This window comes from Chiloscyllium punctatum, chromosome 24 (genome assembly GCF_047496795.1).
Source record: "Chiloscyllium punctatum isolate Juve2018m chromosome 24, sChiPun1.3, whole genome shotgun sequence".
Taxonomy (NCBI): Eukaryota; Metazoa; Chordata; class Chondrichthyes; order Orectolobiformes; family Hemiscylliidae; genus Chiloscyllium; species Chiloscyllium punctatum.
The window spans coordinates 88,433,682-88,577,860 of record NC_092762.1 but is presented as its reverse complement, the minus strand read 5'-3'; the positions used below and the strand labels follow the sequence as shown (position 1 = coordinate 88,577,860).

Sequence of the window (144,179 nt, the reverse complement as noted above, 5' to 3'; positions counted from 1 at the left end):
TTAGCCTGAACTGGGGCTGCGTGGCCTCCTTTATAAGAGGCTGGAGATGCCATTCTGGCCTCCTCCAATTGCAGCATCACAGGCTCATTGGGCTGAACTGCTTCCTCCTGTTCCTGTGGAACAAACCCAACAGGCTGAATGGCCTCTTCTTCCTGTCCCTGTGTTTCCAGTTCTGGGGAAGTGTCTCAAGCCTGAGGAAAGCCCATTTCTTTTCCTGCACCAGTGACTGTGAGCTGCTGCATTTAGTCAGTAACTTTGTGGTTAATGTAATCTTCAGCTGTATCTCGACAAGAAGTGAAAAGGAGCTGAAGAAGAGAGATTAAAGAACATACATTCCTGACAATCAAAAAGATCATCTTAGTGACCCTTGTGAAGTGGGAACTGCCTTCCCAGTCTTTCCCTACATCCATGACACCAATGTGTTTTTATCTGTACATCTGCAAGGGGTTGGGTTGGGATTTAGATGGGGTTTAGTGGAGTAACTAAAGTCGTTGGGGTTTTATGTAGATGTAGTCATTTAGCTCTGATCAGAATCCATTTGTTTATAATAAAAAGTCATTCTGGTTAGATACAGAATCTTGTGTTTACTGTCAACCTGGGTCCATCTGCTGGGTAAATTAAAGACTTTGATAAAATGTTTAACTTTTGTGATGAGTCCAGGAGTAGAGAGGCCTGCATGCGATACAGCAATAACCTTGGTTAGAGACAAAACAAACTGCTGATGCTGGAATCCAAGGTAGACAGGCAGGAGGCTGGAGGAACACAGCAAGTCAGGCAGCATCAGGAAGTGGAGAAGTCAATGTTTCAGGTGTAACCCTTCTTCAGGACTGGGGGTGGGTGTTGGGGGGAGCTGCAGATAAAGGGGGTGGCGGGGGCAGAGTGATGAGGTGGGGATAGGTGGAGACAGGTAGAGGGTACAACCTGATTGGTCAATGGGAGAAATGATCCAGTTGGTAGCTGAGAGGAGTGGAATGGAGGGGGAGGGGCTGGGAAGGGAGTCGGGGGATGGGAAGGGTGGTTATTTGAAATTGGAGACCTCATTGTTGAGTCCTCTGGGCTATAGGCTGCCCAGACGGAAGATGAGATGTTGTTCCCCCAATTTGTGGTTTGATTCAATCTGCCAAGGGAGGAGGCCAAAGATGGTCATGTCAGAAGGAGAGTGGGAAGGGGAATTACAAAGGGCGGTGACTAGGAGGTCTGGTAGGCCCCTGCAGGCCTGACTGTGATGCTCAGCGAACTGGTCCCCCAGCATGTTCTCTTTCAGATAGAAAACACCTATTAAGTTCAAATTTAACATGTAGCAAGTGTTATAGGAGGAGGAGAATTCCAATTTTGTACCACCCTGCATGTCCAACAGGGAATCTCACTCCTGAAAGGAATATTTCAGTTTCATGTTTCTCTTGAAATCAAATACACTTTCTCAAAATTCAGTGCCAAAGTGTATCTGAATACTAATGTAGAACAATTAATTCCAATGAACTAGTTATAATTTTGAGGTTTCATAATGAAACTTATTCTTCACCAGGAGTAAACATTCTAATCAGATTTGAAGAAATGAGCTCAGAGTTGAGTGTAAGCAAAACAAATTTCTCAAATATTAACTCAATGCGTCGATTGTAAGTACACAAACTGTGTTTCCTTAGCAACAGCAATGGATAATGAACATTGTTGAACTCAATTAGAAATCCCCCAACACCAGGTTATAGTCCAACAGGTTTATTTGGAAGCACTGGCTTTCAGAGCACTGCTCCTTCATCAGGTGGTTTTTGGATGAGAATCATAAAACACAAAATTAATAGCCAATAGTGTGGTGCTGGAAAAGCACTGCAGGTCAGGCAGCATCCAAGGAGCAGGGGAATTGATGTTTCGATTTTCCTGCTCCTCGGATGCTGCCTGACCTGCTGCGCTTTTCCAGCACCACACTCTCAGCTCTGATCTCCAGCATCTGCAGCCCTCACTGTCTCCACAGAATTTATAGCAAAAGGATTGCAGTGCCATGGAATGTCATCTTAAACAAATTGGAATGATCATGTTAGTTTTAGTTCCTTTGTATGTAAATCCAAGAAATTTTTTAAAGTTACATTCTCAAGATAATTTTAATAATAGGTGCCACCTCAGCTCAGATATTGCATTGAAGTTGTGAGGTTAAAGTCTGTCTGTGTCCCAATGTTAGGTCAGACTGATTCTATTTCTAAAGTGGAAGTTACAGAACCTTACATGGATTCATGCAGTTTTTGAGCAAAATAAAATGTAATTCTGCAAGTACAAATTCACCCCTCAAACTTATATATGACTGTGCCGGGGAGACTGAGTGAGTGTGAGAATGTGGGGGTGTGAGTGTTCTGTGAGAGACTGTGTGTATGTGTGTGAGTGTAATGGGGTATCGGTCTGTGCGTGTGTGGGTGTGACTGTGGGGGCGGGGTTGTATATGTGAGCATATGAGAGAGAGCTTGTATATGAGAGAGGGTCTGCGTGAGTGTATGGGTCTGTAGGATGTGTGTGTGTGTGTGTGTGTAGTGCAGTGGGGTCACCTGTAATGTGACATGAACCCAAGGTCCCCGTTGAGGTAATCCCCATGGATACCGAACTTGGCTATCAGCCTCTGCTCGGCCACTTTGTGTTGTTGCCTGTCCTAAAGTCTGGCTTGGAGGATGGTCGCCCAAAGGTCCAAGGCCGAATGTTGCGGAGTCATTCAGTTGGCTGTTCCAGAGGTGAGGAGCCTGATTTAAACAAGATTGTATCGAGGTAAGATGTGGGAAACCAATCTTTACCAATTTTACTTCCCGCTGCAGCAGTTGTAGTTGGGATGTTTCACTCGCCTCAGTTTCCAGAGGTTAATATTTATCCCTCCCCTGGTTTCTGGGTGGAACACTATCTCTAAATGCTCAACCACACCCTTTAATTCATTCAAGATAATGCTGTTCCTTACTTGCTATTCTCCAAAAGTATTAACTTCAAATGTAGCCGTCGAAGTGATTTAATATTTCAGGTCCAAGAACACCTTTCTACAGTTTATGTTTAAACAGATTTTGAATAAATTATTTATATCCCCCAATCCAACACATGAGCTAAGATTTATCACAACAAGGTGACAGAGTCAATCTGCTGCCCTCTCTTTAAAACCCCTTGGCCTGTCACAACAATTACTTTTCATTCTTTTTGGTGAGTAGGTACATCCCATTTCAATAAAAACAAAGCTCAAGGTCAAAATTAGGGCTCTGATTGCCAGGTTTTCTTCAGTTAAAGAAATTTATTACTAACCCCAAAGATAACTAATTAATCACAGGATCACACTGAGGACCTTGACCTACATGATACCAAAATGACCAATCCATCCCCTTTGCCACAAGCCTATCCTGGCCCTACCCCTTGACCTCACCCCTACCCATGCCCCTTTGTCTGTAACTCTCTCACTGTCTGTAACTCTCTCACTGTCTGTAACTCTCTCACAGTCTGTAACTCTCTCACAGTCTGTAACTCTCTCACTGTCTGTAACTCTCTCACTGTCTGTAATTCTCTCACTGTCTGTAACTCTCTCACTGTCTGTAACTCTCTCACTGTCTGTAATTCTCTCACTGTCTGTAACTCTCTCACTGTCTGTAACTCTCTCACTGTCTGTAATTCTCTCACAGTCTGTAACTCTCTCACTGTCTGTAACTCTCTCACTGTCTGTAATTCTCTCACAGTCTGTAACTGTCATCAACTAGCAGATGTGTTAAACCCACTCTGAATTTTAAACCTGAAATTGTTAGACATCAGCTGGGCCGAGGGGGTAAAAGAGCGAGATACAGTGAGAACAGGATTGGATACAGAACAAGCAGCAACTCCCAGTGAATTGGAGAATGGTTGGAGGGGGTGTAGGCTTGTGGGAGGGGAGTGTCTGAGTGAGCGTCTGACTGTTCCATTATTGCTGTTCATTCCAGACCATTTCCAAACTGCTCCAGGCCTCCAGTCTCTGGATCCATATCTCATCCAGTTCCTTCCTCTGTCTCTTCACCATTCTCCTAAGCTCCCTTTTGTAAACTTCTTCTCTGCTCAATCTGTCCTCTGAGTAACTCTTCACCCATGTGTAGTCTTCACTACTCAATTCCCCACCCAATGCCTGACCATTCTATCATTGCTGCTGTTGTTTAATCTCGAGCTCTGACTAACCGTCTCAGTCCAGCTGCAGTTTATTTTAAGCAGTCGATTTGACTCCCTGCCAGATGGTGACTACATTTGCAAAGTATTCACTGCCACGGTCCAATTGTAAAACCTTAGTGAAAACAGCAAAATCAAACAGCAAACAGGCATCTGCAACCAATCAGCTCAAAATATTAACTCCTCCGTGTAAATGGGTTGAACAAGCAGCCCCAGTACAAGACTTTCCAGATACAATGCATGAGGTTAGAAGGAGTACTGCACTGGAGCATGGGGGTCCCTGCACTGGGGCTGGAGGGACAGTGTATTGGGGAGGGGACAGTGTATTGGGGAGGGGACAGTGTATTGGGAAAAGGGAGAGTGTATTGGGGAGGGGACAGCGTATTGGGGAGGGGACAGTGTATTGGGAAAGGGACAGTGTGTTGGGGAGGGGCCAGTGTACTGGGGAGGGGACAGTGTATTGGGGTTGGAGGGGACAATGTATTGGGAAAGGGAGAGTGTATTGGGGAGGGGACAGTGTGTTGGGGAGGGGCCAGTGTATTGGGGAGGGGACAGTGTGTTGGGGAAGGGACAGTGTATTGGGATGGGGCCAGTGTATTGGGGAGGGGACAGTGTGTTGGGGGAAGGGACAGTGTGTTGGGGAAGAGACAATGTATTGAGGCTGGACGGGACAGTGTGTTGGGGAGGGGCCAGTGTGTTGTGGAAGGGACAGTGTATTGGGGAAGGGCCAGTGTATTGGGGAGGGGCCAGTGTGTTGCGGAAGGACCAGTGTATTGGGGAAAGGACTGTTTATTGGGGAGGGGCCATTGTACTGGGGAGGGGCCAGTGTATTGGAGAAGGGACTGTGTATTGGGGAGGGCCAGTGTAGTGGGGAAGGGACAGTGTATTAGGGAGGGGCCAGTGTGTTGGGGTGGGGCCAGTGTGTTGTGGAAGGGCCAGTGTATTGGGGAAGGGACTGTGTATTGGGGAAGGGACTGTGTATTGGGATGGGGCCAGTGTGTTGTGGAAGGGACAGTGCATTGGGGCTGGAGGGGACAGTGTGTTGTGGAAGGGCCAGTGTGTTGGGGCTGGAGGGGACAGTGTGTTGGGGCTGAAGGGGACAGTGTGTTGGGGCTGAAGGGTACAGTGTATTGGGGAGGGGCCAGTGTATTGGGGAGGGGCCAGTGTATTGGGGCTGGAGGGGACAGTGTATTGGGGCTGGAGGGGACAGTGTGTTGGGGCTGGAGGGGACAGTGTGTTGGGGCTGAAGGGGACAGTGTGTTGGGGCTGAAGGGTACAGTGTATTGTGGAAGGGACAGTGTATTGGGGAGGGGCCAGTGTATTGGGGCTGAAGGGTACAGTGTATTGCGGAAGGGACAGTGTATTGGGGAGGGGCCAGTGTATTGGGGCTGGAGGGGACAGTGTATTGGGGCTGAAGGGTACAGTGTATTGCGGAAGGGACAGTGTATTGGGGAGGGGCCAGTGTATTGGGGCTGGAGGGGACAGTGTATTGGGGCAAAAGGGTACAGTGTATTGCGGAGGGGACAGTGTATTGGGGAGGGGACAGTGTATTGGGGAAAGGGCAGTGTATTGGGGAGGGGACAGTGTATTGGGGCTGGAGGGGACAGTGTATTGGGGAGGGGACAGTGTATTGGGGAGGGGACAATGTATTGGGGCTGGAAGGGCTGTTCCATGTCTCAGGCATTACGACTGGTGGGTATGAAATTATCCACAAGCCCCAGCCTGCAGTGTCCTTTGTAAATATTCTATAATGTTTCCAAGTCCAGAACAGTTTCAGATATTCGTGTTGCCAAGGTAACGATGAAGTAGAAAAACTGGATTTTCCTGGCCAGAGGGAGATTGAGTCATTGCTCTGTTTATTGTTCGGAGTTCCTGCTGCAGTCACAAGAGTTAGCAGCAAACTGAGTGAAACATCACACAAGAAATGTCTATCTGTAAAATGTTTCTGTCTCTTTTCTGTGAAGTTTGCAGAATGCTTTGTGACTCCACCTCAACCCTGGCCTGAAAATACCCCACAATCCTTCGCCAACTCCTAACCCTAAGCCAAACTCCGTGGTCCCTTTTGACTCAAGGGATATATCTACCACTTCCTGGAAATCACATTTTGCCCTCAACCACTTTTTGTGGTAGTGAATTTCACCCATCCCTGGATGAAGAATGTTCTCCTCTTTTCAGTCTGATAAAAGTTTACCCTTTATTCTTAAACTGAGACCCCTGGTTCTGGATTCCCCCTACCATCAGGAACATCTTCCCAGCATCTAACCTGTCTAGACCAGTTGGAATTTTATTAGGTTTTGATGAGATCCCTCCCTCCACGCCCCCCAACTTATTCTTCTAACTTCCAGTGAATACAATTCTAACTGAATCAATTGCTCATTTATCAGTCCTGCCATCCCCTGGAATCAATTTGGTAAACTTTCACTGCACTCCCTTTATCACAAAAACATCAATCCTCAGAAAAAAAGACCAAAACTGCACACATGACTTCACATGTGGCCTCACCAATGCCCTGTTTAACTGCAACAGAAATTTTTGTTCCTGTCCTCGAATCCTCTCGCTATGGAGGCCAATGTACAGTTTCTCTTCTTTACTGCCTGCTGCTTACTTTCAACAACTCTTGTACAAGTACACCCAGGTCTCAGTGAACACTCTCCTTCCTCAATTTACAGCCAAACATAATTCCTTCCTATTTTTGCCACTAAACAGCATAACTTCACATTTATTCACATTGTACTGCATCTGCCATAAATCTGCCCAGTCCCTCACCCTGTCCAAATCACACTGCAAAATATCTACAACATAAATGTGCCCACTCACTCAGGCCCTTTCACTGTCACAACCAAAAGGGGGCAGATTAGGTTGGGTTTGATGCTGGAGACTGAGGAGCAAATGGAATAGATGATGAGAGTGCCAGAGTCACACACAAAGATCGTGTTAACGGTGGTAAAGGAGTGATAGAGATGGAAAACAGGTGTTAATGATTGGTATGAAAAGGAGGAAATGAGTCCTTCCTCCTGCAACAAATCACATTCCTGAAGAAGGGCTCATGCCCGAAACGTCGATTCTCCTGCTCCTTGGATGCTGCCTGACCTGCTGCGCTTTTCCAGCAACACATTTTCAGCTCTGATCTCCAGCATCTGCAGTCCTCACTTTCTTCTGACAACAAAGCCAATAAGACACAACAATGAAGAAGGGAAAGGATGTGGATTGTAACCAAACTGGAGGTCAGAGGTCATGCTGTGAAGTTGAGAGACTCAATGTTGGGTCCTTGAGCCTGTGAAGTGCCTCAGTGGAAAAGGAGATGCTGGTCCTTGAGTTTGTGTTGAGCTTCACTGGGACATTGCAGCAGGCCCAGGATGGACATGTTAGCACCAGAGCAAGGTGACTTAAATGAAACAGCAGCAAGCAACTGGCAACTCAGGGCCATTCATACAGGCAGAGTGGAAGTGTTCTCCAAAACAGTCACTCAGGCCCCATTTGGTCTTGCTAATTTACAAATATATCCATACTTTGTTGGCCTGTTTAAGATCAGCTATTGTTCCAGCCCACACGCTCTCCCTGCAACAGCTAGAGATTCTTTTAGCAGTTTCTGAAAACATTAAGCTGTTTAATTCTTGTTGATACAAGGGGCCCTGGGAGTCTTTACAATTCAATATTGGCACCACATCAGTTTCCAACTCTGCAGTCAGGTACGGGATTCTGATCTGGGCATTGATCTTCTTTACTCAATTCTCAGCATAGGGCCTGGAGAATAGATCATTGGTGTGTGTGTAAACAGGAAGAGGTACTGACATGACAATGTGAGAGTTCGCAACAGATTCCATTTGTTCAGTTGTAGGTGGAGAGAATGCCCTGCAGGGTCCATGGGAGCAAGTGGTCTCTCTGAAAGTCTCAATCATGTTGGTGGATAGTGTGTCTTCCCTCTCCGAGGTCATCCAGGTACAAACATAGCCAAGGAAAAGCAGGGGGCATTTGGGAATAACCAGCTTCTCTCCTGCTTGCTTACTTGACCAAGCCCATTGACAGACCCTCCATGATGCCCTCTGACCTGCCCGACCCCTCCAGGAAAGGCGACAAGAAACAAAACAGGCCAACACTCCCCAGTATTAGAGGGTGAGGGATGTAATGGTTATAATGAGGTCAGCAGTTTGACCTAATAGGAGTTCCCTGATTGGGGCTGTTAACCTGGTCCAATCAGGGACCTCCGGCTGACAGATATAAACAGGAGTGTTGGGGTCGTTAGGGCCGACTGCCTGCCCCTCTTCCGGGGTTACGTTCAAGCCCGGGTGTCCTTGGAGAAGGAGCACGCGGTGTCCACCAACACCCTGGAGTCGTTCAGGGAGAGGTGGGCGCCGCAGGGAGTGGAGTGTATTATTTCTCCCTCCAACTCTATTTTGATTTAGTCCCTACCCTCCCCTTCACTGTTTTGATCACACAGCATTGCAGAGAAAAAAATAAATAAACAGGAGTGTTTCCACCAACACCCTGGAGTTGTGGCTGGCCACTCGGGTGTTTTGCTGATCTTGAGAAATTGGATCAGTGTGTGACTGTGTGTGTGTACGTGCAGGGACTCTCCTCCTCTTTGAAGGGGACTCTCCCTGTTGCTGCTTGGGGCCTGCCTCACTGCTGCTGCCTGGGACTTGCCTTGGGGCCCCTCCCCAGGACCTCCACCACTAAAGAAAAAAAAAATAAACAGGAGTGTTCACTCGGGTGTTTTCCTTTCTTCCTGGTGGTGGAAATTGAATAAAGGTTTGTGCACCTTGTGTCTTTCACTGTGTCTCACACCTACACACACACACCATGGGTGCTGGGGGAATAAAAAAGGAAAAAAAAGAGAAAGGGAAAAATCAGGAAAAAAAAAAGGAGTGTTCAACATGGTGCTGGGAAAAATATAAACATTACCGCAGTTAGGCGGGGGTACAAAGAGAACAAAGAAAATGTACAGCCAGGAACAGGCCCTTCGGCCCTCCAAGCCTGAGCCGATCCAAATGTACTCTCTAAACCTGTTGGTCAATTCCTAAGCATCTGTATCCCTCTACTCCCCACCTACTCATGTATCTGTCCAGACGCATCTTAAATGAATCTCCCGTGCCTGCCTCTACCACCTCTGCTGGCAACGCGTTCCAAATGCCCACCACCCTCTGTGTGAAATATCCCCCTTAAACTTTCCACCTCTCACCTTGAAAGCGTGACCTCTCGTTATTGAATCCCTCACCCTGGGAAAAAACTTGTCTCTATCCACCCTGTCTTTACCCTTCATGATTCTGTAAACCTCAATCAGGTCCCCCCTCAATCTCCTTTTTTCTAGTGATAATAAACCTAACCGACTCAACCTCTCTTCATATCTAGCACCTTCCATACCAGGCAACATCCTCTTAAACCTTCTCTGCACCCTCTCCAAAGCGCCCACATCCTTTTGGTAATGTGGCAACCAGAACTGTACACAGTATTCTAAATGTGGCCAAACCAAAGTCTTGTACAATTACCTGTCAGCTCTTATATTCAATACCCAGACCAATGACGGCAAGCATACTATATGCCTTCTTGACCACTCTATCCTCCTGTGCAGCAACCTTCAGGGTACATTGGACCTGCACTCCCAGATCTCTCTGCCCATCAACTTTCCCCAAGGCTCTTCCGTTTACTGTATAATTCGCTCTAGAATTAGACTTGCCTAAATGCATCACCTCACATTTGTCTGGATTGAACTCCATCTGCCACTTCTCCACCCAACTCTCCAGTCTATCTATATCCTCCTGTATTCTCTGACAGTCCCTTATGCTTTCTGATACTCCACCAATCTTCGTGTCATCTGCAAACTTGCTGATCATACCAACAGTGCCCTCTTCCAGATCATTTATGTATATCACAAACAACAGTGGCCCCAACACTGACCCCTGTGGAACACCACTGGTCACCTTTCTCCATTTCGAGAAACTCCCTTCAACTACTACTCTCTGTCTCCTTTGCTCAACCAGTTCTTTATCCACCTGCTAGAACACCCTGCACACCATATGACTTCACTTTCTCCATTAGTCTACCATGGGGAACCTTATCGAACGCCTTACTAAAGTCCATGTATATATGTATATGTATGTGGGAGTATGTAAAAAAGAGAAATTTTTATTTTAAATAACCAGGAGTGTTGGGGTTCTGCTCACTCTGAGAGCTGTCTCGTAGGGAGCTGGATCAGTATCAAGGACACTCCATGTGTAAATAAAGGATGATTTGGTGACACGATCTCTTTGTAGTTACTTCATGGAAGGTTGTCAAATATCAGCAACATGGACCTGACTTTTGCCACTGAAAGGATAACGAGTGTTTGAAAATAGCCTCAACGTTGTGCAATAGCCCCAACCATTATCCATGTGGTCCACAGACTCCACAGTAACACAGAACAAACAGCTGACATTACATAGGACAGTGTATCCACCCAAGGACCCTACAGAAAGTGGGAAAAAGAGAGCCCTCCCCTGGAGACCACCCAACCACCCCCACCCACCTCCCCCCCACCCACACCCCATCCACCCCCACCCACACCCCACCCACCCCACCCACCCCCCACCTCCTCCCCACCCACACCCCACCCACCCCCATCCACACCCCACCCACACCCCATCCACCCCACCCACCCCACCCACCCACACCCACACCCAACCCACACCCACACCCCACCCACACCCCATCCACCCCACCCACCCCCCACCTCCTCCCCACCCACACCCCATCCACCCCCACCCACCCCATCCACCCCCACCCACACCCCATCCACCCTCACCCACACCCCACCCACACCCCACCCACCCCATCCACCCTCACCCATACACCACCCACACCCCACCCACCTCCCAACCACACCCCACCCACCCCATCCACCCTCACCCATACCCCACCCACACTCCACCCACCTTCCACCCACACACCACCCACCCCCACCCACACCCCATCCACCACCACCCACACCCCACCCACACCCCATCCACCCCCACCCACACCCCACCCACCCCATCCACCCTCACCCATACCCCACCCATACCCTACCCACAACCCACCCACCTCCCAACCACACTCCACCCACCCCCATCCACCCCCACCCATACCCTACCCACAACCCACCCACCTCCCACCCACACCCCATCCACACCCCACCCACACCCCATCCACCCCCACCAACCCCCATCCACCCTCACCCATACCCCACCCACACCCCACCCACACCACACCCACCCCATCCACCCTCACCCATACCCCACCCACACCACACCCACCCCATCCACCCTCACCCATACCCCACTCACACCCCATCCACCCCCACCCACACCCCACCCACACCCCATCCACACCCCACCCACACCCCATCCACCCCCACCAACCCCATCCACCCCCACCCATGCCCCACCCACACCCCATCCACACCCCACCCACACCCCATCCACCCCCACCAACCCCATCCACCCCAACCCATGCCCCACCCACACCCCATCCACCCCCACCAACCCCATCCACCCCCACCCATGCCCCACCCATACCCCATCCACCCCCATCCATCCCCACCCACACCCCACCCATCCAGAGCCAATACAACATCCAGTGAGCATCACCCCAGCTGAGTCAGCTCTGAAGCAGGTCTGTTTGAGTGGTAAAGGGACTGACAGTTCTCATTCTGAGACAGAGTGAATGGTCATGTGTTCACCAATAACACCCAGCTCACCTCTTGTCTCTGCCCAAGTCTGGCATTCTGAGATGTACAAAGTAGTTATCTGGAAATTGGATTTCATTTGGATTCTGAAACTGGGGTTTCAGGTTCCTGCAGGTGTCAGTGTGACAAAGGATGAGAAGACCAGGCTGGTTTGGGTGGCACAGTGGCTCAGTGGTTAGTGCTGCTGTCTCCTAATACTGGGGACCCAGGTTCAATTCCCCTCCCAGGCGACTGTCTGTGTGGAGTTTGTACATTCTCCCTGTGTCTGTGCAGGGGTGCTCTGGTTTCCTCCCACAGTCCAAAGATGTGCCGGTTAGGGTGGATTGGCTGTGGGAAATACAGTGTTAAGGTAATGGGATAGGTCTGGGTGGGGTGCTTTTTGGGCTGAATGGACTGTTTCCAGACTGTAGGGATTCTCTGAGTTAACATGAAGTGGGAGGAGTCTGGAAACAGCTGGGACTGTTTCTGTGGTTGTTTCCTGGAGCCCCGGGGGTGGGAGTGAACTTGTTTCCAGTTGGTGTTTTCCTCAGATTCTCTCTGAACAAGTCCCTTTGGTATTTGCTATCTCCAGTGCGTGTGGAGCTGTGAGTGACTCTGACATTTACAGCTGTAATACTCTGTTCCATTTCCATTGAAGCTTAATTAGGTAAACACTGAGAGCCAGCCGTGTAACTGAGCATCGTCTCATCACCGTCACCCACACAGGGGGTACCCACTTCTGAAAACATTCTTCCATCTTATAGCAAACCACAAACTGGAGAAGAGGTGGCACAGGGAGACAGTGAGGACGGCAGATGCTGGAGATCAGAGTCGGGAAGAGTATGGTGCTGGAAAAGCACAGCAGGTCAGGCAGCATCTGAGGAGCAGGAGAGTCAACGTTTCGGGCATAAGCCCTTCATCAGGAGGTGGCACTGTACCTTGGCAGATGTGGAAGAATAGAGAGAGAACTCCAGATCAATGTTTGCAGATAATTCAAAGTTCAGATGGTCAGTGAGTGCTGTCAGAGGGTGACAGACTGAGAGAGAGAGAGAGAGAGAGAAAGCAAACTCAAGGTCGATAGAACTCAATGTGACAATGGGACAGGGCTCCACCAGAAAGGGAGATCTGAGAGTATGAGATGATGACAAGAGGGCAATGTGGAGAAGCATTGAGATGTTGGGATCCAAGTCCCAAAGTGTTTAAGGATCACGTGAAACATCCCGTTGATTGGTGGACCGTGAGGTAGGCCCTTTATTTGAAGAGGGATTGGAAATAAAACTTCAGTTTGACAGAGATTGCTTCATCCCAGAATTGTGAGATTTGGATCCTGGCCCCTTCAGGAATTAACTCCAGATTTGAAGGGGAGCAGCACAAATTTCTCCAAAGAATGCCGGAGTTAAAATGATTAAACTAGAAACAGACTGGGCTCAGATCTAATTAAACATCTGTCAATCACCTCCTTAAGTTTACTCAATGTCCCAGAATCCACTGCACTCGAGGGGAATGAATTCCACAGATTCATGGCACTTTGAGAAAACTCAGTCCTCCCCATCTCTGCCCTAAATCTGCACCTCCCCCCACCACTTATTTACCAGTTCAGATTGCCTCACATGAGGAACCATCCTGCCTACATCTGTTTACTAATCTCCTTCATCATCTTCGATACTTCAATAAGAGTTCCAGATGGTATCGGCCTAAACTGCTCAATCTCTCTTCATGAGGCAAACCCCTTATCTCTGGGATCAATTGAGTGAACCTCCTCTGAACTGCCTCCAATTCAAGGAGAAAGTGAGGACTCCAGATGCTGGGAATCATAGTCGAGAGTGTGGTGCTGGAAAACCACAGCAGGTCAGGCAGCATCCGAGGAGCAGGAGAGTCTGAGCAGCACATTCCCGATGAAGAGCCTCTGCTCGGATCATCGATTCTCCTGCTCCACCAATGCTGCTTGACCAGCTGTGCTTTCCCAGTGCCACATTTTGGCTCCAATACAGCTGCTGCTCTCCTTAAATGGGCCAATGAGCTGAGGACAGTGAAGAGGGTTCCCTCAGATTACAACCGGATCTTGATCAGATCGGCCAATGGGCTGAGAAGTGGCAGATGGAGTTTAATTTAGATAAATATGAGGTGCTGTAGTTTGGGAAAACAAATCTTAGCAGGATTTATAGACTTAATGATAAGAGAGGGTGCCATGGCCTGGGGTCCACAGATGTCTATCTGCTGGGGCTGAGGGTATTTACTGAAACGTTCGGAAGTAGGGGAGAAAGCAGGGACTTGAACCCAATCCAGCCCAGCCCTGCCCAGCCCAGCACAGCCCTGTCCAGCCCAGCCCAGCCCAGCACAGCCCAGCCCAGCCCAGCCCAGCCCAGTCCAGCCCAGCCCAGTCCAGCCCAGCCCAGTCCTGCCCAGCCCTGCCCAACCCTGTCCTGCCCAGCCCAGTCCAGCCCAGCCCAGCCCAGCCCAGCCCAGCCCAGCCCAGCCGAGCCCTGTCCAGCCCAGCTCAGCCCTGTCCAGCCCTGCCCAGCCCAGTCCAGCCCAGCCCAGTCCAGCCCAGCCCAGCCCAGCACAGCCCAGCCCAGCCCAGCCCAGCCCAGTCCAGCCCAGCCCAGTCCAGCCCAGCCCAGTCCTGCCCAGCCCTGCCCAACCCTGTCCTGCCCAGCCCAGTCCAGCCCAGCCCAGCCCAGCCCAGCCCAGCCCAGCCCAGCCGAGCCCTGTCCAGCCCAGCTCAGCCCTGTCCAGCCCTGCCCAGCCCAGTCCAGCCCAGCCCAGTCCAGCCCAGCCCAGTCCTGCCCAGCCCAGCCCAGCTCTGTCCAGCCCTGCCCAGCCCTGTCCTGCCCAGCCCAGTCCAGCCCAGCCCAGCCCAGCCCAGCCCAGCCCTGTCCAGCCCAGCCCAGCCCTGTCCAGCCCAGCTCAGCCCTGTCCAGCCCTGCCCAGCCCTGTCCAGCCCAGCCCAGCCCAGCCCAGCCCAGCCCTGTCCAGCCCAGCCCAGCCCTGTCCAGCCCAGCTCAGCCCTGTCCAGCCCTGCCCAGCCCTGTCCAGCCCAGGCCAGCCCAGCCCTGTCCAGCCCAGCCCAGTCCTGCCCAGCCCAGTCCAGCTCAGCCCAGTCCAGCCCAGTCCTGCCCAGCCCAGCCCAGCCCTGTCCAGCCCAGCCCAGTCCAGCTCAGCCCAGTCCAGCCCAGTCCTGCCCAGTCCAGCTCAGCCCAGTCCAGCCCAGTCCTGCCCAGCCCTGTCCAGCCCAGCCCAGTCCTGCCCAGCCCTGTCCAGCCCAGCCCAGTCCAGCCCAGCCCAGCCCAGCCCTGTCCAGCCCAGCCCAGCCCAGCCCTGTCCAGCCCAGCCCAGCCCAGCCCAGCCCAGCCCAGCCCAGCCCTGTTCAGCCTGTGCAGTTATAGCCAGCTGTCTCCATGCCAAAGGGGAATGATTGCCATCAAGCTGATATCCTGGTGCTCAGGATCAGTGTCTCTCTGGCTTCCGAAAACCAGCACTTTATAAAGAAGGCGCAGTTTTGAAAAGCCGTAAACTCTCCTTTCTGCTTCATTCCTGTTTAAACAAACAGTCAGCATTAACCTCCGTTCCCTCAGGACACCAGAAATCATTCCAAGCCCCAGGCCAGCTCTCTAATGAAGAAAAATGTAAAAATAAACCACTCTCTCACACAGGACTTTCCAACAAACAGCAATCCAACAATATTTTCTTTCTGAGCCCCTGCTGAATTCAATGCTTTCCATTGGCCCATTCACATGAGATTGATGTTGTGTGTTCATCGAATTCTAACAGTTGGTCACAGGCCATTCAGCCTATTGAGGCAACACTATCCCTCTAAACAAGCATCGTACTCGCCACTCCATAACCCTGCACTTCCCACAGCTAACCCGACGGGCCTGCTCACCCATGGACACTCTGGGTAATTTCCCACAGTCAATCCAGCCTGACCTGCACATCTTTGGATTGTGGGAGGAAGAGGGAGCACAGGGAGAATCTGCAAACTCCACACAGACAGTCGCCTGAGGCTAGAATCGAACCTGGGAGCCTGGTGCTGTGAGGCAGCAGTGCTAACCCCTGAGACACTGTGACACCCAGATATGGTCCTGGGTGTCCATATCAGATTGCGAGCTGTCACACTGGCCTGCAGCCTGTCACTGCGCGAGAGTCCAGGCTGAACAGGACCCAGGCCCACAGGCAGAATGCTGGAGAGAGGGTCCACAGCACAGCAGCCTCCCGGTGGGGGGGACAGTGAGACACAGATCAAAGGTGGGGGGAGGGTGTTGGGGGAAGGGGGAGGAGGTGTGACGGAGCGGTGGGGGGGGGGTGAATCTCAGGGGAGCAAATGATCTCTGACTCATCAAATGGAAAAAATATTCCACTGACAAAGAGCTGCACTGGGATATCTCTCAGAGAGAGCTGCAGGAACATGGGGAAATGTTTGCCAGATGATTCCGATCACAAACTGAACAATACCCAAAGGATGTGTGCTCCACTCCCGTCTGGGGAAGGTGGGGGGGGGGAGTAAAAGATCACTCAAACACCAGCCAATCACCACCCATTAATTATAGCCACTCACCCTCACAAACTAATTACTGTATAAAGGCTGCAGCAAAATGGTCAGCAACAGACCATCAGTCAGTGCTGAGGGAGTGCCGCACTGTCGGAGGGTCAGTGCTGAGGGAGTGCCGCACTGTCGGAGGGTCAGTGCTGAGGGAGTGCCGCACTGTCGGAGGGTCAGTGCTGAGGGAGTGCCGCACTGTCGGAGGGTCAGTGCTGAGGGAGTGCCGCACTGTCGGAGGGTCAGTGCTGAGGGAGCCCCGCACTGTCGGAGGGTCAGTGCTGAGGGAGCCCCGCACTGTCGGAGGGTCAGTGCTGAGGGAGCCCCGCACTGTTGGAGGGTCAGTGCTGAGGGAGCCCCGCACTGTCGGAGGGTCAGTGCTGAGGGAGCCCCGCACTGTCGGAGGGTCAGTGCTGAGGGAGCCCCGCACTGTCAGAGGGTCAGTACTGAGGGAGTGCCGCACTGTCGGAGGGTCAATGCTGAGGGAGTGCCGCACTGTCGGAGGGTCAGTGCTGAGGGAGTGCCGCACTGTCGGAGGGTCAATGCTGAGGGAATGCCGCACTGTTGGAGTGTCAGTGCTGAGGGGGCGCCGCACAGTCAGAGGGTCAGTGCTGGGGGAGCGCCACACTGTGGGAGGGTCAGTGCTGAGGGAGTGTCGCACTGTCAGAGGGTCAGTACTGAGGGAGTACTGCAATGGCAGAGGGTTAGTGCTGAGGGAGTGCCGCACTGTCAGAGGGTTAGTGCTGAGGGAGTGGGCACTGTCGGAGGATCAGTGCCGAGGGAGTTTCACACTGTCAGAGGGTCAGTACTGAGGGAGTGCCGCACTGTCAGAGGGTTAGTGCTGAGGGAGTGCCGCACTGTCGGAGGGTCAGTGCTGAGGGAGTGCCGCACTGTCGGAGGGTCAATGCTGAGGGAATGCCGCACTGTTGGAGGGTCAGTGCTGAGGGGGCGCCGCACAGTCAGAGGGTCAGTGCTGGGGGAGCGCCACACTGTGGGAGGGTCAGTGCTGAGGGAGTGTCGCACTGTCAGAGGGTCAGTACTGAGGGAGTACTGCAATGGCAGAGGGTTAGTGCTGAGGGAGTGCCGCACTGTCAGAGGGTTAGTGCTGAGGGAGTGGGCACTGTCGGAGGATCAGTGCCGAGGGAGTTTCACACTGTCAGAGGGTCAGTACTGAGGGAGTGCCGCACTGTCAGAGGGTTAGTGCTGAGGGAGTGCCGCACTGTCGGAGGGTCAGCGCTGAGGGAGCGCCGCACTGTCAGAGGGTCAGTGCTGAGGGAGTGCCGCACTTTCAGAGGGTTAGTGCTGAGGGAGTGCCGCACTTTCAGAGGGTTAGTGCTGAGGGAGCGTCGCACTGTCGGAGGGTCAGTGCTGAGGGAGTTCCACACTGTCGGAGGGTCAGTGCTGAGGGAGTGCCGCACTGTCGGAGGGTCAATGCTGAGGGAATGCCGCACTGTTGGAGGGTCAGTGCTGAGGGAGTGCCGCACTGTCAAAGGGTTAGTGCTGAGGGAGTGCTGCATTGTCGGAGGATCAGTGCTGAGGGAGTGCTGCACTGTCGGAGGGTTAGTGCTGAGGGAGTGCTGCACTGTCGGAGGGTTAGTGCTGAGGGAGTGCCACACTGTCAGAGGGTCAGTGCTGAGGGAGTGCTGCACTGTTGGAGGGTTAGTGCTGAGGGAGTGCTGCACTGTCAGAGGGTCTGTGCTGAGGGAGTCCCACACTGTCAGAGGGTCGATGCTGAGGGAGTCCCACACTGTCGGAGGGTCGGTGCTGAGGGAATTCGTACTGTGAGAGGGTCAGTACTGAGGGAGTGCCGCACTGTCGGAGGGTCGGTGCTGAGGGAGTCCCCCACTGTCGGAGGGTCAGTGCTGAGGGAGTCCCCCACTGTCAGAGGGTCTGTGCTGAGGGAGTCCCCCACTGTCAGAAGGTCGGTGCCGAGGGAGTCCCCCACTGTCGGAGGGTCGGTGCCGAGGGAGCGTCGCACTGTTGGATCTCGAGATCACTATTTTCGGGCCTAGTGGGGTTGCTGTCTTGTGAATATTTTTCCAAAAATATGAAACTGGAGCATTTGGCCGTTTGGATTTGCTGTGCATTCGGTGAAGCTGATGCCTCGTCTGTTTTTGTGTTCCATGTTCTCCTCGACGTCCTTTAACCTGATTAGCAGCAATCGATCCCCTTGCCCCGTGGCCAGTGATGCCGTCTGTTGGGGTAACTCTCTGAAGCTCAGTGTTTGGGTTCAGGACAAACCACCACAGCCAGTGAATGGGTCTGGGTCTTCGATCAGGCCTGATGTGATAGGATAGGATGGAGTCCATAAAGCTGAATGGCCTCTTCCTGATCCTATGGCTTATCAGTTTTCACCAATTTCCTATACCCTTTATCACACCTTTGCATTGTTCCTAAAATGTGGTGCTTAGAATCAGACATGATTCTCCAGTTGAGACCTAACCACTGTCTTTAAGGGTTCACCCTAACTTCCTTGTTTTTGTACTCTGTTTATTTACAAAGCCTGAGATTCCATGTCTTTATAAAAGTGTTTCTCTTTCATTGTGCAGGATATGTTGCACGTGGCTGTCCACCATCAACACAATAAAAGCTAATTTTACAAGTTCCAAGAAGAGACTGAGCAAGAACCAGAGGACACCAATCAGAAAGTCAATTTTAAAAATCAGACAGCACAGCCAATCACTTGCTCTCAGTTTGACGGTATCGTGACCGATCCCAGCTCGGTTTCTCAATGGCAGTCTCTATTTGTTCGTGTTGAAATGTCCTTTTTTGTAGGGAGTGGTTGGTTTAATGCTGTTCAAACAAACTGAGAAACAACAAAAGCTGTTATTGACTCTGAGGTGGTCTGGATTAAGAATCTAAAATGACAGATACAATGTGGAACAGCTTCAATTTTCCAACGTGATAGAGTGGAGAAGTTTAGACAGGACAGGGGCACCAGACAGAGTTGGAGAGTGACAGACCATGTTAGACAGGAAGGGAAAGGAAATCAAACATCAAGGTGATGTCACAGGATTGAGACTGTCAACCAATCACAAAGAACATCGGTGAGGGTAAGGAAAGGGAGCATTCCCAAATCCACCCAACATTGGAACGTACTCGTTCATTATGGCCAGAAGGCAGAGCCTTTGTTGTTACTATGGAAAAGGATATGGAAGATATAGACTGTAGGGAAATAGATGGTGACATCTTGCAAAATGTCCAGATTACTGAGGAGGAAGTGATGGATGTCTTGAAATGGTTAAAGGTGAATAAATCCCCAGGACCTGATCAGGTGTACCCAAGAACTCTGTGGGAAGCTAGGGAAGTGATTGCTGGGCCTCTTGCTGAGATATTTGTATCATCGATAGTCACAGGTGAGGTGCCGGAAGACTGGAGATTGGCAAACGTGGTGCAACTGTTTAAGAAGGGCGGTAAAGACAAGCCAGGGAACTATAGACCAGTGAGCCTGACCTCGGTGGTGGGCAAGTTGTTGGAGGGAATCCTGAGGGACAGGATATACATGTACTTGGAAAGGCAAGGACTGATTCGGGATAGTCAACATGGCTTTGTGCGTGGGAAATCATGTCTCACAAACTTGATTGAGTTTTTTGAAGAAGTAACAAAGAGGATTGATGAGGGCAGAGCAGTAGATGTGATCTATATGGACTTCAGTAAGGCGTTCGACAAGGTTCCCCATGGGAGACTGATTACCAAGGTTAGATCTCATGGAATACAGGGAGAACTAGCCATTTGGATACAGAACTGGCTCAAAGGTAGAAGACAGAGGGTGGTGGTGGAGAGTTGTTTTTCAGACTGGAGGCCTGTGACCAGTGGAGTGCCACAAGGATCGGTGCTGGGCCCTCTACTTTTTGTCATTTACATAAATGATTTGGATGCGAGCATAAAGGTACAGTTAGTAAGTTTGCAGATGACACCAAAATTGGAGGTGTGGTGGACAGCAAAGAGGGTTACCTCAGACTACAACAGGATCTGGACCAGATGGGCCAATGGGCTGAGAAGTTTAATTCAGATAAATGCGAGGTGCTGCATTTTGGGAAAGCAAATCTTAGCAGGACTTATACACTTAATGGTAAGGTCCTAGGGAGTGTTGCTGAACAAAGAGACCTTGGAGTGCAGGTTCATAGCTCCTTGAAAGTGGAGTCGCAGGTAGATAGGATAGTGAAGAAGGCATTTGGTATGCTTTCCTTTATTGGTCAGAGTATTGAGTACAGGAGTTGGGAGGTCATGTTGTGGCTGTACAGGACATTAGTTAGGCCACTTTTGGAATATTGCATGCAATTCTAGTCTCCTTCCTATTGGAAAGATGTTGTGAAACTTGAAAGGGTTCAGAAAAGATTTACAAGGATGTTGCCAGGGTTGGAGGATTTGAGCTACAAGGAGAGGCTGAACAGGCTGGGGCTGTTTTCCCTGGAGCGTCGGAGGCTGAGGGGTGACTTTATAGAGGTTTATGAAATCATGAGGGGCATTGATAGGATAAATAGACAAATTATTTTCCCTGGGGTGGGGGAGTCCAGAACTAGAGGGCATAGGTTTAGGGTGAGAGGGGAAAGATATAAAAGAGACCTAAGAGGCTACTTTTTCACCCAGAGGGTGGTACGTGTATGGAATGAGCTGCCAGAGGATGTGGTGGAGGCTGGTACAATTGCAACATTTAAAAGGCATTTGAATGGGTTTATGAATAGGAAGGGTTTGGAGGAATATGGGCCAGATGCTGGCAGGTGGGACTAGATTGGGTTGGGATATCTGGTCGGCATGGATGGGTTGGACCGAAGGGTCTGTTTCCATGCTGTACATCTCTATGACTCTATAACTCTGTGACTCTATGACTCTGTGACTCTGTGACTCTATGACTCTGTGACTCTATGACTCTGTGACTCTGTGACTCTGTGACTGTGACTCTGTGACTCTGTGACTCTATGACTCTGTGACTCTGTGACTCTATAACTCTGTGACTCTGTGACTCTGTGACTCTGTCTCTGTGACTCTGTGACTCTGTGACTCTGTGACTCTATAACTCTGTGACTCTGTGACTCTGACTCTGTGACTCTGTGACTCTATAACTCTGTGACTCTGTGACTCTGTGACTGTGACTCTGTGACTCTATGACTCTGTGACTCTGACTCTATGACTCTGTGACTCTGTGACTCTGACTCTGTGACTCTGTGACTCTATGACTCTGTGACTCTGTGACTCTGTGACACTGTGACTCTGTGACTCTGTTTCTCTGTGACTCTGTGACTCTTTGACTCTATGACTCGATAACTCGATGACTCTGTGACTCTATGACTCTGACTCTGTGACTCTGTGACTCTGTGACTCTGTGACTCTGTGACTCTGTGACACTGTGACTCTGACTCTGTGTCTCTGTGACTCTGTGACTCTTTGACTCTATGACTCGATAACTCGATAACTCGATGACTCTGTGACTCTATGACTCTGACTCTGTGACTTTGTGACTCTGTGACTCTATGACTCTGTGACTCTGTGACACTGTGTCTCTGTGACTCTGTGACTCTGTGACTCTATGACTATGACTCTGTGAATCTATGAGTCTGTGACTCTGTGACTCTGTGTCTCTGTGACTCTGTGACTCTATGACTCTGTGACTCTGTGACTCTATGACTCTGACGCTGTGACTCTGTGACTCTGTGACTCTATGACTCTATGACTCTGTGACTCTGACTCTGTGACTCTGTGACTCTGTGACTCTATGACTCTGACTCTGTGACTCTGACTCTGTGACACTGTGACTCTATGACTCTGACGCTGTGACTCTGTGACTCTATGACTCTATGACTCTGTGACTCTGACTCTGTGACTCTATGACTCTGTGACTCTGTGACTCTATGACTCTGTGACTCTGTGACTCTATGACTCTGACTCTGTGACTCAGTGAGTCTGTGACTCTATGACTCTATGACTCTGTGACTCTGACTCTATGACTCTGTGACTCTGTGACTCTATGACCCTGTGACTCTGTGACTCTATGACTCTGACTCTGTGACTCTGACTCTATGACTCTGACTCTATGACTCTGCGACTCTGTGACTCTATGACCCTGTGACTCTGTGACTCTATGACTCTGACTCTGTGACTCTGACTCTGACTCTATGACTCTGTGACTCTATGAGTCTGTGACTCTATGACTCTGACTCTGTGACTCTATGACCCTGTGACTCTATGACTCTGACGCTGTGACTCTGTGACTCTATGACTCTGTGACTCTATGACTCTGACGCTGTGACTCTGTGACTCTATGACTCTGTGACTCTGTGACTCTATGACTCTGTGACTCTGTGACTCTATGACTCTGACTCTGTGACTCTATGACTCTGTGACTCTATGACTCTAACGCTGTGACTCTGTGACTCTATGACTCTGTGACTCTATGACTCTGACGCTGTGACTCTGTGATTCAATGAAACCACAAACACTTTCACTGGGTCAATCTCATAAAAAAAGTTTGTTAAAACACAATGTATTCCAGCAAAGAAAACACATATTGAGAGACAGAGACCATTTAACTCCTCAATATTGCAGCAGTTGTGTGACACTGTGATCTTTTGCTATAAATTCTGTGTCCTATGACACTGACCCATTAGTTACCTGAAAAAGGAGCATTGCTCCGAAAGCTAGTACTTTACCTGTTGGATTGTAACCTAGATCGAGAGTGTGGTGCTGGAAAAGCACAGCAGGTCAGGCAGCATCTGCAAAGCAGGAGAATCAATGTTTTGGGTATAAGCCCTTCATCATTGGATACTGCCTGACCTGCTGTGCTTTTCCAGCACCACACTCTCGACTCTGATCTCCAGGATCTGCAGTCCTCACTGTCTCCTATATCCTGATGTTGTGTGAGTTTTAACTCTGTCTGCCCTTGTCCAACACTGACACCTCCACATCGATAAAGGCAACCATACGAAAGGCCTTCATCAGTTTCATAACCCAACCAGGGTCATGACTCTACTGTGCACTTAGGTCACGTCGAGGTCACAGTCATTCTGAACAGGAACAGCCTTTCACCTACAGAAAGCAGCACAGACTCCTCAAAGTTCCTGAGGGACATTCTCCCTGAGGAACTGCTGAGTGTGAACAGAGTGAACACTGAACAGTGTGTGTACAAGATTGGCAGCTGGAGCCATCTCTATAGTTTAAGAATATTTTGTTTGTTCAGAGGAATCCCCAGGTCCACAACTAATTGGAAATCATTCACTCTGAAATCAGTTAAAAAAAGCCTCCGGTGCGGGGGAGGGGGGCAAGGCCCAGTGGGATGGGGGGAATTCCCGTTGCCTCAGGGGAGGGAGGGTACATCTGGGGATTCCACCCTGTTCTCACTGGGGGAAACCACCTGGTGATAGTGAGCCAATGGGAATGCAATATTGAACAGTAATTATTATCATTAATTCATGGCTGGCTCACTGGCTGGGCTAGTATTTATCATACAATCACTGAACCCTGTGGAGAAGATTGGGGGGAGTCACTGCAGACCATGTGCTGTGGGAAGACCCAGAATGCCCTTGGGGAGGGAATTCCAGGATTCTGACCCAGCAAAGCTGAAGGAATGACGATATATTTCCAAGTCAGTGGTTTGGAGGGGAACTTGAGGGTGCTGGTGTTCCCATGTATCTGCTGCCCTTGTCCTTCTCGATGGAAGTGGTTGAGGGTTTGAAAGGTGCTGCCTGAGGATCTTTGGTGAATTTCTGCAGTGCATCTTGTAGAGAGTACACACTGCTACTGCTGAGCGTCAGTGGTGGAGGGAGTGGATGCTTGTGGATGTGAATGTTTGTGGATGTAGATGGTGCCAAGCTTCTTGAGTGTTGTTGGAGCTGCCCCCATCCAGGCAGGTGGGGAGTATTCCATCACACTCCTTCAACTGTGCCTTTCAAATCGATTTGGATCATTATCTAAAAAGGAATAAATTTCAGGGCCAGGGAAAAGGTAGTGGAAATGATTCTCTCATTTCACATCTCAAATTCAGCTCATGGAGGGAATGGGGATAGGGACGGTGAGGGAAATATATCCCTGGTGATGGGGTTCGTGGCGAAAATGTCGGAGGATGATGCAATGTATATGGAGATTGTTGCGGTGGAAGGTGAGGACCAGGGGGATTCTGTCCTTGTTGCGGTTGGAGGGATGGGGTTTGAGGACAGAGGTGTAGGACGTGGATGAGATGCGTTGGAGGGCATCTTTAACCACGTGGGAAGGGAAATTATGGTCCTTAAAGAAGGAGGCCATCTGGTGTGTTCTGTGGTGGAACTGGTCCTCCTGGGAGCAGATACGGCGGAGGCGGAGGAATTGGGAATAAGGAGCAGCATTTTTGCAGGAGGTAGGGTGGGAAGAGGTGTAATCCAGGTAGCTGTGGGAATCAGTGGGTTTGTAGAAAATGTCAGTGTCAAGTCAGTCGTCATTAATGGAGATGGAGAGGTCCAGGAAGGGGAGGGAGGTGTCAGAGATGGTCCAGGTGAATTTAAGGTCAGGGTGGAATGTGTTGGTGAAGTTGATGAACTGCTCAACCTCCTCGCGGGGGCACGAGGTGGTACCGATGCAGTCATCAATGTAGCGAGGAAGAGGTGGGGAGTGGTGCCGGTGTAATTACGGAAGATCAACTGCTCTACATAGCCAACAAAGAGGCAGGCATAGCTGGGGCCCATACGTGTGCCCATGGCTACCCCTTTGGTCTGGAGGAAGTGGGAGGATTCAAAGGAGAAATTGTTAAGGGTGAGGACCCATTCAGCCAAACAAATGAGAGTGTCGGTGGAAGGGTACTGTTGGGGACATTGGGAGAGGAAGAAATGGAGGGCTTGGAGACCCTGGTCATGGCGGATGGAGTTGTAGAGGGATTGGATATCCATGGTGAAGATGAGGCGTTGGGGGCCGGGAAAACAGAAGTCTTGGAGGAGGTGGAGGGCGTGGGTGGTGTCTCGAACGTATGTGGGGAGTTCCTGGACTAGGGGGGATAGGACAGTGTCGAGGTAGGTAGAGATGAGTTCAGTGGGGCAGGAACATGCTGAGACAATGGGTCGGCCAGGGTGGTCAGGCTTGTGGATCTTGGGAAGGAGGTAGAACCGGGCAGTGCGGGGTTCCCGGACTATGAGGTTGGAAGCTGTGGGTGGGAGATCTCCTGAGGTGATGAGGTTCTGTATGGTCTGGGAGATGATGGTTTGGTGATGGGGGGTGGGGTCATGGTTGAGGGGACAGTAGGAAGAGGTGTCCTCGAGTTGGCGTTTGGCTTCAGCAGTGTAGAAGTCAGTGCGCCAGACTACCACTGCGCCCCCTATATCCACTGGCTTAATGGTGAGGTTGGGATTGGAGGGCTGCGCGTTGTGAGGGTGAGAGGGTTGGAGTGGGGGAGGGAGGTAGACAGGTTTAAGGCGGTTAATGTCCCGGCAGCAGTTGGAAATGAAGAGATCGAGGGCAGGTAATAGGCCAGCGCGGGGTGTCCAGGTGGATGCAGTGTGTTGGAGGTGGGTGAAGGGATCCTCGGAAGGTGGGCGGGAATCCTGATTGTGAAAGTAAGCTCGGAGACGGAGGTGACGGAAGAATTGTTCGACGTCACGGCGTGTATTAAATTCATTGATACGTGGACGGAGGGGGATGAAGGTGAGTCCTTTGCTGAGGACTGATCGTTCGTCCTCAGTGAGGGGAAGGTCTGGAGGGATGGTGAAAACTCGGCAGGGCCGGGAGCTGGATATAAAGATGAGGCAGATTCTCTTCTGGAAGGGACAGGGTGAGTGGGATGTGTTTTTACAATGATCCATGAACTCCCTGGTCACCTATATTGGCTCAAGTAGTTTAATTCCAGATTGATTTGTTTAATTGAATTTAAATTCCCCAGTTTCCGTTTGTGGATCTGGGACTCATGTCACTGGGGTGCTGTAAAATAAACACTCTGTTACTGTTCTGGGTTCGCCCACGTGGGAGCAGGTAGCATTCAGAATGCCCTGGGGGTGCGGTTGGAGTTGTGGAAGGTGGATTCTCAGCTTGTTTTGTTTGTTAACAGTTTCCACTGGGGCAAGAGAGGCAGGACTGATGGCTGCACCAATCAGACTCTGCTCAGTGCCTATAACTTGGGGACTGTGTGTGGTTGCTGGTTGTCAACACTTTGTCTGGGAGAGAGGCTGAGGACTGAGGCTGGGAGGTGCTCAGTATAAACTCCAGCTAACTGGCAGCACAGTCCCCACTCACTGGTAAGTGAAGGAGAGCTCACTGGAGCTCCTGGGCAGACTCTCCTCTTGTTTAATCCATCTCTTGTATTGTTGATTTCCTGATTCTAAAAGCAGTCTTGAAGAAAATAACTAAGTGAAAGAAATTGAATTATTGGTGAATTGGTCAGATGCAGCTTGAATGGACAGAAAGTGTGGATTTCAAATGTGATGCTCTGAGAAACAAAGCCATTGCTCGAGAAAGCTTGTGTTGTCTCTGGGTACAAAGTGTTTGCTGTTTTACAATCTAACACCTTCCTTACCCCTGACTCTTGTTTGTAGCAGCTCCATCTCAGTCACAGACACCACTTCAAGATGCTCTCCCAGTTGGAAAGTGCCATGGACAACATTATCAAAGTTTTTTACAAATACTCTGGGAAGGAGGGGGACAAATACACTCTGACCAAGGCAGAGCTCAAGGATCTGCTGAAAGGTGAACTTGAAGCATTCCTCAAGGTAAATAACAACATCTCAACTTCGATTGGAAACGCTGAGTGAATAGAAACTGAGTCCAGCAATCTTCTGCTGAGATATTTCACATTCTGAGCACATTCTCCTCTAGATGAAAGTGTGATAATATAGTGAGTCTGTCAGCGACAGGATGCACTAGAACCTCATGGTATCTTCAGGAATCTCTGAGCTGGCTGTTCGAGGGTATTGGGTGATCTCTGACTGGGACAAAAAAGATTGGCAAGCCACCAATTAGATACAAATCACAAATCAGTCACCAGTTTAACCCCCCTACTCAGAAAGATGAAAAAACTTCATCTTCCATACCCCAGGTATCACCAAACCCTCGACTGCAAATGGCAGACCGTGTTGTAGTAATGTGGGAAATACAGCAGCGATTTTGTACACAGTAAGATTCCACAAATACAGATGTGAGGGTGTCCCAAGTCAGCACTGATTGAGTACAATAGGAACACATTCCTCTCCTTTTCACAGTCGTCACTGTGCAATCGTTTAGTCATCCATTAGTTTGCTGACCTCTAACAGTGCAGCACTCCCTCAGCACTGACCCTCCGACAGTGCCCACTCCCTCAGCAATGACCCTCCGACAGTGCTGCACTCCCTCAGCACTGACCCTCCGACAGTGCTGCACTCCCTCAGCACTGACCCTCCGACAGTGCCCACTCCCTCAGCACTGACCCTCCGACAGTGCCCACTCCCTCAGCAATGACCCTCCGACAGTGCAGCAATACTCAGTCATTGCCAAGGCTAACAACTGACAAAGTAAAAACAATGACTGCAGATGCTGAAAACCAAATACTGGATTAGTGGTGCTGGAAGAGCACAGCAGTTCAGCAACATCCAACGAGCAGCGAAATCGACGTTTCGGGCAAAAGCCCTTCATCAGGAATAAAGGCGGTGAGCCTGAAGCGTGGAGAGATAAGCTAGAGGAGGGTGGGGGTGGGGAGAGAGTAGCATAGAGTACAATGGGTGAGTAGGGGAGGGGATGAAGGTGATAGGTCAAGGAGGAGAGGGTGGAGTGGATAGGTGGAAAAGGAGATTGGTAGGTCGGACAAGTCCAGACAGGTCATGGGGACAGTTACTGAGCTGGAAGTTTGAAACTAGGATGAGGTGGGGGAAGGGGAAATGAGGAAGCTGTTGAAGTCCACATTGATGCTCTGGGGTTGAAGTGTTCCGAGGCGGAAGATGAGGCGTTCTTCCTCCAGGCGTCTTCCTGATGCATCAACCAAATCATCCGCCGATATTTCCGCCACCTCCAAAAAGACCCCACCACCAGGGATATATTTCCCTCCCCACCCCTTTCCGCCTTCCGCAAAGACCGTTCCCTCCGTGACTACCTGGTCAGGTCCACACCCCCCTACCACCCACCCTCCCATTCGGGCACTTTCCCCTGCCACCGCAGGAACTGTAAAACCTGTGCCCACACCTCCTCCCTCACCTCTATCCAAGACCCTAAAGGAGCCTTCCACATCCATCAAAGTTTCACCTACACATCCACCAATATCATTTACTGTATCCGTTGCTCCCGATGTGGTCTCCTCTACATTGGGGAGACAGGGCGTCTCCTCGCAGAGCGCTTTAGGGAACATCTCCTAGACACCCGCACCAATCAACCAAACCGCCCCGTGGCCCAACATTTCAACTCCCCCTCCCACTCTGCCGAGGACATTGAGGTCCTGGGCCTCCTTCACCGCCGCTCCCTCACCACCAGACGCCTGGAGGAAGAACGCCTCATCTTCCGCCTCGGAACACTTCAACCCCAGGGCATCAATGTGGACTTCAACAGCTTCCTCATTTCCCCTTCCTCCACCTCATCCTCGTTTCAAACTTCCAGCTCAGTTACTGTCTCCTTGACTTGTCCGACCTGCCTATCTTTTTTTCCACCTATCCACTCCACCCTCTCCTCCCTGACCTATCACCTTCATCCCCTCCCCCACTCACCCATTGTACTCTATGCTACTTTCTCCCCACCCCCACCCTCCTCTAGCTTATCTCTCCTCACTTCAGGCTCACTGCCTTTAATCCTGATGAAGGGCTTTTGCCCGAAACGTTGATTTCGCTGCTCGTTCGATGCTGCCTGAACTGCTGTGCTCTTCCAGCACCACTAATCCAGTAACAACTGACAAAGCCTCATCATGGAGTGATTACAGAAACCCCCTTGTGTGAGCTCCCCCTGAACTCTGATCCTCACTGCAGGACCATTGTATCTCCCAAATGGAAGCCACCATGTCTGATTGGGAAACTTCCACGGCCCACAGCACTGTGGCAAATCGCTCCTGATCGTGGTGGTTGGGTAAAGTGACTGGCTGTGAACCAGCTCAGGAATCATTTCCTCAACATTGTCAAAGCATCACCGGAGAGATTCATATCCTCAGCTCAGGGCAATGTTCTTACACAGCATCGGGGAATGGGAAAGTGGGATTGGACTGGGTGGGATATTAAAGGGAGCGGGGAGTGAGGGAGAGAGTGGGATTGTACTGGGTGGGATATTAAAGGGAGCGGGGAGTGAGGGGGAGAGTGGGATTGGACTGGGTGGGGTATTAAAGGGAGCGGGGAGTGAGGGGGGAGAGTGGGATTGGACTGGGTGGGCTATTAAAGGGAGCGGGGAGTGAGGGGGGAGAGTGGGATTGGACTGGGTGGGCTATTAAAGGGAGCGGGGAGTGAGGGGGAGAGTGGGATTGGACTGTGTGGGATATTAAAGGGAGTGGGGAGTGAGGGGGGAGAGTGGGATTGTACTGGGTGGGATATTAAAGGGAGCGGGGAGTGAGGGGGAGAGTGGGATTGTACTGGGTGGGATATTAAAGGGAGCGGGGAGTGAGGGGGGAGAGTGGGATTGTACTGGGTGGGATATTAAAGGGAGCGGGGAGTGAGGGGGAGAGTGGGATTGGACTGGGTGGGCTATTAAAGGGAGCGGGGAGTGAGGGGGAGAGTGGGATTGGACTGTGTGGGATATTAAAGGGAGCGGGGAGAGTGGGGGAGAGTGGGATTGTACTGGGTGGGATATTAAAGGGAGCGGGGAGTGAGGGGGAGAGTGGGATTGTACTGGGTGGGATATTAAAGGGAGCGGGGAGTGAGGGGGGAGAGTGGGATTGTACTGGGTGGGATATTAAAGGGAGCGGGGAGTGAGGGGGAGAGTGGGATTGTACTGGGTGGGATATTAAAGGGAGCGGGGAGTGAGGGGGAGAGTGGGATTGTACTGGGTGGGATATTAAAGGGAGCGGGGAGTGAGGGGGAGAGTGGGATTGGACTGGGTGGGATATTAAAGGGAGTGAGGAGTGAGGGGGAGAGTGGGATTGGAACTGGGTAGGATATTAAAGGGAGTGAGGAGTGAGGAGGGAGAGTGAGATTAGATATTAAAGGGTGTAGGGAGTAAGGCGTGGGAGGGATAGACTGGATGGGATATTAGAGAGTTTTGGGAGTGAATGGGTGAATTTAATATGGTGAGCAGTTCTGGTCTCCATATTTTATACATTTCAGTGGCCCTGGAGAAGGTGCCATGATGTTTTCAGGATGATAATGGCACTGTGGGGCAGATCCGTAATTAAATTTACTCTAAATTCTGTGTCTTACGGTCCTGCTTCGCAACCACCTGATTAAGGAACAGCGCGCCAAAAGCTAGTGTGCTTCCAGTTAAACCTGTTGGACTATAACCTGCTGTTGCATGATTTTTAAAATTGGGAAAGGTGGGGGGGAGGGGGTGCAATCAGACCTGGCTGCCCTTATACCCCAGTCACTGAAGGTAAACATTCAGGTGCAGTAGGGGGTAAAGGCAGCAAATGGTAAGTTGGCTTTTATAGTGAAAGGATTCCTTTGCAGAAGCAGGAATGTCTTGCTATAAGTATCCAGGGCCTTGATGAGACCGCACCTGGAATAGTGTGTGCAATTTTGATTTGGTCTCCTTATTGGAGATGGGTCCTTGATACAGAGGGAATGCTGCAAAGGCTGACCAGACAGATTCCTGGGATGGTAGAACTGATGTAGGGGGAAAGGCTGAATCAGTTAAGATTAAAAGCACAGGAGTTTAGTAAACTGAGGGGAATCTCACGGAAACCTGTAAACCTCTAACAGGACTAGAGAGGGGTAAAATCTTCTAGGAGAAAGTGAGGACTGCCGATGTTGGAGATCAGAGCTGAAAATGTGTTGCTGGAAAAGCGCAGCAGGTCAGGCAGCATCCAAGGAGCAGGAGAATCGACGTTTCAGGCATAAGCCCTTCTTCAGGAATGAGGAAAGTGTGTCCAGCAGGCTAAGATAAAAGGTAGGGAGGAGGGACTTCGGGGAGGGGCGTTGGGAAGAGGATAGGTGGAAGGAGGTTAAGGTGAGGGTGATAGGCCGGAGTGGGGGTGGGGGCAGAGAGGTCAGGAAGAAGATTGCAGGTTAGGAAGGTGGTGCTGAGTTCGAGGGTTGGGACTGAGACAAGGTGGGGGGAGGGGAAATGAGGAAACTGGAGAAATCTGAGTTCATCCCTTGTGGTTGGAGGGTTCCTCGGCGGAAGATGAGGTGCTCTTCCTCCAGCCGTCGTGTTGCTATGGTCTGGCGATGGAGGAGTCCAAGGACCTGCTTGTCCTTGGTGGAGTGGGAGGGGGAGTTGAAGTGTTGAGCCACGGGGTGGTTGGGTTGGGTGGTTGGTCTGTGTGTCCCAGAGGTGTTCTCTGAAACGTTCCGCAAGTCGGTGGAGAGGAGTAAATGCAGGAAAGATGTTCCTGATGACAGGAGAGTCCAAAACCAGGGGTCTCAGACGAAAGACATGCGGTGGATAATTTAGGACTGAGCAGAGGAGCGATTTCTTCACCCAGAGAGTGGTGACCCTGTGGAATTCTCTGTCACGGAAAGTGGTTGAGGCAAAAACTTTGAATGTTTTCAAGGAGTTAAATAGAATTCTTAGGCTAAAGGGATCAAAGGATTTGGATGATCACCATGATCATATTGAACGATACAGCAGGCTCGAAAGGCTGAATGGCCTCCTCCTGCTTCCAGTTTCTGTGTTTTGTATTTCATCTGGAACAGAGATCAAGGCTGACTTTGATCAATGTGTTCACAATAATGAAATGGCACTGGGGGGGGGGGGGGGGGAGGTGGCGGTAGATGTACAGATGATATTTTCACATGTTCCCACATACGGGGAACCGGAAATAGGAATCTTAAATATAAAACTGTCACCAACAAATCCAAATGGGAATTGAGGAGAGTGGGAGAATGTGGGGCTCACTCTCACAGGCAGTAGGAGAAGGGGGTGGTGGAATTGGGACTTGCTCCCACTCCCTTCACCTACTCCCCCACACTGCCACTCTCAAACCCCACACCCCTCCCCAACCCCACCCACTTCCCATCCTCTCAACCCTTCCCAGCTCAACTTCTCCCCCTCTCCCTCACTCTCACCCCTAAACCTTTCACCCTTCCCCACCCCCTCACCCATTCCCTCCCTCACTCTCCCACCCTCCAATTCCATCCCCTGGCTCCCTTTAACATGCTCTCCCCCCTTCTCTGAGGGACTGAAACAACATCAAACCCAAAGGGAGGAGGGGACATTAGGGTTTTGGAAATGGGAGCAAGGGGTAAGAGTTGAGGAGATTGGGGTTGGGGGGGTGGAAGAGGGAACAAGGGGTAGGAAGTGGGAAAGAGGAGAGGGAGTTAAGGAGGGGGATAGGACTGGGGTGGGGGAGAGTGGAAAGTGTATGGGGTAAAGGTGGGAGGGTGAGGGAGAGGGAGGAAGGGATTTGGGTGAGGGGGTGCAGAGGGTTGATGAAGGCGATCAATGTGATGTGGGAGGGGAGGCAGGTCAGATTGGGGCAGGAATGACATGGCAGATTCTGGAGTTACTCATTGCTGACATGTTGATCTGGAAACAATTTGTAAGGAGCTTTATTCGACATAATTGCCTTAATAGTGTTTGTGCGTTGTCCATACAGAGATCCAGGAAGTAGCTGGTTAATGAGGGCTCAGTAACATCAGACTTTGTTTCCAGTCAGTAGCTGAGACATTGCAAGGTCCCCTCAGCTGCGTTACCCCAGGGGTGAGGGGCTAGTCCTAAGTTCCCTGCAGAGAGTGGGGCAGCTGCACAGGGTGGGGATGCAGACAGTAAACCCAGAGACTGGGCTCAGTACTCAGCAGGTACATACAGGTGAAAACTCCACCAACAATCCAACATAATTACTGGTTGTGATTTGAATGAATGTTTGAAATGGCAAACTGTCTGAAATCGAATTATTGTTCCTGCAGGAAGGAATCTTTATTAGAAATTACCAAAAGCTGGTGAGCAGTTGGGAGGAGGAGGGTGGGGCTGATTTACTCCAATCTTTTTGGGAGAGCTCCTGGGTTGAACACTGAAACAATCTGTAACCGGAAACTGTGACCAAATGCAATTTAATATCTTTACCGCAGAATTCGCAACAGCTCTACCCAATCCGCTGGAACCCGGAGCCAGCTCAGAGCACAGACCAGACCCCAAGAACTGCTGTTGGAGCATGTTCCTGATCCCTCACACTGGAGAGGTGCCAGAGACCTGGTCCCTCTTTGTTCAAGTTCAGACTGAATCACTCACAATCATAGGGTTTACAGCCAAGAGATAAAGCTGATTACACACAACACACAGCAGACACCCCATAATTGCAAGATACTTTCCTGCTTGCTACTCTGGTGTACTTCAATTATAGACAATCTCATACCATTTACCACATGTGACTGCAACATACATCCCCAATTATCACAGTATTAATGTCTCCAAAAGGTGTCTGCTAAGTTTCTTACCATGACTCAGTGTCTGCTCTTGCCTTCAGAGTCACAAAATATTGACTACAAACCCACTGGTTAGATCTGATCAAAATATCTGAGTGTAGTTTATCGGAGCGTCAATACTGAGAGAGTGCAACACTGTCAGACAGTCCGCAGACTATAAGACCACGAGATAAAGGAGCAGAATTAGGCCATTTGGCCCATTGAGTCTGCTTCACTATTCGATCATGGCTGATGTGTTTCTCAACCCCATTCTCCTGCCTTCTCCTAGTGACCCTTGATCTCCTTACTATCAAGAACCTGTCTATCTTGGTCTTAAATACACTCAGTGACTTGGCTTCCACAGCCCTCTAGAGCAATGAGTTCCACAGATTTCCCACCCTCTGGCTGAAGAAATTCCTCCTAATCTCAATTAAAAATCACACAACACCAGGTTATAGTCCAATAGGTTTAACTGAAAGCACACTAGCTTTCAGAGCGCCACTCCTTCATCAGAAGATTGCTAGTGTGCTTCCAATTAAACCTGTTGGACTATAACCAGGTGTTGTATGATTTTTAACTTTGTACACCCCAGTCCAACATCGGCATCTCCAAATCATGCTCCTAATCTCAGTTGTAAAGCGTTGTCCCTTCACTCTGAGGCTGTGCCCTCGGGTCCTAGTCTCTCCTTCTGATGGAAACATCTTCTCCATGTCTACTCTATCCAGACCCCACAGTATTCTATAAGTTTTGATTAGATTCCCCTCATCCGTCTAAACTCCATCAAGTACAAACACAGGGTCCTCAACAGTTCCTTATATGACAAACTCTTGACCCCACCCCCAGGATCATTCTTGTTAAACTCCTCTGGACCCCCTCCAACACCAGCACATCCTTCCTTAGACATAGAGCCCAAAACTGCTTTCAATATCCTAAATGTGTTCTGACCAGAGACTCATACAGCCTCAGCAATACACCTCTGCTCTGGTATTCTAGCTCTCTTGAAATTAATGCGAACATTGCATTTCCCCTCCTAACTGCCAACTGAATCTGCGTGCTAACCTGAAAGTGAACTCTCAAGTCCCTTTATGCTTCATATTTCCAAAGCCTTTCCCCATTTAGAAAATACTCTATGGTCTATTCTTACTTTCAAAGCACATACTCTCACACTTTCCCACATTGTATTCCATTTGCCACTTCTGTACCCACTGTCCTAGCCTGTCCAAGTTCTTCTGTAGCCTCCCTGCTTCCTCAATACTACATGTCCCTCCACCTAGCTTTGTGTCATCTACAAACTTAGCAACAATGCCCTCAGTTCCTTTGTCCAGAATGTTAATGTATAATGTGGTCAGTACTGAGGGAGCGCTGCATGTTATTAAATGAAGGTTGTGTCCAGTGAAAAGTTTTCCTGGGGTTTGTTGGAGCCTAAAATAGGAAATGGCTGTACGTGTGACTTCACTGAACTCCGAGAGGATGAGAGCAATGGGATGTTGAGTTTGGGTGAAGACAGGGAGAAAGTGAGGACTGCAGATGCTGGAGATCAGAGCTGAAAAATGTGCTGCTGGAAAAGCGCAGCACGTCAGGCAGCATCCAAGGGGCAGAAGGGCTGAAGAAGGGCTTATGCCCGAAACATTGATTCTCCTGCTCCTTGAATGCTGCCTGACCTGCTGTGCTTTTCCAGCAACACATTTTTCAACTTTGGGTGAAGACAGCCTGCTTTTATGCAGCAAATCCAACCCACTGCCATGGATGTGGGAAATCTGAACCACACAGAGGGAATGCTGGGAAAATCTGAACCACACAGAGGGAATGCTGGGAAAATCTGCATTCTGACAGCACCTTCAGAATGTGTTATCCTGGACTCAAAATGTTCACTCAGTCTCTCTCTCTCCACAGACTCAGTACTTCTCCAGCAATTCGGTGTATTTGATTCACTCGGGTAATTCCCCGGGGAGGAAACTGATGAAAGTGTACAATGGCTGCTGTAATGTTCTTCTCTCTTCCTGCAGTATCAGAAAGATCCCAACTCTGTGGACAGCATCATGAAGGATTTGGATATGAACCGTGATGGCCAGGTGGACTTCCAGGAGTTTGTTCACTTAGTAACGGCCCTCACTGTCGCCTGCAATGATTTCTTTGTGGAGTTCCTGAAAAAACAGGGCAAGTTGTGTTGAACAGGGGATGATGGTGTGAATGTGGCAGTGAGGATGGAAACGGTGAAGAAACCTCAGGGTTCATCCTGGAAACTGGGATACTGTTTTAATAAACATGGCTCCTATCATTTTATCCATTCAGAATTTTCTAATTGTTTGACATTTGAGAACAACTTGCATTTATACAGCACTATGAACATGGTAATGCATTTATATAGCACCATAAACATGGTAACACATAACCATGACATTTCCCAAAAGCAAATAGTGAACAGAAATTGAATTAAATAAAACATCATCAGCTTTCAGATACGACCACAAGTGATTTTAAGGAGGATCTTAAAGATGGGGGAAAAGGCAGAGAGGGAACTGAAGCATGTTCAGAGATAGGGATGGGGTGTATGGGGTGTAGAAGGTGACAGAGAAATGGCAGGGTGTAGGGGCTGAGGGGTTATGGGTAAGGCAGGGGGTGTAGGGGCTGGAGGGGGTTATGGGGATAGGGAGGAGTGTAGCTGCTGGAGGAGGTTACAGAGATAGGGAGGGGGTGTAGGTGATAAAGGAGGTTATAGGGATGAGGGGTGTAGGGGATAGAGGAGGTGACAGTGATGCAGTGAGGTGGAAGTTTCAGTTTTTTAACAATCGGTGAATATTTATAAAGCCTTCTGTAATGAAGTCACTGATCAGATGTCAGGGAGTAGCCTGGTTCATTTTGAAGAATTTTCAACATGAAGTTCTGATGCTGTTGTTTGGAATGGAGCAGAGCAATGTGGACCAAATATCAATGAGGGGACACTTAGGGAACAGCGATCATAAAATGGTAACGTTCAGATTGATTATGGAACAGGGAACAATCCAGTTTTCAACAGTGAACTGTGAGGGGGGCAATTTGAACCAGGTTAAACTGCCTCATCTGTGCCTAATGCTGTGAGAATGGAGTCACATAAAGACCCAGACAGGGTACGGATGGCAGATTCCCTTCCCTGAACGACACATAAATCTTCTTTATTCACGTTTAAATGAGTAACTTTAACCATTGAAGCTAATTTAACAATTTCATGGAGACCAAATTTTACAAGTTAATTTATCAAATGTGCTGTTGTTGGATTTGAATTCATGTACTTCTGGGTTATCACTTAGCTTGACTATTTTAGTAGCATAGGTAAAAACAATGACTGCAGATGCTGGAAAGCAGATTCTGGATTAGTGGTGCTGGAAGAGCACAGCAGTTCAGGCAGCATCCGAGGAGCAGCGAAATCAACGTTTCGGGCAAAAGCCCTTCATCAGGAATACAGGCAGAGATGCTGAAGGGTGGAGAGATAAGTGAGAGGAGGGTGGGGATGCAGAGAAAGTAGCATGAAGTACAAAAGGTGAGTGGGGGAGGGGATGAAGGTGGTAGGTCAGGGGCGGGGGGAGGGTGGAGTGGATAGGTGGAAAAGAAGATAGGCAGGTAGGACAGGTCATGGGGACAGTACTGAGCTGGAAGTTTGGAACTGGGGTGAGGTGGGGGAAGGAGAAATGAGGAAACTGTTGAAGCCCACATTGATGCCCTGGGGTTGAAGGGTTCCGAGGCAGAAGATGAGGCGTTCTTCCTCCAGGCGTCTGGTGGTGAGGGAGCGGCGATGAAGGAGGCCCAGGACCTCCATGTCCTCGGCAGAGTGGGAGGGGGAGTTGAAATGTTGGGTCACAGGGTGGTGTGGTTGATTGGTGCAGGTATCCCGGAGATGTTCCCTAAAGCGCTCTGCTAGGAGGCGTCCAGTCTCCCCAGTGTAGAGGAGACCGCATCGGGAGCAACTAATACAATAAAATGATATTTGTGGATGTGCAGGTAAAACTTTGATGGATGTGGAAGGCTCCTTTAGGGCCTTGGATAGAGGTGAGGGAGGAGGTGTGGGCACAGGTTTTACAGTTCCTGCGGTGGCAGGGCAAGGTGCCCGGACGGGTGGATGGGTTGTAGGGGTTGTGGACCTGACCAGGTAGTCACGGAGGGAATGGTCTTTGCGGAACGGGGAAAGGGGTGGGGAGGGAAATATATCCCTGGTGGTGGGGCCCATTTGGAGGTGGCGGAAATGTCGGTGGATGATTTGGTTTATGCGAAGGTTGGTAGGGTGGAAGGTGAGCACCAGGGGCGTTCTGTCCTTGTTACGGTTGGAGGGTGGGGTCTGAGGGCGGAGGTGCGGGATGTGGACGAGATGTGCTGGAGGGCATCTTTAACCACATGGGAAGGGAAATTGTGGTCTCTAAAGAAGGAGGCCATCTGGTGTGTTCTGTGGTGGAACTGGTCCTCCTGGGAGCAGATACGTCAGAGGTGGAGGAATTGGGAATACGGGATGGCACTTTTGCAGGAGGTAGGGTGGGAAGAGGTGTAATCCAGATAGCTGTGGGCATCGGTGGGTTTGTAAAAAATGTCAGTGTCAAGTCGGTTGTCATTAATGGAGATGGAGAGGTCCAGGAAGGGGAGGGAGGTGTCAGAGATGGTCCAGGTAAATTTAAGGTCAGGGTGGAATGTGTTGGTGAAGTTGATGAACTGCTCAACCTCCTCGCGGGAGCACGAGGTGGTACCGATGCATAACCACTACCCCACTGTACATTGGTTTAATAAGATAAGAACTCTCAAGTTTATGACCAGGATGTGGTGATTGTAACAAAGTCAGCCAGGTGGACCTTATAGAATCTGAGTTCCCTGATTTGGGCAGTTAACCTGTGCTAATCAGGGAGCCCTGGCTGACAGATATAAACAGGAGTGTCAGAGATTCTATTCACTTGGAGAGCTAGCTCTCAGTAAACAACTAATCACATGTAAATAAAGGGTGACTTGGTGATGGGATATCAGCTTCTGTGGATGCATTTCACTGGCCTCGGCGTAACTGGGAGCATAATTGCAAAGATTGCAGGGAACACGAATTTCACAGAAAGTGAGCTGTCACAGACCTTTGGAGAACAGGGAGAGAGGGTGAGATTGGCAAGCAATACAGAAAAATGCAAATTAAATGTAATATAAGGAACTGCGAATTGTTGGATTTGTTCAAAAGAATAAGAGTGTGCAGGAACAGGAATCCTTGTTCAGGATGTGGAATGTGTCAGAGATGAGACATTGCACCTAAATGTGGTACAGGTGACGTGTGGACTGCACAGACACGGCCACACCCTCCCCACAGGCTACACGTTTTGAGAACACTTTCCTGAATATTACACTTGAGTGAGTAGTGAGTAGCTTTTATTTATCATTTCTCCCATATCAACTGAGACAGTAAAACTGAGACAGCGTTCTGCCAGACCTGAAGGTGCTACATGGACAGCACAAACTACACACTCGTACACGGCTTAAGAAGCACAAAACATGCAAGTTACAGTGTAATGGAAGAATGATAAATAGTAGGCATTTTTCTAGCAGCAAAGCAATGCAAAGAGTTTCAGATGGGAAAGAGTCCAGTCACACAGTGTTAAGAGCCTGATGGCATGTGGGCAGAAACTGTTGCACAGTCTGGCTCTGAGAGACCGAATGCTCTGGTATCTTCTACCAAAGGGCAGGAGGGAGAAGAGTTTTAGTGAGGGATCTTCCACAATGCTCTTAGCTTTTCAGATGCAGCGTGTAGAGTAAATGTCTGTAATGGCGTGGGGGGTGGGGGAGAAAAGAGAAAAGATGATCCTCTCAGCTGACCTCAAACAAGCTGATGCCAATTAATAAGAAGGAATATTCCAAAATTCTGCAGCTTGTTTGTAAATGTTTGTACTTAAGTTCCAGAAAAGAAAGGTTTGTCGGGCCTGTGACCTGATTAAATTGATAAAAATAATCAACAGAATCAATGTAAAAGTTATGTTTCTGCTAATAAGGAAAAGCCTGAAAGCAGGATTTTGTCCTGGTTCTCTGGGGCAGCGTGCCAGTCTCAGGATCATCACTAATGTGAACAGATTAATCAAATTTACACAAAGACCCCAATTTATCCTCACCAGGATTTTCATCTTCAATAAGAAAGCAGGTATATATTTACAAAGAATATGTTTTTCATATGTGAAGTATAACTTTATTTATACAGAACGCACATCTTTATAACTTAAACTTTACCCCTTGTGTGTTGGAGGGGGGGGGGGGGGGGAGTGAGAAGGGGGGAGAGAGAGACAGAGACGGGGGGGGGGGGGGTGAGGAAAGAGAGAGAGAGAGAGAGAGAGAGAGAGAGAGAGAGACAGAGAGACAGACGAGCCGCTTGGAATGTCCTTTCACTTTCCCACTAACAGAGGGTTGCTTAGCTTGTCACACACTGGATCTTTCTACTGAATTGTTCACAAAGCTGAAACCACTCACCCAGGAACTACTCAAGAAGCATGAATGAAGCAATATCGTAGGTACAATAATGAGTTCCCCTCAGTTAATTTTTTAAAAGCTGCAAAGTCTTCCACAATCAATTGGTTTTACCATGGAACTTTCCCAATTGTACTCCAAGGTCCAAATTATGGAAGCCATCTTTACTCCATCGATGTCAAATACTCTCACACAAATTCAAGTGGGGATCCTGGAGAAACCTCCACCTCAAGTGTGTGGAAAATGTGAAACTCACTCCCATAGCCAAGGAAACGAGATAAGATTGTGAGGGAGAGGGAAGGATTAACTCAAAGGATGGGATGAAGAGAAAGTCGGAGGAGATTCACGTGGAGTGCAGACACCAGCAGAACAGATGAGTCCAATGGTCTGTTTCTGTACTGGGAAACATTTTCAATGTGCAGTCACCACTTTAAGTAGAAAAAGGCCGAGATTGAGAAAGAATTCAGTGCAACAATGTGGGTTCTGCCAATGTGGGGAATCCAGGTTCTAAGACTGCTTGCAGCAAAGACATCGTGTCTAACAGATTTTGAGATAGATAGATAGCTGGGAATGTTTAGGAATTTCCTTTATAGCAAAGACTCAGCGCACAATCCCGAAAGAGAGAGGGGTCAGCAACATAAGCAAGCTTCCCCACAGAGAGTGGAGATCAGACACTGTCCCAGGCACAAAGCATAGTAGGACACAGAGACTTCAGACTGAGGTTGACATGGAGACTGTCTATTGGATGAGTTATCAAGGGCTCGGGAGTAAAGTAGGACAAGGGGTCTAAGTGAATGACCAAATAGAACTTGGGCCAGAAGGTGGCCAATCATGCCCTACTCTGTTGGAGAAAGATTAATACAGCTACAAAGCCCAAGGACCAGTTGGAGAGATAGAGTTGAGGCCCTTGCTGAGATATTTGTAACATCGATAGTCACAGATGAGGTGCCGGAAGACTGGAGGTTGGCAAACATGGTGCCACTGTTTAAGAAGGGCGGTAAAGACAAGCCAGGGAACTATAGACTGGTGAGCCTGACCTCAGTGGCGGGCAAGTTGTTGAAGGGAATCCTGAGGGACAGGATGTACATGTATTTGGAAAGGCAAAGACTGATTCGGGATAGTCAACATGGCTTTGTGCGTGGGAAATCATGTCTCACAAACTTGATTGAGTTTTTTGAAGAAGTAACAAAGACTATTGATGAGGGCAGAGCAGTAGATGTGATCTATATGGACTTCAGGAAGGCGTTCGACAAGGTTCCCCATGGGAGACTGATTAGCAAGGTTAGATCTCATGGAATACAGGGAGAACTAGCCATTTGGATACAGAACTGGCTCAAAGGTAGAAGACAGAGGGTGGTGGTGGAGGGTTGTTTTTCAGACTGGAGGCCTGTGACCAGTGGAGTGCCACAAGGATCGGTGCTGGGCCCTCTACTTTTTGTCATTTACAAAAATGATTTGGATGCGAGCATAAGAGGTACAGTTAGTAAGTTTGCAGATGACACCAAAATTGGAGGTGTAGTGGACAGCAAAGAGGGTTACCTCAGACTACAACAGGATCTGGACCAGATGGGCCAATGGGCTGAGAAGTGGCAGATAGAGTTTAATTAAGATAAATGGGAGGTGCTGCATTTTGGGAAAGCAAATCTTAGCAGGACTTATGCACTTAATGGTAAGGTCCTTGGGAAGTGTTGCTGAACAAAGAGACCTTGGAGTGCAGGTTCATAGCTCCTTGAAAGTGGAGTCGCAGGTAGATAGGATAGTGAAGAAAGCGTTTGGTATGCTTTCCTTTATTGGTCAGAGTATTGAGTACAGGAGTTGGGAGGTCATGTTGCTGCTGTACAGGACATTGGTTAGGCCACTGTTGGAATATTGTGTGCAATTCTGGTCTCCTTCCTATCGGAAAGATGTTGTGAAACTTGAAAGGGTTCAGAAAAGATTTACAAGTATGTTGCCAGGGTTGGAGGATTTGAGCTACAGGGAGAGGCTGAACAGGCTGGGGCTGTTTTCCCTGGAGCGTCGGAGGCTGAGGGGGGGGACCTTATAGAGGTTTACAAAATTATGAGGGGCATGGATAGGATAAATAGACAACGTCTTTTCCCTGGGGTCGGGGAGTCCAGAACTAGAGGGCATAGTTTTGGGGTGAGTGGAGAAAGATAAGAGAGACCTAAGGGGCAACGTTTTCACGCAGAGGGTGGTGCATGTATGGAATGAGTTGCCAGAGGATGTGGTGGAGGCTGGTACAATTGCAACATTTAAGAGGCATTTGGATGGGTATATGAATAGGAAGGGTTTGGAGGGATATGGGCCCTGGCAGGTGGGACTAGATTGGGTTGAGATATCTGGTCGGCCTGGACGGGTTGGACCGAACGGTTTGACTCTATGACTGTGGGAGAGAGAGATGGCGGAGTGTGAAAGAGACAGATACGGCAGAGTGCATATGTCTGAGAAAGAGATGTGGCTGAGTGAGAGGGAAAGAGAGAGATACAGCCAAGTCTGTGCGTGTGAGAGTGAGTGAGTGAGTGAGAGAGAGAGAGACAGAGAGAGAGAGAGAGAGATAGATAGATAGATATAGAGAGAGATAGATAGATATAGAAAGAGATAGATATAGATATAGATAGAGAGAGAAAGAGATAGATATAGATAGAAAGGGATAGATATAGATAGATAAAGAGAGATAGAGAGAGAGAGAGGGAGGGAGAGAGAGAGAGAGAGAGAGAGAGAGGGGGAAAGATAGAGAGACGGCTCAATAAGAGAGATATATGCTGGGTGTGAGAAGGTTTAGTCTATTTGGGAGAATTCATTTGTACTGGCTAGATTGGTATGGATGTGAAATGTCTACCCCTGCCATAGGTTATTTCACTTTTGTTTGTGGAGAATGCCAGGATTTTGACCCAGTGACAATGAGGGAATGGCAATATATTTCCAAGTTAGGATGAGCAGTTTGGAGGGGCAGCTTCCGTGGGTGGTGTTCCCAACAGAAGGAACCTTTGAATTATACTGAACAAACATTGCAGGCTGAATGTAAACAGCAACTTTAAATGTGCCAGAAGAGATTGTCAGCATTTTGCAGGTCACTCAGCTGTTACCTGCTGAACAGATCCAGGAAGATTATGAAGATGAACGCCATTTCAAAGTGGAGGAGAATATGAGGCCAACTCAGTATTGGTAGACAGCAGTTACAGATGCTCACAGGTTCAGCCTGAAAGACAAGGTAGAGGAACCAGCAGCCAAGCGCTTTTACAAACAGAAAACTTCAAAGTCCAAGACATAATCCCAGAGAAGCTTGCAGTTAATAAACAAGTGAAATCAGTGCAGAAGTAAATAGAAGATGTTACAAGTAAAATAAAACAGAACATGCAAATTACATTGGTCAATGATTGACAGCAGAAGGGTGTCACCGTGATCCTGACAGAGAGCTGTAGCAGAGATGCAGCACCAACGGGTGTGAAAACACCACAATGATTTGTGGGATATGAGAACTCTCCAGCACTCTGTCTCCAAATTTGTCATGATTTGGAAATGCCGGTGTTGGACTGGGGTGTACAAAGTTACAAATCCCCCAACACCAGGTTATAGTCCAACAGGTTTATTTGGAAGCACTAGCTTTCGGAGCACTGCTCCTTCATCAGGTGGTTGTGGAGGACACAATTGTAAGGCACAGAATTTATAGCAAAAGTTTACAGTGTCATGTAACTGAAATTATACATTGAAAAATACCTTGATTGTTTGTTGAGTCTCTCATCTGTTAGAATGACCATGATAGTTTCACTTCTTTCATGTGTAAATCACAAAATGTTTTTTATTTAAAAGTTGCATTCTCAGGTTAACTATAACAATGGGTGTCAGCCAGACAATACGTTGAAGGTGTTAGCCCCCTGTGTTCCCTGTCTGTGCCATAATGTTTAGACTGATTCTAATCTAAAAAGTGAGATAACAGAGTCTTACATGAATTCATGCTGGTTTTGAGCAAAGTACAATATAACTCGGCAAGAACAAATTCACCCCACGAACATATATATGTGTGTGTATCTGTCTGGGTTGGGGGGTTGAGAGTGTCTGTGAGAGAGAGTGTATATGTGTGTCTGTCTGTGTATAGGAGTGCCTATGTGTGTGTGTATAGTGCAATGGTGGTCACCTGTAATGTGACATGAACCCAAGGTCCTGGTTGAGGCCCTCCCTATGGGTACCGAACTTAGCTATCAGCCTCTGCTTGGCCACTTTTCGCTCGAAGTCCATCTCGGAGGATGGTCACCCGAAGGTCCGAGGTCGAATGTCCTGGACCACTGAAGTGTTCCCCAACTGGGAGGGAACCCTCCTGTCTGTTGATTGTTGTGCGGTGTCCATTCATCCGTTGCTGTAACCTCCGCTCGGTTTCCCCGATGTACCATGCCTCAGGGCATCCTTGCCTGCAGTGTGTGAGATAGATGTTGGCTGAGTCACATGAGTACCTGCCATGTACAAGGTGGTACGTGGCAGGTACTCAAGTGACAGGGGTGTTCCCTCCCAGTTGGGGAACACTTCAGCGGTCCAGGACATTTGACCTCGGACCTTCAGGTGACCATCCTCCGAGATGGACTTCGAGCGAAAAGTGGCCAAGCAGAGGCTGATAGCTAAGTTCGGTACCCATAGGGAGGGCCTCAACCAGGACCTTGGGTTCATGTCACATTACAGGTGACCACCATTGCACTATACACACACACACAGGCACTCCTATACACAGACAGACACACATATACACTCTCTCTCACAGACACTCTCAACCCCCCAACCCAGACAGACACACACACACACACATATATATGTTCGTGGGGTGAATTTGTTCTTGCCGAGTTATATTGTACTTTGCTCCGTTACAGACACACACTCACATACGCACCCCCTCACAGACTTAAGATACTCTATACTCATATACACACACATATACACTCTCTCAGACACTCCCAACCCAGACACACACACACACAGTCAAAAACCCACATGCACACATATACATATATGTCTGTGAGGTGAATTTGTTCTTGCTGAGTTACATTGTACTTTGCTCAAAACCAGCATGAATTCATGTAAGACTCTGTTATCTCACTTTTTAGATTAGAATCAGTCTAAACATTATGGCACAGACAGGGAACACAGGGGGCTAACACCTTCAATATATTGTCTGGCTGACACCCATTGTTATAGTTAACCTGAGAATGCAACTTTTAAATAAAAAACATTTTGTGATTTACACATGAAAGAAGTGAAACTATCATGGTCATTCTAACAGATGAGAGACTCAACAAACAATCAAGGTATTTTTCAATGTATAATTTCAGTTACATCACACTGTAAACTTTTGCTATAAATTCTGTGCCTTACAATTGTGTCCTCCACAACCACCTGATGAAGGAGCGTCGCTCCGAAAGCTAGTGCTTCCAAATAAACCTGTTGGACTATAACCTGGTGTTGGGGGATTTGTAACTTTGTCCAAATTTGTCATTAGTGTGAGAACATCTATGCAAATGCATTGCTAAGGATATGTGGCAGGATGGAGGCCAGTACAAAGGGCATCTTACAGCCAAAAAATGAACAACAGCAGGTCAACATGCTCAGTGCTGGAACTATACTCCCCAAGGACGGGAGCTCAACCCTAGGGCCTACAAACAAATGACACACATCATTAACAGGCCAGAAACAGTCTCAAGGTAATGGATGGTGCGTATGTGTGTGCGTGCAGAGAATGATGAAATTCCGACTGACCAGAATGATCACAGTTTTGTTCATGAATTATAATTTTTATTTCCAATGTACATTGGGTAACGTGTAACTGCAAATTATGGCGCATGCAGTAACAGAATCCTTACAGTGTAGTAGCAGTCCATTTAGCCCATCAAGTCCGCACTGACCCCTCAAAGATGATCCCACCCAGACCCACCTCCTGCAATTCCCATGGCTAATCCATCTAATGTGCACATCTTCGGAGAAAACTGAGGCACCTGGAGGAAACCCACACAGACATGGGGAGAAGGTGCAAACTCTACACAATTGCCCAAAGGTGGAATTGAGCTCGGGTCCCTGGCACTGTGAGGCAGTCGTACTAACTATGAGAGAAAAATGTACACTATGCATTGACCTGTGTGTTTATTTAACCTTTGTCTCTGCCATTAGCAGGCATTAAGCATACCATTCAAAACACAACCTACTGTGTGGGACAGATAGGGCCAATTGTTCAACTAAAAGCACTGATGTGATAGTGAATGGTATAGTCATTTGAGGATTCTACCTGGCCTCAGGAAGCCTTGGTTCACATGGGACAGAGAGAGGGGAAAAATCAGCCAGGGTTCCTGCTACTGACCACTGTCCATTCACCCACTCTCCTTCTCCTATAACCGAAAGGAGGCGAGATCAGTCAGAGTTCACTTCCCAAGAGCAAATAGTTGTGGAGAGAGTGAAACGTTCAAAGGAATATTGTTTACGCCAGAAATAGCAATTGTTGCTCAGCATTACTGAATAAACAGTTCAATGCATTTCTCCAAGGTTGTGTGCAGAACCTCAAATGATAAAGGATATACCTGGCCTAACAATGTCTGCAAATATTTGTCTTCAGCTGTGTAGTATAGGATTATCACAATTGATCTTTATACAAGTTTCATTTGCAGCTATACATTCTTTATATCAATTTGATCATAAGAAATAGGAACTGGAATAGACCATTTGGCTCCTCTATTCAATAGAATCATGGCTGAGTGAACATGCCTCAAGTCCACTTTCCTGCCCTTTCCCCATAACTATTGCTTCCCCAATAGAGGAACTCAATAGAAAGTTCAAAATGGCCTGGGCCATACGTGACAAACAGAGACTCCATTCCAGCTCAACAACAGCACAAACTAAACCAAAAATAGGAACTGGAATACGACGGAAATTCTGCAGGGGATACTTTCCCAGAGTGGTGTCCATTCTCAGGGTTGACCAAAGACACAACCGATCTAATGGCATTGGAGCTGTGGAGTTCAAGACTGGAGAGATTAGGATTGAGGAATAGAGACTTTCTTTTGTTGAGAGACACAGAATTTTGGGGTTGAAAAATATGAAGAACCTGAACCCTGTGCTCAGGAGTCGATGAGTCAATGAGGTGAGGCAGTTGTGTACCTGCAGGCGTGATTCGGTTCTGTAATTAGCAACCATGACTGTCTATAGAGAAATTCCATTCAACTAGAAACTTGCCTCCAACCAATCAGGAAATCTGGGATCAGATTCATAACATGATGTGACGAAGAGGAGGCAGGGGATGAAGCAACTGTATATTGCAGATCTGAATCTCTCATCCCTCACAGTCAGATCATCTGTCAGCGTCAGATGAGTAAACAATTGATGAAGTTTTCAGCAACAGAGGCAGGGGCTAGGAGCCAGACTCAGGGTCGGGGGGAACACAGAAGGGGAGTGAGGAAGGGGGGAAAATAGAGGGGGAATGGGGAAGGGGGCAAACAAAGGGGAAGTGAGGAAGGAGGGAAACAGAGGGAGAGTGAGGGGAGGGAAAGGGAGGAGGGGAAACAGAAAGGAAGGGGCAGTGAGGAGGAGGAAACATGATAAGGAGAGGGAAGGAGGACAGGGAAACCTGAATGAAGAGGGGAGTGAGGTGGTGATAGCCAAGTGGTATTATCACTGGACTGTAACCCAGACACCCAGGTAACATTCAGGAATCTGGTTCAAATCATACCACAGCAAATCGTGGAACTTTAATTCAATAAAAATATTCTGGAATTAAGAATTGAGTAATGACCATAAATCCAATGTCGATTGTCAGAAAAAAAACATTGGATTCACAAATGTCCTTAAGGGAAGGAAACTGCCATCCTTACCTGGTCTGGCCTACATGTAACTCCAGACCCACAGCAATGTGGGTGACTCTTAATGTCCTCTGGGCAATTAGAGATGGACAATAAATACTGAGGTAAAAACAATGACTGCAGATGCTGTAAACCAGATTCTGGATTAGTGGTGCTGGAAGAGCACAGCAGTTCAGGCAGCATCCAAGGAGCTTTGAAATCCTAGCCAGTGCCATCCCATGAATAAATTAAAGGAAAACAAAGCGGGAATGAGGGGAAAGAGTGAGGAAAGGAATTGAAGCAGCAATTGATGTGCGAATAGCTGAGATTGTTGGAAATGCTGTTTCAGGGCAAAAAGAGACTGAATAGCGTTTTCACTGACTTGGATGCTAGCGATTCTAACCAGAATCTTTATTCCCCGAGCAGGTCTGAGCTGGTTTGTACACAGACGGAGCTGTGGTTTTCTGATCCGTCTTAAGTGTTGATCTCAAAGCTTAATTTTGTACCTTTCAAACACTTTTCCAGTTGGTCTTCGCTGCTTCAGTTTGAAGTGACCAAGTGTGCTGTGCCCAGATTCTGCACCATGGCGTGTGAACTGTCGAATGTGAATGATGCTTTAGAAACCTTGCTGAGTGTTCAAAAACACTGCGAGTTTTGACAACAGCAGAGTGACTCTGAACCATAATGAGATCGTGACTGAGCTTCCTTTCTTGGTGCAGGTAAGATCCAGGGGCAGTGAGAAGGCACTGCCTATTAGGGGCAGAGCTTGCTGTGAGGGAGACACAAATGGGAACACAGCAAGGACAGTGTTTTGAGCTGTAATAGTAACAAATACCTTCATTTCTCTCCACAGCCCAACTTTGAGACACATTTCGAGAGTTTCTTCCAGTCAATGAAAGGAGAACGTGGCAGTAATGTCGATTTTAAAGGGTTCATGTGCCTGTTAGCGACTATTGTGGTGTGCCGTGATCAAGAATTATCTCAGCAGCTACATTAATGCCATGTGGAGACATCAGTAACACCCATCGTAACCATCAACAGCAAATAAACTCATCTCAAAACATGATGCACAGTTTCCATTTCTTGTAAAATGATAGAGAGATATAGGTAGACAAGGAGACAGAAACAGATGCTCTCTAGTCTCCTGTATGTACCTACATCAACACCCCCTGTCCAATATAATCCCCAAATAGCACTATCCTTCCACCTACACCATTCACTCAATCAGGCCCACCAGCCTTTCAATGGGGTTTGGTGGCTTTCCCTGGGGGTTGAGAGGTAGGTTTGTTACAAACTATACATTCAAGTACAACCTTTACACATACCTCATAATGCAATTTCCCCTGTTCCACCACAGACAAATTGATCCTCATACCTTTACAGCATTTTTTGGTCAACCCTTAACTTTCTAATTTTGATTAGAATTATATCATTTTCAAAATTATTGTAAAATTCTCTCACATTATGGTCACCCTTCACTCAGAGTTACAAAAGTAGCTCTTTGTCATGACATGATAGTGAGATTCGCAACACTGCTCCAGAAAACCAACTCACATAGTGTACAGGAATTTATCTGCCCCAGTTTTAGTGCTCAGTAGATTTGCCCAATCTGTATGCAGACTGAAGTTACCTGTAATTACTACATTACCCTTGCTACACACACCTTTAATTTCCTGATGACACTGTGTCTTACATTACTATTGTTGTGTGGTGGTCCAGAAAGAACTCCCATTGGAGTGGGCTGCCCCTCCAAAGGCTCTACATTGTTCTTCTGATCCTAAATCCGCTCTCACTCATTCCTTATTATAGAGCCAGAGATTTATTTTTACAGAAGCCCTTCAGCCCATCATGTCTGCACTAGTCATTCATCTACTCTAACCCTATCTTCCAGCACATGGCCCATTGCCTTGTGCGCTACGGCCATTTTGACTGCTCATCTAAATTGTTCTTTAATGCCTTGAAGATTCCTGTCTCTGTAACCCTTTCAGGCAATGAGTTCCAGATATTTACATCTAGGAGATTTGTTTTTGCCTCAAAGTTGCTGTAAAACCCCTGCTCTATTTGATGCTGACATTTATTTCTATTACCTTCCAGTTACAACTGTCTACTTCCTACAACCAACTTTCTGTCTTATTTCAGGTCTTTCTCAGGTTCCCACCCTTTCCAAACTAATTTAAACCCTTGATAGCAGCACCATTCTCACCATCAGGCCATAAGTTCCAGTACTGTTGAGGTTTAATCTCACAAATGGTTAAATCATAAGACAGTAGCCTGTGATGTTGGAGATTGTTTATTGGTGTGGATAGAGAAGTGACTTATGGGCAGGAAACAAAGAGTGGGAATAAGGGTTTTTTTCAGGTTGGTGAACTGTAACCAGTGGGGTTCCACAGGGATCAGTGCTCAGATTACAACAGTTTACAATATATATTAATTATATTGGAGAGAGGAAGCAAAGGTACTGTATACACAAAAATAGGCATCAAAGCAAGAAACAACAGGGATACTAGCAATTTACAGAGAGAATATCAATAGGTTAAAGTAAGCAAAAAGTTGGCAAAAGGAGTAATAATGTGGGAAAATGCAAAGTTATCCATTTTGGAAGGGAGAACAAGAGTATTATTTAAATGAAAAAAAGCTGCAACACAAAGGGACTTGGGGGAACTTGTGCATACAACACAGAAAGCTAGCACACAAGTGGCAGCATGTAATCAGCAAGGCTAATGGAATGTTGGCTCTTATTTCAAGGCAGTTGGTGTATAACTGTAGGGAAGTCTGACTACAAATGTACAAGGTGCTGGGGAGACCACATCTGGAGCACTGAGAGCAGTTTTGGTCCCCTTACTTAGAGCAAGATATCCCCATTTCATTGGAGGCAGTTCAGAGAAGGTTCATTGGGATGGTCCTTGGTATGGGAGGGGTTGTCACTTGATCAAAGATTAAACAGGTTGGGACCCACTGGAGTTTCGAAGAACGAGAGGTGATCTCATTGACACATAAGATTCCTCAGAGGTTTGACAGAGTAAACACTGCATGGGAGAGTCTAGGGCCAGATGGCAAAATCTCAGGATAAAGGGGTGTCAATTTAAATCTGAGATGAGGACAGGTTTATAAAATCATGAGGTTCATGGATAGGATAAATAGACAAAGTCTCTTTCCAGGGTGGGGGAGTCCAGAACTAGAGGGCATAGGTTTAGGGTGAGAGGGGAAAGATATAAAAGAGACCTAAGGGGCAACTTTCTCACGCAGAAGGTGGTACGTGTATGGAATGAGCTGCCAGAGGAAGTGGTGGAGGCTGGTACAATTACAACATTTAAAAGGGATCTGGATGGGTATGAGTAGAAAGGGTTTGGAGGGATATGGGCCGGGTGCTGGCAGGTGGGACTAGATTGGGTTGGAGTATCTGGTCAGCATGGACAAGTTGGACCGAAGGGTCTGTTTCCATGCTGTACATCTCTATGTCTCTAATTTCTTCTCTTGGAGCACCAAATGTCTATGAAACTTGTTGCTATACAGACTTTGGAGGCAGAGTCCTGGAATATACTTTAGGCTGAGATAGATCCTGGATCAGGAGAGGAATCAAGAGTTATGAGGAAAAGGCAGGGAAGAGGACGTGATGAATGCCAGATCAGCCATGATCATATTGAATGGCTGTGCAGGCCTGAAGGGCTGAATGGCCTACTCCTGTTCAGGTCCCAGTGCCCCAGAAATCTAAACCCATTTGTCTTACATGATTTGTCCAGTCACATGTTCACATACTCTATCTTTCCATTGCTTTTTCATACTTGCACGTGATGCAGGGAGTAATTTTGAGTTTGGGGGAGGCAACAGTGTGTAATGTCAGTGGGAGTATGAACGTAATCTAGAGCTCAAGACTAATGCTTTGGAACATGGGTTAGAGCCCACACTGGGCGCTAGAGAAATGTAACATTCAGTGAATTAAAACACAACAAAGAACTGCAGATGCTGGGAACCCAAAATAACAAAACAAATTACTGCAGAAATTCAGTAAGTCTGGCAGTATCCAGTCACTGGATCCGAAACTCTGCTTTCTCTCCACAAATGCTGCCCAACCTGCGGAGTTCCTTTGGCAAGTTCTGTTCTTGCTTCAGTGAATAACACCTAGAATGTAAAGCTAATCTTACAGGAATGGTGACCAAGAACTATCAGCTGCCAGGAAAAACCCATCTGGTTCACAAATATATTTTAGGGAATGAAATCTGCCACTGTCACTTGGCCGGGCCTACGTGACTCCAGACCCAGAGCAATGTAGCTGATTCCTAACTACCCTGTGAAATGGTAAAACTAGTCACTCATTTTGAGGTACCTGTGGACGGACCATGAATGCTGACTTTGCCAGTGACATCCATATTCCAAGAAAGACTGAAAAGATTTCTGCATTAGAAGCCCTACATTTCAATTTTTTCCTAGTTTCTAAACTCAACTTTCTGGATGTGATCTGCACGAACATGGACTTTGATGTTTGGCTGCTCACCTGGCCTGCAGATGCTCAGTGACATCACCACCTCAACATCAGGGAGGCAACATACCATCCCGGTGCCATGTCCGTAACCACAGAAACCTGACCCCTATTGTATCTCCTGCCATATATTGCCCTTACCCTGCAGTTGTGTGCAGGTAGGGCACACGTAGGTATTGCCACATTCCTCTGATAAACCATTGCCCTTCATTTCCAAATGGACACCTGAACTACATCACAACTGTCTACAGTCACCCATTCCCTTTCTCATCCTAATGGAGGTACAACCAACTCCCTAAACAATACTACCGAGGAGTTCTCTTGCCTTGGTGATGCACCACAGTGACTTCAGCCGTTACTAAAGTTAAAATCACACAACACCAGATTATGATCTAACAGATTTATTTGCAAGCACAAGCATTCAGGACATTCCAAAAGCTAGCACTCCCAAATAAACCTGTTAGACTACAATCTGACATTGTTTGACTTTTAACATTGTCCACCCCAGTCCAATATCGGCACCTCCACACGACGACTATAGCTCTGAAGCACAGAACTCAAAATTTCCGCAGATGGTGACACTTTCTGGATGAACTGGTAGCGGCCATGTGCAGGGGCCACATTACAGGGTGGGTGTTCCCAGTCAGCCATACCTTTAGAAGGATGGGGTGATGGAAGCTGTGCATACTGAAGGAGACAGAGTGGATCATTCATTGAAACCAACGCTGGTGAACACAAGGCTAACTTGATTGTGCTTCTGGGAGTCAAAGGAAGGGGTGCGGGCAGAAACACGGGAAGTGGGTCAGATATGGGCAAAAACCCCACACAGAAGGTTAGGAGGGAATTCTTGATTTGAAGATAAAGGATCTCTCAGGAGACAAATCGCAGCCTCTCCACCAGCTCAGATCTCCCAGGTAATAGTCAAATAAGTTGCTTAAGCATTCATTTCTTAACCATTGTCTGCCTCACTAACTTCAACCCTCCCACGTTCCCACCTCAGCAACACCAATACCCAACTTCCAAAGTCCAGGAACAATCCAATTCTCTTTTATTAGTTTGAGTGAAAGTACAATGCTGTTTCCAAAGAGGGAGGGACAGTGCAACATGAGGAACTGGAATTGTGGATCTCTGCCACATCATGCAGCGTGCAGTTCCAAACCAGTCTGAACTACTCATGGGCAGGAGGCAGCACTCACCTCAGTATCCTTAAGCATAAAGTCACAGGACCCTCTCCCCTCCCCCAGTGAGGACTGGTGGGAATCAGGCACCCTCTCTTCAGTGAAACCCCTCCGTCAGGGGGAGAGCCCTTCCTCCAGTTAGACACCGACCTCCTTGGGCAGACCCACCCCTTCTGAAAGGAGTTTCTCACTGGGGCTGAGGTAGAGTTTAATGTAGCGAAAATTTGGATAAAGGTAACCTCACAAATAACCTTTCCTACTTTGTAAAAACAACCAGACTCAGCACAGAATGGACACCAAAGGATTCTTTTTAAACATTGATCATTCAATAGATTTAGATCACAATTAAAATCACATCAATAGTTTCACACACGTTAAGAACAAAATGAACATTTCTCATTGTAACCAGGCAACAGAGCAGCAGCTAGCCTGCTACCAAGAGTAGGTGTGTGTGTGGTAATCGATGTCTGTCACTTTCCCCCACCTCTCCGCCAGCAGTCTGCGGTGTTTTCACATCGTCCCTTACCCTGTAGTATAACTCCAGTCCATGAAACCCTGCACCCCACCCAGAGCAGCAAGGCTGTAGACTTGGCTGGGGGCTACAGTCCAGGAAGGCAGAACGTCCACCCTCTTCCCAAAACCAATAAATAAAAGGAGAATGTTTTCCTGCTTCTGCTGCATGGAGTGGGGGGGGGAGGGAGAGGAGGTGGGGAGGGGTGGAGGGAGGTGGTGGGGAGGGGGGAATCTTCACATCGACCCTGCAGCTCCCACCCTCCGCCCTTCCCAGTGCATACTTAAACTAAATCTGCCGCCTTGAGCAGCCAAGCATTTTAATTCTTTATTTAAAAAGCAACATCAAACACTTGCTCTGACGATAGGGCACGCAACAGGCTGAGGGACTGTAAATGCACAATTAGGGTTCGGATACCCCTGGGGGAGGGGGGAGGGGGGGCTGGGTTACCCCTGGGGGAAGGTGCTGGGTTACCCCTGGGGGAAGTGGGGGTGCTGGTTACCCCTGGGGGAAGTGGGGGTGCTGGTTACCCCTGGGGGAAGGGGGGGAGCTGGGTAACCTCTGGGGGAGTGGGGGGGTGGGGGGGGAGACTGGGTAACCTCTGGGGGAGTGGGGAGGGGGGCTGGATAACCTCTGGGGGAAAAGGGGGTTGGGTAACCTCTGGGGAGGTGGGTAACCCCTGGGGGAGGAGGGGCTGGGTAACTCCTGGGGGAGAGGGTCTGGGTGAGTGGGGGCAGGGATTTTCAGGTTCACCCCGCCCTGGCCAGGAGAAAGTGAAACAGTGACCTCAGGAGGCAGACATTGGGCACTGCGCTGCCTGCTCAGTATTTACTGACGCTGCTCCAGCCTTTCCCAGTCAGGCACTGACTCCTACTGCCAGACTAACTGAGGTTCGCTGTCCAGCCACTGCCCATAGTGACCCCTGGGGTAAACTCCCACCCCCACCAGGCCGTTGGCCTCTTTGCTAAATGCATGCAGCCCTGGGCTACAGTGAAGCGGTAAGCTCAGCAGCAAGGTGACCAGCACCAACACATTCAGCCCTAAGACGTCCACAAGAACCTACATCTCTTGTTGTTTTGCTTCAATACCACCATCGCCAACCCCTCTCCGAATCCCACACTGAGAACAGCTAACATAGCTTTAACCATGGATTGGTCAGGAAGGCGGCTGGGCACTGACATGTGGCCGTGGGGAATAGTTCCAGTAAACCCTCCATTGGTCACTCTCGATCATTTTAGCTCCCACACACTCACTCTTCTCACCATCCTGAAGCTAAACAAGACAAAAACATCGCTTGGATGAAGATGATAACTAGTTCAAAGTCCCAAGGAGATGCTTATAGATACAAATCCAACTATAAAATATTATCCGAAGGGCAGTTTGAAATTTCCAGTAAGACACTAATTCAAACACAGTGATAGATTTGTAAGGGAAAGAGTCTGAAGTTTGAAATCATTCCATAATCCTGTCATAAAATAAACCCCTGAACATCAGGCAGTTAATACATCAACACAACACATTTGTTTCTGCTTTTCTAGAATCTGATCCTTAGTCCACTCCTCTTTCTCACTCAAGAGGACAAGGTACAATATCACTTCATACACAACATAGCCTCAGAGAAAGTTAGACACGAGTTCAAACAAATGTCATTGTGAATATTACAGAAACAGAACAGTCCTGTGTACTGAGGTACAGATTCCTGACACCAAGAACCCTTTTAATGAGCCTTCTCAATGCAGCCCGAGTGAACTCAGTTCAGTTGTGAACGAGTGGCAGTTTGAACACAACCTGGACTGGCTTCAGTTCACAAAGATACACTGGCTACTTTTATTTACATTTCAGTTTGTGGCTTTGACTCAGTTTGTAAGTTCATAGCCTCAATCCTCATTAACTTGACTCCTGTACATTGAGTACAGAAATGCTGAACACCAGGTACAGACTAGAACAAAGCCTCACATTAATACAGCACAGCTCACAAACAGTCCCAATGTTTACTACAGGCTGAAGCTGCAAATTGAGAAAACAACAGGTTTTAGCACTTAGTGACTCCATGGGTTCACTGAAATCTGGACCGTGTGGGGATCCGGAGGAGTTTGAATTGGTGCAGAGCTTGTGATATCAGTTGAACTGCTTCAGAATTGAGTGATGCCTCCAACGGATGCAGATTCCACTGTAACAGCAGCTCATCCTGAAATCTGACTGTTCAGGTCAATGCAGAACCTCACAATTTGAAAGATTCACAAACCCTCACTGTTTTTCGTATATTTCGCAAAGGTTTCAGCAGATATATACCATGTGTAAGAGACGAACAACATCTTTAAGCTTGTTTCTCTTTCAGGAGATAGGGAGAGAAGAGGGGCAATGGCTGGAGACCATGTGAGTTATCACTTACCAGTCCTGCTGTCCTGTAGCCCAGTTGCTTCAGTCTATATCCTGCTCATAGGATCTCAGTGCACACATCAGCAAGCTGTGCATTACAAAAATTATATCATGCAGTGTAACAAAGTCTGACCAATCTGTGGCAAGATACTGGGGATGCAAAAACGGCAAATGGTGGGAGAGAAAGGGTGGGGAGGTGAAAAGGAGAGAATGGGGTCAAGAATCACAAGTTGATTCACATCAAGTGCATTTCATCATTGATAATACTGGCTGCGGTCAGCGGATTGGTGGCTGCAACGATTATTCTCTTATACAGGAGTCAAGCAGCTAACGCAATCATCTCACCAGCCTTAAACATCATGTATGGAGCAGACATGGCCACGCAGTACACTCATGACTGCGGTGTGAGAGTGTGTAAGCACGAGTGTGTACTGAAGGTCTCACGGTGACGGAGGGCAGCGACTGTACTGCACGCGGTATCTATTGACTGGAATCTCATGAATGGTGTCAGATTCACAAATGGTTTTACAAGGGATCAGGTCTTCAACATCCTCGCCCATCAGCCAATCCTGGACAAGCTCGCCCATTTCGTCAGTCACATGATCCTCCAGCCAGCGGTTATGCCATTCCAGAAACTGCTGGTGCTGGTGTCGGGTAACCTGGCACTGAGACTATGGGACGGTAGAGAGAGGGCAGGCAGGAGATAGAGGCGAGATACAAGGAGAGAGGGAGGAGTGGGAGGGATGGGGGAAAATAGAGAAGGATGAGGGAAACAGAGGAGGAAGGTCAGTGGAAAGAGAGAGAGAGTTCCAAGGTAAGGATGTTAGGAAGTTAGAGTAGAGACAGAGAGAACAGCATGAATGAATTAATGGTTGTACCGTAACCACAGAATCATTACAGCATGCACCCCACTTTTAAATGTTTGTAATAGGCTAAATAACCATGCAGTGTGACAGAGCTGAAGACATCAGACACATATGTACATGACTAACAGGAGACATAATCAGATACTGCTTGTTGAGGTGAAAGTATCAGGAACAGGGCAAATTCCATTTCACACATCCACTGTCCAAGGACAGGGATAGCATGGGGTTAGATGCAGAGTAAAGCTCCTTCTATATGGTCCCCATCTAACACTCCCAGGACAGGGCTACATGCAGAGCAAAGCAGTCCAGGATGAGTGTTGGGCTCGAACTCAGAATTTTTCATGGCTCTGACAAGTCTCTAAGTCAGATCCCCATTTAGAGCAGTCATTCAGTGGACCCTCACACATTGGACCTTAAGGTTCACTGGTTTCTAAAACTCCTCCAAAACGGTGGCCCTGACATTAACTCTTATTTTGGGGCTAGCAACAGAGAATAACAGCAAGTTAGCCAGCAGCTACTAATCATTGCAGCTACAACCTAGGCTGTAAGGGGAAGGAATTAAAGAGAATGTCCATTATATTCCAACTTCACATCATGCCAAGAGAGACAGAGTGAGCGAGCAGAAGCAAGAATGAGAGCATGAGACAGGTGAACAGTTACCTCGCGAGCCCTGTGCAACGCCCCACAGCGATACATGAAGTCTTCAGAATTCATGACGTACACAAGTTTGTGAGTGTTCAGCTTAAACTTGCAGTCAATGTTGTTTGAGTTCCCCACCCCAACACAGCACTGCTTGTTGTTCCTACTCTCGTTTCGCATTGACAGAAACTGCTTCTGTTGCCATTTTCGAAATTTTCGAAGGTTTCTGCAAAACATCAAAGCCATTTTAACATCAATGAACTTGCCGAACTAAAGCAGAGTGAACAGTTTTGACAAGATGGGCATGGAAAGTATGTCTAGATTGAGGGGCACTGTTTAAAAATGCAGACTTGCTCTTTTAGGATAGAGATGAGGAGAATTATTTTCTCATACAGTTGCGTGAATTTGGATCTCTGCTTTAGAAGACACTGGAGGTGGGAGGGTGGCAATGGATATTTTTAAGCTGGAGGTAGATGGATTTCCCTGTCTCACAGGAATCTAAGGTCTTCAACGGAGCAGACAGAAATGTGGAATGTGAGATATGAGTCATGATATTACTGAATGGCAGAGCAGGCTCAAGGGGCTGAATAGCCTAATATGCTCCGAATGTGTGTGCTTAACTATTGCTGTTTTTCCACATCTCCAACATGACCAAAGATATCAGGATCCAAGAACACAGGAGAACCTCGATTATCCAAAAGAGATAGGCGGACACTATTTCGCTCAGATAATTGATTGCTCGGAAAATCAATTAAATGCCTTTCCTCCAGGACTCGGAGTGTTTAAAGTCGGCTCCCCATTCAGGAGATTGCAGCAACACACAGCGCGCAAGACCCCTCCCCCCGACCCCCTCCGACACACCGTCCTCCCCCCGGCCCCCTCGCCCCTCCGGCACCCCACTGACAGACACCCCTCCCCCTCAACACCCTCCCGACCCTCATCCCGACAACCCCCACCCTCCTCCCGACACGCCCCCCCGACTCCTCCCCACCCCCTCCCGACACTCCCCTCCCCACCACTCTCTCCCCTCCCCCCCACCCTCCCCCCCCTCCCCACCACTCTCTCCCCTCCCCCCCACCCCACCCTCCCCCTCCTCCCCACCCTCCTCCCCACCCTCCTCCCCTCTCCCCACCCTCCTCCCCACCCTCTCCCCTCCCCACCCCCCCTCCTCCTCCCCACCCTCTCCCCTCCCCACCCCCCTCCTCCTCCCCACCCTCTCCCTCCCCACCCCCCCTCCTCCTCCCCACCCTCTCCCCTCCCACCCCCTCTCCCCTCCCCACCCCCCCTCCCCTCCCCACCCTCTCCCCTCCCCACCCCCCCTCCCCTCCCCACCCTCTCCCCTCCCCACCCCCCTCCCCTCCCCACCCTCTCCCCTCCCCACCCCCCCTCCTCCTCCCCACCCTCTCCCCTCCCCACCCCCCCTCCTCCTCCCCACCCTCTCCCCTCCCCACCCCCCTCCTCCTCCCCACCCTCTCCCCTCCCCACCCCCCCTCCTCCTCCCCACCCCCCCTCCTCCTCCCCACCCCCCCTCCTCCTCCCCACCCCCCCTCCTCCTCCCCACCCTCTCCCCTCCCCACCCTCTCCCCTCCCCACCCTCTCCCCTCCCCACCCCCCCTCCTCCTCCCCACCCCCCCTCCCCTCCCCACCCCCCCTCCCCTCCCCACCCTCTCCCCTCCCCACCCCCCCTCCTCCTCCCCACCCCCCCTCCCCTCCCCACCCCCCCTCCCTCTCCCCACCCTCCCCTCTCCCCCTCCCCACCCTCCCCCTCCCCCTCCCCACCCTCTCCCCTCCCCCTCCCCACCCTCTCCCCTCCCCCTCCCCCTCCCCACCCTCTCCCCTCCCCCTCCCCACCCTCTCCCCTCCCCCTCCCCACCCTCTCCCCTCCCCCTCCCCACCCTCTCCCCTCCCCACCCTCTCCCCTCCCCCTCCCCACCCTCTCCCCTCCCCCTCCCCACCCTCTCCCCTCCCCCTCCCCACCCTCTCCCCTCCCCCTCCCCACCCTCTCCCCTCCCCACCACCCCCTCCTCCCCACCCCCCCTCCTCCCCACCGCCCCCTCCTCCCCACCGCCCCCTCCTCCCCACCCTCTCCCCTCCCCCTCCCCACCCTCTCCCCTCCCCACCCCCCCCCCTCCTCCCCACCGCCCCCTCCTCCCCACCGCCCCCTCCTCCCCACCCCACCCCCCCTCCTCCCCTTGTTCCCTTGAGATTTCCTTTGGATCACCTAGGTTCCTCTGTACCAATATTCCAAAGTCAGATAATCAGAAGTAAAATGTAACCTCCTCTTTATTTTGGACTGTACACGCTTATCAGGAATCACGTGCTGCTTATTCTCTGCACAGGACAGAAAAAAACCAATTTCCTTCCCAGCCAAAGGCAGTCACGTGGCCAGGATAGCTGTGAGTGAACTCACCTGGGTAAAAATACTGGCTTGTAAAAGAATCCGTCTGTCTGATCAAACTGCATCGCCTCGGGGCCTGCATACTGCTCCATATAGCTTGTTAAATTCTGCCAATGAGAAAGATGAAGAGAATTACAATCCATGTTGATATTTTAAAATTTGTTTATGGGATTTGGGTGTGGTTGGCAAGGCCAGCGTTTATTGGCCATTCCTAGTTCACTTGAGAAGCTGGTGGTGAGCTGCTTTGTTCAACCCCTGATGTCCATGTGGTGTAAGGTCACTCAGTGCTGTTAGGAAGGTTTTTATACCCAGAAACAGTGAAGGGACAGCAGCGTATTTCTCAGTAAGATGATGGCCTAATGGTATTATCACTCAACTATTAATCCAGAAGACCCCAGGTAATCCTCTGGGGACCACGGTTTGAATCCCACCGTGGCAAAGGGTGAAATTTGATTTCAATAAAAATCTGGAGAGAAAAGTCCAATGAAAATGATAAAACTGTTGCTGATTGCAGTTAAAACCCATCTGGTTCAGGAATGCCCTTTTAACTGGACATAAACTGCTGCCCCTACTTGGTCTGACCTAAACATGAATATAATGTGAATGACTCTAGTCATGAGGCAGGGGAAGAAAGAAAGGTTTTCATGGGGAGCTGGAAATATAGAGTTTGAAACACATGGACCATGATATTACTGAGTGGTGCAGCAGGCTTGAGGGGTAGAATGGCCTATGCCTGCTCTTAATGTGTGTATTTATATATCAACTATTTCTGTCTTTCCATATCTCCAACATTACCATTCAAAGATATCAGGACCCAAGGAATACCCCTCTGGGTGATCAGGGATGGGCAATAAATGCTGACCAAGCCTGTGATACCCACATCCCACAAATGATTAATAACAGAAGTCAGGATGGTGAGAGGCTTGGAGGGGAATTTGAAGGGGGTGGTGTTCCCATGTATCTGCTGCCCTTGTCCTTCTAGATGGAAGCAGTCATAAGGTTTGGAAGGTTCTGTCTAAGGAGCCTTGGTGAATTTCTGTAGTGCACCTTGTAGATGGTACTTACTGCTGCCACTGAGTGTTGGTGGTGATGTTAAAATTATTAGACTGCTTTGCCTTATGGATTACAAAGTAGCGAATGTAACCCCCACTGTTTAAATAAGGAGACAGTGAGAAAACAGGAAATTATAGGCTAGTTAGCCTGACATTGGTAGTGGGGTTGACTGTAGAAGATTTAACAGCAGAGCACTTGGGAAAAAGTGACAGGCTCAGATAGAGTCAGCATGGATTTACAAAAGGGAAATCATACTTGACAAATCTACTGGAATGTTTCAAGGATGTAACTAATAGAGATTATAAGGGACAGCCAGTGGAGGTGGTTTATTTGGACTTTCAGAGACTTTTGATAAGATTCTACCTGAGATTAGTAGTAAAATTAAATTGCATGAGTTTGGGGGCAGTATACTGACATGGATAGAGAACTGATAAGCAGACAGGAAACTGTAGGAACAAACAGACCATTTTCGGAATGGCACGAAGTGATTTGTTGGGTACCACAAGGATCAGTGCTCAGTCCCCAGCAATACATATTAATAATTAAGATTAGGGAACTAAATATAAAGTATCCTCAGGTCTGCAAGCTACGTAAAGCCGGATGACAGAGGGAACTGTGAGGAGGATGTGGAGATGCTTCAGCCTGATTTGGACAAACTGAGTGAGTGGGTAAATACAAAGCAGATACAGTATAATGTGGATAAATGTGAGGTTATCCACTTTGAAAGCAAAAAAATAGGAAGGCAGATTCCTAGTTGAACGGTGATAGATTGGGAAAAGGAGAGATGCAGTGGGATCTCCAAGCCATGCTTAAAATGGAATACTCATTCATTTGCCAAGGAGCAGGTAGTCTGGCAGGAGTGATGGAGTCATAGAATCCCCACAGAGCAGAAAGAGGCCATTTGGCCCATCGCATCCACGCTGACCCTCCAAAGAGGATCGCACCCAGACCCAGCACCTCTCCCACCCTATCCTGATAATTCCATAATTACCACAGTTAATCCACCTAGTCTGCACATGCCTGGATACGATGGGCAATTTAGCATGGCCAATCAACCTTAACTTGCATATCTTTGGACTGAGAGGAGAAACTGGAGCACCTGGGGGAAAGCCATGCAGACATGGGGAGAATGTGCAAACTCCACACAGATGGTCGTGCAAGGGTGGAATCGAACCCAGGTCTCTGGTGCTGAGTGGCAGCAGTGATGATATGTCGTAATCAACAGGATGTTTCTGTGTCTATGTTTCACCCGAAAACATTTGACTTTGTGGGACTCGGTGCCAATATTGAGGATTCTCAGGAGCAATCCAACCCAACTTTATATCGTTGTGTTGCAATCTCTCATGACAAACTCAAGATGATGGTGCTGTCTAAGACTGCGCGTAGGATAGGAGTCCATGAGCACGACTGTTAGCCACTACTAATCGGTGGGACAGCTCTCCTAAATACCTTTTCCTTCGATTCTGTAGGGATTTGATCCAACATAGCAGCTTGCTGGGCCGTTTCAGGGGGTATTTAAGAGCTAACCACACTGCTATGGGTCAGGAGTCAGACCAGACAGATTTCTTTTCCTGAAGGATTTTAATGAATCAGGTGGTTTGTTATAACAACCTAAATTAGGGTTTCATTTCTGACTGAGATCTGTGACCAACGGTCTCAGGGATCAGTACTGGGACTCTTGTTGTTTGTAGCTGATCATCATTTCTGATTCTTGAGGGCTCTCACGTTATAAGAACAACTCGCAATAGCCGCTCCATTTAAGCTAATGGGGCTGGAATCGAGTTATAGTCAATACAGATAAGGAAAGTTCGCATTCTACAAATAACGGTCTAAATCTTTCAATCATGTTAATGCCAATTCACATTGAAGAAACACACATTATAGCAGAACCGACTGTATATAAAAATTATTTGGAAGAGATTGTAGCTAGCCTGATTAGTAAGCTTGTGGATGACACAATGATTGGGGGAGCTGCAGATCGTGAAGAAGATCGCCAGCAGATACAGCAGGATATAGACAGATAGGCTGGAAACTTGGGCTGAGAAATGGCAGTTGGAGTTTAATCCAGACAAGGGCAAGGTGATGCATTTTGGAAGATCTAATTCAGGAGGGAAGTTCACAGTAAACGGCAGAACACTTAGTAGCATCAACATAGAGGGATCTAGATGTACAGGAGATGGGGAAGCGATGGCCGAGTGGTATTATCACTGGACTGTTAATTCAGAGACACAGGGAATATTAGATTAGATTAGATTAGATTAGATTAGATTAGATTACTTACAGTGTGGAAACAGGCCCTTCGGCCCAACAAGTCCACACCGCCCCGCCGAAGCGCAACCCACTCATACATTTACCCCTTACCTAACACTACGGGCAATTTAGCATGGCCAATTCACCTGACCTGCACATCTTTGGACTGGAGACCTGGGTTTGAATCCAGCCACAGTAGTTGGTGGACTCCACATTCAATAAAAAAAAAGGAATTAAGATTCTGATCATGACCATGAAACCATTGTCGATTGTTGAAAAAACCCATCTGGTTCATAATGTTCTTTAGGAAAGGAAACTGCCATCCTTACCTGGTCTGGCCTCCATGTGATTCCAGACCCACAGCAATGCGGTTGACTCTAACTGCCCTCTGGGCAATAAATGCTGGCCTAGTCAGTGACACCCTCATCCCAGGTTAGTTTGGAGGACAGATTGGACAAACTTGCTCTGTTTTCATTTGAGTGAAGGTTGAGGGGGGACCTGATAGAACTTTACAAAATTATGAGAGGCATGGAGAGAATGAATAGTTACCGTCCTCCTCCCCAGGCAGAAATGTTTATGTTTACTTTTGTGTTAGAAAGGGATAGGTGTATACCACTGGGCAAGAGTTACAGCTGGGGGAAAGGCAATTACGATGTGATTAGGCAAGATTTAGGAAGCATAGGATGGGGAAGGAAACTGCAGGGGATGGGCACATTAGAAATGTGGAGCTTATTGAAGGAAAAGCTACTGTGTGTCCTAGATAAGTATGTACCTGTCCAGCAGGGAGGGAGCTGTAGAGCACGGGAGCCGTGGTTTACAAAGGAAGTGGAATCTCTGGTCAAGAGGAAGAAGGCGGCTTATGTTAGGATGAGATGTGAAGGCTCAGTTGGGGCACTTGAGGGTTACAAGGTAGCCAGGAAAGACCTAAAGAAAGAGCTCAGAAGAGTCAGGAGAAGACATGAGAAGTTGTTGGCGGATAGGATCAGGGTAAACCCTAAGGCTTACTATAGGTATTTAAAGAATAAAAGAATGATGAGAGTAAGTTTAGGGCCAATCAAGGATAGTAGTGGGAAGTTGTGTGTGGAGTCAGAGGAGATAGGGGAAGCACCTAATGAATATTTTTTGACAGTATTCACTCTAGAAAACGACAATGTTGTCGAGGAGAATACTGAGATACAGGTTACTAGACTAGGTGGGATTGAGGTTCACAAGGAGGAGGTATTAGAAATCCTGTAGAGTGTGAAAATAGATAAGTCCCCTGGGCCGGATGGGATTTATCCTGGGATCCTCTGGGAAGCTAGGGAGGAGATTGCCGAACCTTTGGCATTGATCTTTAAATCATCATTGTCTACAGGAATAGTGCCAGAAGACTGGACGATAGCAAATGTGGCTCCCCTGTTCAAGGGGAGTAGAGCCAATCCTGGTAATTATAGACCAGTGAGCCTTACTTCAGTTGTTGGTAAAGTGCTGGAAAAGGTTATAAGAGATAGGATTTATAATCATCTAGAAAATAATAATTTGATTGGGGATAGTCAGCACGGTTTTGTGAAGGGTAGGTCGTGCTTCACAAACCTTATTGAGCTGTTTGAGAAGGTGACCAAACAGGTAGATGAGAGTAAACCGGTTGATGTGGTGTATATGGATTTCAGCAAGGCATTCGATAAGGTTCCCCACAGTAGGCTATTGTACAAAATGCGGAGGAATGGGATTGTGGGAGACATAGCAGTTTGGATCAGCAATTGCTTTGCTGAAAGAAGACAGAGGGTGGTGGTTGATGGGAAATGTTCATCCTGGAGTCCAGTTACCAGTGGTGTACCGCAAGGGTCGGTATTGGGTCCACTGCTGTTCGTCATTTTTATAAACGACCTGGATGAGGGCGTAGAAGGGTGGGTTAATAAATTTGCAGACGACACTAAGGTCAGTGGAGTTGTGGATAGTGACGAAGGATGTTGTAGGTTACAGAGAGACGTAGATAAGCTGCAGAGCTGGGCTGAGAGGTGGCAAATGGAGTTTAATGCGGACAAGTGTGAGGTGACTCACTTTGGTCAGAGTAACCGGAATGCAAAGTACTGGGCTAATGGTAAGATTCTTGGTAGTGTAGATGAGCAGAGAGATCGCGGTGACCAAGTACACAGATCCTTGAAAGTTGCCACCCAGGTTGACAGGGTTATTAAGGAGGCATACAGTGTTTTAGCTTTTATTAATAGAGGGATCGAGTTCCGGAACCATGAGGTTATGCTACAGCTGTATAAAACTCTGGTGCGGCCGCACTTGGGGTATTGCGTAGAGTTCTGGTCACCGTATTATAGGAAGGATGTGGAAGCTTTGGAAAGGGTGCAGAGGAGATTTACTAGGATGCTGCCTGGTGTGGACGGAAGGTCTTATGGGGAAAGGCTGAGGGGCTTGAGGCTGTTTTCGTTCGAGAGAAGAAGGTTGAGAGATGACTTAATAGGGACATATAAGATAATCAGAGGGTTAGATAGTGTGGACAGGGAGAGCCTTTTTCCAAGTATGGTGACGGTGAGCACGAGGGGGCATAGCTTTAAATTGAGGGGTGATAGATATAGGACAGATGTCAGAGGTATTTTCTTTACTCAGAGAGTAGTAAGGGTATGGAATGCTTTGCCTGCAACGGTAGTAGATTCAGCAACTTTAAGTACATTTAAGTCGCCGTTGGACAAGCATATGGACGTACATGGAATAGCGTAGGTTAGATGGGCTTCAGATTGGTATGACAGGGCAGCGCAACATCGAGGGCCGAAGGGCCTGTACTGCGCTGTAATGTTCTATGTAAACATCAATTACTAGGGGACATAGGTTTCAGGTAAAAGGGGTAAGTTTAAAGGAACTATCAGAGGCAAGTTTTTTTTATTTTACAGAGAACATGGTAAGTGTCTGGAAGCACTGCCAGAGGAGGTGGTGCAGGTGGCTACAATAACAATCTTTAAGAGGCACCTTGAAAGATACCTGAATAGGCAGGCAGTAGAGGGATACAGACCCTGCACAGGCAAAGGTTAGTTGTTTAGAAAGGCATCATATGTCTGCATAGTTGTGATGGGCTGAAAGGCCTGTTGCTGTGCTGTACTGATCTTTGTTCATTAGACTAATTTTACTTCCAAACTATTGTATTTAAATGCCACTATCTGCCACTGAAAGATCTGAACCTAGGCTCCAAGCCCATCAGCCTGGCCACTGGATTACTGTTACACTAACGGTACACCCTGACATTAGCATTACTGCACTCCACTGTCTCCTCGTAAAATGTGCAATGGATAGAAGTCACAGCAACTCTAGGAGCTGTTGGAACACATAATTGCACAAAACAAAATATCATGGTGTGATGGGTAACATATTAGACAGATATTGCTTCCTGTTGGCCGGCCAGAGAGTTGGCTTAAAAGCATAATTTTCTGGCTGGCAGGATGCAACAAACGGTGTGTCAAAGGGACTAGAGTTAGGACCTCAACAGGCGTAATTTAAGTAAGTGACTTGGATGAAGGAACTACAGGTACGGTTGCCAAAGTGAGAAAATGTGAAGTTGCCCATGTCATGGTAAAAAAACTTGGGACTTAGAGGGATCTGGGTGTTTGATGTAAGTTTGCTCGCTGAGCTGGAAGATTAGTTTACAGATGTTTTGTCACTATATTATGTAACATCATCAGTGATCTTCCGGTGAAGCACTGGTGTTAATGACCTGCTTTCTATTTATGTGTTTAGGTTTCCTTGGGTTGGTGACGTCATTTCCTGTTCTTTTTCTCAGACGGTGGTATGTGGGGTCCAAGTGTCCTCAGGAACTTCAAAATATTTGTGTACAGGTACAGTAAGTGATTAGGAAACTAATAGAATGTTAAGGTTTGTTACCAGGGGAGTTGATTATAAGCGTAAGGAGGTCATGCTTCAGTTATACAGGTCATTGGTGAGACTACATCTGTAATACTGTGTACTGTACTGGTCTCTTTAGTTAAAAAACGATGCAAGAGAGTTGGAAATAGTTGAGAGAAGGTTTTCCAGGCTAATACCTTGAATGGGTAGGTTGGCTTATGAGGAAAGGTTGAAACAGGCTGGGTCCATATACACTGGAGTTTGACAGAGTAAGAAGTGACTTGATTGAAACATGCGAGTTCCCCAGGAGTCTTGACACAGTGGGTATGGAGAGGATGGTTCATCGTGTAGGAGAATCTAGAACTCAGGGTCACTGCTTCAAAATTAGGGGTCGACCATTTAAGACCAAAATGAAAGAAAATCTATTTTCACTGAGGGTCTTTGAAAAACTCCTCCACGAGGAAGCAAAATCCTTGAATATTTTTAAGACAAAAGATGGATAGATTTTTGATCAGCAATGGAGTGAAAGGTTAAAGGGATAGGTGGGAATGTGGAATAATTAGATCAGTCATGATCCTCGTGAAGGATGAAGCAAATTCGAGGGGCAGAGTGGCCTGCGGCTGCTTCTAACTCACATGTTCCTTCGAAACAGAAACCAGATCATTGATGCTCCTGGGAATCTCAAACAAAATCAGTAAATGTAAGCAGGACAACTCTTTAAAGTTAGCAGACATGAATGGTCTAATATCCACCTTCTGCTATGAATCTTTAAAACATGAGAGAACACTACAGCTGGAAGAGCATTTAAACTGCAGCCTCACTGTGATTCCTGGAGAATGCTTTGGGAATCTTAAGGTTTGGGGCTGTGAACAGCCCACACGGACCCAGCAGAAAGAGGGTTGAAACATTCTCACCTGCAGCTCCAGGGGGTCATCAGAAGGGGCCTCCTCTGTATCCAACAGTTCAATAGTCATGGAAACACGTCCTTTGCTCTGGATAAACATAATCTGCAGCAAAAATAACAAACAAAAAAATCACAAGTCCCATCACACTGTGATTTAAACCCTTTGTCACTCTCTCCCATCGTCATAATCTTTTTGGCTCACTCCAATCCACATTCAACCTTACCACCCCCACCACAGGTCAGAGTGTCTCCCGTGACAGTCCCACTCACCGACAGGAGTTACCCGCGACAGTCCCACTCACCGACAGGAGTTACCGGTGACAGTCCTGTTCAAATGAAAGTGTCATGGAGAAAGCTAGCCACTCTTACCTTGAAGCAATTTTCATCAGGCATGATGCGCTCAGTCTTCAGCTGATAGGCTGCTTCCAGGGTTGCTCTGACACACTGGGAGGACAAACTCCCTCCAGCTGCTCCTCGCTTCCTCTCACTCAGATAAACCTCAGTCGCCTGCACACACACATCATCACTCACCAGATGCTGCAGCTGGGTACGAAACAAGAAGCAGAGAGTCAAGTGTCATATCCAGCAAGGCAGTAGCTACACTTCATTTTACAGTCACAAGGTTACAGATTCAAGGCCCAGAAATTCAGCCTGACACTCGAGTGCAGTAACAAGGGACAGCCACATGGTCAAAGATGGCTGTTACATTTTGGTGGTTTACAAGATTGTTGTGCTTTAGAATGGAGTCTTTCACTTTAAGGTGAAACAGAGGGGATTGCGTGACCTGTTCTGAATCCAGCTCAACAACAGCCCTGTGGCAGTTAAAGGTCAAAGGGCAATCAGGACTTTGTTACAAGGACAATGGAGTAAGGTGTTTACACTAGGAGGCAATGGCAGCAGTCAGTGTTCAATAGGAGTTTCCCAAATTCCCAACAAAGTGTTAATAGCAATGGGTTGTAAGTGGTTGGTGCTGTAAGCTAACTTGAGAAAGGACTCAGGTTAAGAATAGTGAATCAGCATTGTGACTTGGGTGCTAGGCAAATGTGTTTATATTGCTGTGGAAAAGAGTGCAGAGGAAACCACTGTTTGTGATGACACTTCCCTACAAATTCAATATGATATAAGCAGACAACAGGTCGTGGGATCAGGAGAGAAGGGTTTGCTTGGTTCTACAAACCATACAGCCAAATGCAGGAAGGAGATGACGGAGGAGACACGATCTGTAGGAAGGGGCACAGTGCAGCAGCAGGCAGCCATTCTTGAGGTCATGATGTTCTAGACCCATGATTCAACATCAGAACATTTTCCTTCAACTATCCCCTCAGCCTGTGCCTCCTCCCACCCTCTGTACAGCTACATGGCAAACCTCCGATCAGTCCCACTCCCTCCACAAGAAACCATCAGCACCCACCTGCCGTACAATGTTTTGAATCAGTTTATCGACTGTGAAGCCAATGTAGGCATGAATGGTGAACATTTCACGTAGTGTGTCTTCATATTGTGTGGGCTCAATGTTCCCATCCAGCAAATTCCTCACCATGTCCAGAAAGGCTGGGTAATACTCCTCCAACTCAATCTCACCTAAAGATCCAAATGTAGGAATATTTCAATATATCAAACACCACAACATGTAGCCATATGGGAAACTGTAAAGAAGAGGGTCACGGTTATGACCTTCAACCTCTGCTGTAATCTGATCTCAGCCAGATGGGGCAAGGATGAGCTACAATGCTTCCGATAAATATAAAGAGATGGGGACAGAGTGGCAGTGTCTCTGGACCAGTAATCCAGAGACTCAGGCTAATAGCCTGGGGTCCCAAATTTAATTCCACCTTGAAAACTAGTGGCCATTTAAATTTAGGCTAGCCTCAGTCACAGTGACCAGAAAATTGCCATTAATTGTTGTCAAAAACCTACCTGGTTCACAGGTCCCCTTTAGGGAAGGATAACCTTACCTTGCATGGCCAACATGGCACTCCAGGCCCCCAGCAATGTGGTTGCTAAGCAAGCTACCACGTTCAGGACCATGATGGATCAGTAATGAATGTTGTCATTAACACCCACATCCCACATTAAAAAATGTGAAAAAGCCTGACAGCATCCCTGCATCAGCTCACACATATGATCTAACTGAATGGTGGAACTGCTTTGAGGGAGCAAATAGCCTCTCCCTAACTGTGCTGCTGAAATGGGAGCAAACAGACAGGGGATCAGATCTTGGGGAACCGTACTTTGTTGTTTGAGCCTGAGCTCCACGGCAGGATCACTTGCTTTCTCTTTTCTCCCATCCTGTAATTGTTTCTCCTTCTCCTTCTCCATTTGATATTCCAGCAGCTGTTTCTCAGCCTGCCTGTAAATACGCAGCAGCCGGTAGCACAGAATCTGATGCAGCCTTAGGAAAAAGTACCAATTGTTATTTACAAAGAAGAGATTGTAGACGTCATCCAGGTTCTTCTGATATTCTGCCACTTGGTCTCGCAGGTCAAGCCGCTCCTCAGCCAAGCTGCTCTGAGGAGAAGCTGTTCCTTTCTGCCCAGTGTCAGCATTGCTGCTCTGACTGTGTCGGGGAACACTCTCCATCTCATCATCTGTTGAATCCTCAGATTCACTCAGTTCACCGCGCTGGGTAAAGAACAGGTCGGGCACAAAATGGTAGATGATACGTTTGATGTGATCCTTGTCCTCCTTCTGAATGGTTGGCTGTCGCTTTACATGATAAATAATCAGAGACGCAGCATCCTCCATTATCTGTTTATCTTCATAGACGAACATCAGGTGGGGGCCGCTGACACCTGGACAGCCTTCCTCAGAGTTCTGTTCTTGGCGCTAAATTAGAAGAAGGCGAAAGGTTATGATCCCAGGTCTTTACTTTTGTACCAAACTTAAAAGTACCAACGGTCGCAGTTCCAGACCAACTAGCCACAACATGGATCCCATCCGACTAACCTTAAACTACATTTAATCCCGAGGTGGTGCACCCTTACCCGAACTGACCGACAGAAATCTTTTTGAGCTGATTACAATCATGGGAATTATTCCTCCTATTGAGGTAGAAAGAAATTCTGAAAGAGTGCCTACTTCCATATCTTGTTGTTGCTGTCAAACTCTCCTTTGCCCACAGACCCACTCTCTGTGCAGAAACAAACTTGAAAATAGTGACAGATTTAAAATAATTAAAGTAGATCCAAAGAATCCTCACAGTGCGAAAGGAAGCCATTTGGCACATTGAGTCCACACCGAATAGCATCCCACCCAGACCCAGCCATATCCCGTAACCCCACATTGTCCAAGGTTAATCAGCCTAGCCTACACATCCCTGAATACTACAGACAATTCCAGAATGGCTGATCCACCTGACCTGCACAACTTTGGACTGTGGGAGGAAACCAAACACCTGGTAAAAACCCACAGAGACACAGGGAGAATGTACAAACGTCACACAGACAATCACCCAAGGGAAATCAAATCCGTATCTCTGATGTTGAGAGGCAGCAGTTTGAATGACTGAGCCACCACATCACTCCTAATTGAACCAGAATATCAGCAATCATACAAGTCCCTTTGGGTGTTGGCAGTATTTCTTAAGGGTACTAATCTCATCATTGTGCCCTGTACCTAGGTCCCTGCCCCATGCCAATAACCACCAGTAAATTAAACAAAGGATCATGTTGCGCATTGCTTTTATCATACCTCTCCAGGCTCTTTTTTACAAAACCCGCCAATTAGCCAGTAAACTGTGGGTCTATCGTTAGGGAAATGTCAGTTTACCTCATCATAAACACTCTCAATCTCATTCAACAAACTCTTGGAGCGCAGTGCCTTGGTGTCATTTTGCTTAAAGTTAACCCCCTGGTGATCCAACGACTTCAGGTAGGATTTCTCATACTGCTCCCGCCAGATCTTGTTGAATCCTTGCTGTGCCTCCCGCCATTCCTCTTCCTTGGCTTTCAATCTGTAACAATTTGAATTTAATAAAAATTTCAGATCTGTAGCTCAGTTACAAACCTTTACACAGTGAGCTGTGATTTGAGGAATACGCTTTGCGAAGAACAGTGAATTCCTGCACGCGGAGGGTTTTGTTCACTCTTTATGGTGAATCACCAAGAGAAGTAGGTGAAACGCCAAAGCCTTGACCCCCCGCCCCCAAAACACCATCGCCCCTACTCTCACTTAAAAAAGGCATGCAACCTGGAAAGCTCGGACGACAGTTCAAACTGCACCACCCAATGGATCCAGTTGACAAATGCAAAGGATCCTTAAGGAAATAACCAGCTCCAACCATCGTCAATCCCAGAGAAACATTGCTGCCAACCTGATTTTAGGAGTTTGAAATCTTTTTATTCAAGCTGTTCTGAGATGTTACGATACACCTCTGGAGCAAGTGGGACTTGAACCCAAGACTCCTGACTCAGAGGAAGGGACACCACCACTGTGCCATAAGAGACACATTCGGACTTTTATTTACATGGTAACAGTGAGGGCACTATGTTTGCTGCTAAATCTGTGACCAAGGGATTTCCACGTTGAGGTGATATGGATATAAGAGAATCAACAGTGGCACGGTGGTTCAGTGATTAGCACTGCTGCCTCACAGCGTCAGGGACCCAGGTTCGATTCCAGCCTCGGGCAACTGTCCATGTAGAGTTTGCATATTCTCCCCGTGTCTGCATGGGTTACCTCCCACAGTCCAAAGATGTGCAGGTTAGGGTGGATTGGCCATGGTAAATTGTCTCAGTGCCCAGGCATGTGCAGGTTAGGGTAGATTGGCCACGCTAAGTTGCCCTTAGTGTTCAGGGATGAGTAGGTTAGATGCATTAATCAGGAGTAAATACTGTATGGGAAAATAGAGGATGGGAATGGGCCTGGGTGGGTTACCCTTCGGAGGGTTGGTATGGACCTGTTGGGCCGAAGGGCCTGTTTTTAAAAAAAGTGTCATACTGGATTGCAGTCCAGGCCAGATAGAATCAGTTGACACCACGATCTGGAAATGGATTAGAACAGGAGGTAAAAAAGAAACAAAAAAACAACAGCTGCTGAAAACCAGAAAAGAAAAACAGAAATCTCGGGAGAAACTCAGGGTCTAGTGACATCTATTTTGGGTCCAGTGACCCTTCTTCGGAGCCATTCAAACACTGACTCTGCTTTATCTCCACAGACGCTGAGTTGCTCAAGCTATTTTAGTTTTTGTTTGTGCCCGAGTAGGTCAGAACAGGCAGCATGAGCCAAATGGACTCACTGGATTCTGTAGCATTTTGTACCCTGAAAGTTTAATTAGTGACAAAGACCCAATGGTAAATGTCATCACATTACATTTCACCTTTTCAGCACAACAGGGACAGCTGTGGCCGGATTTTTCTTAAGTCCATCGATTATTTCGGGTGCTTTATCTCCATAAATACGATAGATGGCTCTGCGGTGGATGACCTCCGATGTCCCTCCCAAACAATTATCCAGACGATATTTATCCTGATCCTCTGGAGACATCCGTGTTAGTTTTTTCTGGACACTTTCAAGCACACGAATTGTAGCGAGATTGGTTTCCAGGACAACATCAAGCTATTTGTAAAGAAGCAACCAGAAGTGGACAGCCAATAGTGAATCAGAGCAGAATATCCACTTGAACACACTCCTCTCCAAATCCAGATTAACAGAGTCCTCCCTTAAACACAAACCAACCCCAGGTCAACTGCTGCAACCTTCCCTAAACCAATCCCACAGTAAACAACCGAACCCCTCAGCTGAACCATGTACCAGCAACAACTGAAAGCTAGTTCTGGTGAAAGGTTATGTCTGAAACATTTAATATTGCTCAAAGCTTCTGTGACTGACTTATTGCAAGTTTTTATAAAGTCAGTTATTACCTCAAACCTCTCATCCTCACAGCGATGAAGCTGCTCTTCGTATGGAGTCTTCTTTGAGCTGACAAAGGTGGAGTCTTCTGACCAAGATGGAAACGAGACCCAAGTGTCATTCAGAACCTGTAAAGAGAGTGAAACACAAACAGATTGGGTCAGAGGCAGGAACAGTGAAGACTGACAGCTGCTTGCTGATAGGCGTGGCCTCAAGGATTTTGGAAGAAAGGAACAAAATGAAGAACAATCAGAAAACCCTTCAGGGAAAAAGACCAGACTAGCTGCATCCTGGCTGTTATCTGGATACCAAACATACAGTCAGTTCTTCTATAACATGACAGTTACATTGTGCAATATTGCGTGATAGAAAAATCACGCTTTAGAAACAGCGCTTAAAGTGATGTAATCGTGTTCCAGCCAACACATGTTTTAAAAGCTTGAGCTTTAAAAATAGCATCCCCAATTCTTCAATTGTGTTACAGCGAATTTACATTGACAAAACGAGCGTTACACAGAATGACCCGTAAATCATTAAAGTAAAAAGGGAAGGTGATGGAGCAGAGAAGGAGAGAAAGTTCCAAAGAGTTGCATTGGATTTGAAAAAGTTAACTATGTATCTCTCTCCATAGAGACTATCAGAGCTGTCGAGTTTCTCCAGCATAGAGAGGTAGAGCACGGAAACAGACCCTTTGGCCCAACCCGTCCATGCCGACCAGATATCCCAACCCAATCTCATCCCACCTGCCAGCACCCGGCCCATATCCCTCCAAACCCTTCCTATTCATATACCCATCCAAATGTCTTTTAGATGTTGCAATTGTACCAGCCTCCACCACATCCTCTGGCAGCTCATTCCATACACGTACTACACTCTGGGTGAAGAAGTTGCCCCTTAGGTCTCTTTTATATCTTTCCTTTCTCACCCTAAACCTATGCCCTCTACTTCTGGACTCCCTGACCGCAGGGAAAAAACCTTGTCTATTTACCCTATCCATGCCCCTCATGTTTTGTAAACCTCTATAAGGTCACCCCTCAGCCTCCGACGCTCCAGGGAAAACAGCCCCAGCCTATTCAACCTCTCCCCACACCTCAAATCCTCCAAATCTGGTGACATCCTTGTAAATCTTTTCTGAACCCTTTCATGTTTCACAACATCCTTCCGATAGGAAGGAGACCAGAATTACACGCAATATTCCAACAGTGGCCTAACCAATGTCCTGTACAGCCACAACATTTCCTCCCAACTCCTGTACTCAATACTCTGACCAACAAAGGAAAGCATACCAAACGCCTTCTTCATTATCCTATCTAACTGCGACTCTACTTTCAATTGAATTGAATTGTCACGTGCACTGAGGCACAGTGAAAAGTTTTGTCTTGTGAGCAATACAGACAGTTCACAGAGTTAAATAGCATAGATTGTAAATAATAGTAAAACAGCGGCAGAATCAAAAACACAGGGACAGGCGAATGTTAAGAGTTTGAGAGTCCATTCAGTACTCTAACAAAGATAGGGTAGAAACTTTCGCAACCAGTTGGAGTGTGTATTCAGGATTCTGTACCTTCTCCCTGATGGTAGAGGTTGTTGAAAAATATTGTCAGGGTGGGATGGATCTTTGAGAATGCTGGTGGCCTTTCCTTGACAGCGGGCCTGGTAGATAACCCACACTCAGAGGTCTCTTTGTTCAAGAACACTCCCTAGGACCTTACCATTAAGTGTGTAAGTCCTGCTAAGTTGCTTTCCCAAAATGCAGCACCTCGCATTTATCTAAATTAAATTCCCTCTGCCACTCCACGACCCATTGGCCCATCTGATCAAGATGCTGTTGCAATCTGAGGTAACCCTCTTCGCTGTCCACTACACCTCCAATTTTGGTGTCATCTGCAAACTTACTAGCTGTACCTCTTATGCTCACATCCAAATCATTTATATAAATGACAAAAAGTAGAGGGCCCAGCACCGATTTTTGTGGCACTCCACTGGTCACAGGCCTCCAGTCTGGAAAACAACCCTCCACCACCCTCTGTCTTCTACCTTTGAGCAGTTCTGTATCCAAATGGCTAGTTCTCCCTGTATGCCATGAGATCTAACCTTGCTAATCAGTCTCCCATGGGGAGCCTTGTCGAATGCCTTACTGAAGTCCATATAGATCACATCTACTGCTCTGCCCTCATCAATCCTCTTTGTTACTTCTTCAAAAAACTCAATCAAGTTTGTGAGACATGATTTCTAACGCACAAAGCCATGTTGACTATCCTGAATCAGTCCTTGCCTTTCCAAATACATGTACATCCTGTCCCTCAGGATTCCCTCCAATAACTTGCCCGCCACCGAGGTCAGGGTCACTGGTCTATAGTTCCCTGGCTTGTCTTTACCGCCTTTCTTAAACAGTGGCACCACGTTTGCCAACCTCCAGTCTTCTGGCACCTCACCTGTGACTATCGATGATACAAATAACTCAGTAAGAGGCCTAACAATCACTTCCCTAGCTTCCCAGAGTTCTAGGGTACACCTGATCAGGTCTTGAGGATTTATCCACTTTTATGCATTTCAAGACATCCAGCACTTCCTGTAATCTGGACATTTTTCAAGATGTCACCATCTATTTCCCTACATTCTATATCTCCCATATTCTTTTCCGCAGTAAATACTGATGCAAAATACTCGTTTAGTATCTCCCCCTTCTCCTGCAGCTCTACACTTTCTCTTTTACCTTCATATTTCTGGCATCCATAGCATTTACTTTCATTTACATATTGTTATGAACTGCATATCAAAATAAGTGGGAGTTGGGGAAGAAACTTGAATAGGTTCACTAGAACACGTGTTATTCCACAGTATGAAAGATCACCACCTCAGTCTCCAGAGCAAGACTAAAATCTACAAGCTCAGGATTCAGCTTTGAAAGCAAGGATGCTGCCTGGAGTGTTGCAAATGCCAATGAGAATAGAAGATTAGAAACAAAGCAAACCCTAAAGATTATTTAAACAAAGAACTGCAGACGTTTGAAATCAGAAACAAAATCAGAAATTGCTGGAAGAGCTCAGCAGGTCTGGCAGCATTTGTGGATAGAAAGCAGAGTTAAAGTTTTGGACCCAGTGAAGCTTCCTCTGAACAGTTCTGAAGACTGGTCACTGGGCCCAAAACTTTAACTCTGCTTTCTATCCACAAATGCTGCCAGACCTGCTGAGCTCTTCCAGCAATTTCTGAAGATTATTTAATGGAATGCACTTGCTAAATAAATTGAAACATGGTAGTTCTAGCCATTAGGGACCTAAATATTACATCAAGTTGACAAAATGTGTTTTCAGTGTAACTTGGGTAAGATTTCTATTCTCCATACTGACAATCCTGGTGCATACAAATGTTAGCTTCGGGAAGGGAAATCATTTAAAACCGAAAAAAAAACATGAGATAGAAAAGTCAGGAAATCTTCCAGCCATATGAACAAAGAACATGGAAGGGTTTGGCTGTTCAGCCTTTCAAGCCTAATCTGTCATCAGTAAGAACATGGATGCTATGGTTGTGATCTTAACCACACTTTCCTGTCTGCTCCCATAATCCTCAACTATCAAAACGCTACCTAATTCTGCCCTGAATATATTCACTGACACAGCTACCAACTGAGAATGAAGTTGAGAGTAAGTTCCTTTAATTCCCTTACACGCATGTCACACATCTTTGCAATTTCAATAAATCAATGCACCAACTAGAAACACTTGCTTTTCATGAGTATGAGGAACTCTCCGTACCTCCTTGCAGACTGCAGTCCGCCCACTGCACTTTGGTTGCTGGTATGTTTTGGGTAAAGCTCTGTAACTGGAGCCCAGCCTCTTACACGAAGCATAGTCAATCTCCCGGGCAATTCCATCCACCGGCCGGTCTCTCTGTACAGGTTGTGTGGGCGAGAGCTCCCGCTGGCCCAAGAACAACTTGAAACGTGCAAAAAGCTCAGGGAACTTCCTGTTTGATTAAATGTCAGAAAGAAAATAGCAAATAAATATGAAAGGGGCAAAAAAAGTGAAACAAAAGAAAGGTGAGGATGGGGCAGAGGATGGAAGAGTGGGGGCCGAGCAGGGAGTAATGGGGTGAGAGGGTTCGAAAGGGGATGGAGGAACAGAGAAAGAGGGAGGAGGGACAAAAAAACGAGCATAAGGGGAGATTGAGTGAAATAAGAGTCAAGGAAGGAGGGAGGATATTGACAGAGCAGGGTGAAAGAGTTGAAAAAAACATGCATTATCTACCTTCAGCAGTGGACAAGCACACAGCCCAGGGGTTTGCAGAGGTCATCAAAGTGAAACCCAGACCCAACTTTCCCTTCTCACAAACTAAAATATGCATAGAATCCGTACAGTGCAGAAATAGGTCATTCAGCCCATCAAGTCTGTACTGACTGTCCACAAAGCACCCCACCTAGACCCACTCCACCACCCCAACCCTGGTAACCCCGTATAGTTTTCACCTTGGCTATTCTGTACTCAAGGGAGATGGATGCACAGGGTTAACAAGCATTAATTGTGCAAACTTCAAAGTAAAGCTATAAATGGAAACACTGAGGAATATGAACATGTGAACAAGGAACAAGAGGCTGCCCCTTGGCCCCTCGAACCTGCTCCATCATTCAATCTGATCATGGCTGATCTGATTTTAAACCCAACGCCACATTTCTGCACATCCCTATAGTCTTTCATCCTCTTGGTCATTAAGAATCATTTACCTTAACTTTAAAAATATTTAAACTAATGCATTCCACTGTCTTTTGAGAAAAGAAATTTCCTTGACACTCAACGCTCTGAGAAAATATTTCTTCCTCATCTCTGTCTTAAATGGACAAGTACTTATTTTTAAACTCTGCCCCCTAGCTCTAGATTCTTCCACAAGAGGAAATATCCTTTCCACATCTTCCCGGTCAGGTCCCCACAGTACCTTAAAAATTTCAATTAAGTCACCTCTGACTCTGAAACTCCAGAGGATACAGCCTGTCTAACACTTCCTTACAAGGCAATCCGCCTATTCCAGGGATTAATCTAATAAACCTTCTCTGATCTACTTCCAATGCATTAATCTCCTTCTGTTAAGTACAGTGACCAGTACTGTACACTGTACCCCAGGTGAAACTTCATCCATGACCTGTATAACTGAAACATAAACTCTGTACTCTTGCATTCCACTCCCCTCACAGTAGCCCATCACATTCTATTAGCTTTCCTGATTACTTACAGCACCCACACACAAAACTTCAGTGATTCATACACTACGACACCCAGATCTCTCAACTTCTCACCATTTAGATAATAAAATTTTATTCTTTCCTCCAATATGTACAATTTCACATTTTACCACCTCATACTCCATTTGCCAGATTTTTTTTCACACCCTTGCAGTTATCTTGCTCAGTGAGTGAATGAGTTGAACTGACTTACCCCAGAAAAGGAGTGACCAACTGAAGGAGCTCAGAACCTGATACCACCTCCTGGTTGAACAGGGCAATGCAACGCAAGAAATTCTCGTAAACTTCTTGGCTTTTCAGAATCCTGCGGACCTGAGAGAAGGAATAAAGCAGCAGAGTCATCACAGAGTTCTGTTCTCCAAAAGACACCACTGTCTTCAGCTAAAACAAACCCACAGTACAATATCTCAATACAGAACAACCTTGATTATCCAAACAAGACAGGCGGGGAGTATTTTGACTGGAAAATTGATCGTTCAGATAACAGATAACATTTCTATGGGACCTTGAGATCTTGTTTGGATAATCTGAAATTCAGATAACTGAGGTTGTTCTGTAATCAGCTCAAAGCATTCTATTGTCGAGGGTTCCCTGATCAGCAGCACACGTGGCAGGCATCATGCCCCACCAGTAACAAACCTGCAGATAGTAATTATACATATCATAAAACGGAGAGAGGCCATTCAGCCCATTCAGTCGGTGCTGTGTTTTGAAGAGATTTCCAGTTGATCCTACTGCCTCACTGCCCTCCTCCCATGACTCAGTCGATTCTTCCTTCTCTTCAAATAACTGTCAGATTTTTGAAAGTTCGCATTTACACAGCTCTTTCAGGTAGCACACTGTGGCTCACAACTCAGTTCGGAAAGAAAATTCTCTCTATTCCCCCACTGCTTCTTTTGTTGATTATCTCAAATTTGGGACCAACCTTCCTGTTGTCACTCTCACTGTTTTTCCCAAGTGGTATTCATCGAGTCATAAGAGATATACAAAACGAAAACTGACCCATTGGTCTAACTTGCCCATGCCCATCAGATATCTTAAATTAATCTAATCCCATTTGCCAGCATTTGGCCCATATCCCTCTAAACCCTTTCTATTCATATATCCACCCAGATGCCTGGCAGCTCATTCCGTACATGTACAACCCTCTGCATGAAAATGTTGCCTCTTTAGTCCTTCTTAAATCATTCCCCTCTCACCTTAAACCTACATCCTCTAGTTCTGGACTCCCCCACCCCAGGGAAGAGACTTTGTCTATTTATCCTATCCATGCCCCTCATGATGTTATAAACCTCTATAAGGTCACCCTTCGGCCCCTGATGCTCCAGTGAAAACAGCCCCAGCCTTTTCAACCTGTCCCTATAGCTCAAATCCTACAACCCTGACAACATCCTTGTAAATCTTTACTGGACCCTTTCACGTTTCACAACATCTTTCCGATAGGAAGGAGACCAGAATTGCATGCAATATTCCAACAGTGGCCTAACCAATGTCCTGTACAGCAACATGGCCTCCCAACTCCTGTACTCAATATTCTGACCAATAAAGGAAAGCATACCAAACGCCTTCTTCACTATCCTATCTACCTGCGACTCCACTTTCAAGGAGCTATGACCCTGCACTCCAAGGTCTCTTTGTTCACCAACACTCCCTGGGACCTTACCATTAAGTGTATAATTCCTGCCCTGATTTCCCTTTCCAAAATGCAGATCCTCACATTTATCTAAATTAAACATCACCTGCCACTCCACAGCCCATTGGCCCATCTGATCAAGATCCTGTTGTACTCTGAGGTAACCTTCTTCACTGTCCACTACATCTCCAAATTTGGTGTCATCTGCAAACTTGCGAACTATACCTTCTACATTTACATTCAAATCATTTATATAAATGACGAAAAGCAGTGAACCCAGCACTGATCCTTGTGGCACACCAGGCCTCCAGTCTGAAAAGTAACCCTCCACCACCACCCTCTGTCTTCTACCTTCGAGCCAGTTCTGTATCCAAATGGCTAGTTCTCCCTACATTGCATGTGATCTAACCTCACTAACCAGTCACCCATGGGGAACCTTGTCAAACGCCTTACTGAAGTCTATATAGATCACATCCACTGCTCTGCCCTCATCAATCCTTTTTGTTACTTTGTCAAAAAATTCAGTGAAGTTAGTGAGACATGATTTCCCACACACAAAGCCATGCTGACTATCCCTAATGAGTCCTTGCCTTTCCAAATACATGCAGATCCTGCCCCTCAGGATTTCCTCCAACAATTTGCCCACCCTGATGTCAGGCTCACCGGTCTATGGTTCTTTGGCTTTTCCTTATCACCTTTCTTAAATAATGGCACCACGTTAGCCAAGCTCCAGTCTTCCGGCACCTCACCTGTGACTATCAATGATATAAGTATCTCAACAAGGAATCCAGCAATCACTTCCCTCGTTTCCCACTGGGTTCTAGGGTATACCTCATCAGATCCTGGGGATTTATCTACATTTATATGCTTTAAGATATCCAGCACTTCCTTCTCTGTAATATGGACATTTTTCAAGATGTCACCATCTATTTCCCCACATTCTATATCTTCTATGTCCACCTTCACAGTAAACACTGATACATAGGCTGCCTTGCTGATCTTTGAGTGGCCCTATTCTCTCCTTAGTTACCCTTTTGTCCTTAACGTATTTATAAAAACCCTTTAGGTTCTCCTTCACCCTATTTGCCAAAGCGATATCATGTCCGCTTCTTGTCCTCCTGATTTCCCTCTTAAATATACTCCTACTGTCTTTATACTCTTCCAGGGAGTCACTCAATTTTTAATGTTTGTACCTCACATATGCTTGCTTCTTATTCTTGACCAAAACCTCAATTTCTCTGGTCCTACACCTACATTCCCTCCACCCTAACAGGAACATAGTGTATCTGAACTCTCTTTATCTCAATTTTGAAGGCTTCTTATTTTCCAGCCATCCTTTTATCTGCAAATATCCACCCCCAATCAACTTGGATAACTACTGATGCCTCAACCTGTAGCAATCAGGAGGAGGATTCGTTGTCCATGTTGAACATGATTCCATGAGACTTTATGGAGTCCACAGTTAGGGCAACTCCTTCCTGATTATATAGCATTGTACTGACACCTCTTCTCGGCCTATCCTTCTGGAGGGACTGGGGATGGTGGTGATGTCATCTGGGATGTAGTCTATAGAGTAAGTGTGGCTATATCAGGCTGTTGGTGGATTAGTCTGAGACACAGATCTTTTAGTTTTAACACTAGCCCCCAGATGTTAGTAAAGAGCGTGCAAGGTGACAGGGCTGCTTTGTCATGGTCATTTCTGGGTGCCTCAGCCAATGACAATAGTCCGGTTTCATTTCTGTTTCAAGTTTGCAGCAGTTCACACTACTGAGTGGCTTGCAAGGCCATTTCAAAGGGTACACAAGAGTCAACCCCATTGCTGTGGGTTCAGTGGAGCCCAGGTAACCACAGCTAACTTATTTCCTGAGAAGGATCTTAGAGCAGATTGCTTTTGCTACAATTAACAATTACTACCTTTTTAAAACTGTAAAATGTCTAACTGAATTAAAAATTCACTATCTGCCATAGTGGGATTTAAACCAATGTTCTCTGAACATTAAGCTGGGGCACTGAATTACTGCTCCTGTGACCTTATTACGACATCACACTCTTCCTTCCATTATATCAGCTCTTATCCTGCCTTCTCAAATGGATTCCATCCTTTCCAAGGCCATGGATCCTTCCGATGTATGGACCTATACCTGGACATGCCACTCCGATTGGGGCCCAAGCAACGAGCTACTTGGGTACAGGACGGCTTCTGTGCTTCTGAAGTCAGTTCTATAATGAATGCAGTCTTACTTTAAACTTCTCAACACCCCCTGTCTGTTTCGAAAGTTTGTGTACATATATATCCCCCAGTCTCACTGTTTCTTGCTGCCGTTTTAATATTGTCTGGATGTAGAAGATCACTTGAGGATGAAGAAACCAATGCTCCAGTGCAATCAGTGAACTCACTCTGTCAAAGAAGCTGAACTCTCGCAGGGTGCCATGCTTGCCTGCAGAGGCTAGGGACCGATCCTTCACGCTTGACAACTTGAGCTTTTTCTGAAAATCATTTGTTTGAAGAAAGACAGAGATGTGATTGAAAAATAAACAGAGCACTCAGTAAATGCTGCAACACTTGAGCAATTGTTGCCATGTGTTCAAACACACTCTCTACCTGAGCAAATGGAGAGGAATCCAGAACTGAAACGGAGTTGTGAGCTGAATATATAGAAGTAACAGCTAACCCTGGGAATACCTCATGATGATGTGGAGTAAACAAAATAAAGTCATCACAACAATTCACTGCAATTAGTTGGTAGCAAACCTGAAGTAAAATCGTCGCTACAGCAAAGTATCCCAAACAACCTGGACACATTTATCCTGGATCAAACAAAACTGTACTTAATCCTGTGCTGTCCCTGTCCTGGGAATAGTTGATGGGGACAGTATTGGGAGAGCTTTACACTGTATCTAAACCCTGTGTTGTCTCTGTTCTGGGACTGTTTGATGAGGGGGTGGAACATTGTAATGAAAGCTTTACTCTGTATCTGAGCCTTGGACCTCAATCCCTCATCTTGAGGAGCACAAAATAAACAAATCATAAATCAGTCCTGGATTTCTAACTGCAGCCAGCCATCATTTCGAAGACGGACAGCCTGTGTTTCTGTGACAACTGATGAAAGTAGCTTCCCAACACATGCAATAGTTAGAGAGAGTGTGTTTACCTTGAGCGGAGGGGGCACCTGGGGTAGAAGTGCTGGTCTCAAGCGTTTCTTGCTTTGAGAGTGTTTTGATCCATCATCATCATCGACCATTTTACACTCATCCTTCTCAGATGCAGCGTTTCCAGTGAACTAGAAATCAAAAGAGAAACTTGGACATTCAGTACCTCAGTAATAGATATAGACTGCTGACCCTAGATGTATAACAAACTATTATCCCCCCTGCCCTATAAAGATAAGGCCTTTGATGCAGTTTCTCACAGCCTGACAGTCTTTTCATTCATTCACAAGTGGGCATCGCTGGCAAGGCCAGAATTTACTACCAATCACTATATGCCCTTGAGACAGTGGTGGGAAGCACTTTCTTAAAGCTAACTGAGTGCCCTGGCTCAATCATTTCAGAAGGCTGTAAGGTCCAATCACATCATCTGGGTCTGAAGTAAAGGTCTGACTGGCTTTGGACAGCAGAGTTCCTTCCCTAAAGGGGACTATAAACCAGATCAACTTTTTAAGATGGTATAATGACAGAACAGAACTCCAATGTATTTACTGTCTTTTTATTCAATGTTCAATCCAAATATATTTTTATTATAAAGGCAGTGCTACAGTAACTTAAAATAGGGAGAGACTTGACACAAAGAGAGGGTTAACAAAGTGAGTATTCCCCCCTCTGCTCCCTTCCCCACCCCCCAAACGTTACAGCAGCAAGCTACCCCTGGCAAATGTGTCTGTTGTTTTTGTCAGTTTTATCCTCCAAGAATATAAAAAACAACAGATTAAACAGTTACTGTAACACTAATCTGTCCATATTATTGGCCACATGTCCTAGTGTGTAGACTAGAGTGCTGTGAGGGTCACAGCTTTGACAACAACAATTTAAACACCCACATGCTGCAGATCATCTAAAGGAGAAGACTCATTCTGACTGCTGTCAGCCAGTTGAAGAGGAATGAGGAGATAGGCATTTCAATCAACCTCGAAAACCACAAATTTCAAATCAAATGGTCAACACCAGTACAATATAGTAAAGGCAGTACATTTTCATACCTGTTCCTCAAACTATTTCAAGACTAATATGCCTTTTTAAAACTTTTATCTTTTTATACTAACCTCTCATTTCTACTGTGTGTTACATCATTATTTCTCAAGTTTATGTTCCTTATAATTACCATTAATAATTAGTAATATTTTGTTAATTCAAAAAGGACTTGTTCCATTGGCTCCTTTTAAAACACAAGTTCACTTGTTCTGGGAAAAAGGGATGGGATTCTTTCTAAATGAATTTTATTTTGATAAACTGAGGAGTAGATGAATAACTATGGAGTGCCAGTAGACCTGTCCTCAACAGGAAGTTTAACAATTTGGGGAATACCATGTGGAACTGGAACAAGTTGGAGAACGTTGTTAGTTGTAACAAATGATAATCTGATCACTGTTAATGGCAATTGGTTTTTATGTTGGAGTTATCTTATGAATTGAATTTAAATTCTAATGCTGTCGTGGGAGTCCTTGAACTTGTGCTTCTAAATCTGGATCACTAATCCAATTGCATCGCAAATCTTTATTCTTGAGAATAACAATAGTTGAATTATTTCTCTTGTAGATGGCACCAGCAAGCATGCAGCACTCCTCAGTCTACTGTGGACATTGAACTCAAATATCTGGAGTGGCTTTTCAGCTGTCAACCTTCAGAGAGAAACTCTAATACAGATTCTGAACAAAACCCTCACATGTACAATTCAGTGTTTGACCTGAGCTGTCACATTTTGTATATTCCTATCGCTGTGCCTGATTGTCATGACAGCACAGTACTGACATTGACTTCATCAACACTTTACACACTATCTAACACTCTAGGTCACCTACAGAGATGTATTATCTGATACTCCACTCATATCAGTTCTAAGATCTTTTGATCTCTCTGCCCTTGATCTTTCTGCCTATAAACTCTGTGTGTGCACTGATAAACAAACACAAAGAGCAAAGAAAATGTACAGCCAGGAACAGGCCCTTCGGTCCTCCAAGCCTGAGCCGATCCAAATGTACTCTCTAAACCTGTTGGTCAATTCCTAAGCATCTGTATCCCTCTACTCCCCACCTACTCATGTATCTGTCCAGATGCATCTTAAATAAATCTCCCGTGCCTGCCTCTACCACCTCTGCTGGCAACGCGTTCCAAATGCCCACCACCCTCTGTGTGAAGTATTTGCAGCGTGTATCCCCCTTAAACTTTCCACCTCTCACCTTGAAAGCGTGACCTCTCGTTATTGAATCCTTCACCCTGGGAAAAAGCGTGTCTCTATCCACCCTGTCTATACCCTTCATGATTTTGTAAACCTCAATCAGGTCCCCCCTCAATCTCCTTTTTTCTAGTGATAATAAACCTAACCGACTCAACCTCTCTTCATATCTAGCACCTTCCATACCAGGCAACATCCTCGTAAACCTTCTCTGTACCCTCTCCAAAGCGCCCACATCCTTTTGGTAATGTGGCAACCAGAACTGTACACAGTATTCTAAATGTGGCCAAACCAAAGTCTTGTACAATTACCTGCCAGCTCTTAGACTCAATACCCCGTCCGATGAAGGCAAGCATACCATATGCCTTCTTGACCACTCTATCCACCTGTGCAGCAACCTTCAGGGTACAATGGACCTGAACTCCCAGATCTCTCTGCTCATCAACTTTTCCCAAGGCTCTTCCGTTTATTGTATAATTCGCTCTAGAATTAGACTTCCCAAAATGCATCACCTCACATTTGCCTGGATTAAGCTCCATCTGCCACTTCTCCACTCAACTCTCCAGTCTATCTATATCCTCCTGTATTCTCTGACAGTCCCTTATGCTTTCTGCTACTCCACCAATCTTCATGTCATCTGCAAACTTGCTGATCATACCAACAGTGTCCTCTTCTAGATTATTTATGTATATCACAAACAACAGTGGATTCTGGGTAATCCAAGACGGAGGGCGGGAAAAATTTCGGGCTGTAAGAGCTGCTCCCCTTTTTTGAGATATTTTAGGTGTTGGAGGTGATTTCCTCAAACTCCAGGAGTAGCAATTACTGTTTGTTTCGGAACTTTGGAAAAAAAAGTCAAAACAACAGCAGTTTTAAAGGGAGAAGAGCAGACAAAGGAAGCACATGGTGAGGTCAGTGCAGGAGAGAGAGAGAGAGAGAGAGAGAGGGAGAGAGAACCTGCACAGTTACCGCCTTTGCTGTTTGAATTTGTGTATCGCTGGACATCGGAGTGCATCTGGGAAAATTAACAAACAGTAAAATTCACAACTAATCTTGGAGGAACTGTTGGGCAAAGTTCACAGCACAGAATCAGATACGTTAATTGTTGTTTTAAGTCTGTCCAAGAGAGAGGCTGCAGTAGTGAGTATAGTGGATTCTTTCTTGATTATATGTTTTTAGAGATAAGTCTCTTGATTAAACTTAAAATATAAGCCATAGCTATTAATTTAACGTGGGGCAGTGTTTGTAGAGGAATAAGATGGTGTTATTTTCTGGGTCTGTAGATTGTGAAGGAGCAAAAATGGCCTTTGCAGTGATATGTACTTCTTGTCAGATGTGGGAGTTTAAAGAGATTTTAAGGGTTACTGCAGATTATATCTGCCATAAATGCTGTTGGATGCGAATCTTATCAGATCGAGTGGATTGGTTGGAGAGACAGATAGAAGCGATGAGGAATTTGCAGCAGCAACAGTATGTGATGGATGGCAGTTATAGGAAGGGGGGGAAAGTCTTAGATACAGTCATATAGATGGGTTAACTCCAGGAAGGGTAAGAGAGGTAGGCAGCTAGTGCAGGAGTCTTTTGTGGATATACCCATTTCAAACAGGTATGCTGTTTTGGAAAATGTAGGGGGTGAATGCATTCTCAGGGGAACGTAGCACGAGCAGCCATGTTTCTGATATTGAGACTGGCTTGAATGCAACGAGGGGTACGTCGGCTTCCAAGAGATCAATTGTGTTAGGGGATTCTCTAGTCCGAGGTACAGACAGACATTTCTGTGGCCAGCAGCAAAAAAGCAGAATGGTGTGTTGTTTCCCTGGTGCCAGGATCAAGGATGTCTGAGAGGATGCAGAATGTTCTCATGGGGGAGAGGGGCCAGCAGGAGGTCACTGTCCACATTGGAACCAACGACATTGGAAGGGAAAAGGTTGAGATTCTGAAGGGAGATTACAGAGAGTTAGGCAGAAATTTAAAAAGGAGGTCTTCAAGGGTAGTAATATCTGGATTACTCCCAGTGCTACGAGCTAGTGAGGGCAGGAATAGGAGGATAGAGCAGATGAATACATGGCTGAGGGGCTGGTGTATGGGAGAAGGATTCACATTTTTGGATCATTGGAATCTCTTTTGGGGTAGAAGACTTATACAAGAAGGACGGATTGCACCTAAATTGGAAGGGGACTAATATACTGGCAGGGAAATTTGCTAGAATTGCTTGGGAGGATTTAAACTAGTAAGGTGGGGGGGTGGGACCCAGGGAAATAGTGAGGAAAGAGATTGGTCTGAGATGGGTACAGCTGAGAACAGAAGTGAGTCAAACAGTCAGGGCAGGCAGGGATAAGGTAGGACTAATAAATTAAACTGCATTTATTTCAATGCAAGGGGCCTAATAGGGAAGGCAGATGAACTCAGGGCATGGTTAGGAACATGGGACTGGGATATCATAGCAATTACAGAAACATGGCTCAGGAATGGGCAGGACTGGCAGCTTAATGTTCCAGGATACAAATGCTACAGGAAGGATATAAAGGGAGGCAACAGAGGAGGGGGAGTGGCATTTTTGATAAGGGATAGCATTACAGCTGTGCTGAGAGAGGATATTCCCGGAATACATCCAGGGAGGTTATTTGGGTGGAACTGAGAAATAAGAAAGGGATGATCACCTTATTGGGATTGTATTATAGACCCCCCCAATAGTCAGAGGGAAATTGAGAAACAAACTTGTAAGGAGATCTCAGCTATCTGTAAGAATAATAGGGTAGTTATGGTAGGGGATTTTAACTTTCCAAACATCGACTGGGACTGTCATAGTGTTAAATGTTTAGATGGAGAGGAATTTGTTAAGTGTATACAAGACAATTTTCTGATTCAGAATGTGGATGTACCTACTAGAGAAGATGCAAAACGTGACCTAGTCTTGGGAAATAAGGCAGGGCAGGTGACTGAGGTGTCAGTGGGGGAGCACTTTGGGGCCAGTGACCATAATTCTGTTTGTTTTAAAATAGTGATGGAAAAGGATAGACCAGATCTAAAAGTTGAAGTTCTAAATTGGAGAAAGGCCAATTTTGATGGTATTAGGCAAGAACTTTCAAAAGCTGATTGGAGGCAGATATTCGCAGGTAAAGGGACGGCTGGAAAATGGGAAGCCTTCAGAAATGAGATAACAAGAATCCAGAGAAAGTATATTCCTGTCAGGGTAAAAGGGAAGGCTGGTAGGTATAGGGAATGTTGGATGACTAAAGAAATTGAGGGTTTGGTTAAGAAAAAGAAAGAAGCATATGTCAGGTATAGACAGGATAGATCGAGTGAATCCTTAGAAGAGTATAAAGGAAGTAGGAGTACACTTAAGAGGGAAATCAGGAGGGCAAAACGGGGACATGGGATAGCTTTGGCAAATAGAATTAAGGAGAATTCAAAGGGGTTTTACAAATGTATTAAGGACAAAAGGGTAACAAGGGAGAGAATAGGGCCCCTCAAAGATTAGCAAGACCTTTGTGTGGAGCCACAGAAAATGGGAGAGATACTAAATGAATATTTTGCATCAGTATTTACTGTGGAAAAGGATATGGAAGATATAGACTGTAGGGAAATAGATGGTGACGTCTTGCGAAAAGTCCACATTACAGAGGAGGAAGTGCTGGATGTCTTGAAACAGTTAAAGGTAGATAAACCCCCAGGACCTGATCAGGTGTACCCAAGAACTGTGTGTGAAGCTAGAGAAGTGATTGCTGGGCCTCTTGCTGAGATATTTGTATCATCGATAGTCACAGGTGAGGTGCCGGAAGATTGGAGGTTGGCAAACGTAGTGCCACTGTTTAAGGAGGGCAGTAAAGACAAGCCAGGGAACTATAGACCAGTGAGCCTGACCTCGGTGGTAGGCAAGTTGTTGGAGGGAATCCTGAGGGGCAGGACGTACATGTATTTGGAAAGGCAAGGACTGATTCGGGATAGTCAACATGGCTTTGTGCGTGGGAAATCATGTCTCACAAACTTGATTGAGTTTGTTGAAGAAGTAACAAAGAAGATTGATGAGGTCAGAGCAGTAGATGTGATCTATATGGACTTCAGTAAGGCGTTCGATAAGGTTCCCCATGGGAGACTGATTAGCAAGGTTAGATCCCATGGAATACAGGGAGAACTAGCCATTTGGATACAGAACTGGCTCAAAGGTAGAAGACAGAGGGTGGGGGTGGAGGGTTGTTTTTCAGACTGGAGGCCTGTGACCAGTGGAGTGCCACAAGGATCGGTGCTGGGCCCTCTACTTTTTGTCATTTACATAAATGACTTGGATGCGAGCATTAGAGGTACAGTTAGTAAGTTTGCAGATGACACCAAAATTGGAGGTGTAGTGGACAGCAAAGAGGGTTACCTCAGACTACAACAGGATCTGGACCAGATGGGCCAATGGGCTGAGAAGTAGCAGAAGGAGTTAATTCAGATAAATGCGAGGTGCTGCATTTTGGGAAAGCAAATCTTAGCAGGACTTATACACTTAATGGTAAGTCCTAGGGAGTGTTGCTGAACAAAGAGACCTTGGAATGCAGGTTCGTAGCTCCTTGAAAGTGGAGTCGCAGGTAAATAGGATAGTGAAGAAGGTGTTTGGTATGCTTTCCTTTATTGGTCAGAGTATTGAGTACAGGAGTTGGGAGGTCATGTTGCTGCTGTACAGGACATTGGTTAGGCCACTGTTGGAATATTGCGTGCAATTCTGGTCTCCTTCCAATCGGAAAGATGTTGTGAAACTTGAAAGGGTTCAGAAAAGATTTACAACGATGTTGCCAGGGTTGGAGGATTTGAGCTACAGGGAGAGGCTGAACAGGCTGGGGCTGTTTTCCCTGAAGCGTCGGAGGCTGAGGGGTGACCTTATAGATGTTTACAAAATTATGAGGGGCATGGATAGTGTAAATAGGCAAAGTCTTTTCCCTGGGGTTGGGGAGTCCAGAACTAGAGGGCATGGGTTTAGGGTGAGAGGGGAAAGATATAAAAGAGACCTAAGGGACAACGTTTTCACGCAGAGGGTGGTACATGTATGGAATGAGCTGCCAGAGGACATGGAGGAGGCTGGTACAATTGCAACATTTAAGAGGCATTTGGATGGGTATATGAACAGGAAGGGTTTGGAGGGATATGGGCTGGGTGCTGGCAGGTGGGACTAGATCGGGTTGGGATATCTGGTCGGCATGGACGGGTTGGACCGAAGGGTCTGTTTCCGTGCTGTACATCTCTATAACAGTGGCCCCAACACTGATCCCTGTGGAACACCACTGGTCACCTTTCTCCATTTTGAGAAACTCCCTTCAACTACTACTCTCTGTCTCCTGTTGCTCAACCAGTTCTTTATCCACCTGCTAGAACACCCTGCACACCATGTGACTTCACTTTCTCCATTTCTCTATTAGTGATCTCTCACTGCACCTGACAAAGGGGCGTCACACCAAAAGCTTGTGATTTCAAATAAACCCTGTTGGACTATAACCTGGTGTCGTGAGACTTCTGACTTTGTCCACCCCAGTCCAACACCAGCGCCTCCACATCAGAGAGAGAGAGAGTGAGAGAGAGAGAGTGCGAGACAGAGATAACATGTGTGAGATGATTTGTCATAAAATTGTTTTGACTTCCTTTGACTTCCTAGGCAGTTTTAAATCTCAATCAATAGAATAGTCATCCACAGAAATGAACTTTGGAGCAGAGAAGTACAACATGCAGGAACTGCAGGAACTGTCCTGTCTCATCAAAAAATTCACCTGCATTGAACTGCAAAACATACTGACAGCGAGCTCATTGCATCACAGTGACAGCGTTAGGAGGAAAGGCTTTTGATTTCAAACAAGAGCTGCACATCAGTTTGTAAACTTTTTTTATTCTTTCACTGGAAGGCAGTGTCTCTGGCTTTGGCAGCATTCATTGCCCATCCCCAATTACCCAGAGGGCAATTAAAAGTCAACCACATTGCTGTGGGTCTGGAGTCATATACAGGCCAGATCAGCTAAGAATGGCATTTTCCTGCCCTAAAGGAAATGAGTGTACTAGATGGGTTTTTCTGACAATCGATTCATGGTCATCATTAGATTCTTAATTCCAGGTATTTATTAAATTCAAATGTAACTTTCAGCTATGAAGGGGTTCAAACCTGGGTCCCCCGAACATTACCTAGGTCCCTGGATTAACAGTCCACCAATTACACTATTAGGTTATTGCTTCCCATTTAGGCAGGGTTGCCAAATGTCATTTAATGTTCAATTTCTGTTCAGTCCAGATTAATCCTGAAGGGTTGGCAATTGCATTGTTTCTATCTAATCCATTAGCATCAATTTCTTATTATGTATATTACAGCCAGGTGAGAAGGGGTGATTTGATTCCTACTCTAGTTCAATTCCTCCAAAAGTCTAAGTTTGAATCTTTAAATAAGGAAATGATATTGCCAATTCTATTTGTATCAAACTGTGTTTCGTTCAGTATCCGAAATTGGTCAGCCAGGCATCTAATAAATAATAATTAGCTTACTCATTCACAACAAATAAAACTTACTCAACAGAACATACAAAGATTGCTCACAAATGCTTTAACCAAGCATATGTATATAATCTGTATTTGAATATCCAAAATTATCACAAAACAAACATGGGTAACAAACTAATTCTGGTCAAATACCATACAGCACACGACTTAAAAATAATTAAGACAGGTACTACGGATTGCTTAACAACTCTCTCGGTATTAGTGACACTGTGTCATCAATCTCATCAGAACTTTACAAGAGATTCTGATACTTCTCTCTCAAAGATCTAGCTTTGAAACATCATCAAAAGTTCCTGTCATGGACTTAATGACTGTTCAGGTCCCAGTAATTTATTTCCCCTGAATTCTAGAACCTATACTCCAGCACTTAGCCTCAGGGTTATAGTTTATCCACGGACAGTTAACTTTACCAAACATCATACATGAACATCAACTAGCCACAAAAAGAATGATGCACTCTCACTAGTATCCTTACATACAGATGAGGAAGGACACCACTTTGACTGGGACAAGCCAAACAGAGACACGCATGAGAATTCCTAGAAGCATTGCATTCCAAATGGAACTCTATCAACAACCACATTGACTTGGACCTGATTTACCACCTTCTGAGAAAAAGAACAGGAAATAACATCCCCAACCAAAAAAAACTCAAACATATAAATAGAAAGCTGGAATCATCAGCAGTGCTTCATCCAGAGACTCACTGAAGACATTACCTAGTATGGTGACGAAATGTCTGAAAATGAATCCTCCAGCTCAGTGAGCAAACCTCCATCCAGAACTTTACCAAGCCGATACATACCCTTGGGTTCCTCCAAACTCTAACTTTCCTCAACTGTAACAAGCAAATGGTACTCATGGGCTCTCTTCAACTCCAATCTTTATTGCACTGAACTATTATTGGCTCATAAACTTATTTTGAACACTCCCAATGTGTCCAGGATTTCTCCTGACACTTACTGCCTGGAGTCTGCTAAAAATATTTATGCTCTCTGAAGCCAATTCTTTGTTTCATCCTCCTCTTGGTTCTAACTCTGACTATTCAGTGACTCCTGAACTATTCCGAGTGACTGATTAAAAACTTCACAATGAGCCCCACTGTCACTGGGCAACTGAACACACCAACCAGTAATGGAACACACCATCCCAAATGGTACAATAGTCACAGTTTGCTGACTTATATAATAAAAATGGAGACATCAGGACAACGGATTTCAACAGACGTACCAGAGATCGCTTGGCATCTGGGAGAAACTGGCCAAACTCAGTCAGCAAATCCTCCTGGCCTCTGAACAAGTTGGCAACTTTCGCAAAGACTTCGTCCTCGGTCATGCCGCAGTAAGGCTTTCCCTTGGTATCCTTCACTATCAGCTGCTCCTTCTAACAAGGACAGAAGATACATGGTGACATAAGAATTGGTCACTCCCTGCAAAGAAAACCTTTAAGGTTACAAGAATCATTTCTCACCCTGGAGTGACACATTTCACTCCTTCCTCCATCTAAGCTTTCTCACAGTCAAATGAACATTAAAACATTCAGCCTGCGATTCAATATAAAGATGGTCAATTAGTCATTTCAATGCATTTTCCACATTATCATCATATTCCTTTATGTCACTGGTACTTAGAAACCTGTCAATCTCAAACACACCCCTTTTAGTCTCTTTTTTTTTCATTTGTTCGCATGATGGGGTGTTGCTGGCCAAGCAGAAGTTATGGCCCATCCAGCAGGTAAGAATCAATTCACATTGCTGAGAGTCTGAAGTCACATGTAAGCTGGAGGGTAGATTTCTGTCCAAGGGTCAGCGCTGAGGGAGTGTCGCGCTGTCCTAGGGTTAGGATGGCAAATTTCCTCAGGTTAAGATTTCCCAGATGGGTTAGTACGACAATTAACACGAGTTACAATTCGGCCAGTTCTCTACTCCAGGTTATCATTGGTGATCAAAATTGACCATCTTCCACGGTGGGATCAATCCCGCATTCCCAGAACATTAGCCTGGGTTTTGGATTACTACTCCTGTGACATTACTACATCATTACCTTCTAAGTACAAAGCTCTCTAGTTCCCTCTATAAACCTCTCCAATCTTCACTCTCTCTCTTTTAAAACTGACCTCTTGGAGCAAGTGTTTGGACACTTGTCCTAATGTCACCTGAATGTGGATCAGAGTTTGGATTTGCATTATAATTACCCACAGGAAGTTTTCGTTACAGCATTTTAAAGCTACTTTAGAAATACAAACTGTTACAGCGATGTAACTATCGTAAAACTGAAACCACTTTCTTTGATCTTTACCTGATAGGTATGCAGAATCTCCAGAAAGGATTTGTAGACCTCAGGACGTTCCAGGTATCGGTTTTTGATTTTATTCACGTAACTGATTGCGTTGTCGAACTCCACAGGATGTGGATCATTGGAGGATGGATCATCATGGTGATCCAAGACCCGTGCAGTCGGTTCCTCCCGGATCACCCGGCGTTCCGCACTCTCATCCTTGTGGCCCATTAGGGGCGTTTGAGATTGAGCAGGACTGGATCGGCTCACTGGAGTGATGGCAGCGGCAGCGGGACTGGTAGGAGTGGCAGACGCATGTTCATGGGCTGCTTCAGCTAGCAGCTGACAAAGAGACAGAGAAAGCAAACTCAGTCTGGACCATTAAATCATCTGACAAACACCAGGAGTATTTACCGCTATGGACTGAGGAGGAAAAGTGATGGATGACTAGTGCTGAGGGAGCGCTGCGCTGTCGGAGGGTCAGTGCTGATGGAGTGCCGCACTGTTGGAGGGTCAGTGCTGAGGGAGTGCCGCACTGTTGGAGGGTCAGGGCTGAGGGAGTGCCGTGCTGTTGGGAGGGTCAGGGCTGAGGGAGCGCCGCGCTGTTGGGAGGGTCAGGGCTGAGGGAGCGCCGCGCTGTTGGGAGGGTCAGGGCTGAGGGAGCGCCGCGCTGTTGGAGGGTCAGTGCTGAGGGAGCGCCGCATTGTCGGAGGGTCAGTGCTGAGGGAGGGCCGCACTGTTCAGGGTCAGTGCTGAGGGAGGGCCGCACTGTCGGAGGGTCAGTGCTGAGGGAGCACCGCACTGTCGGAGGGTCAGTGCTGAGGGAGTGCCGCACTGACGGAGGGAGCGCCGCATTGTTGGAGGGTCAGTGCTGAGGGAGTGTCGCATTGTTGGAGGGTCAGTGCTGAGGGAACGCTACACTGTCGGAGGGTCAGTGCTGAGGGAGTGCCGTGCTGTTGGGAGGGTCAGTGCTGAGGGAGCGCCGCACTGTTGGAGGGTCAGTGCTGAGGGAGCGATGTGCTGTTGAAGGGTCAGGGCTGAGGGAGCGCTGCGCTGTCGGAGGGTCAGGGCTGAGGGAGCGCTGCGCTGTCGGAGGGTCAGGGCTGAGGGAGCGCTGCGCTGCCGGAGGGTCAGGGCTGAGGGAGTGCGGCGAGGGTCAGGGCTGAGGGAGCGCCGCACTGTCGGAGGGTCAGGGCTGAGGGAGCGCTGCGCTGTCAGAGAGTCAGTGTTGAGTGAGTGCCGCACTGTTGGAGGGTCAGTGCTGAGAGAGCGCCACGCTATTGGAGGGTCAGTGCTGAGGGAGCACCGTGCTGTTGGAGGGCCGCGCTGTTGGAGGGTCAAGGCTGAGGGAGCACTGCGCTGTCGGAAGGTCAGTGCTGAGGTAGCGCCGTACTGTCGGAGGGTTAGGGCTGAGGGAGCGCCGCACTGTCGGAGGGTCAGTGCTGAGGGAGTGCCGCAGTGTCGGAGGGTCAGTGCTGAGGGAGCGCCGCACTGTCGGAGGGTCAGTGCTGAGGGAGCGCCGCACTGTCGGAGGGTCAGTGCTGAGGGAGTGCCGCACTGTCGGAGGGTCAGGGCTGATGTATAATGATTGCTAACCAGGAAACAGCAGAGGGGTTCAATAAATAATTTCCATTCATTTTCATTGTAAAAGACACTCACAACATTCCAAAATTATTAAATCTTCATGGGACAAAAGGTAGATAGAAAATAAATACAGTAACTGTCACTAGAGAAAAGTGACAGAGAAATTGGGCTAAAGTCTGATAAATCCCCTGGACTAATTGGATGCATCCTGAGATATTAAAGAAAATTATTTTCTCCTTCTTCGAGGGAAGGGAATTTGTTGAATTCTTTAGTGCAGAGTGCTATAGAGTCTAGATCATTTATGTATATTTAAGGCTGAGACAAACAGAGTTTTAAATCAGTAAGGGAATGAAGGATTATGGGGACAAAAGCTGGAAAGTGGAGGTGAGGATCACCAGGTCAGCCATGATGCCACTGAATGCCAGAACACTCAATGGGCTGAATGGCCTGCTTCTGCTCCTATATCTTATGATGTGGAACACTACCCACAAGCGGAATGAATCAATGATTTCAAAAGGAAATTGGATGGGCACTTGAGGGAAATAAACTTACAGGACCACAGCTAGTATGGACTTGAGAGGCTGAATGGTTTCCTTCTGTTCAATAAATTACTCAATGAATGGCCCTTCCAATGTGAGTTTTTTAATAAGGGACAGCATTCAGCTAATTATTCAGGAGGAAGTTCATCACACACAAAAAATTAATTCAGTGTGCATACCTGAGTCTCAGCCTGTGTGGGTCCATGCACGCTCACTGCTTTGTTTTTCTGGATCTCTATCCTGTAACCGGGTGGCAGGAAAGCATTGAAGCCCAAAATAAGGTCAGGGTGACCCTGGAACAGGCGTGAAACCCTGTCAATCACACCAGGTGTATCAATGCTGCAATCCAGAACAAGAAACACTTAGCAACATGATCAAGGTAGTTCCAAAGTGACTGGTACGACACAGCCATCCAATGCCAATCACAGCTACTTAAACCATCCAAACTCTTACATAAAGGCCTTATTTTTTCATGCCAGTCTGTATAGCTCACCAGCTCTCAATACCTGATCTGCAGCTACCGCCTGCTCCATCATTCAGAGAGAGAGACAGGGAGCTGTGGCACTGAGGAGCTCAAACATTAATGAACAGGTGGTCATTCAGCCCCACAACACATTGGAGTTGAACTATAGATCAACCATAATTATTCACCTTTACTCTGTAAATTTCAATCTCCATATCCAATTAAACAGCTGTGTGCTGTGGCTCAGGTGTTGGCATTCTTGGCTTTGAATCACAAAGTCACAGAATTCAGTCTCATTCCAGAAATCCAACATAGTTTTTGCATGGGGAATGGAATGTAAAAGTAGACATGCAATACTGAACATCTGGTCTACTGTGTACAGTTTTGGTTGCCTTATTGAAGAAAGGATACAATTCCACAAGCGGTTCAGAGAAGGTTCACTACAACTGATTCCTGGGCTAAGGGGGTTATCGTTTAATAAGGCCGGGCTAAGAGGAATGATAGGTGATCCAACGGAAACATACAAGAGGGAACTTGACAGAGTGAGTGTTGAAAAGATATTTCCCCTCATTAAAGAGACTGGAATTGCGTAAGGGGAAGAAAAACTGTTTAAAAACATTTAAGACCAAGCTGAGACATTTTCTTTCAGAGGGTTGACAGTCATAGAGATGTACAGCACTGAAACAGACACTTGGGTCCAACTCACCTATGCCGATCAGATATCCTAAATAGATCTAGTCCCATTTGTCAGCATTTGGCCCATATCCCTCCAAACCCTTCTTCTATTCATGTATCCATCCAGATGCCTGTTAAATGTTGTAATTGTACCAGCCTCCACCACTTCCTCTGGCAGCTCGTTCCATACATGCACCACCACCTTCTAAATCTTTCCCCTCTCACCTTAAACCTGTGCCCTCTAGCTCTGGACTGTCCCCAACCCAGGGTAAAGACCTTGTCTACTTATCTTATAAGTGCCCCTCATGATTTTATTAAATTCTATAAGGTCATCCCATAACCTCTGACGATCCAGGGAAAATAGCCCCAGCCTATTCAGCCTCTCCCTGTAGCTTAAACCCTCCAAACCTAGCAGCATCCTTGTAAATCTTTTCTGAGCCATTGCAAATCTCACAACATCTTTCCTACAGCAGGGAGACCAGAATTGCACTCAGTTCCAAAAGTGGCCTAATCAATGTCCTGTACAGCCACAACAACTCTTGTACTCAATACTCTGACCAGTAAAGGCAAGAATACCAAATGCCTTCTTCACTATCTTATCGACTGGTGACCCCATTTTCAAGGAACTACGAACCTGCACTTCAAGGTCTCTGTTCAGTAACAGTCCCCAGGACCTTATGAGTCTGACCTCGGTGGTGGGCAAGTTGTTGGAAGGAATTCTGAGGGACAGGATGTACATGTATTTGGAAAGGCAAGGACTGATTCGGGATAGTCAACATGGCTTTGTGAGTGGGAAATCATGTCTCACAAACTTGATTGAGTTTTTTGAAGGAACAAAGAGGATTGATGAGGGCAGAGCAGTAGATGTGATCTATATGGACTTCAGTAAGGCGTTCGATAAAGTTCCCCATGGGAGACTGATTAGCAAGGTTAGATCTCATGGAATACAGGGAGAACTAGCCATTTGGATACAGAACTGGCTCAAAGGTAGAAGACAGAGGGTGGTGGTAGAGGGTTGTTTTCAGACTGGAGGCCTGTGACCAGTGGAGTGCCACAAGGATCGGTGCTGGGTCCTCTACTTTTTGTCATTTACATAAATGATTTGGATGCGAGCATAAGAGGTACAGTTAGTAAGTTTGCAGATGACACCAAAATTGGAGGTGTAGTGGACAGCGAAGAGGGTTACCTCAGATTACAACAGGATCTGGACCAGATGGGCCAATAAGCTGAGAAGTGGCAGATGGAGTTTAATTCAGATAAATGCGAGGTGCTGCATTTTGGGAAAGCAAATCTTAGCAGGACTTATACACTTAATGGTAAGGACCTAGGGAGTGTTGCTGAACAAAGAGACCTTGGAGTGCAGGTTCATAGCTCCTTGAAAGTAGAGTCGCAGGTAGATAGGATAGTGAAGGCGGCGTTTGGTATGCTTTCCTTTATTGGTCAGAGTATTGAGTACAGGAGTTGAGAGGTCATGTTGCGGCTGTACAGGACATTGGTTAGGCCACTGTTGGAATATTGTTTGCATTTCTGGTCTCCTTCCTATCGGAAAGATGTTGTGAAACTTGAAAGGGTTCAGAAAAGATTTACAACGATGTTGCCAGGGTTGGAGGATCTGAGCTACAAGGAGAGGCTGAACAGGCTGGGGCTGTTTTCCCTGGAGTGTTGGAGGCTGAGAGGTGACCTTATAGAAATTCACAAAATAATGAGGGGCATGGATAGGATAAATAGATAAAGTCTTTTCCCTGGGGTCAGGGAGTCCACAACTAGAGGGCATAGGTTTAGGGTGAGAGGGGAAAGATATAAAAGAGACCTAAGGGGCAACTTTTTCACGCAGAGGGTGGTATGTGTATGGAATGAGCTGCCAGAGGATGTGGTGGAGGCTGGTACAATTGCAACATTTAAGAGGCATTTGGATGGGTATATGAATAGGAAGGGTTTGGAGGGATATGGGCCGGGTACTGGCAGGTGGGACTAGATTGGGTTGGGATATCTGGTTGGCATGGACAGGTTGGACCGAAGGGTCTGTTTCCATGCTGTACATCTCTATGACTCTATGACTCTATTAAGTGTACTCGTCCTGCCTTGATTTGCCTTTCTAAAATGCTGCACCTCATTTATCTAAATTAAACTCTATCTGCCATTCCTCGGCCCACTGGCCCATCTGATGAAGGTTAGTCTGAGAAACCTTATTTGCTAGGAGAAAGTGAGGACTGAAGATGCTGGAGATCAGAGCTTAAAAACATGTTGCTGGAAAAGCGCAGCAGGTCAGGCAGCATCAAAGGAGAAGGAGAATCGACATTTCGGGCATAAGCCCTTCTTCAGGAAACTGAAGAAGGGCTTAAGCCCGAAACGTCGATTCTCCATAACCTTATTTGCTGTCCACTACACCTCCAATTTTGGTGTCATCTGCAAATTTATTAACTATACCTCCTATGTTCACATCCAAATTATTTATATAAATGACAAAAAGCAGTGGATCCAGCACTGACCCTTGTGGCACTCCACTGATCAGGGGCCTCCAATTTGAAAAGCAACCCTCCACCACCACCACCCTCTGTCTTCTACCTTTGAGCCAGTTCTGTATCCAAATGGCTAGTTTAAATTTCTTATTGTGTGGAAACAGGTCCTTCTGCCCAATGAGTCCACACCAACCCTCCAAAGAGTAACCCACCAGACTCATTTCTCCCGACTAATGCACCTAACACTATGGGCAATTTAGCATGGCCAATTCACCTGACCTGCACATCTTTGGACTATGGAAAGAAACCGGAGCACCTGGAGGAAACCCACGCAGACATGGGGAGAATGTGCAAACTCCACACAGACTCACCCAAGGCTGGAATCGAACCAGAGTCCCTAGCGCTGTGAGGCAACAGTGTTAACCACTGAGCCACTGTGCCGGCCCTGTATTCCAAGTGATCCAACCTTGGATGAGGAAACATGTCGAACACCTTACTGAAGTTCACATAGATCACGCCCAATGCTCTGCTCTTATCAATCCTCTTTGTTACTCCTTCAATAAACTCAATTATGTTAATGTGATATGATCTCCCACGCACAAAGCTATGTTGGACTATCCCTAATCAGTCCTTGCCTTTCCAAATGTAAGCCTTGTCTCTCAGGATTCCCTCCAACAAGCTGCCCATCTCAATGTTGGGCTCGCCAGTCTATAGTTCCCTGGCTTGTCCTTACCACCTTTCGTAAACAGTGCCACCATGTCCGCCAACCTCCAGGCTTCTGGCGCTTCACCCATGGGTATCGATGATACAAACAGCTCAGCAAGGGGCCTAGCAATCACTTCCCTAGCTTCCCACCAGGTTCTCGGGTACACCTGATCAGGTCCTGGGGATTTATTCACCATTATGCATTTTAAGAAGTCCAGCATTTCCTCCTCTGTAACTTGAACATTTTCAAAATGTTGCTACTTATTTCCCCATTTTCTCTATCTTCCATATCCTTCTCCACTGATGCAAAATACTTGTTTAGCATGTCCCCCATCTCCTGTGGTCTTGCTGATCTTTAAGGGGCACTATTCTCTCCCTTGTTACTCTTTTGTCCTTAATGTATTTGTAGAATCCCTTTGGGTTCTTCTTAGCTCTATTTGCCAAAGTTATCTGATATTCCATTTTTGCTCTCCTGATTTCCCTCTGAAGTATACTCCTACTTTGGGCATTCACCCGATCTCTGTTGTTTGTACCTGACATATGCTTCCTTCTTTTTCTTGACCAAAGTCTCAACTCCTCTAGTCTTCTCCAGCATTCCCGACACCTACCAGTCTTGCCCTTCACCCTAACAGAAACATACTGTCTCTGGACTCTTCTTATCTCATTTTTGAAAACTTCCCATTTTCTAGCCGCCCCTTTATCCACAAACATCTGCCCCCAATCAACTTTTGAAAGTTCTTGTCTAATACTGTCAAAATTGAGCTTCCTCCAATATAAACTTTTAAATCTGGTCTATCCTTTTCCATCACTAGTTTGAAACTAATAAGAATTAGTTTTATTTTGGAGTCGCTGGCTCCAAAATGCTCCCCACTGACACCTCAGTCACCTGCCCTGCTTTATTTCCCAAGAGTAGGTCAAGTTTTGCACCTTCTCTAGGAGGTACACCCACATACTGAGCCAAATGATTTTCTTGTACACATTTAACAAACTTCTCTCCACCCAAGCCTTTAACACTTTGGCAGTTCCAGTCTATGTTTGGAAAGTTAAAATCCCCTACCATAACCACCCTAGTATTCTTACACATAACTGAAATTTCCTTACAAATTTGTTTCTACATTTCTTGACTGGGGGGCGGGGGGGAGAAAGAGAGAGAGAGAGAGAGAGAGAGAGAGAGAGATTTGGCAACAAAAAACTGAAGATCCTGGAACCCAAATGGACAAGCAGGAGGATAGAAGGACACAGCAAGCCAGGCAACAGCAGGAGGTGGAGACGTCGACATTTCAGGTGTAACCTTTTTTCAGGACTGGAGCAACAGATAAAGGGGGAGGAGGATTGAAACAAGTTGGTGAGGGGACTAGACAGGGTGGGAGAGACTAGAACTAGAAGAGACAGTTTAAAAGTAAGAGCACTTCACTCAAGACAGAGCTGAAGAAAATGTTCTTTATCTCAGAGAACCGGGAATCTGTGGAAATCTCTTCCCCAGACAGCAGTGGTGGTGGGTTATTGATTATTTTAAATATTGAATAAAATACATTCTTCCAAAGAATGATACTAGGCACAAAATGTTTACTGCTTCACTCTCCACTGATGCTGCCAAGCTTGCTGAGTTCCTCTAGCACTTTGTTTTAAATTGGACTTTTCTTTAAATTGATGTTAAATAAATTCTTAACTGACAAGGGAGTTAAGGGTATAGGGGTCGGCAGGAAAATAGAAACCACAATCAGAGCAGTCATAACTTTAGCAAAGGGCACAGCAAGCTCAGGGCCTCTTGCTTGAGGAGAGAGTGACATCATGGTAATATCACTGCCCCACATCAACGTTCTAGCGTTATGGGTTCGAATCTCACCACGGCAGACAGTAAAACTTGAATTCAATAAAATCTCTGATTAGAGAAAACAGGTCTAATGTGATCATTGAAATAACTTCACAGAAGCCAGTATCCAGCACCAAGTCACCCTTTATTTACATGTGAACCACCCTTGACTTCAGTACTGTCTCATTCAGAACCGAGTACCAGAGTATCAGTTCCTCTGACACTCCCCTTTTTATCTGACTGCCGGGGCTCCCTGATTGCACTAAGTTACCAGCCCCAATCAGGGAACTCATATTCTATCACCTCATTATAATCACTATAGCCATGTTGATTGCCAATTGCTGTAAAAACATAACTAATTTACGAATGCCCTTTATGGGAAGGAAGTTTGTCATCCTCACCTATTCGGGCAGACAGGTGACTCAAGGTCTTCTGAAATGGCGAGGAAGTCACTTACTTCAGGGGTACTTAAAAATGGCAATAAATATTGGTCTTGTCAAGTTTGCCACATCTCATGTAAGACTGAAAAACAACATACTCCGAGGTATAAAAAAATACAGGCTGACAGTGGAGAACTGAGGATGGGCAACATGGGTTTTTGGTGAGGTGTTTAGTGAGATCTCGTCTGTGTTGAAGATCCCAGGAAATTCGTTGAAAGAACAGCGGGACAGTTCACCTCAGTAGCCTGGCCAACACTTAGCTCTCAGTAAACATCACAGATAAGAGATTATTTGGTCAGTAACATATAGTTGTTTGGTGCATCTTACTACGTGTGTTTCCTATTTCACAATAACAGCTACATTTCAAAGACACTTAATTGGCTGTAGAGTGTATTGAGATTAAATCAGTAAATGTTGGAGAAACTCAGCAAGTCCAGCAGCATCTCTAGAAAGAAAATCAGAGTTATTTCAGTTTTGACAAAGGGTTAGTGGACTCAATGACTTAACTTTGATTTTTCCTTTACAGCTGCTGCCAGGCCTTGAATTTCTCCAGTAATTTCTGTTTTTATTTCAGATTTCCAGCACTCAGTTCTTTGTTTTACTTGATGCTTTGAAATGTCTGATCATGAAATGCACAATATAAATGCACATTTTTATTTATTCCAAACTCCATGGACTGTCAGTTCCCACAACCTTTAAGGGACAGCCTGCCAAAACGCTAAAGGCATCTCGTTGCAGCCTCCGAGTGTGAGATACACATCCCCAGGCTGCTGTTGGTTTGACGGGAGGATGCACACAGCCTATTCACATACCTTTGTGATTTAAATTCCTTCATGATGTCAAGGAACTCATTGTAAACAGCTGGGTTGTTTCCGAATTGCATCTTAACCTGGTCCAGGTACGACAAGGCATCTTCCACCTGAAAAGCACACTAATAACGCATGAGGTTGTATTAACAGGACTATTCAGTACAAAACAAAAAAATACCATTATATTTTTGTACAAAACTCTTAGAACATATTTAGAATCCTTTAACCCTCCAATGTTGGCTGTTATTAAGGCTTAAACTCTGGTACCTGGCTCTGGTTTCTGCAACAGGAAATACATTTCAGGACTATTTCATCAAGGTGCATAAAATAGTTAAAAGGACCAGACTGTGTTTCACCTAACAGATTATTTCAGTCTGGGGAAAGAGCAGGAATCACGTGCAGAAACTAGGTGAAGACAGAACGAGGTTATTATTTAATTAGTTCTTCAGGGACCAACGAACAATTTGTCAGCTCTTGTCGTGACTGCTGATCTGCATATGTACAAATGAGAGCAGCGGCAATCATTGCATCTTATATTCAAGAGTGGTAAAGTATACTTAAACAGTCTGTAAAATTACAGTCAGTGATTGATCGCCTGAACAAATTTCAATCACTCAAAAGGGCTTATTGAAGAATTGTCCAGATTTTTAATTTGGTTCCTTTGTTTTTCTCAGGGCATGGCTAGTTATTGGTCAAACAGTGTCAAGTGAACATGCTTCAGGCATTACAGAAGAGGGACTGGGGGCAAGCACGATGAACTGGATCGTCTTTTCTGCCAGACATACTTTGTCAACACTAAACAAACCAAAAGTATCATAATCACGCACACAGCATGCACACACTCGAACAAAAATTTCAGTCCAAGCATTTTCCTTCAATATATTCTGTAATTTCCAATGCAACATTTCCATGCCCCTTTGGGACTGAGTGCAGGAAGTGTCACCTCTACTTCAGGGAGTTGAAATTAAACATTATGCAGTTTTTAAACAGTATTATGATTGCAAATCCCCTTTCAGCCAGCAACACACTTAATAGCCTCCCGTCATTGCTGATAATGGCTGTTACATCACCAGTTAGATTCACCGCATCACCTTGAATCCACAGGGAGATTTCTCCAAACTGACATTTACAACGTATTGTAACAATACAAACCCAAGGTACTCATTCAGTGTTTATTCCGAGTGCAGGAGACAGCTATAAGTATGATCTCCTCTTCAGCACTCATCCAGGCTGTGCACACTTCATGTCTCCCTGTAGGATGCAAGTTCGCTGAAACCACAGCTTCTTATCCTGGGATAACACAGTTGGAGATGTTGGTCGAATTTAACATTAAACTAAGAGGAATGTTGTTAATCCTGAAAATTCAGAATATTGAGTTCATTTGCCTACTTTCTCTGGGGAGGACCTGCTGAAGACCTCTCTAAAACCAGAACAGCAGCCCCTGGTAAATGTATTGCAGGGATATGGTGGGAAATAGACACTGTCAGAGTGCCTGTCAGTACATTCCTTTCATCTGACAGTCAGTCTTACCTTGAGCCTCTGGAACTGCTGTTGTTGGGCCTGCTTCTGCACTGCAAAACTCTGAGCCTGAACCTGATGGTTCATCTGCTGAAGATGGGCCTGAATCTTGGCCATGGCCACTGCTCCACGCTGGGGTATTTGGGATGGTGGAGGTTCCAGGTCGGAGCCTTGAGTCACCCCAGGCATCTATTGGAGAAAGACAGAAAAAGGGCGTTCCACTAAAGGGCAGGGAGGAAGAGAGAAGCATGTAAGGGAATCAAGAGAGAAGGGAAGACAAAGGCAGGTACTTTTCTTAGGTAGAACATAAAGCTCTGCATGAAAGGAGTCAACGTTACGACAAGAGACTGGAACCTTTGTTGTGCTGGTGAGCTGCAGCTCCTCATTCCAATTACATTCTCATCTCAAATAGCTGCTTAAATGCAGCACAAGCAACCCAGATTCTGCATCAAGCATAGGGTTAGTTTTCTGTGCTCAGTGAGCACACTCTCCTGACTCCCATCAATATCACCATATCAAACTCACATAGCCTGACCCTGCGACTATTGCACCCAAGTGACAGACATGTAGTTATGAGGGCTAGGCAGCAAATAGATTTGACTTTACCATCAGAGCAACCACCATTTTATTACATGAAGGAGCAGACTCAAGAGCCTGAAGTATCGTACTCAAATATGCAAAATTGGCACTGTACTCCAGTGTTACACAACGACAGACCTGTCCCCACCCATACTGTACCCCAGTGTTATACAGCGGCAGACGTGTCCCCACCAATACTATACCCCAGTGTTATACAGTGACAGACCTGTCCCCACCATTACTGCACCCCAGTGTTATACAGCGGCAGCCCTGTCCCCACCCATACTGTACCCCAGTGTTATACAGGGACAGACCTGTCCCCAACAGTACTGTATCCCAGTGTTATACAGTGACAGACCTGTCCCCACCAGTACTGTATCCCAGTGTTATACAGTGACAGACCTGTCCCCACCAGTACTGTACCCCAGTGTTATACAGTGACAGACCTGTCCCCACCAGTACTGTATCCCAGTGTTATACAGTGATAGACCTGTCCCCACTAATACTGTACCCCAGTGTTATACTGGGACAGACCTGTCCCCACCCATACTGTACCCCAGTGCTATACAGGGACAGACCTGTCCCCACCCGTACTGTACCCCACTGTAATATAGTGACAGACCTGTCCCCACCAATACTGTACCCCAGTGGTATACAGGGACAGACCTGCCCCCACTAGTACTGTACCCCAGTGTTATACAGGGACAGAACTGTCCCCACCAGTACGGTCCCCCAGTGTTATACAGCGGCAGACCTGTCCCCACCAATACTGTACCCCAGTGGTATACAGGGACAGACCTGTCCCCACCAGTACGGTCCCCCAGTGTTATACAGGGACAGACCTGTCCCCACCAGTACGGTCCCCCAGTGTTATACAGCGGCAGACCTGTCCCCACCAGTACTGTACCCCAGTGTTATATAGTGACAGACCTGTCCCCACCAATACTGTACCCCAGTGTTATACAGTGACAGACCTGTCCTCACCCGTACTGTACCCCAGTGTTATATAGTGACAGACCTGTCCCCACCAATACTGTACCCCAGTGGTATTCAGGGACAGACCTGCCCCCACTAGTACTGTACCCCAGTGTTATACAGGGACAGACCTGTCCCCACCAATACTGTACCCCAGTGTTATACAGCGGCAGACCTGTCCCCACCAGTATTGTACCCCAGTGTTATACAGCGGCAGACCTGTCCCCACCAGTACTGTACCCCAGTGTTATACAGTGACAGACCTGTCCCCACTAATACTGTACCCCAGTGTTATACAGTGACAGACCTGTCCCCACCAGTACTGTACCCCAGTGTTATACAGGGACAGACCTGTCCCCACCAGTACTGTACCCCAGTGTTATACAGGGACAGACCTGTCCCCACCAGTACTGTACCCCAGTGTTATACAGGGACAGACCTGTCCCCACCAGTACTGTACCCCAGTGTTATACAGGGACAGACCTGTCACCACCAGTACTGTACCCCAGTGTTATACAGCGGCAGACCTGTCCCCACTAATACTGTACCCCAGTGTTATACTGGGACAGACCTGTCCCCACCAGTACTGTACCCCAGTGTTATACAGGGACAGACCTGTCACCACCAGTACTGTACCCCAGTGTTATACTTGGGAAACAGAAATCCAAGATTATAATCTGTAGACAGGGTACCAAATCGCTCACTGTAAGCTTTAAGAATCAACAAATTGCTGAAGGGTTATTGACCTTTTTTTAATATAAGTAACCTGACACTCATTGCAAGCACCATTTCTACAAGTGCTTATTCAAGCAATAAGTCAAAAGGTGTATCCAAATGGAGAAGCAGTCAGCAACAAACTACTGATTGGTCTGTGGAACAGTGACAAGTTACTGATGACAAAGACCTTCTACTGGTCAACAACTATGTGATTGGTTCTCAGGTTGGTGAGTAGATTGGGACTTTGAACAAGATGTGAAAAGCCATCATACCTTCAGCAGCTCAGGAGTTTCTCTGCACTCTGTCAAAACCACCATAAACCTGAGGAAAGCCAGGTTATCTTTCCTTCAGCAATTGTTGTAAGCAGTGACATTTAATTAATGTATCAGAGACCTTTTGAAAGCTTGAACCAAGAGACAGGTGCCTCTTGTTAATCCAGTGGAAGCAACGTTCTAGTCAGCACAAGAACCATAATCTATAGATTAGATTCCCTACAATATGGAAACAAGCTCTTCACCCCAACAAGTCCACACTGACCCTCCGAAAAGTAACCCACCCAGAACCATTCCCCTGCCCTATATTTACCTCTGACAAATGCACCTAACACTACAGGGCAATTTAGCATGGCCAATTCACCATACCTGCATACCTCTGGAGGAAACTTACGCAGACACGGGGAGAGTGTGCAAACTCCACACAGGGAGTCCCAGGAGGCTGGAATCGAACTCGGGTCCCTGGCGCTGTGAGGCAGCAGTGCTAACCACTGAGCCACCGTGCCGCCCCAAATAATCAGCTTATCCAGTGAACAGGGATCACTGAACTGCTTCCCAGTATCCATAACATCCATGATTCTTACCACGTGCGTGTTAGGACAAGTTTATAAAAGGGTTAGGGTATTAACTAGTAGAATTACATATCGACAGTTCATAATTGTTTACCTGTAGTTACAGTCTGTTTATTTGTAATATTTTTTATTCATTCACAGAATGTGGGCATCATTGGCCAGCATTTATTGGCCAACCTTAATTGCCCAGAAGGCATTTGAGAGTCAACCACATTGTTGTGGTCTGGAGTCATATATTCAACAGATCAGGTAAGGACGGCAGATCTCCTTCCCTGGAGGACATTAATGAATCAGATGGGTTTTTCCTCAAAATCAACAATGGATTCATGGTCATCATTAGACCCTTAATTCCAGATTTTTAATTCAATTTCACCATCTGCCATGACAGGATTCATAACCTGGATTCCCAGACCATTGCCAGCGTGTCTTGATTAATAGTCTAGCAATAACACTGCGACACCATTGCCTATCCTAATAAAGCAATAACATATAAAGTAGGTAATCCAATTCAAACAAAGCAATCCTTATTAAGCACAGAAACCTGGTCTATGCTTTCTGCTGACCTCAGTTAGACATGTCAGTTGAATAATTCTGTGTACTTTTCAAAATCTTTAACATTTGTGACAATTCCTGGAATAGAAGGCTTGATTTCAGCAAGCTAATCAGATGAGGCAGCTTCATAGGGTAGATACTGAGAATTTTTTTCCTCTTGAGGGGGGCTCAGTGGTTAGCGCCAAAGCTTCACAGCATCAGGGATCTGGGTTCGATTCCACTGTCGACCAACTGTCAGTGTGGAGTTTGCACATTCTCTGTGTTTGATTGGGTTTCCTCCAGATGCTCTGTTTTCTTCTCACAGTCCAAAGCTGTGCAGATTATGTGAGTGGCTATGCTAACTGTCCATAGTGTCCAGGGATGTATAGGTGAGATGGATTAACCATGTAAAAATGCAGGGTTACATGGGAGGGGTGGGTCTGGGAGCGATGCCGTCTGGAGGGTCAGTGTCAACTCGATGAACCAAATGGCCTACTTCCACACTGCGGAGAAACTATGAAGGAAATGTGGGGGGCAGAGTTTCAAATTAAGGGATCTTCCAGTCATACATTACTGGGTCATTACTTTTTGCAGTTTTCTAACCCAGAAAGTGTAGGGCCTGGCTCACTCAATCTACTCAAGGTTAAGTTTGATAGATTTTTGATTGATCAGTGTGTCGAGGATTATGTGAAGAGGAGTTGAGACTACATGGGGAGGTGATGGCCTGGCGATGTTAATCAAGGGAAATAAGTCGTGTTCTGAGAACCTGAGTTCAAATCCCATTAGACATCATTCACCCACACCAGAACTGGGAGATCAAACAGGCCACTGTGACATTTAATAAATGGATAGATCATCAGTGATCTGCATGAAAACCATAAAATGATGTGAAAAATTAACTTCACTTGTCAAACAAGAAACATTTCTGAAACAAAATTCCCAAAAATCATATATGAAACCAAAGTCCCAGTGTCAGATCCAAGCAGGGATTCCAGCAGCTTTATCACCAGAGACCAGGTGGACTCAGCTAACATCAAGCACAAAACTAAAATCAGGCAAATCAAATCATAGCAAGTTACAGCAAATTCACTCACATTTGCATATGCGACAACCTTTGACACAATTTGAAGTGAAATTCATCCAGATGAGTCTCCACCAACAAAAACTGGCCCCACCCACTGGTCAAAATGGCCAGATCTAAATGTATGCACTTTCTGAGGAACAGATCTTCAAATGCAGCAATTTAGGCGTAGACTTCATTTCAAAATGTATTGCATTTACTGAGAAGCTGAATAATACTGTTTTCCGTAAAATCCATTCTCCATGATTTATGGTCAGAATACACACAGATGGATAAATATTAAGCGTGTATATTTTTCAAAGATAGTAATTTTCTGCTGCATGGTTATCACTTTCAAAATATTGCCAACAGCTGCCTTTTAATACAAATAGAAACACATTATGTACTTTTGCATTGTAGTGTTTGCGATGATGCAAACTAATTTTGTAATACAATCCAACAAGTATAACTTTCTCATTATACTGGAATGGCAGGATTGCCTTACACGGAAAGACTGAAGCGACTGGGCTTGTATACCCTTGAGTTTAGAAGACTGAGAGGGGATCTGATTGAAACGTATAGGCTTATGAAAGGATTGGACACTCTGGCAGGAGGGAACATATTTCCGTTGATGGGGGAGTGCCGAACCAGAGGACACAACTTAAAAATACGGGGTAGACCATTTAGGACAGAGATGAGGAGAAACTACTTCACACAGAGAGTGGTGGCTGTGTGGAATGCTCTGCCCCAGAGGGCAGTGGAGGCCCAGTCTCTGGATTCTTTTAAGAAAGAATTGGATAGAGCTCTTAAAGATAGTGGAGTCAAGGGGTATGGAGATAAGGCTGGAACAGGATACTAATTAGGAATGATCAGCCATGATCATATTGAATGGCGGTGCAGGCTCGAAGGGCAGAATGGCCTACTCCTGCATCTATTGTCTATTGTCTATTGTCTATTATCCCAAAAGGAACTTTAACCCAACGGTTTCTTAAACAACGTGAATCAAATGAGTAAGAAGGACCCCTAAATGACAAAGTGTTTCAGCCTGCATGGAGAAAATTGCTTACTCCCTGACGTTCCATATAGTACTGAGATAAATCCACAGTTCAAATAAAACAAAGAAATGCAGATGCTGAAGATCTAAAACAAAAGCAGAAATTGCTGGAGAAACTCAGCAGTTCTGACATCTGTGCAGACAAAGCAGAGCTAAAATTTCTTCAGAACTGAAGGAGGGTCACTGGACTCGACGTGTTAACTCTTTTTCTTTCACCACAGATTTGCTGAGTTTCTCCAGCAATTTCTGTTTTTGTCTGTAGTTGAACTGTCAGACATGAGCAATCCATGACATGATGGGGACAGAGAGAACTTATTAGAACAAGAGTCTTAGATATTAACATTACAACTGTTTTAACACGGATCAAAGAATTACGGAATCCAAATAACCCGGGGTAGGGTGGGGGTAGGGAGGTTGGGGGGGTTGGGGGGGTGGGGGTGGGGGGGTAGGGAGGTTGGGGGTTGGGGGGGTAGGGAGGTTAGGGGTTGGGGGGGTAGGGAGGTTAGGGGTTGGGGGGGTAGGGAGGGGGGGTTGGGGGGGTAGGGAGGGGGGTGTGGGGGGGGTAGGGGGGTGTGGGGGGGGTAGGGGTTGGGGGGGTAGGGAGGGTGGGGGTTGGGGGGGTAGGGAGGGTGGGGGTTGGGGGGGTAGGGAGGGTGGGGGTTGGGGGGGTAGGGAGGGTGGGGGTTGGGGGGGTAGGGAGGGTGGGGGTTGGGGGGTGGGGGTAGGGAGGGTTGGGGGGTAGGGAGGGTTGGGGGGTGGGGTTAGGGAGGGTTGGGGGTAGGGAAGGTTGCGGGGTGGGGGGGTGGGGGTAGGGAGGGTGCGGGGTGGGGGGGTGGGGGTAGGGAGGGTGCGGGGTGGGGGGGTGGGGGTAGGGAGGGTGCGGGGTGGGGGTGGGGGCAATGGGTGGCAAACAGGGAAGGAAGACCGTCCAGTGTCCGGCACACCGAGCTGCCCCACACTCCCCCCGCCCCGCCGTGCCGTGCCGCTCCCCCCCTCCATGTTCCCCTCCCCCTCACCCGCGGCTCCAGCCCGGGCTCCGCGCTTCCTCTCGGTTCCGGCTCCGCGCCCCCAGCGGCACCCCGTTTCCGGTCCGTCCGTGAAACCCATCCCCCGGGACGTCACCAGCCGGTAACCAATCAGAGCCCGGCGCCGGCTGTGCCTCGCAGACAGGGTCCGGGGCAGCCGCTTTGGGCGCCGCTCGATGGTTCCGGGCAGTGGCCGCGCGGCCTAAAGGCCCGGGGGCGGGTGGGACCAGAGGCCGTCAGTGAGCGCCATGAGCGGGGCCTGTGATACAGAATAGACCGGCCCCACCCCCACCCCCTAAAACACACACCTTTCCCTGCACAGGCTTCAGAGCTAAACACTGCAATCCAGACGGAGGTCCTTGATGAAACTGTTGAAGTTGGTTGGGTAGAAGTTTAACAGATTTAGTAACTTCCAAAGCGGCTTCAGGAACAAAATTAAATGCAGATATGAGACAAAAAACGCGAAATTACAAAGATGGGATAACTTTGCCTCCGAGCTAGCACACAGTCGATGGGCAGAATGTCCAGGGCTGTTTTACTGCGTGATTCTTCCAACAAACACATTCCCAGTTTAAAGCTGATGACGAGGATCTTTGGTAAAAACAGTCCCTCAGGGTGCTCCAGGTCTCACTGCATCCTTCCTGAGTCTGACCCTCCCGGGGGGAACCTCTCAGACCAATCCTTCACAGATTAGTATTAATTTAGTGATGGATCTGAGCCATTATCTCACCAACCGCCCCAGGACATGATGAAGAAATGCAGCAGTTGTACTAGAAGAGGGACTGTCAGGAGGTGATGTGTCTGGTCCCCACTGTGACTGTAGTAGCTACACCAGAAATCCACTCTTGGTCATCTTACAGAGGTTAGTAAAACATCTTATATGAACAGGCTGAATCGTTGCCTAGTTTGTGATAACACTCAGCGACCTTGTCAGATTATTTTAAAAATCAAATTGGTGTAACTTTAATAAAAGTTTATATTTAATTCCCTAAACTGGTGTTGACCATAATGAATCTATTATGATCCAATAACACACAACATAAAACATTCACATTGAATTAACATCCAAGTTTAATCTCATTTCTGTAGCAGGCCAGGCTAGGGAACCTAAGCAGAGCTATAGTTGGCCTTAGATAGGAACACATGCTTCTGATTCCTGTACAGTGTCTCATGCTGGGAACACAGGATGTTAAAAGAATGCTACTTAGACTTCAGGGATTAAGTTATGAGGAGAGATTATACAATTTCAGCCTGTCTTCTCTGGAACTTAGAAAGTTAAGGGAGTTATAGAGTCATAGAGATGTACAGAACGGAAACAGACCCTTCGGTCCAACCCGTCCATGCCAACCAGCTATCCCAACCCAATCTAGTCCCACCTGCCAGCACCCGGCCCATATCCCTCCAAACCCTTCCTATTCATATACCCATCCAAATGTCTTTTAAATGTTGCAATTGTACCAGCCTCCACCACTTCCTCTGGCAGCTCATTCCATGCACGCACCACACTCTGCATGAAAAAGTTGCCCCTTAGGTCTCTTTTATATCTTTTCCCTCTCACCCTAAACCTATGCCCTCTAGTTCTGGACTCCCCCACCCCAGGCAAAAGACTTTGTCTATTTACCCTATCCATGCCCTCATAATTTTATAAAGGTCTATAAGGTCACCCCTCAGCCTCCAACGTTCCAGGGAAAACAGCCCCAGCCTGTTCAGCCTTTCCCTGTAGCTCAAATCCTCCAACATCCTTGGCCTTAGATAGGAACACATGCTTCTGATTCCTGTACAGTGTCTCATGCTGGGAACACAGGTTGTTAAAAGAATGCTACTTAGACTTCAGGGATTAAGTTATGAGGAGAGATTATACAATTTCAGCCTGTCTTCTCTGGAACTTAGAAAGTTAAGAGAGTTATAGAGTCATAGAGATGTACAGAACGGAAACAGACCCTTTGGTCCAACCTGTCCATGCCGACATCCTTGTAAACCTTTTCTGAATCCTTTCAAGTTTCACAACATCCTTCCTATAGGAAGGAGACCAGAATTGCTCACAATATCCTGAAAGTGGCCTAACCAATGTCCTGTATAGCCACAACATGACCTCTCAACTCCTGTACTCAATACTCTGACCAATAAAGGAAAGCATACCAAACGCCTTCTTCACTATCCTATCTACCTGCGACTCCACTTTCAAGGAGCTATGAACCTGCACTCCAAGGTCATTTTGCTCAGCAACACTCCAAGGACCTGACCATTAAGTGTATAAGTCCTGCTGTCAGTTCATACGAGATCAATTGTTAATTTTAAATCTGAGATAAATTTTTTTTAAGCAAAGGAATTAAAAATATGGGACAAAGGTGGGAATGGGCCTGTACCGTGCTGTAACGTTCTATGTTGGGAAGATGTTTTCATTGGTAGGAGAGACCAGGACATGAGAGCAAAGCCTTACAGCGAATGAAAAGAGACAAAGAGAAACGTCTTCAGCCGGAGGGTGGGGAATCCACTGTTGCAGGCAGCTGTGGGTGGTTGAGTGTATTTAAGACAGAGATAGATAGTTCTTGATTGGGAAGGTGGGGTGGAGGAATTGAGGGTCACATGGGGGGAAAGCAGGAGGGACGGGCATTGAGAAACTTCCTCGAGTGAGATAGAACGGCGGGGCTGAGGTGACGGGCCAAAAGGCCGAATGTCCGCCCCCCGCCTCCATCGGTGAGACCCGAAATGGGGCTCTGACCCCCACACCCCAACTCAAAACCCCAACCCTCCACCCATCCCACCCCTCTCCCGGACCCCAGAATAGGGTGAATGGTGACTGTCGGAGAACTGTCCAGTTACATAGATCTTGTGAAATTAATGAACGCTGGTTTATTTCTCACGGATATTGTGGGGAAGAGAAACAGACCGGACTGGTACAGAACGGACACTCTACTCAGTTCAGTCAAGGATTCTCTTCCCCAAGCTGCAGTTACTGACAGTTTTTATAGTGTGACTAGCATTACAGAAATGTAGTGGCTCAGTGGTTAGCGATGCTGCCAAATTACCCATAGTATTGAGAAATGTGTAGGTTAGGGTGGATTGGCTATGCCACGTTACCCATAGCGTTCAGGATGTGTAGGTTGGGTGCATTAGTCATGGATAATTCTAGGGTAGGGGAATGGGTCTGGGTGGGTTACTCTTTGTAGGGTCGGTGTGGACTGGTTGGGCTGAAGGGCCTGTTTCCATATTGGAGGGAATCTAATCTAATATAGAGTTAGGCTAAATATCAACCATGATTAACTCCTGAAGACGCAGCAGCAGCAGAACAGGCCTGAGGGGCTGCATGACCTACTCCTGTTCCCATGTTCATAAAGGTGTCGGACAAGGACTTGTCCTATAATTTCACATAGCAGCACTTATTCTCTGTGCTCAAATGCGAACCTTTAACACCTATCAATCAGACAGTGTTGGTTAGGGTGTGTTGAGAGTGTGGTGCTGGAAAAGCACAGCAGGTCAGGCGGCATCCGAGGAGCAGGAGAATCAACGTTTTGTCATAAGCCTTTTATCATGAATCTTGCCCAAAAGGGCTGATTGCAAAACGTGGACTCTCTTCCTCCTCAGATGCTGCCTGACCTGCTGTATTTTCCCAGCACCACACTCTCCACTCTGATCTCCCGCACCTGCAGTCCTCAGTTTCTCCTGGTTTGTGTGTGTGTGACCCATACCCCAGTGAGAGTCAGTGTGTGGGAGTGTGTACCCCAGTGAGAGTAAGTGTGTGTGTGTGTGGGAGCCCGTGCCCCAGTGAGAGTCTGTGTGTGTGTGTGTGTACCCCAGTGAGAGTCAGTGTGTGTCCCGAACCCCAGTGAGAGTGTGTGTGTGTGTGAGAGAGAGAGTGTGAGACCCATACCCCAGTGAGAGTCTGTGTGTGTGTGTGACCTGTACCCCAGTGAGAGTCTGAGTGTGGGGGAGCCTGTACCAAAGTGAGTGTCAAGGTGCGTGTGTGAGAGACCCATACCCCAGTGAGATTCATTGTGTGTGTGTCTGTGTGTGACCTGTACCCCAGTGAGAGTCAGTGTCTGTGTGACCTGCACCTCAGTGAGGTTCAGTGAGCGTGTGTGTGTGACCCGTACCCCAGTGCGAGTCAGTGTGTGACCCGTACCCCAGTGTGTGTGTGTGAGAGACCCGTACCCCAGTGAGAGTCAGTGTATGTCTGTGTGAGACCCGTACCCTAGTGAGAGTCAGTGTGTGTGTGACCCGGACCCCAGTAAGAGTCAATGTGTGTGTGTGTGTGTGTCTGTATGACCCGTACCCCAGTGAGAGTCAGTGTATGTGTGAGATTTGTACCCCAGTGAGTCAGTGTGTGTGTGTGTGTGTGTGACCCATACCCCAGTGAGAGTCAGCGTGTGTGTGTATGTGTCCCATATCCAAGTGAGAGTAAGTGTGTGGGGGGGAGCCTGTACCAAAGTGAGTGTCAAGGTGCGTGTGTGAGAGACCCATACCCCAGTGAGATTCATTGTGTGTGTGTCTGTGTGTGACCTGTACCCCAGTGAGATTCAGTGTCTGTGTGACCTGCACCCCAGTGAGATTCAATGAGTGTGTGAGACCCGTACCCGTGAGGTTCAGTGTGTGTGTGTGTGTGTCACCCGTACCCCAGTGAGGTTCAGTGAGTGTGTGTGTGTGACCCGTACCCCAGTGAGAGTCAGTGTGTGTGTGTGTGTGTGTGTGTGTGTGTGTGTGTGTCCCGAACCCCAGTGAGAGTCAGAGTGTGTGTGTCCCGAACCCCAGTGAGAGTCTGTGTGTGTGTCCCGAACCCCAGTGAAAGTCTGTGTGTGTGTCCCGAATCCCAGTGAGTATGTGTGTGTGTGTGTGTGAGAGAGAGACACACCCGAACCCCAGTGAGAAGTACCCCAGTAAGAGTCAGTGTGTGTGTGTCCCGTACCCCAGTGGGAGTCAGTGTGTGTGTGTCCCGTACCCCAGTGAGAGTCTGTGTGTGTGTGTCCCGAACCCCAGTGAGTATCTGTGTGTGTGTGTGTGTGTGAGAGAGAGACACACCCGAACCCCAGTGAGAAGTACCCCAGTAAGAGTCAGTGTGTGTGTGTCCCGTACCCCAGTGGGAGTCAGTGTGTGTGTGTCCCGAACCCCAGTGAGAGTCAGTGTGTGTGTGTCCCGTACCCCAGTGAGAGTCAGTGTGTGTGTGTGTGTCCCGTACCCCAGTGAGAGTCAGTGTGTGTGTGTCCCAAACCCCAGTAAGAGTCTGTGTGTGTGTGTGTGTCCCGTACCCCAGTGAGAGTCAGTGTGTGTGTGTCCCGTACCCCAGTGAGAGTCTGTGTGTGTGTGTGTCCCCCGAACCCCAGTGAGAGTCTGTGTGTGTGTGTGTCCCCCGAACCCCAGTGAGAGTCAGTGTGTGTGTGTGTCCCCCGAACCCCAGTGAGAGTCAGTGTGTGTGTGTGTGTCCCGAACCCCAGTGAGAGTCAGTGTGTGTGTGTGTCCCCCGAACCCCAGTGAGAGTCAGTGTGTGTGTGTCCCGAACCCCAGTGAGAGTCAGTGTGTGTGTGTGTCCCCCGAACCCCAGTGAGAGTCAGTGTGTGTGTGTCCCAAACCCCAGTAAGAGTCTGTGTGTGTGTGTGTGTGTGTCCCGAACTCCAGTGAGAGTCAGTGTGTGTGTGTGTGTCCCGTACCCCAGTGAGAGTCTGTGTGTGTGTGTCCCGAACCCCAGTGAGAGTCAGTGTGTGTGTGTGTCCCCCAAACCCCAGTGAGAGTCAGTGTGTGTCCCGAACCCCAGTAAGAGTCAGTGTGAGTGTGAGAGAGAGAGAGAGAGAGACACACACACCCATACCCCAGTGAGAGTCAGTGTGTGTGTGACATGTAACCTAGTAAGAGTCATTGTGTGTGTGACCCGTACCCCAATGAGAGTCAGTGTGTGTGTGTCCCCCGTACCCCAGTGAGAGTCTGTGTGTGTGTGTCCCCCGTACCCCAGTGAGAGTCTGTGTGTGTGTTTGTGTGTGTGACCCATACCCCAGTGCGAGTCAGCGTGTGTGTGACCCGTACCCCAGTGAGAGTCAGTGTCTGTGTGACCCATACCCCAGTGAGAGTCAGTGTCTGTGTGAGACTTGTACCCCAGTGAGTCAGTGTGTGTGACCTGTACCCCAGTGAGAGTCAGTGTCTGTATGACCTGTACCCCAGTGAGAGTCAGTGTCTGTGTGACCCGTACCCCAGTGAGAGTCAGTGTCTGTGTGACCCGTACCCCAGTGAGAGTCAGTGTCTGTGTGACCCGTACCCCAGTGAGAGTCTGTGTGTGTGTGTGTGTGTGTGTGTGTGTGTGTGTGTGTGTGTGTGTGTGTATGTGTGACAGACTGTTTTCACCAACTATAACACCAGAAATAAAGTAAACCATCCTTGTGTACCATAAAAAGGCCCATCCTTGGATATGTCCTGTCCCACCAGCAGGACAGACCCAGTGGGGGTTGGGCACAGTTGGGAGAGAGTTGCCTGAGAAGTCTGCAACATTGACCTGACACAATGAAGTTTCATGGGACCAGGTTAAACATGGGCATGGTACTGATTACCACTCACCGTTCTCCCTTAGCTGATGAATCAGTACTCCTCCACTTTGTTGAACAACACTTAGAGGAAGCACTGAGGATGTACTCTGGGTGGAGTATTCCAATATCCACCAAGAGTGGCTCAGCAGCAGTATTACTGATTGAGCTGGTCAGGTCTTAAAGGACATCGCTGCTAAACTGGGTCTGCAGCAGGTGGTGGGGGTGCCAAGAAGGTGGAAAATCATACTTGACCTAATCCTCACCAATCTTCCAGTTGCAGATGCATCTGTCCATGACAGTATCAGAGTATGGTGCTGGAAAAGCACAGCACATCAGGCAGCCTCTGAGAAGCAGGAGAATCAACGCTTCGAATATAAGCTTTCCATCAGGAATGAGGCTTGTTCCTGATGATTCCTGATGAAGAGCTTATGCCCGAAACGTTGATTCTCCTGCTCCTCGGAAGCTGCCGAACCTGCTGGGCTTTTCCAGCACCACAATCTCCACTCTGATCTCCAGCATCTGCAGTTCTCATTATCTCCTCGTATCAGTAAGAGTGACCACCACACAATCCTCGTGGGGTGAAGTCTTGGATTCACTTTGATGATATTCTCCATTGTATTGTATGGCACTATCACGGTGCTAAATGACTTCAGCAGGTCTAGCAACTGAAGACAGAGCATCCATGAGGCACTGTGGACCATCAACAGCAGCTGAACTGTACTCCAGCACAGTCTGTAACCTCATGGCCTGGCATATCCCCCACACATTTGTTACCATCGAGCCAGGGGATCAAATAAAAATACAAGGGATTAGACTTTCATAATAAGGAGCAGAATTAAGCCGTCCGACCCACCGGGGCTGCTCTGCCATTTGGTAAAATCAATGACTGCAGATGCTGGAAACCAAATACTGGATTAGTGGTGCTGGAAGAGCACAGCAGTTCAGGCAGCATCCAAGGAGCTTCGAAATCGACGTTTCGGGCAAAAGCCCTTCATCAGGAATAAAGGCAGTGAGCTCAACATTTCTCAACCCCATCCTCCTGCCTTTTCACCGTTACCTTTGATCCCCTGACGAATCCTGGGGTGTTTCTGTCTTAAATACACACAATGGCCTGGCCTCCACAGTCCACTGCAGCAATGAATTTCACTGAAGAAATTCCTCAACTCTAAAGGGTTGTCCCTTCACTCTGAGGCTGTGCCCTTGCTCCTAGTCTCCCTTATTAGTGAAAACATTTCTCTACCCCACTCAATCCAGGCCTGTCAGGATTCTCTAAGTTTCAATCCCCAATCATCCTTCTAAAATCCATTAAATACAGACCCAGAGTCCTTAACTGCTTCTCATATGAAAGTCCTTTATCTCTAGGATCATTCTTGTCAATCTCCTCAGGAGCCCCTCCAAAGCTAGCACATCCTTCCTAGACATAGCTTCCTTAAATTCCCTCTAAACTTCTTGCCCTTTACTTTAAACTCTTTATAATTTTGTGGATCTCAATCAAATTCCACGTGAGCTTTCCCTGCTCCAAGGAAAACTTCCCCAGTCTCTCTAGTCACTCTTCAGAGCTGAATCGCTTCAGCCGAGACAGCATGCAGGCGAATTTCCTCTTCACCCTCCAGTGGAACCATATCTTTCCTACAGAAGGGTGACCAGAACTGTGTACTGTACTCCAGCTGGGGACCTAAAGCTGTACACAGCTCTGTCATAACTTCCTTTATTTTGTATCCAACACCTTGAATAATAGTAAAAGGCAAATGTCCCATACGCCCTCTTAACCATCCTTTCCACATGTCCTGTCGCCTGCAATGATTTATGGTCATGCACACCAAGTCCCTCTGATTCTCTCTAATTCCTTGGGTCCCACAATGTTTCATATATTACCTTACCCTGTCACTCCTCCCAAAATGCATCACCTCACATTTTCCAGGAGTAAGTTCCATTTCCCATTGCTTTGCCCGTCCGACGAGCCCGTCCATATTTGTCCCATAAACCAAGGTTTTCCATCTTGCTATTTAACACATCACCAATTTTAGTGTCACCTATAAACTTACTGATAAAATGTACAATATTCAAGGGTTTGTGCCCTTACGCTAGGCGTGACTGGATCGGAATTGTACAGTACTGGTAAATAAGCAACTCGTTTGGTGCTTTCCTCTTGCTGCCTGTAAGCCTGCGAGTTCTTCCTTTTGAACTGACTCTCTCTTGAATCCACCTCCATTGAATGAAGGTGACTTTAGTCACGTGGGTGGTATTGACTGGTGCCTGGTCCTCAAAAGATTTAAATTGCTACCAAGTATAGGCACTGCCAATTTTGCCCTGCCATCATCTCCCCAAGTACGCACAAAACACATTGCTTTAATTGTATTTTTTTGGGGGGGGGGGGGTGGGGTGGTTGGTGGTGGTGGAAGGGGACCTATTCTACAATCCAGAGAGAGAATGGTGGAATCAAAACAGGTATCTGCTGGTAATTAATTCCAGTCCAATCCCAAGCTTTTTAAGCACAAAAGCTGTAATCGGTGGATCAGTGCTCTGCTGCAGTGGCTTTGCTCAGGTTTCTGATTCACTATTTATGGATTGTAGTCTGCAATCAGTGCTGAGTCAATCTATGAGTGGAGGACACAGAGACAACATGGGATTCCATGGTGACCATTGCTGCCTTATGACCACACTTTGTGAAGTCCTGCCAGAAACATCAAGATCCATCATTACCTCATTCATTGGCTTTCTGTAGGACCTTGCCATGCCCTAAAGTGACTCAGGACATTGAGAGTGCACACAAAGAAATGCAAAGCAATTCCTGCAGCGTATTGAAGGCACATTCTTACAATGAATTTCAGAGTGTTCTCATACAGGGCCATGTCTGCTGTCCCAGGGAGGCACCCAGCAGGAGCCTGACACACCCCCAGTCCCACTTGTTAAATACTTCACCTCCCTTCAGTTTGAATACAATCTTGGGGACCGGAAGAGGTTGGGTAAAAGCTAATCCAGGCTTCAGAGACAGCCAAATAAAACTACACTTCAGATGTTAAGCTTTGCATAAACAAGCCTGGTTTGGCTCCAGCAATTGTTCCAATCACCCAGAGGCTTCCACGACAGCAGCTGTTTCGGCAGGAGCCCAGTAGTGGGGTGGGGGGGGGGGGGGGAAAAGAGGACACAGATTACACCCAATACTGAGGGCAAGTCAGAAATAGCTTCACAGTGACACAAACACAGACAGGCTCCTGAAAAGTCCTTTATTCAATTTTGAAACAAAGAAATAACGACTAAAAATCAAAATACTGCTAACTCCCGGCTGCAGCAAACATGGACAAAAGCCACTGTTCACGGGGGCTCGTTGATAAATATCCCTCCTGTTTCAGATTGAGGTTAGCTTCGAGCTGCCTGCCATCAGGAAGAACAGCAGCTACTTGAGGTCAAAAGGAAGTCCCTCACCTGAGACTCGCACTCACCTGGGTAGTCAGAGTAATCCCAGAGCAAAGCTCATTGCAGACCAAGGGTTTTGGGTACGAGGGAATTGCAATCCTAAACAAAACCTCCAAGCAAAGATTGCAAGTGGGACACTGGGACGTACAACCGTTCCCTGCAGCCAGAGTCAGATGCCCAGGGTCCACCTCGCTCCCTTTCTCTGCAGGGGGGGGCTATGGGTTTGAACAGTCAGCAGCCGGAGGTGCAGAAACCCGATCCTGGCATCAGGAAAGGCTCCAAAGTTTGCTATTAGATAACCGATCACCACATAGCAAAAAGGGACCTTTCACAATGCGCTCTCAAAGAGCTCAATGTTACACATGGAGATCAATTATCCAAATCAGATTGGAGGAATATTGCTCACATCCCAGTTCAGGACACCACTGAATGACTGTCGGCCCACCCCCCACCAGCTCAGAGCCTGGTCAGACATCCCAGGACAGAAAACCACAACTGCAGATTTCCCTCCCAGAGATGGTGACTCTCCATGGGGTACAGGCTCCCCTACCTCTCCTGAAGAGGCTGACTCACACTGCAATTTTAATCAGTGTGAAGACATTGCCCTAGACATTCTATGCACAAATAGAATGATCAGTCACTCAAGTGGAGAATCAGGATTTAGGCTGATCCCGCAATGCAGTTTTAGAAATTCTTCTGAAAATGAATTATGATGGAAATAGTCAGGTCTTAATTCTTCAATTTCCAAGTCAGGAAGTTTGTGTTTCGGCAACAAGGCCTGTTTTCAGGCTGCACAGGAATCCCTCTCTTCTGTGACACTGAATTTGAACCTGGAGCCATCATTGTCAGAGGCAAAACAAACCCAAAACTGAATTACTGTGAATTAATTCATCCTCTGGCCTGGGCTGACTCAGGACTGGCATTCTCCCTGTTCCCCCTTATCATCACTTCCAGAGAGAGGAATTTATTGAGAGTTGCGGCTCAGAGTTGCTAATGTCAGGACAGCGTCAATTCAAGGGCATTGGTTTAACCAAAAAAAAACATCCTTTTAAAACTTTCATCTCACAATGTCCCCATCATTAATACATCAACTTCAACCCTGTGACAGAATGGAAGCAAAGCTGTCAGCACAGCAGCATTATGGGACAGATTGTGCAACAAGATCAGAGTGTGCAGACTCAGCGGCATGTTGCTGAAGCAGCCCTTAGACCCAGGCCTCCAAAATCAACATGAACCAGCCCCGACAGATTAACAGGTGGGCAGTGGCAGGGAAGCTTCAAGCTGCAGACAGGGCTAGGGTAGGGGGTGCATAGGATCATCCCAGAGAGAAAGGATCTCTATCCTCTGCCACCTGTAATTCATACTCTCCCAAGGAAATGAAGCCAGGGCTTGGCGAAAGGTCATTCAACTTTACTCAGGGGCAGAGTTACACGACTGCAGCTGGAGACAGCAAACAACTCAGAGAGAGAGTGGTACTCAACACAAATAGGATCAGAATGGAAAGCTTCTGGGACAGTGATTTGGCAGCAGCGGCTAGAGTGGACAGTCTCCACTCCAGGACAGACGTGAGGGGAAGAAAGGGCCAGACTATCAGGTAGAAAGTTAGTATCATCAGAGGCAAATCTTTATCAGCAAGTTACATGGAGCGATGCAGCACACCCCCCATAAACCTTTCACCATTGGCTTCAAAAACAGACAGCGCCGGAAACGAGAATACAAACCAGCCCCTCCCTCCCTCCCACCCACCCCTCAACCAAAAATAACCAATCCCCTCTTCTCCCCCTCCCAGCCAGGAAACAGTTTATTTTGGAACAGCAGTGACGTGACAGACCCCAAATATATTGACTGAAGAGAAGGGGTGGGAGGGACAACAAATATTGCAATGCAGCCTGGTCTCAGGCTCAGAGCAAGGGCAGCCATTAAGCCCCTGGAGGGGAGGGAGAGGGGGAGGGGAGGGGGGAGCAGGGAGGAGGGGGTCAGCTGGTCACCTCCCTCCTGCCCGATGATGGTCATGATTCTTCATTTCCTGAGTCGTCATCGTCATCATAGTAATCAGCATCACCATCATCTTCATCATCCATATCATCGTCGTACAGGTCATCATACAGCAAGTCCGAACTATTGTCATGTGGAGGGGCTTTCGTCTTGACACAATATTCCGCCAAAGTGGTTGGTACCTTCACACCATCTTTATCTGCTTCTGCCTTGGTGGCTAAAACCTGTTTTCTGAGAAAGATAAAAAAAAAAGGTTGTCCAGATTCAGTGAAGATTCAGACGAGCGAAGCTTCAACAGAATTTACCAGGAAAGCCATACGCAGACCATTCAGCCCATCGGCTTCCTCCCTCCCCTTTTTCATGTCACCCCATCAGCAGATCCTTCCAATTGACTTTTCCTATATCAATCCAGCCTCTCCTTAAGTTTATTGGCAGCATTCCCTCAGCTAAACCCCGTGTGAGTGAATCCCACAATAGCCCACTTGCCAAGTGAAGAGGTTTCTCCTGAATTACATTTCTGACCCTCTAGTTCTGCCTTCCTGCAAAAGTGGCTAATGTGAAAGGGCCAATGCCAAAACCTCCACCTGTCACACATCATCCAGAACAAGCTACTTCCATCCGCTCAGTCTCCCTGAGTGGTCAGTCTGGTATCATTGTCAGAAATCCATGTTGATTGAGGAACAGGCACAGGACAGGTCTGAGTACACTCAGTGGGGCACCATCAAGAAAGTACCATCATTTGAAACAGGCAATTCACAGTTGTCCCTCCTGCTCTTCTGGGTGAACACAGTTCTGCCACTCAGATCTTTTCGAAAGAAAAACAGGGGCTGGCTCCCTGGTACCTGAACAATGTTTACTCCCCAGTTAATAATAAAAATCCACTGGATGGCTCTGATTCATAAGTTTACGTGTCACGTCTGAATCAGAGGTCAACAGCAGAGAAAAACTGCATTAGGCCCATAGAGCCTGCATGAGTCAAAAGCCACCTATCTGTTCTGATCCCATTGTCCAGCACTTGGTCCATAGCCCTGTGCACTTATACCAAGGTGTACATCTAAATCCTACTTAGATCAAGGGTTGATGCGGTCGACATACATCTGTTGGGTGGTCCCTGTCACTCTCAGAAACACATCGGCTGACAGGGCCACTGATATGTGATACAGGACAGAGGAGGGAAGTGAAGCCAAAAAAGATGACAGAAAGGTCAAAGGAAACCAAAAGAGAAAAAGTGATCCTCACTCCACCGCAACTGGAGACAGGGATGGAATCGAGATGACTCAAAGGAAAAGGCAAGATTAAAGTGGTTCACTAGTCAAATAACAGACAAAAACTTCTCTAGAATGCATTGTCTCATGTTAACAGCAGTGCAAACACTTCAAATTCAACCAGAATTCTCATGGTCACACCATCAGAATCAAAAAGGAGTAGTTGTTTGAATGTTGCACTCAAACTCAAATGCTAAACAGAGACGACTTTATGGAATAAGACTGATCATTAGGAAATGGTTTTCACTGATGATGGATTCTGAAATTGACTTGGCAAAATTCAAGGAAACTATTTATTTACTGAACCCTAGTACAAACCTGCCACTCCAACTCAAATTCTCACAGTTAAACAATTCACAATGCTAGCTTCCCAACAAAATTTGTAAAGATACACCTGGAAAGATCTCTCACTTTTCCCAGGAAGACAAAATTCCTAAAACATTCAGTGAAAGAATAAATGAGTGATCCTGTATTTAAACCCCACCTGACATCAGAAGATTTGCATGCTTGTGAAGGGATCACTTGCACACATCTTGAAAATATACAAAGGGGCAGTAGATGTTTGAAACTAAGGGGACCCAAACATATACTGGCAGGGAAATTTGAAGGATCATCGCTCCGAAAGCTAGTGTGCTTCCAATTAAACCTGTTGGACTATAACCTGGTGTTGTGTGATTTTTAACTTTGTACATCCGAGTCCAACACCAGCATCTCCAAATTATGTCAGGTATAGACAGGATAGATCAAGCGAATCCTTACAAGAGTATAAAGGAAGTAGGAGTATACTTAAGAGGGAAATCAGGAAGGAAAAATGGGGACATGAGATAGCTTTGGAAAATAGAATTAAGGAGAATCCAAAGGGTTTTTACAAATGTATTAAGGACAAAAGGGTAACTAGGGAGAGAATAGGGCCCCTCAAAGATCAGCAAGGCGGCCTTTGTGTGGAGACGCAGAAAATGGGGGAGATACTAAATGAATATTTTGCATCAGTATTTACTGTGGAAAAGGATATGGAAGATATAGACTGTAGGGAAATAGAAGGTGACATCTTGCAAAATGTCCAGATTACAGAGGAGGAAGTGCTGGATGTCTTGAAATGGTTAAAAGTGGATAAATCTCCAGGACCTGATCAGGTGTACCCTAGAACTCTGTGGGAAGCTAGGGAAGTGATTGCTGGGCCTCTTGCTGAGATATTTGTAACATCAATAGTCACAGGGGAGGTGCCAGAAGACTGGAGTTTGGCAAACGTGGTGCCACTGTTTAAGAAGGGTGGTAATGATAAGCCAGGGAACTATGGACCAGTGAGCCTGACCTTGATGGTGGGCAAGTTGTTGGAGGGAATCCTGAGGGGCAGGATGTACATGTATTTGGACAGGCAAAGACTGATTCGGGATAGTCAACATGGCTTTGTGCGTGGGAAATCATGTCTCACAAACTTGATTGAGTTTTTTGAAGAAGTAACAAAGAGGATTGATGAGGGCAGAGCAGTAGATGTGATCTATATGGACTTCAGTAAGGCGTTCGACAAGGTTCCCCATGGGAGACTGATTAGCAAGGTTAGATCTCATGGAATACAGGGAGAACTAGCCATTTGGATACAGAACTGGCTCAAAGGTAAAAGACAGAGGGTGGTGGTGGAGGATTATTTTTCAGTCTGGAGGCCTGTGACCAGTGGAGTGCCACAAGAATCGGTGCTGGGCCCTCTACTTTTTGTCATTTATGTAAATGATTTGGATGAGAGCGTAAGAGGTAAAGTTAGTAAGTTTGCAGATGACACCAAAACTGAAGGTGTAGTGGACAGCAAAGAGGGTTACCTCAGATTACAACAGGATCTGGACCAGATGGGCCAATGGGCTGAGAAGTGGCAGATGGAGTTTAATTCAGATAAATGCGAGGTGCTGCATTTTGGGAAAGCAAATCTTAGCAGGACTTATACACTTAATAGTAAGGTCCTAGGGAGTGTTGCTGAACAAAGAGACCTTGGAGTGCAGGTTCATAGCTCCTTGAAAGTGGAGTCGCAGGTAGATAGGATAGTGAAGAAAGTGTTTCGTATGCTTTCATTTATTGGTCAGAGTATTGAGTACAGGAGTTGGGAGGTCATGTTGTGGCTGTACAGGACATTGGTTAGGCCACTGTTGGAATATTGCGTTCAATTCTGGTCTCCTTCCAATCGGAAAGATGTTGTGAAACCTGAAAGGGTTCAGAAAAGATTTACAAGGATGTTGCCAGGGTTGGAGGATCTGAGCTACAGGGAGAGGCTGAACAGGCTGGGGCTGTTTTCCCTGGAGCGGAGGCTGAGGCGTGACCTTACAGAGGTTTACAAAATGATGAGGGGCACGGATAGGGTAAATAGACAAAGTCTTTTCCCTGGGGTGGGGAAGTCCAGAACTAGAGGGCATAGGTTTAGGGTGAGAGGAGAAAGTTATAAAAGAGACCTACGACGCTACTTTTTCACGCAGAGGGTGGTACGTGTATGGAATGAGCTGCCAGAGGAAGTGGTGGATGCTGCTACAATTGCAACATTAAAAGGCATTTGGATGGGTATATGAATAGGAAGGGTTTGGAGGGATATGGGCCGGGTGCTGGCAGGTGGGACTAGATTGGGTTGGGATATCTGGTCGGCATGGACGGGTTGGACCGAAGGATCTGTTTCCGTGCTGTACATCTCTGACTATATAAACAGAAAGGAGGCTACACCACCAGTGCTTCATTTGAAGGCTCACTGAAGACGCGTGGTGACGAAACGTCTGACAACGAACCTTCCAGCTCAGCTAGCAAACTTATATCCAGAACCTCAACCTGACCTACACATTTTCTCAAAATACGCTAACATTTGGACCAAGGCTGGAAGGAGGTTAGCATCTAATGATCTTTAGGGATGGAAAGCGGTCATCCTTACCCAAGACACCACACCTACAGCAATATAATCGATTGGTCAATTGTGTGTGAAACGTCTGTGTTGGACATTTATTTACAAGATTGTGGCTGACCATCTTTGGAAGCAACTCCAACTCCATGCCCTGAACAAATAGAACAAAATCTTCCTGCTGCATCTGAATTATTTTATCATGGCATCTACCTTGGTGTCTTTAGCAAACTTGGCCATAAATTCTCCTCCTTTATTCAAGCTAGTTATAAAACCACAAAAATCTAATGCAGGTCCCTAGGAGACCCCATCAGTCAGTCATATCCTGATATACTACAGTACACTCAATCGCCCTGACTCTGGCTCCTGCCCTTGTCCCAATTTCTTACCCCCAGACTACAACTCATCGCAAGCTCCAGCACAACCTCCATTTCCTTCCAATCCTTCATTGTACCAGTTTGTAGCAGTGATGATAGCAATCTCAGCTGAAGTAGCCGAAACACTGACTCTGATTTGGTCCAAGTGCAATAGCGAAGCATTTTGGCCAATCTCCCCCTTTTTTGGAACTCCACATATCACCAGGCAGAGTTCCAGGTCATCACATTAACAACAACAGCCTGCTACAGCACAGAAACTCACACCATCATATCCCATATCCATCAGATTTTAGACAGACTTAGACTCACCTAATAATCTCTGCATACTCTCGATCCTTTCCTTTACTGTCCCGCCACTTCCTGAACATCACTGAAGCATCCACATTAGCAGGAGAAAACGTGTTTGGTTCATTCAACAGTGAAATGACACTGAGGAGAATTGTCCTGTCGTGAATCAGGAAGAGGGTGTTAAGCACAGGCAAAAACCGGAGATTAGAGGTAAGACAGGGGAGGGGAGACACAGCACATCAAAGCAGCAACACAAAACATAACTTATAGCAGACTCCTGTGAAAACAATTGCACTGATTTATGGAGCTTGTACCTGACATTTTGGGTGGGATTCCATCTCTCAGAGGGGAGCTCTCCACTCTGCGGGTCATCGACTGGTGGATGCAAAATTGAAATACACACATCCCCATTCTGCAGGGAGAGAGAAAGATTTCCTCAGTACCCATTCCCACAGGACAATCTCAAAGCTCCTGACTCTGACCCACTGCCCCTCCACACTTCTCCCACCCAGTGGAGGGCTCAAGCACTGCTCAGCCCCATGAACTTACTCTTCTGCACCCCACACAAAAGAAAAAAAAAGAGGCTAAGCTTACCTCATAGATATTGGGATGCCACATCTTAGTGAGGAAGCGGAATGTGGGTGGAGAGTATGGATAATCCATAGGAAATGTCAATTGTGCCTGGGAGAGGAAAGAAATAGCAGCATTTAGGCAAGCAAGGGACACCAAATCCCAATATCGATCCCCCCCACCACCACCAAAAGGGCTGCTTTTCTAATGAAATATTCAAAGACTCATCTGTCACTTTTGGCTGTAAACAATCCTATGTACATTTCTGTAAAACAAATAAGTTCTTCCTCATGTCCTGGAACCAATATTCATTCTTAAACCAATTTAAAAACAGAACACCACCCACGTTAGCTTGCGAATTTCCTGAGAAAAACTTAGTTACCCCATATGTGCTGACACCGATGAGTAAATTCACACATGATTGTGGGCTTGACACTGGAAACCAAGCAAAGCAACTTGTATTCTATAACATCTTTAACATATCCAATTATGAAACAAAATTTGACATAAGCCATGATATTAAGGCAGGTGATCAGAAATTTGGTCAAAGGAGGAGGGTGCAGGAGAGATAAGGTCAGCTTTAAAGGAGTCTTTCAAGGGGGACAGATGGGAACTCCAGAATTTCACTCTGAACAGTTGGTGATGGTAGAGATGGAAATCTGTAATGAACAGGACCAGAAGAAGCACAAACTATATATCAGGAGATTCTGAAGAAAGAGCAATCACAAGCCGCAAAAAGCAGAATCTTGGAAACAAAGACAAAGCAACCAGTTAATAGGGGAAATGCTGGAAAAATCTCAGCAGGTCTGGCAGCATCTATAGGGAGAGAAAAGAGCTGAACGTTGAGTCTAACTGACCCTTAGTTAGACTCGAAACATCAGCTCTTTTCTCTCCTTACAGATGCTGCCAGACCTGCTGAGATTTTCCAGCATTTTCTCTTTTTGGTTTCAGATTCCAGCATCTGCAGTAATTTGCTTTTAACTAGTTAATAGGAACTGCAACCCAGATCAGATTTTTTTTTCATTTGTAGAAGAGTTATGTACCTGGAATTTAGTGCCTTAAAGGGTGAGAACCAAGAATGATTACAGCATTTAAGAGTAGCTCAATAATTATTTGAAGTGCCACAGTAGATAGATGCTTGATGCCCGGAACAGACACAATGGACTGCACGGCCTCTCCATGTTATAAAACTCTACCACAGTGTCTCACGAAGGAGATCTCAATCAGCCTAGAGAAGAGGAGATAGATCCCCATAGATCCAGGGATCTCCAATTGGCGGCTCACACTCGGGGCCCAGAGTTCCAAATGTCTGTACGAAATCAGCACCAAACCCAACCCCCTACATCCTGCACCAAACCGGGCTGGAGAGAGAACAAATACCCCCACCCCCACCCAGCCCAACACCAGCTAAATCTGGGGGACAATTATCCCCTTAACCCCAGGGACCATTTCACCAACCACCCCCCCCCCCCAAACTGTCACTAAAAACACAGGCCCCTCCCAACACCCCCCAAACACCCGTCAGCGTTACCACCCTCCCCTCCCGGCCCGGCCCGGCCCGGCCCGGCCCGGCCCGAGGCCTCGGCCTCACCTTGAAGTAGCCGCCCTCGTAGTGAGTGTTGGGCGGCCCGAAGATCGCCACTTCCCAGTTGTAGAGGTCGGACTCGTCGACCAGGGTGATGCGGAAACCCTCCACCGGCTCCTCCTGGAGGCTCTTCAGCTCCAACATCAGCGCCTTCTGGGAGCTGCTGCTCTGCTGGTGAGCCATGGCCGCCGGGGCCGGGGCCGGAGCCGGAGCCGGAGCCGGAGCCGGGCCCCCGGGCCGGGCTGCGACGCGACTGACTGTGGGTTCGGTCCGGAGTTGTCTCCGCTCTGGGTCTTGGGCCTGTCCTGGGGGGTATCCGCTCTAGGTCCGGGGCCTATCCGGGAAGGGTATCCGCGGTGAGAGGGGGGGGTGGGGATCTCCTGCTGTGGCTCGGGGTGGGGGGTGGGGTGGCCCGTGGCCGGAGACTCGGCTCCGAGTCACTGACCCCGCGCTCTGGATACAATCGCTCACGTCACCGGCCCCGACCAATCGCAGCGCCGCCACAAAGTAGCAAATCACAATGTGTCCAATCAAGGACCGGTACCGCTCTCAACCAATCAGCACCCGGAGCAACAAGCGCCACCAGTCAACGAGCAGTGGTAGCAAGCTTCACCAATCGGAAGGCAGCAATGCAACTAAAGGAATCACGTGATAATGGAGCACTGGGCATTGTGGGAGATGTAGTCCTCCGCCGCGGCCAGTGGACCATTCCCCCAACGGCGTTGGACTGAATGGCAATACCCATGGACTTGACTTACTGGAACTTCCAGAAGTTATTCGACAGTGGCTCTAACTAGAGGTCCTCGACTTTACACAAGTCTTAAATTTATCTCAGCAACAGAATAGAGAGATAAGTTACTAGGCAGGCACTGGAATTGGGTGGATAAAACAAGTCTTGTTAAAAGACAAAGTTGGGTACACTGTGAAGGCACACAGCAACAAGGTAGGTGATCTTAAGGCACAAATAGAGATAAATAAGTACATGGTGACCAGGAGTAGGAATTGAATATTCAAGAACATTTGATGTTTAACAAGCACAGATAAGGAGGAAAAGGCATTGGAGACACACTGAACAGAACAGTGTGTAAAGGACATGAGTAAAGGAGGATTTCAGATCAGGAGAACAATGTATAGACTCTATTTTAGGAATGATTATCTAGAGCAGCATGTTGGGGGAGCCAACTAGAGGACAAGCTATTTTATTCCTAACTTTATGTAGCAACAGCTGAAAAATGTGGGGGAGAATGAGGAGTTGAAGGAAATTGGTATTACCAACAAGAATGGGGCTGATGGTTAATAAATCCTCAGGAACTGATGGCCTTCACCCAAGTGTATTAAGGAGGTGTTTAGAGAGCTGGCTGACACATTGATTATATTCAAAATTCTATACATTCTGGAATACTGTAATTCTTGTGGATTGGAAAGCAGCAAACGTTACCCCACTATTTAAGAAGGGACAAAGAAAATTAGACCACAGGAACAGGAACAAGCCCTTCGGTCCTCCAAGCCTGCGCCGATCCAGATCCTCTATCTAAACCTGCCGTCTATTTTCTAAGGATCTGTATCCCTTTACTCCCTGCCCATTCCTGTATCTGTCTAGATATATCTTAAATGATGCTACCATGCCAGCCTCTACCACCTCCGCTGGCAATGCGTAACAGGCACCCACCACCCTCTGCATAAAGAACTTTTCACGCAGATCTCCCTAAAACTTTTCCCCTCTCACTTTGAACTCGTGACCTCTAGTAATTGAGTCCCCCACTCTGGGAAAAAGCTTCTTGCTATCCACCCTGTCTGTACCTCTCATGATTTGGAGATGCTGGTGTTGGACTGGGGTGTACAAAGTTAAAAATCACACAACACCAGGTTATAGTCCAACAGGTTTAATTGGAAGCACACTAGCTTTCGGAGCGACGCTCCAAAAGCTAGTGTGCTTCCAATTAAACCTGTTGGACTATAACCTGGTGTTGTGTGATTTTTAACTTTGTACCTCTCATGATTTTGTACACCTCAATCAGGTCCCCCCCCTCAACCTCTGTCTTTCTAATGAAAATAATCATAATCTACTCAACCTCTCTTCATAGCTAGGCCTTCCATATCAGGCAACATCCTCTTGAACCTCCCCTGCACTCTCTCCAAAGCATCCATATCCTTTTTGTAATGTGACGACCAGAACTGTACGCAGTATTCCAAATTGTGGTTGAACCAAAGTCTTACACTGTTGTAACATGACCGGCCAACTCTTATACTCAATACCCCGTCCAGTGAAGGAAAGCATGCCGTATGCCATCTTGACCACTCTATCGACCTGCATTGCCACCTTCAGGGAATAATGGACCTGAACACTCAGATCTTTCTCTGCATTAATTTTCTCCAGGACTTTTCCATTTAGTTCTCTCTTGAATTGGATCTTCGCATTTGCCCAGACTGAACTCCATCTGCTATTTCTCTGCCCAACTCTCCAATCTATCTATATTCTGCTGTATTCTCTAAGTCCCCTTCACTATCTGCTACTTCATCAATCTTATTGTCATCTGAAACTTGCTAATCAGACCACCTATACCTTCCTCCACATCATTTATGTATATCACAAACAACAGTGGTCCCAACACAGATCCCTGTGGAACACCACTGCTCACAGCTCTCCATTTTGAGGAACTCCCTTCCACTAGTACTTTCGCCTGTTGTCCAGCCAGTTCTCTATCCATCCCACAAATACACCCTGGACCCCATGCAACTTCACATTCTCCATCAGCCTACCATGAGGAACCTCATAAAACACCTTACTGAAATCCATGTGTATGACATCTACAGCCCTTCCCACAATCAACTTTACCACTTCCTCAAAGAATTTTATTAGATTAGATTACTTACAGTGTGGAAACAGGCCCTTCGGCCCAACAAGTCCACACCGCCCCACCGAAGCGTAACCCACCCATACCCCTACATCTACATTTACCCCTTACCTAACACTATGGGCAATTTAGCATGGCCGATTCACCTGGCCCTGCACATCTTTTGGACTGTGGGAGGAAACCGGAGCACCCGGAGGAAACCCACGCAGACACGGGGAGAACGTGCAAACTCCACACAGTCAGTCGTCTGAGGCAGGAATTGAACCCAGGTCTCAGGCGCTGTGAGGCAGCAGTGCTAACCACTGTGCCACCGTGCCGCCCACATTAAGTTGGTAAGACATGACCTTCCCTTCACAAAACCATGCTGCCAATCACCGATACGCCCATTTTCTTCCAAATGTAAATAGATCCTATCTCTAGTATCTTCTCCAGCAGCTTCCCTATCACTGACGTCAGGCTCACCTATCCATAATTACCTGAGTTATCCCTGATACCCTTCTTAAACAAGGGGACAACATTAGCAATTCTCCAGTCCTCTGGGACCTCACCTGTGTTCAAGAATGTTGCAAAGATATCTGCTAAGGCCCTAACTATTTCCTCTCTCGCTTTCGTCAGTAACCTGGGATAGATCCCATCTGGACTTGGGGACTTGTCCACCTTAATGCCTTTTAGATTACTGAACACTTCCTCCTTCCTTATGCCAACTTGACCTAGAGAAATCAAACATCTATCTGTAACCTCAACATCCGCCATGTCCCTCTCCTCGGTAAATACCAATGCAAAGTACTCATTAAGAATCTCACCCATTTAGTCGGCATGGTGACTCAGTGGTTAGCACTGCTGCCTCGTAGCGCCAGGGACCCAGATTCAATCCCAGCCTGGGTGCGACTGTCTGTGTGGAGTTTGCACATCCTCCCTGTGTCTGCGTGGGTTCCTCCCATAGTCCAAAGATGTGCACGTCAGGTGAGCTGGATGTGCTAAATTGCCCATTATGTTCAGGGATGTGTAGGCTAGGTGCATTAGTCAGGGGAATGTACAGTGATAGGTTAGGGGAATAGGTGTGGTGTGGACTTGTTGGGCCATATGGCCTGTTTGCACACTGCAGGGATTCTATAAAAGAAGCAAGAGAGAAAACAGGGAATTACAGACCCAACAACTTTACATTAAGTAGTAGTACTAGAACTTATTATAAAGGATGGGATAAAGAGGTACCTGGTTAATAAAGGTCTGATTGGACAGTCAGCATGGATTTGCGAATGGGAAATCAAGTTTGACAAACTTGTTGCAGTTTTAAGACGTTACACACAAAATTGATAGAAAGTCAATGGACATTGCATGCTTAAGATTATCAAATGTCTTTTGATACAATCCCCAACAGAATGCTGGTTACAAAAATTAAAATTGGCATAGGAGGTAATGTACTGTCATGGATTAATGAATGGCCAAAACCAGAAAACAAAGTAGGAATAAGTAGGTCCTTCTCACGTTTGTAGACTGTGACTCGTGAGTTACTACAAGGATCAGTACTTGGGCCTTAGCTGTTCACAATATATACCACTGATTTGGACATGGGGATTAAAACAATATTTACAAATTTGCGAATTATACAAAGCTAAGTGTGAATATGTATGTTGTGAGGAAGATGTAGAGCAGCTTCAGAAGCTTCCTGAAGAAGGGGTCATGCCCGAAACGTCGATTCTCCTGCTCCTTGGATGCTACCTGACCTGCTGCGCTTTTCCAGCAACACATTTTCAGCTCTGATCTCCAGCATCTGCAGTCCTCACTTTCTCTCAGAAGAATTTAGAAAGGATTAGTCAGTGGGCCACAAGATTGCAAATCAAATATACTGTGGAAAAATGTGAGGTTATCCACTTGGTAGGAAAAACACATGGTAAGAGATTGGAAAGCGTAGATGTACAAAGATGACCTCGTGAATAAGTCAGTGAAGGCGAGCATGCAAATGCAGCGAGCAACTAGAAAGCTAACGGAATGTGAGCCTATACTGCAAGAGGATTTGAGTAAAAGATGGTGAGGTCTTTTATGAAAGCTTGGTTAGACCGGGAAAACTGAATGCAGATTTAGTCTCCTTATTTCAGGAAACATAATATTGCCATAGAGGGAGTGCAGAGATGGACTTTACTGTGGTGAAAGATGCCTGATATGTTTATGTATTAATATCATTTTGAGTTTGAGATTTAGAATATTGGCATTTTAATGAAATACATTTTTAAAGAGTGACTAGTTTAGACAGTCTTTTCAGACCAGTCACCTAACTCCATATGTGTCAGAGCGTAGGGAACCATTGGAAGATTGTTTCCCGCCTCAGGCGACTCTCCATGTGGAGTTTGCACATTCTCCCCGTGTCTGTGTGGGTTTCCTCCGGTTTCCTCCCACAATCCAAAAATGTGCAGGTTAGGTGAATTGACCATGCTAAATTGTCTGTAGTGTTAGGTGAAGGGGTAAATGTAGGAGTATGGGTCTGGGTGGTATACGCTTCGACGGGTCAGTGTGGACTTGTTGGGCCGAAGGGCCTGTTTCCACACTGTAAGTAATCTAATCTAATCTATACTGTGTTGGTTCTGATGTGGAGGTATCTGTGTTGGACTTGGGTGGACAAAGTCAGAGGTCTCACGATACCAGGTTATTGTCCAATAGGTTTATTTGAAATTACAAGCTTTCAGAGCACTGCCCCTTCATCAGATGAAGTGAGAAAGAAGCACACACACAGAATTTATAGGCAGAGAGATCAAAAGAAATGGTGTGAATGGAGTTTTGAATAATAAGTCTACAGGTGACCAAAAGTGTCAGACAGTGTGAGTGAAGTGTCAACAGCTGAAAGAATAATTTATAATCCGATTAAATAAGGCAGAGAGATTATTACAAAAATTAAAAATAAAGTGGTGCTGGAGACAAACCAAATGATTGGAATAACATGATAGTTATAAGAGTCACTTGCCGAGGATCTAACTAAAGTAGTAAGTAATCCAAAAGTGTACAAACAAATGAATGTAGAGAGATCATAACACGTTATCAAGACGACATCAAAACACGACAGCAAGGGAGATTTTTCAGAAGTGTGGAGGGGTCACCATTGTCAACTTGTCTAACCGCACCCTTCACCCAGGGTTCTCAGCCGAGGGCTCAGTTTCTGCCCTACTACCAAAATGGAACCCATTGGTCTCGCAGTAGACACAGAGGAATTCTTCAGGCAAATAAGACTCTGGGAATCCTTCCATGAATCTTGGCAGTAAGCCCAATGAGACAACCGGAACAGTTGACAGAGAGATCCTTGGTGCAACAACCAAAGAGTCATATTAGACGCCTCTGGAAGATGCTGTCCTAGGCTCAACATGTATGCTGGAGCCATCAAACGATGCATTGACATCCAAATCATCAGCTGCACTCACAAGGCTGTGCAGAACATCACCCAAGCACAACGCAATGCCATCCATGCTCAAGACCAATTGCAACATTGTCATCAAACCAGCAAGGCAGAAGCCATTGTCATACAGAATAGAAGAGACTACTGCAAAGATGCATTCCAATAACTGAAAAACCAGAAACACTACAGATAACAACCTGCCGATCCGACCAAAGAACACAGGCGTCAACTCAACAAGTCCTTTGATCCAGACTTTGAGTATCCTACGTACTCTCATCCCATGTACTTCTCACATAGGAGAATTCTACTGCTTTCTGAAGATACACAAAGCCAACACACCTGGATGTTCCCTCGTATTTGGCAATGGACCCTGTGTGAGAACCTCTCTGGCTATGTCGAGGGCATCTTGAAACCCATTGTACAAGGAACCCCCAGCTTCTCTTGCGACACTATAGATTTCTTAAGAAACTCAGCACCAAGAACCAGTCAGCCAGGAACATTCTTTGTCACAATGGAGGTTTCGGCACTCTACACTAGCACCCCACACGATGATGGAATCACTGCAACAGCCTCGGTAGTCAATACCAACAACTGCCAATCTCCAGGCACTATCCTACTACTCATCCACTTCATTCTCGATCACAATATCTTCACCTTCAACAGCTGCAAATGGAGTAGCCACAGGGACCAACATTTTGTGCACAAGTTTGCGCAAGACCTCTTTACTGCACAGGACCTCTGACCAATGCTATACACCAGATACATCAACATTTTCTTCCTCTGGACTCATGGCAGGGAAACGCTGAAATGACTACATAGCAACATCAACAACTTGCATCCTACCATCAGACTTACCATGAACTACTCTTCAGAATCAGTCTCATTCTTAGACACACTTATCTCCATCAAGGATGGTCACCTCAGTACCTCACTCTACCACAAGGCCACGGATAACCTCACATCATGCACTTCTCTAACTTCCACCCTAAACATATTAAAGAAGCACTCCCTACAGACAGGCCCTGTGTGTACTCCGGATCTGCTCAGGTGAGGGGAAATGGGACGGACACCTAACGATTTCAAAGGACGCCCTCATAAGAATGGCGCTCAACTCATTGATTGTGAGTTGCGACGTGCCACAGCGAGAAACTGCAACAATCTCCTCAGACGACAAGAGACAGGATACAACCAATAGAGTACCCTTTGTCATCCAGTACATCCCTGGAGCGGAGGGACAATGTCATTTTCTTTGTAGCCTTTAACATGTTGATGATGATGAGCATCTCACCAAGATCATCCCTACACCTCCACTTCTCACCTTCAAACTACCGCCAAACAGACCATCATTCGCAGCAAACTCCCCAGCCTTCAGGACAGCATCAACCACACCATACAACCCCTGCCTTAGCAACTTCTGCAAGACATGTCAGATCATCGACACAGATACTACTATCACACGTGGGAGCACCACCCACTGCGTTCATGGTACATACTCATGAGACTCAGCCAATATTGTCTACCTCCTATGCTGCAGGCAAGGATGCCCTGAAGCATGGAATACTGGCGAGACCATGCAGATGCTATGATAACAGATGAAAGCACAATCGCCAGACAGAAGTGTTCCCCCCTAGTCAGGCAACACTTCAGCAGTCAAGGACATTCAGCCTCCGATCTTTGGGTAAGCAACCTCCCAGGCAGCCTTCGAGATACTCAACAATGCAGAATTGCCTAGCAGAAACTGATAATCAAGTTCCATACCCATGAAGACAGCCCTAATCATGACCTTGGGTACATGTGGGGCGGCACGGTGGCTTTGTGGTTTCGCACTGCTGCCTCAGTGCCAGGGATCCAGGTTCAATTCTAGCCTAGGATGACTGTCTGTGTGGAGTTTGCACATTCCCCCTGTGTTTGCATGGGTTTCCTCCCACAATCCAAAGATGTGGAGGTTAGGGTGAATTGGCCATGCTAAATTACCTGTTAGGTGCATCATTCAGAGTGAAATGGGTCTGGGTGGGTTACTCTTCTGAGGGTCGGTATAGACTTGTTGGGCCAAAGGGCCTGTTTCCACACTGTAGGGAATCTAATCAAACATGTTACCCTACCACACTGTTCTGTAAAATCATCCTTGCTGTCCTGTTTTGACACAATCATCTTGATAACTTGTTATGATCTCTCTACCATATTCGTTTGTACAGCTTTGGAATAATTACTACTTTGGTTAGACCCTCAGTAAGTGACTTCTTTAACTATCATGTTATTCCAGTCATTCGGTTTGTCTCCAGCACCACCTTATTTCTAAATTTTTGTAATCATCTCTCTGCCTCATTTAAACAGTTCATAGGTCATCCCTTTGCTTGTTATTCAGCTGTTGACACTTTACTCACACCATCTGACACTTTTGATCACCTGCAGAGACTTATTATTCGACATTTCATTCACACCATTTGTATGATCTTTTGATCTCTCTGCCCATACATTATGTGCGTCTGCTTCTCTCTCACTTCACCTGATGAAGGGACAACACTCTGAAAGCTTGCAATTTCAAATAAACCTGTTCAACTATAACCTGGTGTCAAGTGATGTCTGACTGTGTTGGTTATAAGTGAGTCTAAACATTGAGGGTGATTAGCTCATTTTTGATTCAGAATAATCCCAGGGTTGAGTTTATCTTTAAAAAGCAGTTAAGGCAAAAGGAAGTTTGGCCTTTATTGCTGGGGGTTAGACTTCCAGGAAGACTTGTTACAACTGTACAAGGTGTTGGTGAGGCTGTATCTGGAACACAGTGTACAGACTTGATCTTTATGATGAAGGAGTTGCCTTAGCAAGAACAACTAAAAAGGTGAAGCCATTATTCATTGGAGTTTAGAAGAATGAGGAAACATAAGGTTTTGAGGAGGCCCGATAGGGTAGGTGTTGAGAAGAGATTCCCACTAGTGAAGGAATCTCAAACTAGAGGACATAGTTTCAAAATAAGGGGACACTTATTTAAAATTGAGATACAAAGGAATCGATTTGCCTGGTTGTAGTGGATGTACCACAGAGTAGTGGAGGCAAGATCACTGAGGTTTAAGGGGGTGGTAGATTTTTGAAACGGGATTTGAAGGCTATGAGGAACTGGCATGAAAGAGGAGTTGAGGCCTAGAGCAGATCAGACATGACGCTATAGAATTGCCTACTCCTACCCCTGTCTTATGTTAACCAAGAGATTAAAAGATTTTGGCAATTTGGAGGAGACCTGATGGGGTCACTTTTAAAGAAAAGTGTAAAACAGTTCAGAGAAAGCAGTAAAATCAATCAGAAAATTTAATTTCCAGACCAGGAGTGTTTGGCTAAAAATCTGTTTAAAAGCTATTTAAAAGTTGAAAAAGTCTAACATGTAAGTTTTATGAGTATTAATGTTTAAAGAAATGCAGAAACTAGGAACAGGAATAGGCTATTCAGCTCTCTGAGCCCGCCAATCATCCACCTCAGTCCCCTGTTCCCACTTTCTCCCATATCCTGATCCCTTTAGCCCTTAGAACTAAACATATCTCCTTCTTAAAAAAATAGTATTTGGTCCCAATGACTTTGTATGGTTGAGAATTTCACAGGTTCATAATTCTTCAGGTGAAGAAATTTCTCCTCACCTCAGTTTGAACTGGCCTGCCCTGTATCATTAGATCATGACTCCTGGTTCTAGACTGCCCCATCATTGGGAACATATTTCCTGTGTTTACCCTGTCTAGTCCTGTTAGATTTTATAGATTTCAATGAGATCCCCCTCACTCTCCTAAACTCCACTGAATATAATCCAAACTGATCCAGTTTCTCTTATCAGACTTCACAGGTAACAATTGGGGAAAATCAGCCAGAACAAAGTGAAAGACAATTCTAGACAGTTAATGTCTCTGGATTTGAATCACTGTAAAGTGATGGTATTGGGGAGTAGATGAGACTTTGTTTTGCTTTGTGTTTTACATTTTAAGTGGTGTCCAATGTTTAGATAATAGATTATTTTTTGTTTTCATCTTTTCTGTAATAATAGACTTCTCGTCTGTGTTAAAGAAACTGCAACCTTATCAACCACCACGTCAACTAAAAATAAATGATCAGTTATCAGGCCAGATTTCACTGTAGGATCTGCTATGTCTAGTAGTACCATCAGCTAAGATCATTACGATGTCTAACTGGAGCAACTTACAGATAGTAATCTAATATTACGCTCCAGAGAGGTGTTTAAGCCATGGAGTGAAGTATTTATATGTGGAATAACAAATACCTGGGAGTGAATTACAGACTGGAATCTGAACAAGAGGTTCAGGGAGTTTATACGTAGAATAACAGATACCCAACAGTATGTTACAGACTGCAATCTAATTGAAGGGTTCAGGGTGTTTATATGTAGAATAACAAACACCTGGGAGTCGGTTACAGACTGGAACCTATTCAAAGGCTGGTGTAAAATTGTCTGCTTGCCTCCATTTACCCTGCCTATTGTGTACTCCACCTTAGTGACTGGGAGGGATTCCAACCCCGTTGGGAATTTGGGTACAAGTGGCCTCATGCTACTGCTCTCATTTTCTCTGAGTTTCTGAAACTTTCTGTTCCCTATATTTTCAAATCAACCTCCAGTTTTTTAATATTAGTGTTAGCTTCATAATGTCCTCCCCTGCAATGATTTAACATAGCACGACATCACACTAACATTATGACTGCAGCAAGTGATAGTCATTCACACTCGGCTAATCTCACCTCATTCAAGTTAAGTCTTCAGTGAACTTATGATGGAGCACAGCATGTCGCTAGATGGATGAAGAAAACATAGAATGGCTTTTTGGGATTTAATATCAATATTGTTCCCTGGCTGGAAAATATTTGTTGCTAATGTATTCATGGCTTGGTGGGAATGGGCTGGAGATAGCATCCTGGCTTCACTGGGCCTGGAACTGGATGATACAGACAGTCTTTACAAATATGATTTACATTCATATGCCCAAACACTCCCTGAGCAGGCCATGGAATCAACAGTTCTTCCAATGCATCCGCCAAGTCGCAGAGCCTCTTGGGGAGGGGAATCCATACGAGAGAATACACAAAACATTGAAAACGTTCAGCAAGCATTCAGGAAGGGAATTGTAAAAAATGAAATCCCAAGGGCACCAGTAGGAATGCTGGACAACAGTAGATTAGATTCCAGAGGACCACAACTCTCCAGGGTGCAACAGCTGCGTGAGGGACGACGCAGGAGATCCACAAGGCGATCAGGAAAGGAACGTATACAACACTGGTTTGATGAGATGCTGGATAGACAGAAATAAATCAAATTCAGGGTCAAAATTGACCACAAGGTCTGCAAATCCACCAACATGATCAGAAAGTGTCAACAAACCTTAAATGCAAATCTTCAGCAAGGCAGGTCGCTGTAGCCTCATATAACTGATCTTTTTATACATATATATAATGTTTGAAATAAAAAAATGGACCCTCATTTCTGAGTTCCCTCTCCAGGACAGCAGAATAGCCACCAAACTAACAGCACATCTGTGTTGTGATGTCAGGACTATTGCCAGTGTACATCCTAAATAAATGTCTGCATTATGCCATTGTGTCGTGGATTAAAAATACGCACTGAATTCTTTAAATCAATTGGAGGGAATGCAACATAGGCTTATCAGAGATTCCTGTCTCCCAGAGTTAAATTACAAGAGGTTCCACTAGGAATTGTATTCCCTGGGATCAGGAAGATTAATTTTAAAGATTTTGATTTTAATAGAAATCAAGATAAGGTTGATAGAAAGAAAAAAAGTTTCCAGTGGTTGGGGAGAGCATGACAACGGACAAAGTTTAAATATTCAAGATAATCTGTCCAGGAGTAAAATTAGGAAACACGCAAAGGCTAATAGAATTTTCAAACTGTCTGCTGGAAACAGCAAATAAAG

At 46.7% G+C, this 144,179-nt stretch overlaps 3 protein-coding genes across 6 annotated transcripts; 1 reads left to right on the top strand and 2 right to left on the bottom strand.

Moving 5' to 3' along the window:
• The first annotated feature begins 26,417 nt into the window (after positions 1-26,417).
• On the top strand, positions 26,418-36,022 carry LOC140494827 (protein S100-A1-like). Its single transcript, XM_072594484.1, has 3 exons — positions 26,418-26,542; positions 26,840-27,013; positions 35,746-36,022. Exons 2-3 carry the CDS (start codon positions 26,873-26,875, stop codon positions 35,908-35,910), a joined length of 306 nt encoding a protein of 101 aa, XP_072450585.1. The 5' UTR covers positions 26,418-26,542; positions 26,840-26,872; the 3' UTR covers positions 35,911-36,022.
• A 17,471-nt stretch (positions 36,023-53,493) lies between these two features.
• Positions 53,494-113,843, bottom strand: sin3b (SIN3 transcription regulator family member B). Of its 4 annotated transcripts, none has more exons than XM_072594480.1 (20): positions 113,464-113,843; positions 106,383-106,559; positions 104,856-104,974; positions 97,668-97,827; positions 95,387-95,707; positions 94,320-94,472; positions 84,337-84,465; positions 83,582-83,671; positions 79,745-79,863; positions 78,074-78,284; positions 74,330-74,446; positions 73,786-74,024; positions 72,237-72,420; positions 70,700-71,294; positions 69,880-70,049; positions 68,838-69,011; positions 68,479-68,571; positions 60,452-60,546; positions 58,063-58,267; positions 53,494-57,207 (listed from the first exon to the last, which is right to left on the bottom strand). In XM_072594480.1, the coding sequence occupies exons 2-20, from the start codon at positions 106,557-106,559 to the stop codon at positions 56,977-56,979; spliced, it is 3,582 nt and encodes a 1,193-aa protein (XP_072450581.1). In that variant the 5' UTR covers positions 113,464-113,843; the 3' UTR covers positions 53,494-56,976. The 4 variants fall into 4 exon arrangements, with proteins under 4 accessions (XP_072450581.1, XP_072450579.1, XP_072450580.1 ...); XM_072594478.1 differs by lacking the exon at positions 113,464-113,843 and adding an exon at positions 113,147-113,251; XM_072594479.1 differs by lacking the exon at positions 113,464-113,843 and adding an exon at positions 113,147-113,247 and having other exon boundaries at positions 106,383-106,591.
• A 9,031-nt stretch (positions 113,844-122,874) lies between these two features.
• On the bottom strand, positions 122,875-132,466 carry LOC140494824 (ubiquitin-conjugating enzyme E2 R2-like). Its single transcript, XM_072594477.1, has 5 exons — positions 132,031-132,466; positions 130,464-130,550; positions 130,184-130,281; positions 129,891-130,025; positions 122,875-125,304 (listed from the first exon to the last, which is right to left on the bottom strand). Exons 1-5 carry the CDS (start codon positions 132,205-132,207, stop codon positions 125,088-125,090), a joined length of 714 nt encoding a protein of 237 aa, XP_072450578.1. The 5' UTR covers positions 132,208-132,466; the 3' UTR covers positions 122,875-125,087.
• Between the last annotated feature and the right edge of the window lie 11,713 nt (positions 132,467-144,179).

Excerpts from the sequence above, each read along its gene's own strand:
- sin3b (XM_072594480.1), bottom strand. The coding sequence starts at position 106,559 with ATGCCTGGGGTGACTCAAGGCTCCGACCTGGAACCTCCACCATCCCAA. Across the intron at positions 78,285-79,744 it reads TTGGTCACTCCTTTTCTGGG|GAAGTTCCCTGAGCTTTTTG; the intron begins GTAAGTCAGTTC and ends TTAATCAAACAG. Across the intron at positions 72,421-73,785 it reads GTCCCTGTTGTGCTGAAAAG|ATTGAAAGCCAAGGAAGAGG; the intron begins GTGAAATGTAAT and ends AAATTGTTACAG.
- LOC140494824 (XM_072594477.1), bottom strand. The coding sequence starts at position 132,207 with ATGGCTCACCAGCAGAGCAGCAGCTCCCAGAAGGCGCTGATGTTGGAG. Across the intron at positions 130,282-130,463 it reads GGCATCCCAATATCTATGAG|AATGGGGATGTGTGTATTTC; the intron begins GTAAGCTTAGCC and ends CTCTCCCTGCAG. Across the intron at positions 125,305-129,890 it reads GAGTATGCAGAGATTATTAG|AAAACAGGTTTTAGCCACCA; the intron begins GTGAGTCTAAGT and ends TATCTTTCTCAG.
- LOC140494827 (XM_072594484.1), top strand. The coding sequence starts at position 26,873 with ATGCTCTCCCAGTTGGAAAGTGCCATGGACAACATTATCAAAGTTTTT. Across the intron at positions 27,014-35,745 it reads AACTTGAAGCATTCCTCAAG|TATCAGAAAGATCCCAACTC; the intron begins GTAAATAACAAC and ends CTCTTCCTGCAG.